Below are 141996 nucleotides of genomic sequence, written 5' to 3' on the forward strand. Positions count from 1 at the left end.
GTAATATAAGAGCTTGTGGGTTTTGGCAGAAGTCGGAAGAAGACTGCCAATTTGCAGCCAGGGATCTCCGAGGATTTGGAAAAGGTGAAGGCAGGTGTGGGCATCAGCAGTGGTGACAAAGTGGACTTCTTTCTACTCCTGGACAATGTGGCTGCCGAGCAGGTGGGATAGCTGTTTCCCCTGGGTCCCGGGTTGGGAGCCGTGGGAATGGGGTGACTTAGCTTCCTGGGAGCCCTCCTGTCTACAGGCTGCTGTAATAGGATCTGCATGTAGGATGGATGTGGACACCCAAGGAGGGACCGGAACATGTAGTAATAGGGGCGGCGGGGCTGCATCCCCAGCACCCCGGCTGCCTGGCTAGCTTATGCCCAAAATAACAACACACAAACTGTATTCATTTAATCACTGTTTGGCCCATTTCTATCTAGCCTCTTCTAGGCTAATTCTCACATATTAATTTAGCCCATTTCTAATCATCTGTGTAGCGCCCCTAGGTGCGCTTACCGGGAAGATTCTAGCCTATGTCCATCCTGGGTCGGAGCTTCATCGCGTGCGTCTGCCTGGGAGCTGGGAGCATGGCATCTCTCTGAGGCGTCTGCTCCCGAGAAGAGAGCCGTGGAGTCTGAGCTCACTTCCTCTTCCTCCCAGCGTTCTGTTCTGTTTACTCCTCCCACCTATCTTCTAACCAATGAGGGCCAAGCAGTTTATTTTTATTTAACCAATGACCTTCCTCCATCAGGAACAGTCAGATGACTCCTCACCCAGGGTCAGGACATTACCTGACCTGTGTGTGTTTGGGAGAGTGGGCTTCCAGTGGGCTAAGTAGCGAGTATAGTGAAGAATATACATACCATTTTTCTATGTGTATATACTCATTGTATGGAAGCCAGAGGACAACCTCAGATGTCCTTCTGCAGGGCACATACACCTTGGTTTTTGAGATAGTCTCTAACTGATCTAGTCAGGGATCCACCTGTCTCTACCCCCCAGGACTGGAATTGTTAGCTTGTGCCACCACAGCCGGTTCAGGGGGTCAAACTCGGGTCCTCAAGCTTGCATGGCAACCACCTTAGCGATCTTTCTTCCCAACTCAAGCTTTGCTTCTTTTGAGACAGTGTCTAAATATGTGTAGTATCTAAGAATTGCCTCCAGCTCTTCCTCTCTGAGTGCTGGGTTACAGGTGGGTGCCACCCGCCAGGTTCTACTTGACAATTTTACATTTAGCATTTCTTAGGGTCCAAAACTTTAGGGATCCATCTTTATTGTGTCACTTTTGAAAGGCCTGTATGAGTATCAGCATATTTTAAAATCTAAGTTGGCATGGTCCACATTTCTATATTATATTCTTATAATCCCAGAATTTAAAATGCTGAGGCAGGAGGATCAAAAGTGGAAAGCTAACCTGGTCTACATAGTGCAATCCTGCCTAGAATATATGTGTATGTGTATATGTATTAATATATTTATGTTTGAGTCTTGGGCTGGTGACGTGGCTCAGTGGGTAAAGATGCTCGCCTCCAAGCTCAGACAACCTACATTTGGTTCCCAGAAACCTCAGAGCCGATGCTCACAAGCTGTTCTCAAACTTTTGCATGCTCAGTGGAGCAGTGCATCCCTCCACCCCGGCACTCACACACACTTACATGCACACACACACATCAGTCAATGTAAAATTTTAAGATGTCTGTAAAGTAATCTGGTTAGCCCGTTAGTCTGTTTTCCTCAAATTGATTTAACCATAGAATCTTTTTATGGACTCAAAATATATTGTATGTATTACATTTTATGAATGCATATAACATTTTGTGTAATGTGTACATATTATTAAAAAGCATTGAAATTTATATTACATATCATGCAATAATAGTGCCACACAGTAGGAACCCTTCTGTGGATTGAAAGACCAGATGCCCAAAGACAATGCAGGGTCTTTTTCCTTGTCTTACAATAACGATGCCTCCCAGGCATCCCTGTGCCTCGTGCTTATGTGTAGTGAGTTTAAGGTTATATGGCAAAGGTTCATGAAAAGCATTTATATGGCATACAGTTTCTAAAATCATTTTAGGGAAATAACAACCAAATGAAATGTTTTAATTCCTTGACTTATAGTTTATCAATAGTTTTCAAACTTGGAGTGCATGGGAGCCATCATGGGGTGTGAAGCTTTCTTTACAATCCTGTGCCTATATGGGGCTGGAGAGATGGCTCAGTGGTTAAGAGCACTGGCTACTTTTCCAGAGGACCCGGGTTCAATTCCCAATGACATCCCACAGCTGTCTGTAACTCCAGTTCCAGGGCATCTGCATCTTCACACAGACCTACATGTAGGCAAAACACCAATGCACATAAAATAAAAATAAATACATCTTTAAAAAAAATCTATGCCTTATAGATCTTAATTAATACAAAGGTGTAAGGGTCTTGGGGACATAACTGGCACTCTTTGCAGGCAGGGAGTGTTTTCCTGTGACACCGCTGGTGACCCTTACAGGTGCACAGCCTCTGCAGCTGCCCAGCGCTGAAGAGGTTTGCCCAGATGATCGAGCAGAGAGCCGTGGACACAGCCTTGTACGTGCTGCAGCAGGAAGACAGGTGAGAGACCACAGGTGAGGGCTCTCCTTAAATCATACCTGGTCAGTCGGGGGGGTCATCAGGCCACTTCACACCTGCCTGCTGGCATCAACGTGGAAAGAGGCCTCTGTTCTCACTTCTGAGCCGGGGCTAGTGACCTGGACCTCCACTTCTGGGCTAGCCTACCCCAGGCCTCTGCTCTCACTTCTGAGCCGGGGCTAGTGACCTGGACCTCCACTTCTGGGCTAGCCTACCCCAGGCCTCTGCTCTCACTTCTGAGCCGGGACTACCCCAGGCCTCTGCTCTCACTTCTGAGCCGGGCCTACCCCAGACCTGTGCTCTCACTTCTGAGCCGGGGCTGCTGACCTGGACCTCCACGTCTGAGTCTCATACTCTTCCCTTTGCTTCACATTTCACAAGAGCCGAGTGCAGCGAGTGGAAGGTGGGATCATACGCTGCAGTCTGTCGACCACAGCTCAGTTAACGGATGTTCCCTGTTCTCGCCGGGTGCAAGGTGGTGCTTAGTGGTGCTGCTCTCACGGGTGAAGGAACTAGACAGAATCCACAAAGCCCTGCTTGGTCCCTAGCTTGAGAGGAAGGGCTAGACCGAGAGGGCTGGTTGCTTTTCCTGGGCTGCTTTGGCAGGTGGCACAGCTAGGACTTGGTCCCAGATCCTCTGACCCGTTTGCTGCCGTGTCTTGTTGGTACTTGAGATTCTGTTCTGGAATGCCCGCTGCTTTTTTTTTTTTTTTTCTTTTTTCCTTTTTCTTCTGATTAAGAGCATTCAGTTTGCACTAAGAATAGGTGACTTGGAAGCATTTAACGTAAAGGGAAATGATAATCGGGGCTGTGCTGGGGGAGGGGAACAGTTAACTGTTCAAGAATTTGCAGTGTCTGCTGCGTGAGAAAAGAGCCCTCGCATTGACGAGGAGTCAGCATGCCCATCTGTGCAGCAGCCTTGGGCTTCCCAAAGTTCTCCAGCCAAGCTACTCAGCTGCCATTCCCTGGGACTCAACAGCTTCCAGGTTTTGTTCATGAAGTGGCCCCGCCAGACCTAAACAGCCGCTCACTGCCCTCCCTTCTGCCAGTCTACACGTAAACATACATGGCAAATGCCTCAGGCTCAGTGGGCCGTGTCTGGTTTATCGCAGCTTCATCTTTATGCATCTTGAAGCAGCTATGGGTAATACGCACACAAAAGGGCATGGCTGTGTTCTAATAAAACTTTATGAGATCAGGCAGGCGCCTCGTCATTTGGCCACAGCACGGCATGCTTTCTTCTGACCCGTCGTTCTTTCCATTTCTATCAGTTGCATAAAACTGATGTTTTCTTCGAGAACAAACGGCACGCCATTGCAATGCATTCTGGGTCTGGCCTGTGTACCTGACAGGTGCATGCCGCATTCCTTCAATTACAGAGGTAGCCGTAATTTCTAAACTAGATCTACGCCATTCATGTCTGCATCCTTCTCTTCCGTGCACTTGAGTACCGGGGCTCCTATGAGCGGTAGGTTTTGGTTTAGTTTTTGGACACCTCCACCCCAATAAGAAGTGCGAGGCACACTCACAAGTAAATCTTTTGTCCCTTGTCAGCCTTGCTTTGCTCTGCTCGGTACTGCGAGAGGATATATGTTGCGTTACAGTCACTGATGGTCTCAGGATGACCCAGAATGAAAGTGGCAGGGCGTAGCTCCAAGCTCACAGAGTTAGAAGAGTCCCTACTGCACTACGCTTCAGCTTCAGAGGGTAGAGTGCATGCAGGGACAGTCAGCGGGTGCTTTTCCAGGGGCCTTTCAGGGTTTCTGAGTCTTGTTACCTCCGCCCTTTCCAACTTTACTCTTGTTCCTCCAAGCGTACTTCCTTTTTTCCACCTTGATCTATTGTGTGTGTGCACATGCACAGGTACGCTGTGCACACTTGTGGAAGTCAGAGGACACCTGACGTTGTTATTGTTGGAAGTCTCTAAGTTGATGTGAAACTCTTCTTCCCCGCCCTTGCTGTGGTCCCAGCCTTCCTTATCTTTTTCTCTGTGTCATCCGACTGTGCTGCTGAGGTCCTCAGGGGCAGAGCTGATGCCTCTCCTGGGTGCTGAGTGCCTCCTGGGTGCCCGAATGTTATTCATATTTCACAGGGAAAGTATCCAGATGGCAGTGGGCCCATTCCTACACATCCTGGAGGGGAACTTGCTCAGAGCTGTGGACCCCACAACCCCACCCAGCAAGACCAGGTACCCAGCACGGTGAACGCTTATGCCATGCAGAGCTGCGGGGGCCTCTGGCTGCAGGGAGGGACTCCGGGACTATGGGTCAAGAGCCAAGCTGTCAGTGCCTACAGGAGAATGCTCACCAGGGTCCCCAAGCAGGTCACAACACTTTTACTTTTCTTCCTGCTATAGCTCTCCTTGTATGTTTTTAGTTTAATGTCTCAAAGTTATTTTTTCCTTTCTTTTTTAAAAATTGATATCACCCCGGTTAACTGGATACATGAATATCGCACTGGTTTGTAGTTTAATAGTCCAAAACAGTGATGACGTAGTTCAAGTCCCTTATTCGGTGTACGGAAGGTAGGATCACTGTACATTTGAAAACACTGGAAGCAGCTCATGGGCTTCCGTCCCCAGTTTCCCAGAGCCTGGGATCCTCGATTTGGAATGTCATGTGTCCTGGGCACTTGCTCAGCAAATTGTGGTCTGGAGATGGAGTCTCAGGCCCGTCTCAGTCCTGCCAAGGCAGAGCCTGCATTGTCACTAGATGCCCCTTGATGCTGAAGTACTGCTAGGGTGTGAAGAGATGGATGGGGTGGAGATAACAGGGCTGAGCACCTGCCACACCTGTGGAGAGGTGCAGGGACCTGAGTTCAGAGGCGAACAGGGTTTCTAACAGCGCTGCGTCCCTCTCTGTCCACCACACACCTGCAGCGGCACTGTATCTAGCATGCTGTTGCTGCCTTGCTGATCTCCACCTTGTACCTTGAGGAAGGATCTGGTGCCAGTCTCCTAGATTGAGAGCCAGTAACATCCTTGGTCGTCCTGAAGAGAGAAATGCTAGCATCAAGCAGACACCCTAAAGGGTGGCTTGCTTATTGTTTGACTGACTGAAACTCCTCGGGAAATGTGTTGAAGACCAGGCAGCTTAGTATTCTTTTGAAATTAATTGCAATTTCCAAACCCCACTACACACATGTAGCCAAGGGTAGAAGAGCATCAGTCATGGGTGGCCAGGCCAAGAGGAAGAAGAGAGGTAGCACCTGAGCCCCAGGTGTTGTTTCTCCTTTGAAACTCCCAGGGTGGGGGGTGAGTGGGTGGGGGGGGGAGGTGTCCTTCTCCAGGAGACAAGAGAGTAGGAGTAGGGTCCTCACCATCTGCTTCAGAGTGGATTTTAAATCAGCGCAGCCGACTGCTAGTTGCCCCCTCGTTTCTGAGGCAGAGACAGGCAACGTCCTGGCCTCTGATCTCGTAGCAAGCAATTGTGGAGAACCGTTTAACTGTTTCCTTCTTTTTTTTTTTTTTTTTAAATATTTATTTATTATGTATACAATATTATTTCTGTGTGTATGTCTACAGGCCAGAAGAGGGCACCAGACCCCATTACAGATGGTTGTGAGCCACCATGTGGTTGCTGGGAATTGAACTCAGGACCTTTGGAAGAGCAGGCAATGCTCTTAACCTCTGAGCCATCTCTCCAGCCCCCTAACTGTTTCCTTCTTGCAGAAAGATGTACCTGTATGCCACACATGATGTCACCCTCATGCCTATCCTAATGGCCTTGGGGATTTTTGACCGCAAATGGCCTCCATTTGCTGTTGACCTGACCTTGGAACTCTACCAGCACCAGAAATCTAAGGAGTGGTTTGTGCAGCTCTATTACCATGGAGAGGTAAGATCTCTGAGTGAGGCTGGATGGTGGCTAAGCCCAACCCTGTCCTTCTGTGTCCCATCCCATCCCCCCCCCCCCCCCCCCCCCGCCACGCCTGAATTAGTGTCGTGTGTCTCAGGCCCAGTGGTGTCCCAAGTGTTAGCCTCAGCCGTCTGAATCCCATAGAACCTGGGGCAGTAGTTGACCTGTAATCACAGGGTATAGCATGGCCACATCTCAGCCCTGTAACAGACTCCTTCCAGGAACAGGGCGACTCTCCAGCCTTCCTGAGTGTGTCTGCCAGGCTCCTATCTGTGAGGCCCATTTTAGGAAGCCACTGAGTGTCTTCATGGCCAGTATCTTGGTGTCCTGGCTAACCCATCACTGCTGATGTCCTGGAGAAGCTGAGTACTGTCTGGGGATGGGACTGTCAGCTCTTCCAGCTCAGGGCCAGAGCTCAGCTAGGCTTTCCAGGACCTGCTGAGTTCTGTTCCTTCCACAGGAACAAGTGCCAAGAGGCTGCCCCAACAAGCTCTGCCCACTGGACAAGTTCTTGACCGCCATGTCAGCTTATGCTTTAAGCCCAGAAAAATACCACACACTCTGCTCCCAAGCACGGACAGTGGAACTCTGAGAGTGACGTGTTTACACAGACAAGGTGACTTAAATAAAGTGTCTTTATAGAAAAGGGTATCATGTTAATCAAAAGGGATTTTTCTACTCTGTGACACAATTTCTTTATGTGTATGAATGTTTTGCCTGTATGTAAGTCTGAAACCACCTGTGCCTGGTGCCCCATGGAAGGCAGAAAGTGTTGGATCTCCTGGAACTAGAGTTGGAGATGGTTGTGAACTGCCGTGTGATCTTCTAGAAGAACAGCCAGTGCTCTGAACTGCTGAGCCATCTCTCCACCTGCATGACATGATTTCTAAGAGCGTTGGTGTGAACCTGGGGAACTGTGTGCTTTGGGACTTGACGCTCTTTTCTTCTGTCAGCTTTACTCAGGCTCTAATTGTGGCTATCAGAAAGGTGGCTGCTTCTGCCTTTAAGTTGTTGCAATTCAGTGAGAGACAAATATCAGTAAATCAATGGCTTACAGTGCAGTGTTCTTTTGTTTTAAGATTTATTATGTATGCAGTGTTCTGTCTGTACATACACCTGCACACCAGAAGAGGGCACCAGATCTCGTTACAGATGATTGTGAGCCACCATGTGGTTGCTGGGAATTGAACTCAGGACCTCTGGAAGAGCAGCCAGTGCTCTTAACCTCTGAGCCATCTCTCCAACCCTAGCGCAGTGTTTTTTAAGTTACGACAATGTATTATGTGCATGTTCTGAACATAGAAACAGACCTGCTCCTCCTGGTAGGGGCTACACAGACAAGCCAAGATCCTTCTTGAGAAATTCTGTCTTAGTCTAAATAAGCATGGGAATAATAGAGTCAAATTCAACATTCATCAATAAATATAATACAGAACGTAAATAGGCCTAAGGGCAGAAATCACGCAATCATCTCAGATACTGAAAAGCCTTCAGGCGAAGTCTGACATTCCTTCATGATTAAGGCCTCGAAGAAACTGGGACTAGAAGAAACATACCTCAGCATAGTAAAGACTGCATATGACAGATCTATAGCTAACATACAGTAAATGAGGAGACTGTGAAAAGTCAGAAATAAGACAAATGTGTCTGCTTTGTTTACTCATTGTGGTGCTTGAAGCCTAAGCTAGAGCCATAAGGTACAGAAGGCACACAGATAGGAAAGGAAGAAGCCAGATTGTTATATGCAGACAACATGGTCCTGCACTTAGCAAACCCAATGACTCACCAGAAAACACTGAGCAAAGTAGGATAGAGAGTCAACATACAGACAGCAGTAGCCTTTTTATATAACAATAACAGAAAATCAGAAATCTCTATCACCGTAGCCTCAAAAATAAAAATTACTTTAGGAGAAAACTAATCAAAGAAATGAAAACCTTGTTCTGGTTAGATTTTATTTTAACCTTGGCAGAACTAAGTACCTGGGAAGGGGAGTCTCAGTTGAGGAGTTGCCCAGATCAGACAGATCTGTTACAGGTAGTGCCACCCCAAGACAGAGGGTCCTGCTTGTATAAGAAACCTGGTGGGGCAATAGCCAGGAGCAAGCCAGTAAGAAGCATCCTCCCTGGTTTCTGCTTGTGTCCCCACCTTTACGTCCCTCTGTGATAGATTGTGATCTAGAAGTATAAGATGAAATGTTCCCTTTCCTTCCCAAGTCACTTTCATCTTGGTTTATCACAGCCACAGAAAGCAAAATAGAGCGGATCTCTACAATGAAAACTGTAACATGCTGAAGAAACCAAAGGCAGTAGGTGAAGGGTTTCTCACATTCACAAATCTACAGTATTATTGAACATACTACCAAAAGCACTTCACTGCAAACCCCACAGAATTCCAGTGACAGTCTTAACAGAAACAGAAAAGACAGCCCTAAAACTGATGTAGAAGCACAAAAGATTCCAAGTAGCCAAAGCAATACTAAACAAAAAGCAGTGCTAAGGGTCCCATGATATCTCAAGGTACGCCACAGAGTCATGGTGTCAAAACCAGCATGGTACTGGCACAACACCTCCCATAAAACAGTGGAGTGGAATAGAAGACCCAGACAAGCCTAGCTGGCTGCAGGCACCCAATTATTGACAAAAATGACAAAAACACCACAGTAATGACAAACTTGAAAAAATAATGCGGGAAACACTGGATATTCACAGGTAAACGGATGAAACTAGATCTGGTGTGGGAGGTCCTTCTCTGTGTGTGTTGCTTTTCTTGGTTAATGAATAAAGAAACTCCCTTGGCCTGCTGATAGGGCAGAACTTAGGTAGGCGGGGAAAACAGGACTGAATTCTGGGAGGAAGAAATCAGAGTCAGAGGAACACCATGGAGCCAGAGTCAGACGTGCTGGAACTTTGGTGGTAGGCCACGATCTCATGGTGATATACAGATTAATAGAAATGCGTTAAATTAAGATGTGAGAGTTAGCCAATAAGAAACTAGAGCTAATGGGCCAAGCAGTGATTCAATTAATGCAGTTTCTTTGTGGTTATTTCGGGGCCAAGTTACCCGGGCGGCCAGGATGAACAGGCCAGGATGAACAAGTGGGCCCTCCAACACTAGATCCTTATCTATCTATCATCTTGTACAAAAATCAGTTCAAAATGGAGCAGTGGCATTGGAGGCCTGAAACTCTGGATCTGTTAGTGAGAGAAAAACAGGAAAATAGAGACTGGAGTGGGGATTTCCTGAAAAGAACTCCGCAGCTCAAGAAGTTCAAATTGGCCAAGGGAATTGCATGAGATTTAAAAGCCTCCATACAGCAGAGGAGGCAGCGAGAGGCCATCAACAGAATGGGGGAAAATCATCGCCAGTCTGACAGCCTCAGCACCTAGTCTATGTAAAGAACCCAAAGGAAATGAAATAAATGTCTTGCAACACACCTGACAATACTCTGGTTATTTAAATGAGAATGGCCCCCATAGGCTCATGTTTGGATATTTGGTTCCCATTTTGCTGGACCTCTCTGGAAAGGATTAGGAGGTGTGGCCTTGTTGGAGGAGGTGTGTCATTGGGGGTGGGCTTTGAGGTTTCCAAAGACTCCCGCCATTTCCAGCCATGTTCCTGCTCCCAACCCCTCTCCTCTTTGCAGCTTAAGATGTGAGCTCTTGGCTGTTTGTGCTGATAGACCTTTGCTCCACCATCGTGAAGTCGTAAACCCAAAGTGCTTTCTTTTATAAGTTGCCTAGGACATAGTCTTATCACAACGATAGGAAGGTAACTATGAACAGTTCAACCAATAAGTGGGCATGCGCATGAACAGTAAAAGCTATGCCCTGAATTCTATGGGGAAAAAAAGGTGCTCAACAGCCATGACCCTCATACAAAGGTGAAGACCACCTGAGACTTCATCTCATCCCCATCAGAAAAGCTGTCGTTAGATAAACCGCCAACAGACGCTGGTGAGGATGTGGGGAAGGAACCATGTGCACTGCTGTGGAGGAAATAAGCTAGGGTAGCCTGGGCGGAAATCCCAAAGACGTTCTTCTAAACACGGAAACGAGATCTGCCCCAGAATGCAGTTAGACCGTGGGGTGTAGTCTAGAAGCGGACCTCGGAGACACCTGTGCATCCATGTTCTCTGTGGCCCTGTTCTCATTGGCTAAGATGAAGCCGGACTAGCTCCATCATCGGAGGAAGGGATAAGGACAATGTGGGCCTGCATACACAGCCTGGTTTTATTCAGCCGTCTAAAGAACGAAGTAGCATTGTTTTCAGGAAAATGGATCAAGCTGTAGATCATTGTATTAAACTATATAAACCAGATTGAGAAAGATAAGTGTTTTCTCACATGTGGGTCATATGTGTGTGTGTGTGTAATATCTATATATATGCATATATATTACATTTATGTGTATATATACACACATGTTAATAGAGATCTGAAGGTAATGCTGTGAAAGAAAAGAACTGTATAGGAAGAGGAAAGGGAAAGTAGAGACAACCATATGGAATGATTGGATGAAAATATCGGTGAAAACTACCGCCATAATAAAATAACTATACACTAATATAAAAAGGTAGGGACACAGTCAAGTGGGAAGAGCTTCACCTTGCACAGGGTGTCCTTGTCTGCTGCTGCTGGTCCTGTTTCCTCTTCAGCATCCTGTTCCTTCCCAGAATTCATTCCAAACGTGATGATGTCAAACCACCAATTTCCCAGACAGGAAAGCCTCTGTGTTGCTGCTGTCTGTGAGACGCAGTTCCCCTCCCACCTGGCCCTTGATGGAAGGCGCTAACACCCTCCCTCCAGTGCTAAGCAGATAGCACACATCATCCTGTGTTGTCAGTAAGGTTCTACCGTGCTACCAGCCTGTTTGTGGAATCTGTTTACATCTCTCCATCTTGTCTTCCATGTCCTCCTGCCCATCCTCACTACTGCTCGCTGCAAACCTTATTTCACTATGAAGGAAAAAAAAAAAAAAAACAAACAACCCAGCAATAACCAAAATAAAAAAAAAAAATGTCCACACCTCTGCATTGCAACCCCTTGTCTCTCCCTCATCCCTCCCCAGGCCAGCCTTCCAGCTTTGCCTTTCTGTCTTGTCAGTGTTTTGGGTTTTTTTTTTCCCCACCACGTGTTCCCATTAGCATACAAATAAGCTATAAAATCTCCTGTCTTAAAATTTCTCCCCATCATTCGGCTATGGCATTTTTCTTTCTAGCAAGGCTGTTCAAAATAGTGTCCATTTCTGATTCCTTTTACTAGGTATTCACCCCCAAGCTCCATGGAGACCGCCCTTGTCCGGCAAATCCAATAGCCAGTTTTCAGTCGTCTCCCTGGGCCCATCAGCATGCTGCGAGCTCTCTGGCTTCTAGGGCATGCTCTTGCTTCCTCCACTTTCTCCGCTTGTCTGTTTTTGCGGAATTCCCCCCTTCCCTGACCTCTAAGTGTTGAAGGGTCCTGAACTTAGTTTGGGAACCTTTATTCTACTCTCTTTTCCTGCGCTTACCCTAGGTAGTTCTGTAATTTTCAGTATCAACTGCTCAAATGAGTCTCACTTCTTTCTACTCAGTAGTACCTCAGTTTAGATATTAAAGGTATTTCATTGGTCTGAGACTTCCCAAGGCCCACAATCAACCACCAGCCCTGAAGCTCCCTGTCCTTCTCACCTCCCACAGGTCCCCTCCTCAAACTAAACTATCATTGACTCAGTGGCTTGGGCCACGACCTTTGGGGTCACCCTTGAGTCCCCTCTCTCTCATAGCCCGCACCCACTGCATCATCAGTGAATTCTGCTGCCTCTCTCCCAGCTGTACCCAGAAGCGACCCTTCCTGAGACTTCTTTTGCTATTGTCTTAGTTCTCTTGTTGCCACTGACCTGGACACCTGAAAAGACTTCCTACCCAGTTCTGCCTCTCTGTGCTTCTTCCCCAGTCTATCCCGAGACAGCAGCTGCTTTTAGAAACAATCTAATCCTGATCTTCTTTTGCCCCAATATCTCTGGTTCCCATCTCAAAAGAAGTGACAGTCATTGTAATGTTCTCCAGGCCCTGGGATGCCCTGCTGTCTTGCTCATTCTTCCCCCTCACCCCAATAGTAACTTTTGACTTCACTTGTAACTGAAGGATAATAATTGTCTATATTCATAAAGCAAGATAGGTTTGATGTTTATCTCTATGAAATGGTTAAATTTCATAAATAAACAGTATGAAGTGATTAAATCAAGCTAGTTCACATAACCACCTCGGTCATTTTTTTTTTTTTTTCCAAGACAGGGTTTCTCCGTAGCTTTTTGGTTCCTGTCCTGGAACTAGCTCTTGTAGACCAGGCTGGCCTCGAACTCACAGAGATCCGCCTGCCTCTGCTTCCCGAGTGCTGGGATTAAAGGCGTGCGCCACCACCGCCCGGCACCTCGGTCACTTTTTGTACCGAGAACTAAAATCTGTTCTCTTAGGAGAACAGAACAGAGTTGCCATGGTTCAGGTGCACTTTTGTGTCCAAATTTTTTTTTTTTTTTACTTTACAAGAGCTTAAGCAACTTTTATTTGTAGAGCCAGGCCACACCTGATTCCCACAGATTTTTTTCTTTATCTCATTCTCCATAGACCCTTAGCTTGAGCACTGTTTCTTTCTTTTTTTTTTTTTTTTGTATTTCTTTTTTTTTTTTCTGTCCAAATTTTATGTGGAAACCGAGTCCCTAAATAAAAGTATTGGGGCCTTTGGCCTAAAGGCAGGTGTTTGGGTCATAGCGACTCTATTTCCTGGATGAATGGGTGCACTGAGAAAGGGACTTGTGGGCCAGTTCTGTCCCCTGCTCTGTCGTGTGATGACATGGTATTCCTCTTCTCAAGGGTGCACATGCCGCCATCTTGATCTTTGCTGACCCAGCCTCTAGAATTATGTGAGGTCAATCTCTTTCTTTTACCATCACCCCATTTGTGGTATCTGCCACAAAGTGCAAATAGCCTAGAAACACATTTAATCATGGTCACCACGCTGTGCAGATCGCTGTGACTTATTTCCCCCTAACCAAAAGTTCATGCCCTTAGACCGCCATCTTCCCCCTAACCCTTGACCTGTCTTTCTGCTCTTAAAAATGAGTGTGTGGCAGGGAGGCAGGGAGGGAAGCAGAGAAAAATGTAGAGCTCAATAAATATCAAAATAAATAAATAATTAAAAAACAAAAAGTGTTACACTAGGAAACAGCATGAATACCAAATATACAAATGTAAATTCAATAAATCATTCATAATGCCACAATTTATCAAACGAAATTCATTAATCAGCAATTCAAGACCTTCTTTTTTTTTTGTTTTTGTTTTGTTTTTTTTTGAGATAGGGTTTCTCTGCATACCAGCCCTGGCTGTGCTGGAACTCACTTTGTAGACAGGCTGTCCTTGAACTCACTGAGATCTGCCTGTCTCTGCCTCCCAAGTGCTGGGATTAAAAAAAAAAAATGAGTGTGCCAAGAAGTCCAGAGCCTTGTCCTTACTATGGTAACTTTGCACAGGCTGTTCTCTTCCTGGAGTGTTCATCCTGACATCCCTGTGGTCAGCTCTCACACTTCATTCAGACCTCAATCTCCATATTAGCTTATGCAAATAACATACCAGCCCCTTTGACTCTCTACTCTGAACCTTTGTTATGGCCCCTCACTTGCACCGTGGGCTGCTTAGGTCCTCCAAATATTACTATGTTGAAGTTCTAGAGCCTCTTCTTTCACACAGATTAAAGACATCATTAAGGTCAGTGAGGCCATGTGGGAGAGTCCTGACCCAAAACACCTTCATTCTTGTAGGAACAGGAAATTGGGGCACTGAAAGAGGGGATTCCTTGGGATCACACTATAAGACTGCTTTCTATGGGCTAAGAAGAGAGGCCTCAAGAGACCAGCCCTTCCACACCCCTCACCTTGGGCTTGCACCAATGCTAAGGAAATGAATTTCTGTTGTAGCCCATGGTCCTTTGGTTATGGTGGCTGGCACTCATGATTCTGCCCTCCACAGTATGTATCAGTTCTTGCTACTACATATCTTCACGTTTATTCACTTCTCCTCCGACGAGAATGTAAGCCATGTGCAGGCAGACGTGATCGTCTCACCCGTTAATGTGTCCTCAGCAGTAAAATGGTGCCCAACACATGCTCAGATATTTGAATGTTTGAGTGGCAGGTCCCCTTCTCTGCCATTACTTTCCTGAACTCATATTCTAAGTTACTGTCATGACTGCCTAGTGATCCACACATTTGCTTCTCTTCGTTCTCTAAAGCCTCACCTCTCCAGCCTTGTCCCTCCCACACCTCCCTGGACAGGAATATTATATATTTGTGTGCATGGGGGGAAGGACGTATGACTGTACATATGGAGGTCAGAGGACAACATGCTGGAACGGGTTCTCTCCTTCCCCCATATGAGACTTGAACTCATGTCATCAGGCTTGGCCGCAAGTGCCTTTACCTCCTCCCCCACCCCCACTGACACAAGACATCTTTTCAGCTCTGATGACTCTATTTTCAGGAAAGGGAATTCCATTTCTCCGGTCTCTTGACCTTGGCACACTTTCCATCCCCTGAGCCTGGACACAGGTTGCCTTTGCCTTCCGATCCCTGCTCATCCGTTCTGTTGGTCACTTCCATGTAGGAAGTTGGTCACTCATTATGGGTCTTGTAAATTACTGTAGTCTACAGCCAAGTGCAGGACTTGGTAGGACTTGGACTTCTGCAAAGATGTTCTGACCGACCCTGGAAGTGAGAACTGTCTCCTTGTGTGCATGCTCCCCTGTTTACCACTAAGGGGCAGCCTGGAGCAAAGGAAAATGCCAAGGCTGTCCCTGGGTTCAAATTCTGTTTCCAAAGACCCGTTTTCTTCCTTTCATGTAAAATGGTAATAGTGATGTATAATTTGTATTTATTCCTCATAACTATGTCTCGGTTGTGAGGGTCGACCGAGCAAGCAGAAAGGCCCCCAGATGTCTTTTCTGTATATCTCCCTGCTTCCCATTTTTGCCAGTGAGGCTTTCCTCTCCTGAGTCCCACCAGCCCTCTGCAAGCAGTACCCTCCCTGTGACAGCCTTCCCTATGATAGCCATTCCCCGGCAACATGCCCGAGGGTGTATTCACAACCTGACTCTCTCCCTCAGCTCTGGTGTGACTGAGGGCAAGTCATGTAACTTCCATGAACTTGTGTTTTTCTGTCTAGGAGAAGGGGGCCCGCCAGACAAACATGGGAAGACAAAGGCAGGGTTAGTTTCTCGAGGCCTCTCGCCTTAGCCCATAGATAGCAGTCTTATAGCGTGGCCCCAAGGAATCGCCTCTTTTCAGTGCCCCAATTTCCTGCTCCTACAAGGATGAAGTCATTTGGGGTCAGGATTCACCCACATGACCTCATTGACCTTGCTGAAGAAGATGTCCTAAGCTTGGAGAAGGATGGATGGGAAGGTATTTCATAGCTCCCCACCATCCCCTGCCCCCGCCCCAGCTCCTTTCTCTGGGAGTTCAAGAATGCTGCGAAAGAAATCCTGGTGAGGGGCTGGAGAGATGGCTCAGAGGCTAAGAGCATTGCCTGCTCTTCCAAAGGTCCTGAGTTCAATTCCCGGCAACCACATGGTGGTTCACAACCACCTGTAATGAGGTCTGGTGCCCTCTTCTGGCCTGCAGGCATACACACAGACAGAATATTGTATACATAATAAGTAAATATTTTTTTTCTTTTAAAAAAAGAAATCCTAGCGATGTCTCACTTAAGTAAAGGGCCTCCTAAGTCTTTCACTTTTCCAGCTCTCCCTGCCTCCTCCCATAAGCTCTGCTTGAGCCGGAAGGCTTTAACTCCATCTGGGACCTAGCTGCTGGAACTTTCTGAGGGCCTCAATCAAGGCTTGTCTTATGGAACTCTGTTCTGCTAGTCAGTGGACCAAAATGATTGACATCAGGTACGCCCAGTCTCTCCTGCTGTGTGCAGATTCTCCTTCACGGTTTCTCCTTGAAAGTGGAAAGGGAACTTCAGCTAGGAAGACAGCAAGGGAACAGAAACCCAACCCAGAGAGGGGGGAGCAGAGCCCCCATCTTCCCACTGCTGACCTCACAACACCAGGACCAGCCGCTAGGCCTGTTGCTGTCCAAGAAACTCAAGTCTTTTTAAAGTGGTACCTGGCACCCTCCTAAGCTAGAAGCCTTTTGTGGGGACACTTTCTGGACACCTCAGGAGCCTCAAGGGAGGCTTATGGGAATAGGGGCCTATTGCTGCAGGCTGGGGGGTGGGTGGGTGGGGCGGGGGCTCAGCTAGAGTGGGGTGTCCTGGGGATGCTTGAGTCGCTTTCAGCTGGTAGGGAGAGCGATCTCTGGGGAACTGGCTTTGTGTTCTGTTCAGGCCCTGCCCTCTAGTGGCCAAGGGACTCTGCCAGCCTGGCTGCCCCAGTAGCCTCCGAGAGCCCAGTTCCTGTCTGCGGCTGGCTTCAAAGAACCGAAAAGCATTTTCTCAACAAAAAGCTGCCCTTCTCATTTCTCCCTTTTCTATACCTGATTTTTTTTTTTTTTGTGTGTGTGTGTGTTTGTGGTGTGTGTGTGTGTGTGTGTGTGTGCGCGCGCGCACGTGTGTTTTCTGCTTCAAGACTGGGTTTCTCTGTAGCTTTGGAGCCTGTCCTGGAACTAGCTCTTGTAGACCAGGCTGGCCTCAAAATCACAGAGATCCACCTGCCTCTGCCTCCCAAGTGCTGGGATTAAAGGCGTGCACCACCACCTCCCGGCTCTATACCTGATTTCTAAGAAGTGCTGCTTGCTGAAGGAATAGGGGACGGCACAATCAATATTTCTGAAGCAAGGGCCAGACTAAGGCGTGAGAACTGGAGGGCACTGACCTTGAACTGCCTCAAGCAGGGCTGATATCCTCCCCTCTGCCAGGATTGCTGGTATAACTCTGGAAAAGTCGGTTAAGCTCCTGCTGCTAAACCGTGGAGAGCTGGAGTGTGGGTCACTGGTGGAGAACAGGCATAGCATCCACAGGGCTTGGGGTTTGATTGCTAGCACCAAAGCTGCATGTTTACAAACTGTTGCATATCTTCACTTGTCAGAGGGGATCTGACATGATCGCTCCCTCTCAGTGTTGTCTGAGGGTCACATAGGTTAGGCATGTGACATTGTTCCTAAGATGAAATGAGCTATTGACTATTGTGGGAATTTGATCTGATAAACCAATGGTATCGGAGCAGCTTGGCCCAAGGGCCTGGTCTTCTATGGGGGTTCATGACAGGATAAAATTGAGAGAGAAGAGGCACACGCTGTTTTAGAAGGTGGACAGATTGGCAGCGACCACTTGCGGCTTGGTTGAAGTTCCCCGTCCCCTTGGGAACAAGGGGTGCAAACCACAGGAACGGCAGAGGTGTAGCAGCTGGACCTGTAGTGGCATAGCAGCTTCATTCTGTGTTGTGAGTGTGGTGCACTGATTTACTTTTTGATAAATTGTAACGTGACCCCCACTGGCATCTTCCATTATAGGACCATATGGCCTTGCTCGTATTGTTCCAGAGAAATCCGTGGGCCCCTCCCCGCTCTTCAGAGTCTTCGGGTCACTGTGGGCAGCCGGAGCTCGGTGCTGGCTACCACTAGTGGGTATGATTGCTGTGACTAGAGGTTATGGTGTCCAGGACTGCATGAACTACACAACTACCTGACTTGGAGCTGATAGCCAGGGATCTGAACTCCAGCCTTACCACTTTCCTGGGACCTGGGGCCTTGGGCAACTCTCAAATCACCACAGAGTTTCTGCTGTGTGTTGAGAGGGTGGTGATGCTGTCCGCTGAGGGCTGCATGGGGTGGGGAGGTGGTAAGCAAAATTACTATGGAAGTATTTGGAACGTTCTAGTTGCTCAAATCCAAGTTTGGAATCCATATCTTCTTGAATTTGGGGGTGGAAGAACCCAGAACTTAGCAGCTAGTATATGTATGCCTGGATGTCGGGTTGCTCCACGTGCCCCCTTCCCCCGGTTTTGGAGAAGGAAAGTACATGATCTGATATCAGAGGTGTGGCCTCATCACACCAGCAGAAGGATGCTGAGGTTGGGCAGTGTTGGTGGGGTTGTTTCCTACATTCTGATAGGCAAACAGGGGGCTCCCCTGCTCCCACCCACCCCCTGCAGCCACCCAAGGAGGCTTCTCAGAGAGAAATCAGGATTTGAGAGAGACTAAAAGGTTTAAAGGTAAGGGAAAGATGTAAGGAAATGGCCCACATTGAGTCGCTGCAAAGGACAGCATCCATCAGAGAATTAATTTGCAAGGAAATAGGGTGTGAAATAGGCAGACTTTCAACTCTGGCATCGGGGAGGGCGGAGGGCGGCCTCGGAAACACAGTCAGGGCTTCAGAGGCTGCCAAGGCCGAGCTGGGGAGCCTCCTCTGGAGAGCAGCTGGGGATGCTCAGAGACCACAAATTGTTGAGCTGGGGAGGAACTGATTGAGTGTGTAATTAAGGGGAGGGCTGTATAACGCCCGGGTAAGTAGAACTTGATGGGGTCAGAGCAGCAGGGCTTCTGGGAGCTGAGAAGGCAGCCAAGGGCACTGTTAGGAACAGAAGCCAAACACGTCAAGAAGTACACAGCTCAGGTGGGCCTCCTAGGGAGAAGGGTGGAAGGGGTGGTGGGGGGGAGAGTGGCAGAAGGAACAAGTACTCCCTAGGTCAAAGAGTTCCCCGTTAGTACCGCAGTGGCTCCATTCTAGAAGTAAGGTAGTGTTCTGCAGCAATGGCTAATCCCGTGGAAATAAAAACTAAGATGGGCTGTAGCGGCTGGGCCAAGGTCATGTAGCGTGATGGAGATTGCCTGGGTTCGGTCTGTGTCGTGGTTGCATGTCCAGTGTGGCTTGTTGTATGTCAACACTGGTGTCAAGGACTGCAGGGCGTTGCTTGGAGTACAGGGAACACTCTTGAATCTTGTAGGAGAATCAGGAAATCTTTCATGATATAGTTGTTCGCAGTTATTGTGGCCAAGGTAGGTATAAAGAGCTGGATGCTGGAGGGAGTCAGCATGTCCTGAACTGGCTGGGTGACTGTAACCCAAGTCCCTAGTGTAGGAAGCCCTTGCCTGCCTCTGTGACCTCATCCCTCAACCATCCTCTCCTCCTTTCCAAGACCAAAGTTGTCTTTCTTGTCATTCAGACCCCATCTGAAAGATTCTTCTTTCGGATCTTTCCCAGGGAAGATCACACCAATTGGTTGTCTAGTATTTAGTTGTCAGTTTGGAAAACATAAAAACACGTAACTTACAACCTGGGTAGGTTATATTCAGGAATATATGCATAAGCATACATTCATACAACAACAATTATAAATAGGAGGCAATGCATTTGAAAGACAGTAGGGAGGAATATATGGGAGGGCTTAGAGAGGGGGAGGGAAAGGGCGAGCTGTCGCAATTACTTAGAATTCTCAAAAATTTTAAAAAAAGAGAAATTCCTTTCTGAATGTGATAACATTTTTAATGTATCTATGAGTGTGCTTATATTTATTTTTACAGATGCAGCAGGAGTGGTTAGGGGGACAGACTCTGGAACCAGACTACCTAATCCTAGGTCCTCAAAGTTGGCTGCCCAATTGGATAGAGGTTTTAGTGAGCAATCCATCCAGTGTGAATCAGAACTGTGGCGTGATCCTCAGAATTCTAACTGTGCAGTGGCCATAGGATCTGTGTGACCTAGAGAGAATGAGTTGCCGTGGGCTGATGCTCTTGTACACTGTAAAGATTTGTCACTTGTATTGGTTTAATAAAACGCTGATTGGCCAATAGCCAGGCAGGAAGTATAAGCCGGGTGACCAGACCAGGAGAATTCTGGGAAGAGGAAAGGCAGAGACACAGTTATCAGCCAAAAGCAGAGGAAGCAAGATGCGAATGCCATACTGAGAGAAAGTACTAAGACACGTGGCTAAACACAGATAAGAATTATGGGTTAATTTAAGTTGTAAGAGCTAGTTAGTAATAAGTCTGAACAATAGGCCAAACAGTTTATAATTAGAATATAAGCCTCTGTGTGTTTATTTGGGACTGAATGGCAGGGGGACCCGGCGAGAGAGACATTCTGTCTACAATGAACTTATTTTTCTATGCTTTCACACACTTTATCTATAAACAGGGACCATCATGACATTCACCACAGAGGTCTTACTGAGAAGAAACACAAAGAGCATTTAGAACAATGCCTGTCACACGGGAAACCGCCCCATAAATGTTTGCATTTATTTTTAATCATCCTGTCGATTCTGTAGGCAAACACCTGCCTACAGAATAGGATTGCTATTGCTGTGTGCTATCCAGTACACTGTCCGCTGTACATAGGTCATGACCTGGAGCGGAGTGGGGCCTCAGTATGCAATCTGAATGCATTTAATGCTTAGGGCAGTTAATTCAGCAGTCTGTTGTGCTTTGGAGAAGTGAAAATATTGAGTTTCATAGGCCTCTACCCCAGTGTACATGCTTTTCCAATGATTTTATAAAATGCAACTTCACCGAGTTTGAAGGAATCATATTTACCAAAGACATAGCTGAAAAGGATCTTCCAGGGTGACCTAATGACCCAACACATGATGTATCAGTTTGTTCATGTGAACGCCACTGCTGGAGCCTGGGGCTCTCATCTTAGGTCCTCAAAATCAGTTGCTCATAGTTGACTCAAGTGTTTGTGAGCAACAATGTCCAGTGTGGCGCAGTCCTCGGAATTCTAAAGCGCTGTGGTCACCCTGGTACCAGGAATAAAGGGCACGATGACCCTGCTCTACTCGGCATGGCATGCCACACTACCAGAGAACTGTGCTCAGATCTGAGAGCCAGGTTGATAGCAGAGCTAGACAAATTCATCAACCAGAGAACCGTCATCAACAGGAAAAAAAAAAATCAAAGGGACCAAGGCGTACCAAACATATCAAATGTGTGATTTATGTGGCCCTGGAGGACACACTCAGACAAGTACCTGCAAGTTCCAGGGTATAAAGACTTGAGATCAGTAGAAGGGAAATCTTTGAAATAATCAGAGCTCCTCATGGATGAATTGGGCCACCTCAGAGGGTGGTGTCCCTGGAGGACTGTGAGCTTGCGCTGGCATCTAGCCAGAGTCACACCCAGGCCAGTGTCTGCTTACTCTGAGAGTCTGTGGTTCTGAGCTCTCGGAGTGTCCTTCATCCTCCTGGACGGTCTGAGTCAGAGGCTTTTCATGTGGTCGGCAGCAAGGTTTGGCCCTCTAATCTGGTGATTCTGAACATTAAAGAGGGAGTAGAGACCTGCTTGGGAACCTGGTGACCCTGCTCCGACCCCGTGAACTGTGCCTCTGCAGCTCCACTTGGGGCTGGCCCAGCTCCGGGACCGCAGGGAGGAAACGGTAGCCTGGGGACACACCATCCAGTCCCTGCTTCACCAACACTGGCATGCCTACTCGGAGCCCCCTTCTTTCTCCCAGGCTTTGCAGGACTAGCTCTCGGCACCGGAGCAGCAAGAGGCCTCTGCAAAAAGAGGCCATGTTTTGGCTCCAGCTTGAACCTTAGGGCTGTAGCTGACTGTGAGCGACAGAACCAGGTGGTACTAAGGGTGGCGTGAGGAGTCGAGGGAGGTGACAGTGGGCCGTGTTGTTGTTTCTCCCTCACTCTGCCTTTATTTAAAAACTTTAAAAATAAGTGCATTTAAGTGCTTAGAAAAACTTTTATTCCTTGCGCAGGCATTATTTCTCTGACCAAACATCTAATATGGTTATATCCTTTGCTTTAAAAAGATAGCTTACGTCCAGCGGCATTTTCACACAGTGTATGTGAGCGACTGTTTCCTTGTACGGCAGGCGCGAAAGACCAAAACACCGTGGGAAATACCGCTATCAGTCATCGTGTTCTTACTCAGTTGATTAAGATAGGACAGTTTTCTTTTTATACCAGTTTTTTTTTTTCTCCCAGGATCTTAAATTGGAGCCTTCAGCCCAGGCTGCTCAGCTGACCTTCATGTGTCCTTTGAGTGGTCCAGGCTCTCGAGAGCCCTTTTGGGATAGATGTTGGGCAATCCGACCTGATTGTCCAGGTGTTCCGGCTTCCCCATGCTGGAGTTATCAGGAATGCTGTGCCATTAGTCACCCTTGGATTCCGTCATGAAGTAGATGGCCACCAGGCATTGAACATGATAGATACACTGGTGTTCCAGAAAGCGGTTCTGATAAAGCAAAAGAGGACTGTAGGTGTGTGCACGCGCGTGTTTGCATGCACACGTGTGTGTGCGTGCATGTGTTTAAGAGACAAGGGCAGGCATCTGTGAGCCTTTGAACTCCCTGCTGCAGCCTCTTCAGATCTTGTCTTTGCATTGCCAGCTCTGAGACGCCTCAGAAATACTCGGATAAACCCTCACTGGGCACATGCACCTGCGTTATCTGACATCAATTTCACAAAAACATCTTTGCCATCAAGCACCCAGGGAGGCTGGAGCAGACTTGAGATTCCATCTGACGTCAGTGTGGACTGGTTTTCCCCATGCCTCCCTCTGCTCTGTCCTCTGGGGTGCGTTTTCCCTTAGCGTTGCCTCTTTTACCTCAAGCGGCACCTGCTTCCTTTTGCTATCTCGCGTCTTCCAGCCTGCACCCAGATTTCTTCCCGGTGTCTTGTGATTTCCCTGCCAAGGATGGCAGGAATTCTCTTATCCAGTATTTCTCACCCAGTGGGTTCCTTCTTTTCTGTCTTAAAACAGTATTTCTGTGGCCTCAAACTTTGCTTACTTCTGTTTTCCTTTCCTTTCCTTTTCTATCTACTTCTCTTGCCTGGTGCTGACTGCCAAACTTACTAGTTCACAGAATGTGTAGCATATCTTCACATACACACACACACACACACACACACACACACGCACACACACACACACACACTTGCATGCATGTAGTCATACACGCACACACAAGTACACAGGTACACACACACATACACACACATATACACACACTTGCATGCATGTAGTCATACACACACACACAAGTACACGGGCACACCATGACCAAAAGCAATGTGTGAAAGAAAGGGATTATTTCATTTTATAGTTTAAAGTCCATCATGAGGGAGTCAGGGCAGGGTCTCACACAGGGCAGGAGCCTGGAGCCAGGAACTGATGCACAGACCCTGGAGGGGTGCTGCTTACTGGCTTGCTCCTCGGTTCACATCCAACTACTTTTCTTATGCCACCCAGGATCACCTGCCCAGGGATGGGACCACCCACTGTGGGCATGGCCCTCCCACATCCAAAATTTTCCATTGACTTGCCTACAGGCCAATCTGATGGAGGCATTTTTCTCAGTTGAGGCTACTATCTCCCAGATGACCCTAGTTTGGGTCAAGCTGACAAAACATGAACCAGCACAATTACAAATCTTTTTTTTTTTTCATAATAAATCTCTTCAAAATAAGGGCTTTGTCTTTAGACTGAAAGAACCAAATGAACATTGTTACTGGACTGCTTTCAGTGAATTCCGATGTGAACATCGGATGACCAATACCCCAAGGTACATAAGGAGCTCAAACAGGAGTCAGATAGCAACTCATGAAAAACCAGGAGACCATATGCCTTGTCTCAGAGAATGAAAATAGAAAGGTAAAGATGGCTTGAGTTCAGTGTAACAGCTCTGGATCCCCCGGAACTCTCACCCTATAGACCAGGCTGGCCTCAAACTCACTGAGCTCTGCCTGCCTCTGGATTGCTGGGCTTAAAGGTGTGTGCCACCACCGCCCAGCTCTGGCTTCAGTGTTAAAAACCCACCATGGGCCGCAGAATCTGAGACTGGTGATGCTTTGGTTCCCAGAAAGAGAAGGCTGTGAACACTCAGGAATGGAAGCAGTAATCACCCTTTGGAAATGGCACTCAAATGATTTCCTTGCTCCTTCAGGCTAATAGGCCGACAGATGGAAGATTCCCGGGAAATTTGCTAAAATCATTCGTAATTGGTTACCCAGCTTTGACAACAGCAGCTTCCTTCTCTTCTTTCACTTTATGCCTGAGCTTATAAACACTTGGACTTCTGTGCTAGACTCTGACTGGCGGGATAGTACAGGGCCATCTCTGAGCAGTTCACTGCTGGATGAGTTCCTAGCCTTGCAGGTACTGATGACAAGAATCCTGGGGCTGGAGAGATGGTTCAACGGTAAGAGCACTTCTATTCCAGGGGACCCGTTAGGCTCCCCGCATCCATATAGGTCAGGTCAAAAATGCCTATAACTCCAAGGGATACAATGCCTTTTCCTGGCCTCTGCAGGCACACACACACACACACACACACACACACACACACAAAGACTCATAAATTAGAAAGTAAGAAAGAAGGAAAGAAAGGAAGGAAGGGAGGGAGGAAGGAAGGGAATAGAGGCATCGTAATGTATAATCAGTGATTCTAGCACTCGGGGGCCATGACACAGGACTGAAAGCTCTAGGCCAACCTGGCTTACACAGCAAAACCTTGTCTGAGAGACACAGAGATAAACAGAAGCACAGAGACAGAGGCAGAGAGACAGAGGCACAGAGACAGGGGCACAGAGACAGGGGCACAGAGACAGAGGCACAGAGACAGAGGCACAGAGACAGGGGCACAGAGACAGGGGCACAGAGACAGGGGCACAGAGACAGAGGCAGAGACAGAGGCACAGAGACAGAGGCAGAGACAGAGGCACAGAGATAGGGGCACAGAGACAGAGGCACAGAGACAGAGGCACAGAGACAGGGGCACAGAGACAGAGGCAGAGACAGAGGCACAGAGACGGGGCACAGAGACAGGGGCACAGAGACAGGGGCACAGAGACAGAGGCACAGAGACAGAGGCAGAGACAGAGGCACAGAGACAGAGGCAGAGACAGAGGCACAGAGACAGAGGCACAGAGACAGAGGCAGAGACAGAGGCACAGAGACAGAGAGACAGAGACAGAGACAGACAGAGGCACAGAGACAGAGGCACAGAGACAATCAGAAACACAGAAACAAAGAGAGACAGAGAGAATGGATTATTTGATGGGAAAATGAATAATGTGAACTAGATAATAGGTAAACTTATAATGACTATACAAGTACATATAAAATTTGAATAAATTGCTGAATCAATGTCAGTGTAAAGATGAGCTCTAAGTATAATAGTTTTAGAAATATGAGCATTGGGATCATCCTGGATCACTTCATCAGTTATAAAAAATAAATCTTAGGGGGCTGGAGAGATGGTTCAGTGGTTAAGAGCACTGACTGCTCTTCCAGAGGACCCGTGTTCAATTCCCAGCACCAACATAGCAGCTCACAACTGTTTGAAGATCCAGTTGCAGGGGATCTGACACCTTCACACCCATGCACATAAAATAAAGTTAAATAAACCATAAAGAATATTTTAAAAAGTAAATCTTAAAAACTAAACAATGAGTAGATATACAAAATAAGACATATCATATATAATGGAGCATCATTCAGCCTTTAAAAAGGATACATAATTCTCACACCTCTACAGCATGAATAAACATGCTAAGGGGTATAGACCAGTCACAGAACCACAAATACTGTATGATTCCACTTATGGGGAGTTTCTAAAATCGAAGTCAAAAGGCAGTTGCCAGAACCCAGGAGCAGGAGCGGACAGTTGTGTAACGAGCAGCTTCAGTTTTATCACGGAGAATCCCTGGAGGTGGAGGGAGGTGATGGGTGCACAGTCTCGAATGTACTAACTGCACCTCCATGCACACTGGAAATGGTTAACACGGGAAGTCATGGGCCGTGCATCTCTTATTTTTACTACCAAACCAAACGTAAGGGAAAAAAAAAGGCCTCAAGATACCAGATCATTCTGGGTCTTTTCATCACTTGCAAGCAAACAGAACAGCCTCCCTTTCCAAGCTATATATAAGAATTTGGTCTTTCGAGACAGGGTTTCTCTGTACTCTGGCTGTCCTGAACACCAGGCTGGCCTCAAACTCATGTAGATCCGCCTGACTCTTCAATACAGAATTACAAAGATTACAAAGAATCAGCAAAAGGAAATGTTAGGCTACGCTTCCAACGTTATCCAGAGGAAGACACGAACTTGGGATGAGCTGGGATTAATTGCTGCATGACATGGGGATCGGACTGGCCTAACCAAACACTTCCTCAGGGTGCATACAAACTGAGAGGGGAAAGTGTGAGGCTCCTGGGAGACAAAGGCAGGTCTCACTGATTTCAACTCATGAATGAGGGAAGTTTATGGGAGGGAGATGACTGGGGGGAACATTAGGGTCATTTGAGCCATTGAGGAAGCTGGCCTGTGACATAAGGAGAGCCCTTGTTCTGTATCTATTCCTAAGAGCAGAATTGGGACCCATTTTTTAGGGGGAAAAAAGCCGAAACAGGCTGCTTTAGTTAGTGTTTCTATTGTAGAAGGACAGCATGACCAAGGCAACTCTCATGAAGAAAAACATTTAACTGGGGGCTGGCATATAAGCTCAGAGGTTGAGTCCATTACTGTCGTGGGCTGCAGGGCAGTGCACAGGCAGACGTGGAAAAGGAGCCGAGAGTTCTCTATCTAGATTGGCAAGCAGCAGGAAGAGAGAGTGGCACTGGGCCTGAGTTGAGCATTTGAAACCTCAACACCCACTCTCCCAGTGACAAAGTTTTTCCAACAAGGCCACCTCCTAATAGTGCCACTCCCTGTGAGCCTACGGAGGCCATTTTCATGGCTTCAGTGGAGGCCCAGACTGCTGAGCAGCAGTTAAATCCCCTCTCTTCTCCTCCAGTTGCTCAGTCTCAAAGCCTGAGTATCAAGGCTCCCTCTTCCTCTCTCCCGGTATCCAATGAAGTCTTGGAGTTCTTCCCTCAAAACTTGTTCACCCTTTTATCTCCACCCCATTTCCAGCAGCCTCGCCCCCCAACACTAAAATACTGTGACCACGGCTGTAAACTCTTTCCGCCTTCGGTTTTGCCTTTACTCCATTCATTTTGCACGTACCTGCCAGACTCGTTTTTATAAACTACACACCACCCAATTGCCTTGATAAAGCGCAAAGAGTGTATCCCAGCTGGTTTCCACATCAAGATGAAATACCTTCTTTTGGCTTCTGAGGCTGGCTGTTCTTCCTTGCATCTTTTCATATTCTATGACTCAACGGATTTGTTTTACTTAAGCTGTTCCCTTTGATGTCAGCTGGCTGCGTTGCCTTTACCTGTTCATGTCCACCTCTTCTCCCTTAGCCGCGTAGGGCCTTTGTGCCTCTCCCATCCATTTTATTCCAGGCTTCACTCAGTGTATCACAACCACCATGAAATCCTCCTGAGCTTCCTACGTTCCTGCTGAGCTTTCTGTTCTCTGGTCCATTTAGCATATACTTACTAATCTCTTGTCAAGAGTGGACACCAGATACTGGATGCTCGTGAACAAGTGATGAGCAAGAGAAAACAGGTCCCTGACTTCATAGGGTGGCACAAATAAGTTATTGCTAAGAGGGTTGTGATACTGGATTGTGTGTCTGTGTCTTACGTGTGTGTCTGTGCCGTGTGTGTATCTGTGTGTCTGTGTGTGCCTGTGTGTCTGTGTGTCTCTCTCTCTCTGTGTGAGTAACCTCTCTACAATGTGGAAAGAACCCCGAACAGAAGGGCAGATGGAAGCAGAGGGATGGCGAGATGACTCAGCAGTAAAGGTGCAACACAAGCCTGGTGACCAAAGTCTGACCCCCAGAACCCATGTGTGAAGGTAGAGGAGGACCAGCCTCACAAAGCTGTCCTCGGATTTCTACATGCATGCCATGCCATGCTCCCCAGTTCCCCACATAACACACACACACACACACACATACACACTCACATACCAATAATTTTTTAAACGTTGACAGAAAAAGAAGCCAGCACCATATGATAGCTGGTAACGTGAGCTAAAGTGATGGGAGAGAAATGGGTGAGTTTAAGATTCATTTTGGAAACAGACACAAGAGGATTTGCTGACAGTTCATTAAAAGCAAAGGATTAAGAACAACCCTAAAAACCAAGCTGGCGGCCACCGGGAAGCTTCATCCCTACTGCTAGCGTTCCTTTTGTGGTGCTGGAAGGTGGTGGGTGTCCTGCTGGAGGAGAAGAGAAAGGTTCCTTTTCATCCAGCAATGGACCCTACAAACAGACCTGACAAGATATGCCCGTTGTGTACCGGTGGTGTGAATTCTATGGACTAGCTAGCCACTTTCTGAGTGGAACCCCTCTGTGGCACCATTAATGAAGACAAGTACCTGTGGCTATAGGCGCCAGCCATGATAAGCTAAATAGAGTCAGTCCACCCAAAGGAAGTTCTTTACTTATCGCCTGCCAGAGTAGGACTCCACCACTGTCATAGATAAGCTTAATGGGAGGCCTGAGTCTCAGTAGTTTACCCTGAGGCAATACCTGGTTGCAGGAAGGAGCACAAACCGAGATTACCTAGGCCCCACCCAAGAACAGACCATCCAACCTCTGGGAGATAGGATCACCTTCCAGCACACATTCTCCAGGACATTTACCAGGACACCCCTAGACAAATGTCAGCCGATCAGGGGTCCTGAACCTCAGAAACCCCTCACCCCCATCTTTACTACTATAAAAACCCAACTCTAACTGAGATTCGGGCTCTCCAATTATTCCAATACATTGGACACATGGAGAGACCGAGTTTGTAAACTTGCATAAAATAAAGGCTCTTTGCTTTTACATACGGCTACTCGGGTCTCCTTGTTGGTTTTGGGGGGACTTCGTGGATCTGGGCATAACAGTGACTAGGTAGGTCACAGGCCCTAGGGGAGAACCCAACACAATTATTATGCTAAATGAACTGCTAATACTTATTACTGTCCCTATAGATCTGAGCATCTCCCAGACCTCATCAGAAAAGCTTCCCCTTGCAGTAGATGGCAATTCAAATAGACCCCTCGCCCTGCAGATGGTCAGTGCACAGAGATTAGGAGACCACGGAGGGCTCAACCCTAAATGGGACATACATATCACACCCCTCCTCGCAAGGCTCAGGGATCGAGGAAAACTGGGTAGAAAGATGATAAAAACCAGCAGAGGTAGCCAGTAACATCAAGGAAACAGTATTTTTCAGACACCACAGGGCAGTTGCACATATTAGCTCACAAGGATTTGACAACTAAGACCTTCATGACCTCCGGTCAGACAGAATCCCACTATGGTGGCGGGGGGGAGAGGCATTTGATAGCTTCTGGGAAAGGGAGAGTCAGTATTTGGTGATGTGACCCCTGGTAGGGCAACCATGCACCAGGGCAGGCCCCACTCCCAAACTAGCTGGACACACAAACTGGACTTGAACGGGGAAGAAAAAAAAGAGAGAAAACTTAAAAGTCTGGAGGGGAAGGATGAGAGAGTGGTTATGGGAGGAGATGGGGGAGATGAATATGTTCAAAATACACTGTATGACATCTTAAGTTAATAAACATAGCTATTGTATGTCTCAGAGCTAATAAACATAGCCATTTAACATGGTTGTATGAATAAATCTGTATGCTTGTATAAAACTTAAAAATAATCCTTTTAATTATGTGTCTCTGCGGTGGGGCAGTATGCGGAGTCACCTGACCAGAGCCTTGAGACCTGAACTCCTTTCCGCTCTGAACTGCTGTGTCATCTCTCCAGCCCAGCGCATAAAACTTTTTAGTAGATCAACTGCTGACAGCTATTATACACAACTTTACCCAAACCTAGGAGACCTTCTGTGGTTGGAAAACAAAATAAATCACAGCCACCTACAATCCCTTGTAACCAAATCCGTTCTGAGAGACAACAGGATGACTCAGGCTCCAGCAAGGGGCTGAGCCTGGGAACGCCGCCTCCAACAGCTAAGAACTCCACAGCCCTCAGTGCACAGCGGCAAGCAAGTGTTTAGATCACAGATTGATGTGTGGGGCCCGGGTAGGAGTCTCCAGGGGAAGTCACTCCCCAGGTAGCTAAGAAGCGTCTATGTGGGAAGTGAGAAAAATGAAAGCCCCTGGAAGCGTGGTAAAGAAGAGAAATAAACACAGGCTCCCCAGAGGTTTTAATAGAAAGAGCTTCTGCCATGGTAAATAAATAAATGGAATCTTGAAAACGTAAATTCACACTAATTAATTGAGCGCTGGATAACACAGAGGTTTGTAAGTTGTGTGCCCCCACCTGCACTCCAGTGGTGGGAGCAAGAGGATGAGCTGGTACCGCTAACGCGGGGCGGGCGGGGGCGGGGGGGGGGGTGGCGACCACTGCTTTCCAAGCAAGTGTTCTCAAAATCCTCACGAAGCCACACAGAAGCACATGGTGCCCACTGCCCTCTCCACTGAGCACCAGCCCAGCAAGTGAGCAAAGAGCTCTACTTCCCTTCCCCAGCAGGCCTCTAACCTCAGCTTTGACACTGCGGGGCAGCTCAGAATTGCTGGGGGCCCTGAAGGAGTATTTCGCAAGAGTCACCTGTTCTTTTGTGTCTGGTGAAATAACAGAGCTTCTCCATGCTTTGAATATGCGTGAGGCAGTAACTTCTGAGCCACCCAGGCTGGCGGATCCACTTCCCTTCCCTCCAGTGCCTGTCAGTTGCCAGGCACAACTGAGCACGGCCAGAAAGCTAAGAGCCGAAGGGAGGTCACCCACACAGAGGCGGGAGACATTGCTGCCTAACAGGAGCCCCGGACAGGCAGGCCAGGCTGAGGAAGTGCTCTTCATTCTGAGCCTTACAGTGCACCTCCCTTGCAGCACTGCCCTCCCGCTCAGCTCCCTCCAATAGGAAATGTCACAATCTGGATTTTGTGTGTTATTAATGACCTGCTTTAAGCGGGCTATGAGTCTACCAATAGAGTTAAGATTCTATTACTTTCCTTTAAAAATGCAGGTTTATAACTTTGAGAAAAGTTACGGAAAAACTAAAAACAAGAAAGGGACAATAAGGTTGAAGAACTTGGGAAATAGGGTCTTATAGAACAAGCAGGTTTAGCGTCTTCCTGTGGCTCTCTTCCCCCTAAAGTTAGGTCTTCATACCTAACTTTATAGTCTTCCTAAGCCAACCCAATCATCCGATTCCCTTGTTTAAAAGTTTTTATGGTGCTGGGCGTCATAGCCTTGTGAAGTCAATTAACTTTGGAGCAATACCCCCAAGTCTTCCTTACTTAAAACTTCAAGTTCCAAGCCCCGGAGGGACAGCAGGGTCTGCAGGATCCAGCCCTTCTCTCTGAGCATATTCCCCATATCTGCCTTCCTTCAAACAGTCCCTTGCTGTTTGCTTTCTTCCACCCAGGTACTCCAGGAAAGCTCCCTCCTCCGGGAGGCAGTTCAAAGATCACCTTTCCTTTGAAGAAACTTCCTCAGCTTGTTTCCTCTCTGTCCGCGCTGTCTCTGCAGCCGTCGCCTATGTTGTATTGTAACAGATTTACACTGTCTCTTTATTTCCGAGCCAGTGCAATTCTTGACACCCAGTGGGTGCCCTGGCAGTGTTGCCACGTACAGAAGCCCTTGGGTTAAGGCTAACTTCCTTCTCCTTCAGCACTCTAAGAGCACTCAGAAAGGGAAAAAGAAATGACTAAACAGAGTTCAAATGGAGCACAGCAGCCATCTTTCTCAGGGCGCCCCCAGCTGTGGCTAAGAAAACAATCAAGTGAGTAGGCCCCAGCATCTTTGTGGAGGGCAGTTACGTCGCTTAGCCACAACAGCCACGGTCAGCTCAACAATATGTGGAGCACAGGGAAATATGGAAACATGGGACCTCTGTATTAATGCTAAAGTGATACCCTCACCCCCAACACACACACACTGAACTATGCTGGGGTCCCGTCTACCTGCACAGGCAATCCATCCCAGGAGCCAATGCCGATGAGTGTTCTTGAGCTGGACTTACAACATTAAGAAGTGGAGCTGAGGAAGGCTGGGAGAAATGGATCAATTGTTTTAGAAGCAGCTTCAAACATCGAAACTGTTTAAAAGTGAGCCTTAGGCTAGGGGTCTAGAGCATGGTGGTAGATCACAGCATAGCACATGAGGCCTTGGGTTCCAGTGCACAGGATTGCACCGCACAAAGTATTTCGTCTTCTCACACCACACCTTACACTAGATGACCACAGATATTTGTCTGTTTTCATCTATAACTGCAGGCTACATCACATTAGAGAAAATGCAACCTAGTCCTTAACAGCCCCTAAGAACAGCGAGGACCCACCCCACACCCTTAGTCCTGAACAAGCTAGGATTTAATTATTTCCACTAAAACCCAAACTGTTTGGATAGAGAAACCGGCTGAGCCTTCACTTCGTCATTATTACATCATTGCCACTGTTTTTTTTAAAGACCCTGCATTGTAAGTTTTCCACACACCCACATTCAATCTCTCAAAAGTGTGCTTTTATAATAATCCTACTAAGTTAGAAATTACACCTAACCCCACATAAAGTTGGTTTACCAAAGATAGTTGTGATGAAGTGTGGCTGATGAAGAACAAGAAGAAAGATGTACAAGTCTTTAAAACAACTCAACATTTTTACCTGCACCACCGCAAGTTCTCCAGCAGGGGGCCGCAGGAGAGGAGTGCCACACCTAAGGTCCCCCAGCAGGCTGTGACTGCTTCTGCACCTGGCGACCCATCTCTGGCTGCCCTTCCAAGTGAACATCTGCTTTTAGATCAACCCTCTGCTTGGGATAGTAGCCATGGGACCAAATTCCACTGGTGACTGCAACAGAATATGCAGTAGAAAGTGGAGCTGCTCCAGCCGGGCCCAGATCAGTGTCTCGTGAGGGTTTCATCTCTTGGTCCCCTGTGCTCCAGAAAACACCAGAAACGGGGGCAGCCTAGTTCACGAATCACAGTCATTTCCCTAGCCCATGTCTCTACAACATAAAATGTTATCATCCAACATCAACAGAGTAGATTGGATTAGGTCACTTCTGAAACTCACGGTTCGACTGCTCCCTCCACCTGTAAAGACGACTATGACGTATCTCATAGGTCCTCTTAAAAACCAAAGGAAAGCGCACACAGAGGAGACCGGCACCATGGATTCCCCAAAGTTCACGTTCCTTTTTGTTGTTTGGGCTCCTGTGTTGGTGAGCGGGCGGACTACAGCTGCGGACGAAAGCAGCTCCTCAGAAACTCTTGTCAGAGAGAGCAGCATTCACCGCCAACAGAGTGTGAAACAGCAGCAAAGTCTAATTTGTTCAGGTCTGACTGCAGGGAGCCCTGCACCTGCTGCTTGTGGCTCAGCTTCTCTCACCTCAGAACACAGACACGCATGCATGCGCACGTGCGTGCATGCACACACATACACGCACACGCCCAGTCACTGATCTCCAAGTGCTTTACAACTCAAAAGAAATACACACACCAGAACAAAACCAACTGTACAGGAATAGAAGAGCGAGCACCAAGTGTACCTTGCAGGATACACACCACACCAATGTGCCAGGCTCGCATGGTGGGAAGTAGACTCTGCACAGATTGGTACAGTACAGAAGTGACCAGGGGCAGGCTGGAGAGGAGGGTCGTCAGAAGGGACCACACAATCTTGTGGCTAGTCAAAAGACAGGATGTGTAGGTGCAATGGTATTTTACCCCAGGAAGATCTGGGGGCAGGGCTTAAAACTTATTTAAATAACAAAAGATATAACTTGGCCTTCCTAATTGAGCTACACCATTTTGCTGGCTCTCATCCAGGACCCTAGCAAGGGCCAGTTCTTGCTCTCGTGGGGAAGGTCAGCTGTGAGGTCAGCGCTGCTCTTCTGCTCTGACTGTATTTCCTAGGAACACTCGTTGACAGCAAGGTGTGCTCCTTCCTCTTTCCCCATCCCTACGGGGCTAATTCCAATACGAGGATCTGGTCACAGGGCAACCAATGTATCAGACCTGACACCAAAGGAACAGGAATCCAAAGGCACGACAAAGCGGTTCAGTTTTGTAAGAAACAATATATTTATTTTCTGACACCACAGCTCTGGCAAGTGGTTTTGTACCAAATTTAATGAAGATTACACAGAACGTTTCACGCATGGGAACAGGGAGGAAGGGGAAAGAACACAAAATTCAAAACAAAAACAAAATCCTGGATAGCTTTTAGCATTGGTTCCATTCCCACATTAATAAAATTCACTTGGGAATTCCTAAGAAAAGGAGAACAAGAAACAAGGTGGCAAGGAAGAGCACAGCCGGGAAGGGAGGGGCCAGAGGGCAGGGGAGGCAGAGGCCAGGCCTCCCTAGAGTGTCCCCCAGAGAACCCGGGTATTGCAGCTGCCAAGGGGAAGTGGAGAGAGGGGGAAGCTGAGGGTCACCAGCGGGGTCACAGGGAAGGAAACACACTTAACCAAGGAACTGGAGGAAGAGAGGAAGGGAGAGAACCGTGAGGTGGGTTTGTACACCGGGAGAGACAGGCTGCGCTGGAGCGCAGGGGACTGGAAAACAAATGTCCCAAGTGTCAGTATTTTTAAAAAGAAAATTTCCCCCCTCCCCCCACCCCTGCTGAACTTAGCTCCTTTTTTTGTGCTTTTCATTAATACTCTGCTCTGAGGTCGTAGTTTGGTTTTTCTATACACTGGAGTTGAAAGAAAATAGTCCAAGGTCTGAAGATGGATTCTCCATCTAAAGTAAACAACCCAGCACTCCTGTTCTCCTCTTGCCCCAAAGACTAAAGTCTCTGCTAAAATCCCTTTTACAATATAGTACAGTACACACACACACACACACACGCACGCACGCACTCACACACACAAAATAAAGCCCAAATCAAAAGTCAAAACAGAAAAGAATCCTGGGAGAAGCCAGTCCAAAGGACGTAAACACGCAAGAATGGTGCAACACATGACTGATGGCGACTCTCAAAGCACGGTTACGATTCCCCAAAGGAGGTGCCATCACGGGATCCCCAAGTCCACAAAAATAATTTTTAAAAAATAAATCTTAAAAAAAACACACCTGTTGGTTAAATGAATATTTTGTTTTCCGGTAAATCCATACATTCTCGGTTCCCTCTTCCCCCAAAGCAGCCCCCGGTCGCTCTTTTCCTATTGCGTGACCAACAGTGAGGACTCCTGGAACTCCATCAGGGCAGCTCACAGGACCTGGAATCTCCTCGACAAGGATGGGCACATCCAAGTGTAGCAGCTTAAAACATCATGTTTCCTGGGTTGCCAGGTCCTTGGCTAAATCCACCCATGCCCACATCAGCAGCCATGCCCCGGGGCCTCATCTGCGGCGGGATCATGATGTTCTGTTGGGGTCCCATCATGCCCTGCATGGACATCATCACGCCTGGAGAGCCCACAGGCCCTGGGTGGGTATAGAGCCCAGCAGGCCCCCGATCCTTGCCAGGAATCATGCCCACAGCAGCAGCTGGATTGGTCATCAGGGTGGCTTGGCCGGGCATTGCGGATTGTGCTGGTGACATCATCCGGTGATGAGGTCCCATCATGCCTTGCTGGAGAAAGGCTGGTGGTCTCATTGGATTGTGGCCTGGCATGGATGGAGATGAACCAAGAGGAATGTCTGGAGTTCCTACTGGCCCCGGGCCTCCCATGCCAGGTAATGCTAGTCCCATTCTAGGGGCTTGATCGCTCATCATCCCCTGCATGTGAGAAAATCCAGGTCCAGGACCCTGTGGCTGTTTGCGGCCTGGGACTTCCCCTCGAGGGAAGTACTGCAGTGTCTGGCTGGGCTTCTCTGAAGGGATAATGCGGGAGAGATCGAACTCAGGTATTCCGGTGGCTCCAGGTCGGATTACCTCTTGCAGATCTGGGTCTGTAAACACGGAAGGCATGCTGTTCCCCAGGACAGTGAAGGAGTCAGGAGCCCCTGGGCCTCCAGGCTTGCAAAGTGCTGCATCTGCTGTACTTTGGGGCAGGTTGCTGGGGCGACCAAGCGGGCCTTCTCCTGGGAATCCTATTCCTCCTGGGAAGTTGCCTTGTCCCCCAGCGGGGCCATTGTGAGGGAATGGAACCTGCTGAGGAGGAGACTGTACTGGAGGGAAGCCCTGGGGGAAGCCCATGCGTCCTTGAGGTACCATTGGAGGCTCCTGGGACCCATGTCCCATGATAGGATTGTGTGACATCAAGCCAGGCCCCATTGGTACCCCATGAGGAGGTATGCTGGGTCCCATGGCATTAGGAGAGGGCATCTGATTGGAGTGAGAGAGTGGCTGGGTCATTCCCATCGGGCTGAGGGTTGGCATCGGAACCACAGGGTTTGGACCTGAAATTCGAGGATTCTGTGTATTAATGCCCATTCCTAGAAAAATAAAGATATCAAAGGAATCAACTCAACTAAAAGCAACTCACAAAAATTCTAACAAATCACATTAACAAAAAAATTATTATGTGATATGTTCATTGTGCTGGGAAAATCCATAATCCCTGTCACCAAAAGTTGTAACACACTTGGAGGCACACAGACCAGCAACACTGGGAAACAGACAACACAGGATCGAGCCTTTTAACTGTATGACTAAAGACAGCACAGAAGACATTCTTTCTGAAAAGGTCTAAGTCAACTTTCAAATGAGCCTGGTCTTCTTCATTGGAGGCAGCTCATATAGGAGAAAACAATCGTCTGGGGGTGGGGAGGCTCATGTGCAGCCTGCTCTGGAGACAGGATCCATCAGTCTAGTCTCTTAAGTTCAAGTAGCACAAATATCAGGAAGGAAACCAAGCAGGTCTTTTTCTCAATCAGAATTTAGCATTATTCTGTATTGCCATAAAGAGGGCATTAAAGCCCCAGGCTATAAACCATTAAAGAAACAGTGACTTATAGCCAAGGAACACTGCAGCTGACTCGGGGATATGTATTTGTTCTCTAGGAATTATAACCAATAACGCTGCTGCTTGTGACAGTCACAGAGCATGTCCTAACCCGGTTAGTTAGGATCACTGATGAACAGACAGCGTGCCTAACAATCAGGATGAAATTGGAACCAGATACCCATGGCTGAGAAGCCACAGTTCCCTGCTGACCATCACCATTCCAGGTCATACCCTGGTAGCGGGGCTGGCAGGAGTGAGCACAGGAGGAAAGTGTACAGGACGCGAGGCAGGACCTGGGCTCTGAAGCTGCCCACCCAGAAGAGCAGCCCGGAAACTCAGAAATAAAAGACAGTGCAGTCAGTATATTAAAAAGAGGCTCTACAGTACTGCTTTAGGAGAGCCCAACCCAAAACGCACCCCAACACAAGATCAGATCACCATTACCGAACAGACCACACGGGCCGCTTTCCTTCTCACCAGCTCAGAACCACGCTGGCCCAGCGTCATCTGGGCAAGGCACTTCAGTTTACAGAAATTCAGAGTGCATTCTTCAATTTATTCAACTTCCATCTATGTAGGTGTTTACAAAGCTGCTGCTTTACCCAGGACCAGTTCCGCCGTGTCTTACCTGGCATATTATTCATTGACGGCAAGTTGGGCGAACGAGCTGGAGGGGAGTCGTCATCAGAGCTGGCCACAGTCTTGATGGCATCGTGGTATAACGGGGTAGAACTGGGCATCGCAAACTTGGACATTCGCGACATCATAATTGAGAGTGGGTTCTGGGAAAGGGTTGGCTCTGGAGGCATGGTGTAAGGTGTGCTAGAAGGAAGACTTCCTGGGATGTTCACAGAGGCAGGCTGGCTGGCTGTAGGAGGTGGGGGGCCACCTAACAGAACAAAGCAAAAGTAGGTGTGGGATTAGACACTTCCTGAACGGTGCTGGGTGCTGTGTCTATGGCCCAGAGAGGCTGAGAACAAGACAGGTGAACAGGGCAGGGAACTCAGTCTTCCAGTCAGGCTCTGTGCAGAGGGACACCACAGTGTGACGTAGAGGTGATGGATCAGCAGATGTGAAGACAAACACATCAGGAATGTGCTAGAAATATTAGTTAAGCTTGGGGAGAACACAGCTTACAGACAACGCACGACGATTGGTGTGAAACAAGCGGATCTCTTTCCCTGCCAATCGTGACTCAGGTACTTACACGCCAAGGAGAGAGGCTTGTACTCTACCCTCGGGTGCTAACCCCATCTCTCTGCACAAACTCCTGCTTAATTTCCACGACAAACACGTCTGAGGTGGCTGGCTGCTCCACCCCACTGCGCTAGTGAACTGCTACCCCACAGAGAGATGTTTTAGCTCTGCTAGGGTAAATCGCCTGCCTCATTCTGATTCTAGTGTTTCAAGTGGAGATGGCACTAACCTAGTAGTTAACACCCCAGGGCTACTTCACTGACCACCTCGGTCCCATTTGGGAAAATATCATCATCAGCCAGAGTCTCTCCTTGGAAGAAAACACTGTAGCAAACAGCAGCCGATGTGTGACGACAGCAGTCTACCAAGGAGGATCCTCCTAGGTCTTAGCGCAGGCCCCTCACCCTGGTTGGGCTTATATTCATTCTTTTGACTGGACAGTAACCCCTGAAATGAGTGGTTCCAGTATTTTAGGAAGCCACATTTAACCACTGCTGACATTCTATTTCACCATTATGTATTCATGCGCAAATGTAAATTACTCAGGGAACTAACTACACTTTCTGCCAGGAATTACTGACCATCATACACCTTGCAACAAATTTTGACAATACCATCAAGACCTGAGTTTTCTTAAAATACAAATTCTAGCAACCTTCAGCTACAACGGTGAGGATGTGAGCACACTCACCTGACTCTACACTTCCCAGCATGGCTGGGGAGGCCATGGTGAGGGGCGCTTTGTGGTTTGGAGGGATCCCAGGACTCTGGAGGGGAGGTTTGGGAGAGGAGGTCCATCCAGGCGATGGGGCAGGAAGTGATGGAGACTTGAGGTGAACAGGCGAAGCAGCAGCAGACCCCAAGACAGGAGGGGACTTAATGGAAGCAGCAGCAGCTGGGCCTGCCAGCATGCCTGCCAGCTGTGATGGAGTCTGAGGGGACTTGAGGTTCCCCGAGGGCGAGCCCAGCATCGGAGACTGGACTTGGTGCATTGTAGGAGACTTCAGGGGGTTAATGCCTGGGGAATGCACCTGGCTGCCTGCCACAGATATATCCAAAGGCTTCCGCCCCAGCCCACGCTGAACCGGAGGAGCTGTGTTGAGGCTAGTGGGGTTACTGGAAGGGTTGAGAGGTAGTGGTGGCATATGACTGAGCCGGCTGTTAGTCCTTTGGTCGGGCCCAATTGGTTCTCTGAGATTCCGCAAGCCACTGTTGCTGCCTGGACCCTGAGACATGGGAAGGAACGGCCTGGGACCCACACCATACTCCTGCTGAGGGTGCTCACCAAATGGCAGGGGTACCATTTTCTGCTGGGCAGGCAACATGTCTGAGCTACCAGGGCGTAACTTCATCATATCCTCAGGGCCTGCCCCAGCCTCTCTCATCTTCTGAGGTATCATCTGAGAGCTGGATCCCATGTTGACGTTTAGACTGACATCCCCCTTCATCCCCCCAGGAACCATCCCGAACTCAAGCTCCCGACCAGGGCCTATCTGTGGAGGCATTCCTTTGGGAAAGTCACCCCTGGATGGGCTCAGAGGACCCTCAACTGGTACTCGAGGGAAAATAGGGTTACTTCCCGGCTCCATGTGGCGCTGGGAGCCTGGGATCATCCTATTCATTTCCACGCCGGGCCTGACGCCCTCCATGCTCATCCCTGGGGGGAGAGCCAGCTGCTTCTCCGCCAGCTGCTGTTGAAACATCTCTTCAGACAAGCCTTGGGGGTTTGGGAACCGCTCTCCTCGGCCAGGACCACTGAAGACACCCTGGGCAGGAGGAAAACTTCGACCGTCTGGTATTTTTGGCACATCGTCTGGCCAACTGACTCCAGTAAGACCTGGTCTGGATGCCGGGTTGGGTACATTCGGTCCCTCCATCTCAGAATTTATCATTCCTGCAAACCCAGGAAGGCGCATCTGGCTCCCTGGCATGTTGGGGTGGGGAGCCATGCCCCTTGGGGGTAGAGAATGTGAAATGTTGATCCCATCAGGAAATGGCTCTGCCCCAGGTGCCCAGCCTTCACTCGGGGCCATCTGGTATGGAGGGGGAGGCCCTCGGACCACTCCTCGGGGCCCATGCTGATGGACCATCATGTCCTGGAGTGAGCACTGCTGGACAACCACCTGCTCCTGCTTTCTCCTCTTCTCTTCATAAAACTCCTGCTGCAGCTTCAGCCACGCTATCTGCTCAGGAGTCATATGGTCCAGGTGGTCGGGTCCGATGGGCCCAGGCTGGGAGTTCACAGAGGGTGGGACCATTTCATCTGGAGAAAAGGGCACATCTCTGTGTCCCTGAGGGACAAATGGAGCTCCCACATCTGTCCGGGGCCCAGGTCCCTTACCTAGGCTTTGGGATTGAGACATCATGGCCTGTATTGGCCCTTCTGGTTTTTTCTGAGGTCCATCTAAAACCCCAGTGTTTGGCTGGGGACCCCCTGTTTGTCCTGCTGTGAACTCTTTCTCATCGGGGAAGAGCATGCGCTGGATATCTCTCAGAGTCTGTAAGGAGCGTTCCCGGTGCTCCAGCTGCTCCTGAGACAGGCCGTCAGGGTTCTCGCCCAGTGTAGGGGGCTCGCCACTGGACACTGGTGGAGGTGGGGGGGCTTTGGGATCTGCTGAAGAGCTATTGCTCCCCTGGGAGACAGGGGTCACTGCTCGATTGTTGGGTGTCGAGTTTGGCCCAGTACCATCTGGGGGCAGTGGAGTGGAGCTGGCAGGACTGCCCACAGAAGGAATCAGTTTATTTTCTACCCCGGGACTGTCCCGGTCCAGGGGACGCGGGGCTGCAGCAGGCTTGGGTGCTGGTGCCTGAATGGGCGGAGTTGGCTGCAGTCTGGCACTCTGCGAAGAGTTCTGGTCCTGGTTGGTGGGAGCTGGCGGCTGCTGTGGCAGAGGTTTTGGATCATTCCGAAGGGCGGGTATCTGTGTGTTCTGAAGACAAAGAAGATGCTTTGTATTACATAATGGTGAACTGAGCAGAAGGGCAATTAAAGAAATAAGATATAAAAGTTGTGTCCCAGTAACATAAATCCATACTGATACTGCCTTTCATGGATAACCAATTTTTGGACATGAAGCACGTTTATTTTTTAATCCCCCCCCACCCCCCGCTTCTTAAACCTGATACTGAATAGCAGCACCCTCTTTCTCTTCCCAAAAATTAGGTTTCAATAACTTCATGCATGTGCTAGGCTCTGAGCATCTATTTTGAGGTGTCTGCAATGCTCTGACTTAGGGAAAGATTCGTTTTTTGGTATATGGGTGGTTATACCCAATACCTTTTCCTTTTTCCCTGGCCATTCAGACTTCTCACTATCAATCCAAAGGTCTGATATTTCTAACTGAAAGAGAAACTAAAAGTCACTTGTGGTTTTGCAGTCGGGAAGGCTGCTCCATGCCAAGGCTCCTTTGTAGAGTGACCACCAGCTTACTCCTCTATAGAGTGACCACCAGCTTACTCCTCTGTGGAGTGACCACCAGCTTACTCCTCTGTGGAGTGACCACCAGCTTACTCCTCTGTGGAGTGACCACCAGCTTACTCCTCTGTGGAGTGACCACCAGCTTACTCCTCTGTGGAGTGACCACCAGCTTACTTCCTCTCGAGTCTCCATGGACCTGCTGTCTCTGGTTTCTGCTTTCAGTTTGTGATCACTGATTCCATATTTGATAAGAGTTTGTATCTTGGCGTAGTAAGACAATCTGCAGGCAGGAAGTGTCTGTAGAGAAACCTGAGACTATCTAGCACACAGTGTCTCTGGATCTGTTTTTTCCAATCAACAAAGCTGTTCCATTTAACGGGCTGATGACTGCTTATCATTAAGGACGGCTGCTACACTACATCCAGACAAACGCGAGCTCACCGACAACATGGACACGGTGTTTGGAAGATGCCTTTTTGCTCTCAGTTGGACTGTTTGCCTGTGTAAATGTATACATGAATCTTCATGTCTATCTATACATATGAACAGTTTATGTTTCAAACATAAATGTATATTTACAAGTGTCTATGGTGTGTTTATTTGTGATATGAATGTGTATGTCTCTGAATGATCAAAAGCGTATTCCATGTCTGTAGAGGACACCTTTGCTTAGTTGCTATTTCAGGTTTGGTATTGCTGCCTGTTTTGATGAGTTTGCTACAGGTGGGTACTGATGTCATAAAGAAGTGGAGAGGAGACCACTGAGTCTTTACCAATCCCCTCCTCAACTCCTGTTCCACTGTCATTTTAGTCCCAGATAAAGTGGAGCAGACAGCTGTATTAGGAACTGTCATTAAGACAACTGCATGACAACATGCCCCGCGCACTCCAGGACCAGGGGTTTGTACCTGTCCTCCACCACTGAGTAGTGGAGGGGTTGGGGAGTGTGAAGCACCTTGTCCGACCTTAGGAAAGCCCAAGTGCTGCTGGACCCTGGAGATGGAGCCCTCTTTGATAAATAAACTAGAAAAGAAGCCACCTATTTTATCTTGAATTACAACTGATTGCTTATTGTCATTCAACCTTTTTTCTTGTCTAAGACTCATCTCAGGATTGGACTTTATGCTCTTTGAAAGCAGAAACTGTGTCTAGGACTTTAAATCTGATCCCAGGATCTGGTACAGTGCCTCTTCACAACAAATGGTTTTGATTCCACATGGAAATCTATATGGTTACAAGAAACACTGCATACTTTTTCTCTAGTGTAGTTTATACTGGGTACTTAAGATCTAGGTAAGGAACAGACTCAACTATAATTTTGAAAATATCAAGATATTAAAAAGCACTTGGATCACTGGTTAAGAGTACTTGTTGTTCTTGGAAAGAACCTGGGCTTGATTCCCAGCATCCACATGGAGGTTCTCCACCTCCTCGGGTACCAGGCAAGTATGTGGCACACAGATATACATGCAGGCAAAACACTCATACACACAAAATAATAAAATAAATTTTTTAAAAAAAGCACTCAACGGGTCTCGATCTGAAACAAATAAGAATCACCTGGAGAGTCACCATACTTCAATTACAGTGGCATTAGGCTGAGCTGTCACTTCCGACCATGTGATAAGATAAGCCTAAGATCCTACAGTTAAATACCCAAGATGCTGCTTGTGCCAGCAATTTAATTTATCCCCTTCTCAGGCATTGCAGAACCTTGATGCCATTATTCCAGTTCTAAATAACATACCAGGGGGGCTGTGCTTCTCTCTGTCTTGCTGTTGGAGATGTTCTGGATATGGAAAGAGACAATCGTTTCGACCTGGCCCTTCAGTACAGCCTCTGCAGCCCTGCAAAGACAGAGACAATGCACTAGCACTTGCTTCTGTTTTGTGAGTTGCGGTTCTACATGTGCCCACCCTGGACGGGGCTTCCAAGGTTCTGGATGGGGTATACAGAACCACTAGGAATGGTGAATGAGAAGACATCAAAGGGAACACACTTTATTATTTATGCTTATCATTTCTCATCAAATGTCTGAAGTCAGAAGATGACTACAAGCCAATTCCCGCAGAGGCATTGAAAAACAGCAACAACACACTAAAGATCTTCAATTCAATCCAATCCAGTTAGGCGTTTTACAGAAAACCCTCATTCAAACAGCAGCTAGGAAAGGCGAACATGGAATTCCACACATCTAGAGATGCAGAACTGTGAAGATCCACCCTGTGCCTTGTGAGAGGAGGGTGAAGTGTAGGTATTCCTGATAAGTAAACACTTCACTGCTTCATCCAACCACCTGAAACACACACGGCAAACTGTGCACAGTAGCTACTTTTGGTGAATTTAGAGATTGTTCTCCTTATATTTTCTCATTATTCTAGTATAGACATGTAGTGTTAGTGGTATTTTTTTTTTAAAAAAAAGAACATACAAATCACAGAAAAGTGCATATTGTGCACTCAACTCGTGTTTCACATATCCTCACACTCTCTCTCCCCCAACATAGCCAATGAAGCACTGTCCGCAGCTACCCCAGCCCAGGGCAGAAGAATAAGAGCTCTGGTTCCACAACACACAAGGCGTGCTCTACACTAAGACACAGCCACCGACTTACTTATTTGCCATCTCAGTAGAAAACACATACACCACTTTGGCTGGAGTCTTCTGAGCAGGTATGGGTTCTGGGGCAGTAGTTTGGCCATGAGGAGTGGAAGACCTGGGGGCTGTAGCAGTTGATGGGGTCATGGAGTGTGGTGTGTGCTGGGAGTCCTGGGACTTGATGTGGTCTGCAGAATTACATTCTAAAAGAATGAAAGACTCGCTGTCATAGAGAGAACAAACTGCCTGCCCCAGCCTTCCCACCAATAATTACAGAATCACACACAAATCCAGCTTGAAAACTTCAAGAACAAGTTCCTTGCTAAGTGGAAACATCTCTTCTACTCATATATCTCCAATACTTTTTCCCCTAAATGATTCACTCTATAGCAATCCTCCCATCTTCTCTTCTGTCTGTAGTGCACATATTAACACGTTAACACATGTCTGTAGTACATATGTTAGCATGTCTATAGTGCACATATTAGCATGTCTATAGTGTGCATGTAAGCACTTGTCTATAGTGCACATATTAGCATGTCTGTTGTGTGCACGTAAGCACATGTCTGTAGTGCACATATTAGCATGTCTAAAGCACATGTTAGCATGTCTGTGCTGCACATGTGAGCACTGTCTGTAGTACACATGTTAGCACATGTCTGTAGTACATATATTAGCACGTCTGTAGTATACATATATGTCTATAGTGCCCATATTAACATATGTCTGTTGTATACATATTAGCATGTCTGTGGTACACATATTAGCATGTCTGTATTATAAATATTAGCATATATCTGTAGTGCACATATTAGCATGTCTGTAATACACATATTAGCACAAGTTTACATCGCCCATATTAGTATATGTCTACAGTACACATACATGTCTACAGTGCACATATTGGCATGCTTATAGTGTATATATTAACATGTCTGTAGTAAACATTAACACATATTTGTAGTGCACATATTAGCATATGTCTATAATACAAATATTAGCATACCTGTAGTATACATATTAGCACATGTCTATAGTGCACATATCAGCATGTCTTTAGCACACATATTAGCACATGTCTATAGGGCACATGTTATCATGTCTGTGTTGCACATGTTATCATGTCTGTAGTACACATATTAGCATGTCTGTGGTACACATGTTAGCATGCCTGAAGTGCACGTTATCATATGTCTGTAGTATACATATTAGCGTATGTCTGTAGTGCACATATTAGCATGCCTGTCCCTCTTCCCAGGCAACCTTCCAGAAACTTCTTAGACATGACAGGATGCCCCTGTTAATCGAACTCATAGCCCCTTCTAGTATTCTGGCATTGATCATATTTTGTATTGGTGGTCTAATGATTGGTTTCTAGGTGCACCCAAACTCTTGAAGATGACAACTATTTGTCTTGCTGACTGTACCCCCAAGAGAGTGCTGGGGTTTGTAACAGAATTCCCAGGAACACTTCAGGAAGGGGAAGGAAGGGAAGGAGGCAGGGAGTAATTACTCAGCTTTTCCCTTTGACTTTGGGCTGGGGAAATCTCATTTTCACTTGTTAAATTGTAACTTCACATTCTGGCCTACTCCTAAGATCTTTTTTTTTTTTCTTTTAAGTTTTCCTGTAGGAAGAAAAAAGCCTTAAATGCCACACCAATACCGTTTCCTGGCTCATTACACTGTAGTGCCTGCCAAACCTCTACCACATCTGGTAGCCACCTCATTCATGCCACACTGAAATCAGCTGTGACAGCTCTGGACTAGTGCCAGGGCCATTAAGGCTTCCCCTTGTGTCTAGGAGTCTGGCAAAGTGGCAACCAGCAAGCACAAAACCCAAGTCGTGGAGGATTTCTCCAAGAGGAGGGAATGCCAGGGAACCTGCTCCAGCGTGGGCCCCAGGCTGGTTTGAGCGAAGGACAACAGTGCACAGGCCAGAAATATGCTCCTGAACATAGCCTAGGCCGGTGAAACATCTGCTCAAACCACATGCACATCCAAGAGCAAGAGCTCCTTAACAAGGGGTTCTAGCCTCTCTTTTAATGAGGAGAAAAATGAAAAGCAATGGTCTCTCCTGAACTGCGACAGTTCCTGAATCTGCCACCAACTCTCCCACTTTAGTGACAGCAGCCTCTGGCCTCTAGTAAATGTCAGAAGCCTTCCCCAGGGAACACCAACTTCCCTCTGAGTCTCAAAGAGCTTATAGACATACCTTTAATGTCAGAGTCATCGTTTGGAGTCCCAGGATCTCTCTGATCAAAGGAGTCGGCGGAAATACTTCGCTCCCTTTTCCCCTTGCCCTTGGCACCATTTCCAGCCCCATTCTTCAGCCCCATGCTCCCACCTGGGCCAGGGAGTGCTTTAGGGGTATGGCCCCCACTCTTGGAGTCACAGGGGGATGGCTGGGATTGGCTGGCTGAGCCCCCCGGTTTACCCTGATTGGAGAATTTGGAATCCAGCTGGGGGTTTCCAGATGGGGACATCACTGTAGGGGGACGGACCATCACCTCCTGCTTTGACTTAGGGCTACTAAAAGAAACAAATAACAGAGAGAGATCAGATACCAGATATGGTCAGTACAAATTAGTGTTTCTATAATGACTTTAGGAGACCCTGCATGCGGAATAACCCACCCCACACCGAACCTTGCCCACATGCTGGTCCCTGCCACCCTGGCCCCCATCTTGGAGCTATCAACAGAGAGGAGGATCAAACAGAATGGCCTCCAGAGCCCAGGAACACTAGAGTCACATGGGGACCTATCTCTAGGGTTTCTGTCAATAAAGGACAACCGTTTCTATGTACATAGGAAAGTGACTCTCACACTAAGACTAGCTCAGAGTAAACAAACAGACATCGTTAAGATCAAAATACTACCACCTCCAGGCTGATGACAAGGAACGGCTGTAATGAAAGCCTAGAACAAGCAAGCAGGCCCAAGGGCAGAAAGAAAACCCACTAGTGCCTACCCTTCCCAGCAGCAGCACAGCACCAAAGCAGGGCAAGCCCACCCCAGGAAAGACATTCTTTACAGTCTGAGTACTGAGAAACACGGCAAAGGCTCCAGGCGGTGTTTTAGCTCTAGGACCTCATCAATCTATGCCTCAGTTTCCACAGATGGTACTGGTTGGTCTTTAAGGTCCTTCTGTTTGTGCTTTGTAAGGGGTGGGGAAAGGGGGAAGGTGGGAGGCATGGGAATGGTGGCTGAGAGAATAACCCAGAAAAATTGTAGCATCAGGTTTGGCTACCAGCTGTTACTATTCCATTGTTTCCTCTTTCTTTCCCACTTGGGACTATTCTGCGTCTAACTACACATTGATCCACCGTGTGTGTGATATACACGTGCCATCCCTGAGGGGTGGCAGTGAGGCCCGGGCCCTTACCTCTGTGTGTTTCCTGACGGAGAGCTCCTCACTTTAGGGTTACTGGAATGCATTGATTGAAATCCTGAGCTTTCGGTCACTAACTGGGATGGGCTCACCGAGTTCCTCTCGGGCTGCAGCAGAAGTAGCTGCTGGGGGCAGAGGCAGTTGCCCACTGCTTGTTTGGTACGTCCCTTAGTGCTGGCTGCCAGCTCGCCTTTTTCCTCTTCGTTTTTCTCTGCTGTGGAAGTGGGTCCTTCCCCCTTGAAGTTCCAGCATTCTCTGAGCGTGTGCCTCCTGCTGCCGAAGGAAAATCTCGCATCTCCAGGGCCCACTACAGAAAAAGGACATAAAGAAGGTAAGAATGAAAACAAAGATAGAAAACACCTTCCAGGGCTGGAGAGATGGCTCAGTGGTTAAGAGCATTGCTTGCTCTTCCAAAGGTTCTGAGTTCAATTCCCAGCAACCACATGGTGGCTCACAACCATCTGTAATGAGGTCTGGCGCCCTCTTCTGGCCTTCAGGCATACACACAGACAGAATATTGTATACATAATAAATAAATAAATATTAAAAAAAAAAGAAAGAAAAAGAAAACACCTTCCAACAGGATCAGCACAACAAGAGACATCTAGGCCATGCTTCAGCTCCCAAGGGATAAAGGGGAAGGGTGAGAGCCATGTCATAGCCACTGGCTCTGGCAATTGAGCAACTGAAGAAAACTAAGGATTTCTGATGAGCACATAGGCCTCCCTTCAAGCAGTCTCTGTGAAGGAGAGAAAAGCATTTCATTTTTAGCCATTTCTTCTGCCTTGTGTTTATTTCTGAATACAAAAGTCTCAATGGGTTTGGGTTGTCTCCCTCCAAAGTATGCTTTGAAATAATGCCTTCATACCAGAGGGTACTGATCTCTGGTGTTTGGGCTGTGGTGGCAAACAATCGCAGAGACATATAACAAGCCCACTCCAATTTCAAACCATGCAGCAAATTATCGATGCGTTTACTCTGTGGGCTTGAGGGTGATGGGGCACCGAAGGAGACACTTCTGAAAACAAACATTAAGCTAATACCAATTCAATCAGTTCTGTCCCCGATTTCCACGATTCTTCTATTAAATTATGCAGATTTTGTGCCTGTGTTCTCACCTTAATGACAGGGACATGGGAAGCATGGCAATGAGCCACAGTTTTGAAGGTAAAAGAGTATCTTTGAAGGCTAAGGTATTTTTTGAGCTAATTTGCAAGGCTAATTTGAAGCATAAAGGTCAATAAATATTCCCAAACCTAGCTATGGAACAAACAAAAAAGTTCTTTATTTAGGGAAGCCCAGACAGTGGGCTAGGGAACCATGGTATATACTCTCCATGACGGGTCCCTCCCAGGAGGTTCCACAAGCATCTTCCTGGAACCACCACCACCTGCTCGTCCCTCTCCTCCACCTGCTGCTCTCTGGCTGACCACGTATGGGGCTGAAGGAAGGGAATGTCTGGTGAAGGATCAGTGGCTACAAAATTAAAAGGAGCTAGAAACAGCTCGTGTGTTGAAGCTCACACGTATTTTGAGAGTCTCAAAGTCTTGACTAAAACCAGGAGGCTCCTTAGTTATGGTTAAATCGTGGTGGTATGGTAACTGGTATGATAACTGTCAGTGCAAAATTCCTTCAACTAGGCATTTCCACTAGTCCCTATTTCACCTGGGCCAGGAAGGGAATTAGGGAAGTTTTGAGTACACAGAACGACATCTTTTCCTGTTTTAGTAAAGGAGGCAGGAAGGAGAACTAGAAAAAGATATTCTGGAGAGATCTAAGTTGGCTCCAGAAGCAGAACTCTATAGAACACATTGAGCGTGATTACATTTAAGGTCTCATTTCTATCCCCTAATACCTTCGGTCTGTTTCCTTTTACAGTTTAAACTATAGGATGGGTTTGGTTGTCAAATGTGACAAGTCAAGATCAGAAACCACTTTTTACATTCTTTTTCAAAACCAGTAATCATCGGTAAAGCAGACACAGCAAACGAATCCCGGGCGGACAAGGCCAGAGTGTTACCTCCGCCAAGGAAAGCCGTTATCAGCTGTATAATCTGCGTGTAACTCCAGCACTTTCCGTCGGCACCACAGTCTAGTGCTTGGTCACTGGCACTGAGCAATCCTTTGTGTCATTTCCTCCCTGCGAAGACTGTGCTCTTTGAAGACAAGAACCTGATTGTATGTTCTCTGGTCTCTCTGGACTACTCAGCATGATGTACTAAGGGTACAGCTGGGTCCTCCATGACTTATCAGCTTCTCAGAAAACAAAAACACCCGGCGTCTGTGCTGCACTCTTCTTCCCAAGAAATGCAAAATACATCACAAATATCCAACTGGCTCATCTGTCGGCCAGGCATTTATGATGAGCTGGAAGCATAGATTGTTTCTAATAATGATGCCATGAACATAAAATATTCTTATTTTCAAAGTACTTTCACATACAATTTCTTATTCTCACAATTTCCCTGACCTTGATCGGCAGTTATTTCCCACCTGAATGAAGCTGAGTGCACAGGCAGGAATGGCTTTTCTAGCCAATCAGCGCTCTCAGACCCCGGCTCTCTTCCTAACCCAGTTTCCTCAGCCTTAGTTTGTGGATGGACAGACAGAACAGAGGTTAAAAGGAACATGAAAGAACAAGAGCTGAGAATGAAGTCCAGGCGTCTAATTCCTATCCTGAGAGAGGTGCTCAAAGGTGACATCAGGCCTAGCTCTAGCTGCCTCTGAGAGTAAGAACAACTGAGCAAAGCCCACAGATATCTCACGACAGCCATGAAGAATACAACTCTCCAACAGTGAAGGTCTGGAAAACATCGTACACAGAACCCCCTCAGAGGACTTCCTTCTGAGGGAAGACGCCTCACTCCTCAGGTCTACTTCCATGCTTCTCCCTTCTCTTCAGAAATCTGAAAATTTTCACTAGGACCTAGGCGTCATTCTAAGCACTTCAAACATGGATCAGCTCATTCACAGCAACCTCACAAGACAACTATTACTTCCCTGTCTTAATAATGAAAAACTGCTGTTCACTCTGCTAGTGGTAGAGCTGTGTCTGGCCCAAACCCTTGGGCCCCAGGTGGGCATTCTTCACAGTGCAGTGCCGTGTATGGGCAAGGGGAGCCACTCGACAGTCAGCTCCTTCTGCCAGGTAACCACTTCATATTTTCTCCATATGCTCTACCTACCCACCATTTTCCTTCCTTCCTCTCTAACCCTAATTTGTGGGTTACTGGGTTTTTGTTGTTGTCTTGTTTTGCCTTAAGACAGTGTCATACTCTGTCACTCTGGTTGGCCTGGAACCTGCACACCCCACGGCCTGAGTGCTGTAATTCCTGTCAGTGGTTCCTGCCCCCACGGCCTGAGTGCTGTGATTCCTGTCTGTGGGCTTGGCTAATACTTAATGGGAAGAAGACATCTTACCAAGTGGGATATCCTCACACTAAACCTGCAAGACTCCTTCCCACACTACCCATCTCTTTTTTGCTTCATTCTAATAAAAACAAACAACAAAACCCAGTCATTTTTCGGCAAAGCTCAGTCCACCAACAGGGGTCTGGCTCATGCCTAGGGTCACTCTGCCTGCTGAGGGTTCATACTCTGTTCTCTGGCCATACCGTCCACTTCCCATACCCAACAGGTCTTGCCAGTTAGCACTCAGGCCCACTGTAGTATATCCTTCTGGCACCAAAGTAAGTGCCAATGAGAGGGGGAAAAAGAGAAGTTACTCTCTTCTCCTTCAGTGAGCTCCTGCTATGCCAACAGCTCCACGGATCTGACTTGTATGTACTCTGCAAGCCTGTAAGCACAGCTGCTACCTGACACCTCCCTGGATGGTCAAAACCGACAGGACTGAACATGAAGATTCGCCTTAGTTTGGTCTTCCTCCTAAAACTACTTCCCTTCCGGTTTTCCTCATCTTAAACCAGCCACCTACAGGAACTCTTCCATCACAGTTTCAAGGTAGTTTGGGTCCCCCAGAATCCTCTCCATACTTCCTATCACCTGGGAAACACTCGTCTCTCCCACTGGACTCCATAAGCTCCATGAAGGTAGGCACCAAGACTAACATTACCCGTTCTTCTACTCCTAGCTTCTACGGAGCCCAGAGTATTAGGTATTTGTTCAAAAACTATTCAAGAAAGCGAAATGAGTATGTCCAGGAGGTATCTTCATAGCAGGATATTTTTTGTTTTTGGATTTCTAAGACAGGGGTATTGAGTTCCAGTCTGAACTCAGAGAGATCCACCTGCCTCTGCCTCTGTCTCCTCAGTGCTGGGTTTATTTAATGTGTGAGCCACTACACCGGTCTTCACTGCACAATTCTTAATAATAGCTAAGATACAGAACCTATCTAAGTATCTATCAATGGCTGAATAGATTTAAAAACTACAAATTCTCCCCCCCCGGGGGGGCTATTTGTCCTTAAAAAACGTGGTAATCCTGTCATTTATAACATAGTTGAATTTAGGGGACATTAAATAAAATAAGCCGGGCACAGAAAGGCAAATACCATATAACTTCACACATATTTAACGAGATGAACTCAGAAGTAGGCAAGAGAATGGCAGTTGCCAGAGGTGAAGAGTAGGGGGACAGAGCTGAAAGACAGAAGAAAAAATATCAATCATGAAAGAAAGTTAAAGGTTTCTGCAAAGATCATGTTCCTAAGCCAGGAACACGTTTTCGTGCGACCAGCCAAGTGTACTCACCAGAACCCCAAGGGTCACGACACTGCAGAGTTCATCATGGGGTGGGGAGTCGGGAGCCCCTTCCTCAAAGGTGACCCTCACCTAGAAGAGAATAAAGTGGGTGAGAGTTCCTAAAAACATCTGTGAACGTCAGCAATATCGATGTGACAATCGTGGAGCAGCAGGAGAAAAACAGCCTTTCTGTTTACTCTGGGGTTTTAAAGAGGAGGCACCAGAATCAACTTCCAACTCTTCAGGATGTATATAAAACTTGCAGATATTTCAAGGCCCTTGGGGTTTTCTTTTCTTCCCAACTACACATTTTGTTTCCAGAGGCTAAGGAGATACTGAGTACAGATAAAAATAAACTTTTCTTCTTTGAAATTTCTAGGCACTTATGAAAAAACAAAGAAAGCTCACATTTTTGGCTTCTACCACTTCTAACTGGTCTAGAGACTGAAGGTTAACTGTGAAGGTTCAAAGAGACAAACGCCAAGGGCGCTTCCGAGTTTACAACCTGAGGGCCACTCACAGCTACTCCCTCTGCACAACCGCAACTCTATGTGGCAAGGGCTGCCAAGAAAATGTATTTCCACACTTTAGGAGGAGCTCAGGAGTGAACAAACTCACCTACTGTGTGCAAAGTGATGTGGTGAACTAAGGCAAGCTGGAACCAGAATGACTTCCAACATCAGTCTCTGCAGACTAGCATGGTAACACTTTGCTAAAGATCTACAGTTTTCACTTATTTGTTTATTAAGTATGTGTGTGCATGCACGCACATGTGTGCTATGGTGCGTGTGTGGAGGTCCAGGGAAAATTTGTAGGAGTCGGTTCTCTCCTCCCACCACATGGGTCTGGTCTTGAAGGCTCAACTCAAATTGTCGGTGCCTCTACTGGCTGAACCATCTCACTGCAGAAGCTGTGACTGCCAAGGGAACGCAGTTCTAGAAGGTTTTAGAGCCAAATTATTTGGGGATCTTTAAAAGTGCACTCTATAAGATTGGCAAAGTTTTAAGTAAATTCACAAATTAATTTGACTGAGCTCAGGATCAAAATTCCAACTTCAATTCTTCCAATGCCGCTTTCTCAGTTCCCTGCTCTACAAAGTCAAGTTTATTAGAAGTATGTCATGTTTAACAAATTTCATTTCTGTGCTATGACCGCTACTCCATAAAAGGCATAGTGTCATACTTAGAATGTGGAACTAAAAAGCCTTAAGATTCCATTCCTTGTCTCATTCTTAACTTCTGACTCGCCAACAACGAAATGGCTTCTTCAAGCACACAAAAGGAAGAGCCAATCTCTCTCCAGAATGTAGAGAAAAACAAACGGTTCAGTGGGCACATGCAGAAAACTTCAGCTCACACGAAATATTGCTATGTGGTTTAGTATTCATGGGGCAAAATGCATTGATTCCCTTTCAATGGCTACTAAACCTTAAGGAAACAAATCGAAATTCATAGCAAGCTAAACACTGATAAAATTCAAGTGTTCAAAGTAAATTCTAACTACCGTCCTTAAGAATAATGGCAACCTATATCCTTTTCTGTGACATTTTCTTAGACTGTCAGCTACGTATGTCATCCAGGGCCCACCAGTACTATGCGCACACTATTTAACACTCAAAAACAGTATCACCGTTACAGTTAGACAGGGAACTCCCTGAGGACAGTGTCAATCATCATCTCAGCTCCTGGTACCCAGCAAAAATGCAACAACTGATGGTTGATCGACGTATCACAGTGAGCTTGCCACTCTCAGCCCACATTCCCGCAAACCCAAGGGGACATGAATACTAGTTCCACTTCTCACTGTCTGCCTTTCTCCTCAGCTTTTTGAGGCGAATCAAACACAAGGCCCCACAGCACACAAGACACAGGGTAGTGGCCTCTGTAGTTTTGACCTGCATCTGCTTTGATGACTTTCACTTGGGGAAACTTAAGGAGAGCAGTCCAGTTTTACATTATAAGAAACCTCAGAGAGACAAAAACCTAACATATTCACAGAAGTTACGGCGTACAGTGAGGTTTTTACCTTTCAAGTTGTTCACTTCGCTTTGTCTTCTACATTGGGGCAGGGAGGAACTTACAGAGGAGGACAACTGTCACCCCACCACACAGGAGTTTTTAGGTCAACACGAAGTGACACCAGCTAGTCCCACATTCAGTCCTATGACGACAAGAAGAAAGGAAAAGTTCATCCTCAAATTCACACTGACTCCAAGGAAAACTACCCATTCTCCAGTGTGGTGTGGCCAAGGCACATCTGGCAGGAGAGGCAGTAAGAAAGCAGTCAATCAAAATTAGGGAGAGAAAGCAAACCAAGCAAACTTTAAACACAAGTCAAAGAAAAGAACTGGAAATCGACCCTGCCAGGAACTACATACACGAGTGGTGACTAGGGTACCTGGGAAAGTAAAATCTACCAGGCATGAAAGTGTTCTCTCAGCAAAGTGTTCTTGTTTCTAACCCTTGCTACAACCAAGAATGCCCATCACAGGTTCATATTGTCTCTATGCCCCTGTTCTTAGAATGACGGAGATAATAAAAAAAAAAAATCACAAAGCCAGAAATGTACACAGCCATAAGCTGACTTTCAAAAATCAGTCTAAAAAAAAAAAAATCAGACTCAGTTGGTCTAGGGTAGTTCTTAATTCTGGTGATTCACGGCTCCCCTGGAGTCTGTAGGCAGACCTAAGAGAGGAGGGTGGCTTGGTGCCTTCAGGGGACAGATAACGCAGATTGTCATTTTGACTAATCTCTGATAATGAAGTTAGCAGGGCCTTCAACAGTGGGTGTGGTATTAGCAATCCTGTGACTGTGCCACCAACAGTCCCACCACACATTTTCACGACACATTAGTTGTTGAAGATCCGCTGACATAATGACACATACCTTTCCCTCCTCGCTACTTGGAAATCACAGTCTCATTAGACATTATTCAGCGCGTTACAAGGCAGCAGACACATTACCCTATCACCACGAACATTTTGACAACTCATCTGTACTTCTCTGTATTTTATTTCGTGCATTTAAGAAGCATTCTCAGGTGGGACTCTACGCCACGTGCTTGCCAGAGAGTACTGGGACACAGAAACACTAAGAACCCTAGACTTAGAGCGAGAAAAGCTTCCACAAACTCTCCCTCCCATCACGCTCACGAAGGCAGAGAGGGATGTCATTTGGCCCACACTGTCTCATGGCTGAAGAGGACAAGCCAAGAAACAGGCCTTAGGCCACGATGCAAGTCTCCTGCAGCCTAGATAGGCGACATCACAGCACTCTCACTCACCTTGCCATGCTGACTTTTGCTCACATATTCACAATTACCATCAAAAGTACTACCTTGCCATTGAACACTGAAAGAAGGTATTATCTTTCAAAATTAATAGAAAACTCTATAAATTCAGACAGCAGACCAAAACATGTATACAAAACAACCCCTTTTGTTCTTTGATTAAACATATTACTATAATTATACAAAAGCTGAATTTGGTCTATTAGTGAGACAGTCAAAATCAGATTTTAAAAAAAAAATTGTGCTCCATAATCTCTCATCCTCAGAGGTGTTCAAAGACTTTTAGGACAGGCATTAACTTGCTAGGCTGAACAGCAGCCACGAATGGTTAGAGCAGGCAGCATCACCACTTCATAGGCAGAACCAGAGAGCCGGAGAGTGAACATCTTGATTCCAAGTTCAAGGGTTTTTACCAACCAGTATACCAGATCACCATGATCCAATATTCGCTGATTACAATGCTGGTCAATGCTCCGGGTCTTTCCCCCTACAAACTGTAGAGCATTTTCCTTTGGTTTACAGCAGCAGACATTTCTGAAGGTCAAGGGGGAAATACCCATAGAAGAAATTCCAATGCATATAAGCACATTTTTTTTTTTTGCTTATGTTGGTTAACTAGAATCCAGAACGAAACATTCCTTTTGCTCAAGAACCATTTCTATGGTACTTGCCCCATAAATAGAAAACTATAAAGGCTTTGGGCTTTCATGTTTAGGCCAATGACTTTCCTATCCATCTACCATATTATATAATATCATATTATAACTATTATACTCAGCACATTGATCACAAAGACTTCCATGGCTCAATATCGAACTTCTAGGGCACAAAACTGTCAAAAGCCATACACACACCTCCACATTTCTTCGGCTTCTCCAAAACAACAGTTAGTGGAGCCCTCATCCTCAAAACGTGTGTAACACCCAACAGACCCTCTTCTTACTATATCTCTATCAACGGAAGACAAGAGGACTTTGTTACTGGTCCCCAGGACTATCAGATTTACACACAAACATTTCTTCAGTGCTACACTTCCTGATGACTTGTGTCCATTCAAAAACTTTCAAACCAACAAGACAACCATACTGACTGTCTAAACACTGCCTTACCCTCCAGCACCCTTTGGACCCACTTCTCAACTATTTTACTTACTCTTGTTACCTGCTATGACTAATTCATCACTCTGTGTTCCCTACACAAGAGCCCAAATCTCTCTAGCCCAAACGAGCATTTAATTCCATAATCTATCAAATGCTAACAAATACTCAATCAAACTGCCTTTTTACATGGCGCTAGGTCATTTTCCTACTTAAGTCACTGCCAGAGGTTGACTTGTGTTTGCCTTAACTAGAGTCTAACTTTGTATCAATTGCATCCTGCTTTGGGAGACTGTCTCCACAGACAAATATTTTCGTTCATTTCTCTACCCTGTCTAATGACTTTATTAAGTACCCACCCGACTCCAATCTTAGCCTCAGAATCACTCTTAGCACTTAAAAAAAAAAATGCTCTTCCTTACCTCCCACAGACCAAGGGTTGGAGGACAGATTTCAAGACTTCTTTCTCAACCTCGGCAACCTTAACATAAGGTCTCCAGCAGTTCTATTGCAGGCCTAGTCCTTCCCTCTGAAGTAACAACCAACTCCTCGGATATCTCCATTTCACCAAGCTCACCCAACACTTACCAGTGACATCTTAATAGTCTTTGCAACTTTCAAAGGCCAGCCAGCGTCTAGGGCTCCACTTTGAAAATCACTGGTGTGTTCTACGACCCCCACAATGACTCAGTGACTTAGACATCGCCAACTCACCTGCTGGAACCTTTTACAACTCAGACATTCCTCTAGGCTTTCACCTCCCCCATCCCCTCAACAAGTCACTGGCCTGCGGAGTCCCCTTTCCCCCGATGCATCTCCGGGGTCTTATAGACCCCACCAAACTCAACCAGAAACCCCCTAATTTCGCGGTCCTTCTCCTCTCTATCGCCCCTCCATCCCAGGACCCCGAGACGGTCCTCTCCCCTCAGGTAAGCTCTCCAAGCACAGCTTTGGGACACAATCTCTAAAACCCCGAGAGATGCCCCGGTCTCTCCCTCAGCTCCCGAGGCTTCCCTGCCTCCCCCAACAGGTTCCTCCAGACTCAAGTCGCCAAGCCAGCGCCCCGACCCCCGGAGGCCCCCCGGCCACACGCGCACGCGGACCCGGCCCCCGCCGCGCCGGCCCGCCCCTCCCCCTCCCCGGGGCCACTTACCCCGGGCCGGAGCCGGGGAGGGGCGGGTGCGGGCGGGGGCTGCGGTCCCGGGCTGCTCTCAGCCCCGGGGGGCCGGGGCCGGGGCCAGCGGCAGCGGCGGCGCAGCGTCTCCCCCAGGCGGCGGCAGCAGCGGCGGCGGCGCCGTCCCACTCCCGCAGGCACACATAGGCTCCATTGTCCGCCGGCGCCTCCCCCTTTCCGGCTCCCCCTCCCGGGCCCGCCCCTTCCCCCTCCCCTCGGCCCTCCCCCCAGCCGCACCGCGCCACGAAAGGTACCGCGGGCCCCGCCTCGGACGCGAGCGGAGGCTCGCCCCTCCCCCGGCCCGCCCGGCGGGGAATGGGGCCCTGGCCCCGCCGCCGCCAGGTCCCGCCCCCTCCGGGGGAATGCCACCCGTCCCCCTGCCCGAACGCTCTCGATGGTACCAGCCCGCCGCGGCCTCCTGCCCCTCCCGCGCCTGGCCCGGGAGAAGCCGCCCTCGCCCCGCCCACCAGGAGGCCCCGCCCCCGCCTCGGTGCTGCACGAGGACCCGCCCTGCAGGCCCCGCCTCCTGCTTTGCATGGCCCCTCCCGCCCCCTCCCCAGCTAGTCACCGGGTCCCCGCGGTGACGCCCACTGCCCGCTTTAAAGCCGCAGAACCCTCTTTCTCAACTAAAAGATCCTCCCGCAGGACCCGCGGGGCGGGTGGCGCGGCGGGGAGGTTCCCTTCCTTCCCTCGCCCTCCTCCCGACGCTCACTCACCCGGACTCCCCACGGCCTCCGGCAGTACTGGGTGCCACCGACGGGGACTAGAAAAGGCGCGGAAGGGGGAAGGGCAGAGTGGAATTTGGCCATCTTTGACAGAAACTAATTGGGAGCTGCTGAAGGCACCGGTCTTCCCTCACTCTCTCGCCGCTCAGGTCCGGGCCTAGTCCCCAATCTTCATGCCACCTCCTCACACCTCTACGCAGCGATTCCGCCCTGGCTCTGCCAGCCCTCCCACCCGCCTCTTGGTGTCTGCTCTACCTTTGCCAGGGCCGGCTTTCTTCCCTCTGGAGAGCAGGCCCCCTCGGCTGGCGCTCTCCTCCCGCTTTTCCAGAGCGGACTCTCAGGGGTCCTGCAGGCGCGGTGGCTACTGCAAGGTCTCCTTCACCTCGGGCCCCGCCCCGCCCCGTTCTGCCTGGCCATCACTACCTAGGGTCCCCAGAGGGCACCTTCTGCCCTGGCTCCCAGGTCTTCCCCCCCAACCGCAGTATTACTCCCTTAATGTTTCGGAAGAGCGTTGTAGAGAATTGAAGCCTGTTCGTTCAGCCCTATTCCCAGTGAAGTGCGATGTTTGCTCTTTATATTGCACTTTTTTCACATCATGGTTTAAAGCTCAGATTACGGTTATTCCTATTTTGTGGGGCCGGTTTTACTACCGAGAGCAGCCGTCTTTACTGTCTGCCCTTCCCCACGAAACCCTACTTTGCAGAGTCAATCTTAAAGATGTTTCTGCAACTCTGTGCACTGGTCCAAAGCTTTTCTAACACAGTGGAATGAATTCAGTCTACCTGAGAGGGTACATAATCTCCCTGAAGGTGGATGCAGGCAACACGGCCAAAAGACCTACCTACAAACTATCTGTTCTTCTCTTCCCATGGATTTAACCACGACAGCCTTTTCGGCCTCAGTTTTTCTGTTTATAAAGTAGGGAACCTTCCATGCGGTGCCCTTTTAAGGAACAGTGCTGTTGTAAAGGATGGTATAAGAGAACCCTAAAAGACAAAGTTTGTTTGCTGCTTTCCAAACGACTCAGAACTCATGACTGGCCAAGTGAGTTAACATATAATTTCTCCCTGGTTTAGAATCTGAACAACTGTGGCAAGATATTTTCTCTTTGTGTTCTGTTGAGACTGAGTTTATACATTTTAAAGAGTCGGGTAGATCTAAATAATATAAACCTGAGAGCAAACAAAGGAGTTTAAATGACAAATAAAATTGTTTTGGGGGATTGGTTAGGAGTGTTGTCAATTATTTGGCCTTAGAAATTAGATTCAAGGCTAGGCAGTGGTGGCGCACACCTTGAATTCCAGCCCTTGGGAAGCAGAGGCAGGCGAATCTCAGTGAGTCGGAGGTCAGTCAGGTCTACAAAGCAGATACAGAACAGCCAAAACTGTTACACGGAGAAACACTGTCTCGAAAAACCAGAGAGAGAGAGAGAGAGAGAGAGAGAGAGAGAGAGAGAGAGAGAGAGAGAGATTGATTCAACATAGCTAAGAACCTTTGTAAAAGAGGTGCAAGGAAAATCAGGTATGCATATGAGATAAGGCAACCAAACCAGAAATATGTAAGAGACATTTGGGATTGCTAATGTAAGTAAAAGGGTCTCAGATCATATAGTGTTTCACTAAAAGGAAACCACTGCCAAAATACTTCTTTCCTAGTTAGGGTTACTATTGTAATGAAACACATGACCAAAGCAATGTGGAGAGGAAAGTGTAGCACAGACAATAAAAACCCAGAGACAGGTATTGGGGTTCAACCTAAAAAACAGAAAAGCAAAGCAGCCAAGCCACTGGAGAAATCTCACCTCTACCAAGGCTGGGCAACCACAGACTAAGCAGACTAAGCCTCTCTCTCCTTCCATTTTATATTCCCTGTAGGGCAGGGATTAAAGATGTGACTCCCTAATACTGGGACTAAGGTGAGGCACTCCCACCTGGATTTGTTCCTGCATTGATCTTGTGTAGCCCAGGATAGCCTTGATTTCACAGGGATCCATCCACTTCTGTCTCCCAAATCCTGGCGATAAAGGTGGTGTTACCACTGCCTGACCTCTAGTGGCTTAGCTTTGCCCTTCGATCTTTAGACAAGCTTTATTTATTAAAACATAAATTAAATATCACTATAGGAGAGGGTTTATTTGGCTCATACTTTCACATCACTGTTCATCATCGAAGGAAGTCAAGACAGGAGCTCAAACATGGCAGGAACCTGAAGGCAGGAGCTGATGCAGAGGCCATGGAGGGGTACTGCTTACTGGATTGTTCCTCGTTGTAATAGTCTGTCCTGTCCCTTTAAGAGACAAGCCCCGCCCACTCCCTCCCATGTCCACTGAGGCAGGCTAATCTTCCCAGCCTGAACCCTTTCCTTTTCCATCTCTCCCCCAAAGAGGCAGCTTTTGCCTCTCTCCCTTCCCCCACTTCTCCCCTCCCCCATTTCTCTCTCTATCTCTCTCTGTTCTTCCTCCTCCTCCCCTTCCCTTCCATAACCCACTAAATAAATACCCAACCTCGCTTTGCATGGCGTGCCTATCCATGTCTCTGTCTCTCACCCGATGCATGGCTCCTGCAGCATGGTCTCATGCCTGCAGCCTGCTACTGCCCAGGGACCTGTGGCATGGTCTCAAGGCCTGCTGCCCACTGAAGCCACTTGGGGACCTGCAGCGTCTGCAGCTGAACCCCTTGGAGACTCTTCAGCATTTTATCAGCGCCATTTTATTTAAACCATAAATAACATTGGTACTGTGACTTGGTTTCATTATGGTAAAATAAATGTAATGGTAAAAATAAAATGCTGCAGGTCCTTGAGTGGTGGCAGGCAGTGGGCAGCGGGTCCTGAGACCACAGTGGGCCACAAAGACAGCCGGTCCCAGGTAGGCGGCTCCCAAGTAGCCCTTGGGCCATGAGGGCCAGTGAGTCCTAGGCAGGGAGCCACATGGTGGGTAAGAGATCTGGGGGTACAGCCAGTCCCATGAGGAGCTGCAGCCATGGCAGGTGAGAGACAGAGAAAAGGTAGGCACACCATGCAGAGAAAAGTGGGTATTTATTTATTTAGTGGGTTATGAAAGGGAAGAGAAGAAGGGAGAAGAGCGGGGGGGGGGGGGGGGGAGAAAGAGAGAGAAACAGGGAGGAAGGGGAGAAGGGAGAGAGGCAAAACTGCCTCTTTAGGAGAGAGACGGAAAAGGAAAGGGCTCAGACTGGAAGCAGAAGATTAGTCTGCCTCAGTGGACAGGGAGGGGTGGGGCTCATCTCTTAAAGGGACAGGACAGACCATTACACTTGAGGCTTGCTCAACCTGCTTTCTTCTAGAACCCAGAACCACCAGTGGCAGGGATGGCATCACCCACAATGGACTGGGCTCTCTCTCATTAATCACTAATCAAGAAAATGCCCTAAAGCCAGGTCTTATGGAGGCATTTTTCTCAATTGCAGATTTTCCTCCTTTAAGATAACTCTAGCTTGTGTCAGGCTGACCTAAAACTAGCCAACATAACTAGGGTATTCCAATTCAGGTCACCGCTAGTCAGCAAGCTAAATAATAAACAATGACAATAATGTACTTATAAAAAAGAAAAAGAGCCTTAACTACTTTTTGCTACACAGTAAGCTTTCACACAGCCATGTGTTAAAGTTCAAAATTATTTACGGAATGGAAAGGAAAATGAAGATGAGGATCACACACAACACTGGGGTACAGGCAATGGCATCAAGACTTTAAGCCTGCTAGAAAGCAGCAAGTGTGAAGGTTAGCTTCGCAGTCATGTTAGTTTAGCTATATTGCACACAGGACAGACATGTGTTTTAAATACCATTTATTCTGCACAATAGTTTTTTGTTTTTTGTTTTTTTGTTTGTTTTCTAGAGCATTTTTCTCTCTGAGTTTTCCGACCTGCACACGTCTCCTCTCACTGGACAAAGACTTGCTTTTGGTGTAAAAGGACCTGACACACTGGATACGCATAAAAGCTAAGGGATAATGGAGAGATCCTTCTAAAATATCTTGTAAACAGAGGGCTCATGGTGCTTCTGCTACTCGAGAAACTCTGTGAAATCCTCCTTGCTCCAAATGGTAAGACTGATAATAATAAAGGCATTTCATAACCTGGATTTGACTTTTCTCACTGAATCTTGCTTCTCATAAGGACAGTAAACATGCAGTAGCCTCCAAGCTGGAACGATGCAAGTCTGACTTCCTAGTTTTTCAACAGATTTGCAGTATTATTTAAATTTGTCTCCTGGCTTTCTGAACACCTATTTTCTTCCTCCTTCCCTCCCTCCCTCCCTCCCTTCCTTCCTTCTTTTCTCTTTCTTCCCTCATTCCTTCCTTCCTTTTTCTTTTGTTTTTGTTGTTCTTGTTGTTTGAGACAGGGTTTCTCTGTATAACTCAGGCTGTCCTGGAACTCACTTTGTAGACCAGGCTGACTTCGGACTCAGAGATCCACCTGCCTCTGCCTCCTGAGTGCTGGGATTAAAGGCATGTGCCATCATTGCCCAGCCATGGACACCAATTCTCAAGTTGGAGTGACAAGTATTCTTGTTTCCTCCGTTCTTGATAAGCATGCCCAAATACTATGATTGAGAGAATCCATCTTGTTTCTCAGATGACAGGTGTTTTAATATTTTTGTAAGAATGTGGGTGTTTCACCTGCATATATGTCTGTGTATCACATGTGTGCAGTACCACAGAGACCAGAAGAGGGTGTCTGTCAGATCCCCTGGAACTGGAGATATAGAAGACCAGTGTAGCCACCATGTGAGTGCTAGGAATTGAACCTGGGCCCTCTGGGAGAGCAAGGCAATGCTCTCATCTACTGAGCCGTCTCTGTAGCTGACAGTTTTTTTGTTTGTTTGTTTGTTTTTTTGGTTTTTCAAGACAGAGTTTCTCTGTAGCTTTGGAGCCTGTCCTGGAACTAGCTCTTGTAGACCAGGCTGGTCTCGAACTCCCAGAGATCCGCCTGCCTCTGCCTCCCGAGTGCTGGGATTAAAGGCGTGCGCCACCATCGCCCGGCTCTGTAGCTGACAGTTTTGATGTGGAAATTGAATGCTTTGCCAAGACTGTACCCACTGTGAGGGACTTGGATTTGAATCCAGGGCCCTAGAGCACTGTCCTAACTTCTAAGAACTGCTCATTCCCAACGTGTTTATGACTGACTGTAAGAGAGAACACCTTAAGGAGTCATGGATTAAAAATAAGAAAGCTTAAGCCCTTGGGCCAGCTGGTGTCAGGGCTACAGAAGTTCCCAGTAAATTCTTGCCATGGTCAAGGCCCTCAGCATGCCCATAGTTCTTATTGTTAAAGCTCATTCCTTCCTAGTCTCCTGTGCACTCCTCACTGTGCAGAATTGGTGAATTTCAAGGCTAAGGGAATGCCACTGAGGGTCACACTGACTGAAAAATGCAGGGTTAGACTGGAATGGCATCTGGTCACTTGCCCAATGCTGTGGTGAGTTAGCCCAGGTACGGCTTCTTAAACTACCCTGAAGGAAAAACAGCTCCCATGAAAGTCCGTGGAGGAATTTCAGAGCTTCATCCTTGCCTGAAAACGCAGGGCTAACTATCCTCTTCATGCAGTAGGAGTCTGTCTGTGTTCCTTCCCTCCGGCACCTTCACCTGGAGTCACCAGCTCTTAGCATTCTGACTGCAAAGCTCTCATGGAGGTGACATGCAGAGCCTCCAAGAAAGTAACACCCTGTTTTATTCCATGTGTCAGCCTGTATGGTTGTGTTTCTTCTCTCATCATTGTATTCCCTAAAATCCCAGCTGTGTGACATTCAACCAGCCGTGTTCCAGAGCTCTAAGTGGCGGGCATGATGTTGACAGTCTCCGCAGCTTCTCCAATCTGACTGTAGTCCACGTGGCCTAACAAGTGGCAACCCAGTGTGCTTCAACCGCTTCTCCTAAAGTGCTCCTCCCCAAAGCCCTTATGTATGTCTCTGTACATAAAACACAAACAAATAACAACAAAAAACGTGTGTATGGATATTTAGCCTGCATGTATAGCTATGCATCATGTGTGCCTGATACCCTCAGAGGCCAGAAGAGAGAGTTGGATCCCCTAGAACTGGAATTAAATATGATCTTAAGCCACCATGTGGGTGCTGAGAATGGAACCCAAGTTCTCTGGAAGAGTAGCAGTGTTCTATACTGCTGTAACTGCTGTGCCATCCCTGCATTGCTGAGTGTTAAACCTAGGGACCAATGCCTGCCAAGCAGGAGCTCAAACACTGAGTTAACCTAGGTTTTCATACCGGCTCCGCAAACCTTTTCTTAGAGTCCCACTTCTTCTCCCTTGTCAATTTCCACTAATTTGTTATTCCACGTTTTTGTTTTTAAATGCTTCCCCAAACAACAATTCTAGATGCTTCTGCCACCCTCATTTGATTACCTTCCAGACCAGACATTTTCTTAGGCATCTTGTCCCTCATCTACACATGTTTAATTTTTGCTCTTGGGCCCCTTCCATTTCACACAAACAATCTCTTTGCAGTTTCTCTGGAATTGTCCCCCAAATATTTCATGGTTTTTCACCACCATGGTTTGCATGCAGGTTGCTGCCCTTAGCCAGGCAGCCTCCCTTGGACCCTAGACCACCCATCCTTCCAGCAGTGAAAGTCCCTACTGCCTGTGTGCATCTGTGCTTTTTTTCTACATTTGGGCTGCCAGACAGCACTAGCACAATCTTAAGCCAGAAAGTGGATCCCAAGCAAAATTCAGACAACGAAACATCAAGTGTATCTAGTAATCCTTTTAATATGTTCTCATCGCTGCCAGTGTTGTTTCCCCAGAAAAGATTCCAATGTTGATCCGCACTGCTTCTACATTGAGAGGTCAGTCTTGTTTCCTCCCACCTTGGGAGAACCGTGCAAAATTTTTAGTCTCTTATGTGACTTTTATCTCTTTCTTCAGTAATATCTTTAAGTGATACCCGTTTCCCCTTTCTCTTCATCCAGAATCATTCAAAAGGTGAGTGGTTCCCTTGTTTGTAAATACTCCAGCCTGGTTACCAAAACACCCTCTGGATCCACCTAACCCAGCCGCCAAGTCCACCGGCAACGATATTCCCACCTCTGCCACCTTCCCGATCCATCCTAACCCAGCTGCCAAATATTCCCACCTCTGCCTTTTCCTCCCGTTTTTAGCTCCTAAGGGACTGCTTGCTGTTCTGGGTTTGTCTTTTTTGTTGACTTAGCTTGTCTCCCCACTCCTCAATGTCATTGCTTTCTAAGGTCCTTCATTCTTTGGTTCTCTCAAGTTTGCCCATTCCCTCTTTGCATAGGACCAGCAAACACAGGGTCTAGTTCAGGCCTTACTTGAATTTGATGCTGCATTCTAGCTCATCCCCGTGAAGAGGTCAGAACTGAATTCACCATCTGTCAAAGCCAAATCACCCTCCTCAATTCCCCGGAGTTTTCCTTAGGCCCCAAACTTTGGGGATAACCCTGACTCTGTCTCCCCTGCTCTGTATATTCCTAGCCCCCTGTGTTCATACATTCCTCCTCTAACCAATTTATTGTTTCTTCTGTTTCCAAGTCGGGACTGTTGGACAGACAATCCTGGTTCCAGTCTTCCTAAAGATGTCTATGCAACTTTAGCTTATACAAGGCCCGCTCCTCTAGTCACCTCTCATTGCTGAGGTCACCTTGGTTCTTTGGTGCCCATCTACTCTAAGGTCTAATAATGGTATAACAGCAATAATAGTGACTTTAGACCTATGGGAACCTGACTATTGAAGTTTGAACATTGAACTATACTCTGTAGCTAAGAAACTTCAGGTAACAGCCCCCCTTTTTTCCTTCCTCACGCATTTCAGTTCTTTCTATCGCTGATTAGAAAACACACCTAAATATGAAGCCTCGAATACCACCAACCTCTTACTGTATGTTCCTGGGCCCCACCCTCAAACCTGAGAGCAGACTCTTATGCCTGTTTTGTTTTTTAATCATTTATCATTGCTATATTTATCAAGCATCTACTAAATGCAGAGCATGTTGAGGCAAAAAAAAAAAGATTTAGATGTGCAATCCTGTGTTTGAGGCTCATCAGACTTAGAGAATTCATTCATTAAAAAATTAAAATGTTGAGTAACTGCCCATTATGTGCCTCGTGCAAACTGCTAAAGAATCAAAATAGAAAAGGAAATAGAAGGCATTTCCCCCGCCCCCGTGTTGGAATCTGGGGGTCTACCTAGTTAGGAATACTGATAAGTAGACATTTATAATCAGTTATAATAATTGATATGGATAAATACCGGGTGGCGGATGCATGCAAAAGAGATGTATCCAGGTAGACAGGAGAATTAATGCAAAAACAAAACCAAGCAGAGTCTTCCGAATGCGTAGGAGTCAGCGAAGCTGAGGACTCAGCGAATCTGAGGACTCAGTGATGGGTAAGGGCTCGGCTGTGCGACAATGTATATAAATAGCCACAAGGCAAGAAAGGAGGTGATAAATAAACGGCCAAGCAGAGGCAAAGAAGCAAGATGGCAATCAGAAGAGAGCTGCTGTTCCAGTGGGGAGGGCTACGGGAACCTTGCTTCCTTGAGGTGGAGGCATTTGAGGCAAACTGAAGGTCAGGTAGGTTCGGACAGGCAGCCGAGCCAGCACCACCCGCCCTCCATGCAATGTCCTGCTCAGCAGAGGGACAGCACCTTGTTTGCTGTGATGACATCTGTCAAGGTTTTCCTCATAAAGCGCCCTCCTCTGCTTTCCCCTACATGCATCTGGTGAGAGCTACCTCTGGGTGGAGGGGCTCTTGGTGAAGCTGCCTGAATTTGAATCCCAGCTCTGCCACCAGGAAGCTGTGACCTTGGGAAAAGAACTTTGACTATGGCAGACCTTGTGGCATGGAGTAATGGTATCCCTCTTCCTCAAGCATTGTGGGAATAAACGACCCTGAGGGGCTACGCACAAATAGTGCCCGAGACAAAGAAAATAGTAACCGAGACCCCAGAGATGTCGGTTATTGTTAGGTTTGGTTCTCTCCAGATGGTCCAGAGTGGGGTGAGCTGGAGAGAGAGATTTTAGGGGTACTCAGAACCCGCCCCCCCCACAATGTTCCCTTCACTCACTGAGATCTCTTAGCACATTCCTTTCAATTCTGCCATTAGAAATTCATACCTTCAGATATAAGATATCGCTTCCCCAAGCCTTTGGGGGAAACACAATAAAGGGTTAACTCCAACTATCTGGCCATAGTCACATCCTCCATAGTTACAGACTGCAGCAAAGGAATATTATGGGTCATATGAACGAAAGGGCTAACTCTGAAACCTAGAGGTCTTTCTTCAGAAACTGAAGCCAGGCAGATGCTCAGAGGGCTTTCCGAGGGGGGCAGCCTTTCTGGGATTAGAGGAAGGGGTTGGAATTGCATAGAAACCCCAAGAAGTCAGAGGAAAACAAAAACAAGGGCTTTAGTGCCCAGAGAGGCAGGCTTTGTCTACTTAAGTAGCCCTGACCTTGATTTGGGGAGTCTTCATCACCCCCTTTCTCCACTCTGTGCTGCTTGAGAATAAGTAATTTTGATCAGAATCAGTCTCGACTCATAGGAATTGAGGGCGCTATACAGGTGACCAAAGACCCTGGGTTACATTTTTTATTATTTTGCATGTTTGATCTTCTATCATCGATCATTTGTGTTAAATTAAGCAGGAGTGAGGGAGAGTGCAATAGAAACTGAAGACATCTTACAGCTCGATTGAGGAAACAACAATAAAAAATGTTTAATAACAGTTAAGAGCTTAATTGAATTACAGGCATGCTAAAAACCACAGGTTTCCCCAGAAAAGAAAAACAAAGCCTGAGTCAAGAGTCTGGGGAAAGGAACGACAATTTCCTGAAGGGCCAAAGGTTAAAGTGACCTTGTAAGAATGTGACTGGGTGGATGCAGGAGGAAAGGATGGCCAGGAGGGACAGGCAAGGTGCCATGTCAGACACTAGAAAAGGACACAGTAGCCGTGTAGCTGTGAATCAGAAAACAGGAATGACAAAGGACATTAGAAATGACCAGAGTGGCAGCTGTCTTTTACAGAGCTTTTAGCACAGGCCAGCCACGCGCCCAAACAATTCATCTTATTTAATACTCAGAAAACCCCGTGAGGTACGAACTGCTTTATGGGAGTAAGGACCTTTCTTATTCAGAAAGGCAAGTGACAAAAACCTGCAGCTAAGTGTGGAGCTGAGGTTAAAAGCAGTTGGTTTGAGGTGGAGCTGGCTCAGTCCACCCGGCAGCCTCTGTCTGGACATGTGGTAGGGTCATTGGTGAGTACAGTTGGGTAAATGTAAGGGGAATTGGGGCTGCAGAGGTGGCTTAGCGGCTAGGAGCACTTGCCGAAGAGGACCCAGGTTTGATTCTCAAGCATCCACCGCAGCTGGCTCACAACCACCTGCAATTCTAGCTTCAGGAGATCTTATGCGTTCTTCTGGCCTCCAAGGGCACCTGCACACAAGGGCATACATCCTCAAAGATTTATACACATTAAAGAAGAGAAATTAAACCTCTTTTTAAAGATACAGTGAGAACTGATTAAAAGAAACAATCTAGAAAAAGCATATATAAAAGATACACTGCTAATTTAAAAAAGAAGTGAAAAGGTTACAGTTGACTCAACACTGTGCAACAGTCTCCTTACAGCATCCTTCAGACTGTGACTTTTAATTGTGTACCCACTTCACAGATGAACACACCAATCTGGAGAGGGTAAATAACTTGCTCCGGCCTCACAGCTGTTAAATAGCACAGAGATTCCGACTTAAATGTGAGGCTAGGGGCGATACCTGTGCTGTACCTGCCTCCCCTTGAGTATGAGAAACCCACGTAGCTCTCATGTGCACAGCATTCTTCAAAGCATTTCCACATTCTCAGCCACGTGTGATCCTTATGCAAACCACGTGACAGGGCCAGGAGATGGCTGGCCCCTAAGAAGCGGTAATAACACAATCATTAACACTCGAAGCCAATGCTGATTTGAGTGCTCTCCCCGTACCTGGCATCATGCTAAGGGCTTTCTAAGCTAATTCTATTAGAGAACAACTCTATAACTCCGCTTCTATTATTAGTTCACTTTGCTCATGAGAAAAATGGGGGCTCGGGGAGGTTAATGAAGGAACAGGGCTTTGAGAAGCTACAGGACTAGCTCACGGTCACGTGATGACCAAGGCTGCTGCTGAGGATGCGCAGAGTTCCCTGGCTTCGCGCCTGCACCTGCCCCCTTCATTGCATGTTGCTATTCTACCTATTAACCTGTAGCAGCATAGGGATGGGAGGTTTGCAGAGCAAACAACTGGCAAGGAAAGCAGCTAAAATATACATCTAGGGTTAGATCCCTGGGTATGAGATGATGTAGACCCTGAGAGAGAAAGGAGGGCATTGTGTAGCAGTTGCCTTCTGCGGAGCATTAGCAGGGGTGAAGTGGGGGGCGGCAGGACTAACAAACTGTATTTCTAGCTTAGAAACTGGTAGAAAAAGGCACTGTGGTCAGAAAAGGAAGGGCTGAAAAATCCCCCGATTTGCAGTGAGATGCCACCACATACCAACTAGGGATGGCTACAATGAAAAGTAGGCAATACCAAGTGTTGGTGAGGACAGACCCCAGCTCCCTACCTCCCTCCTTCCCCCCCCCTCTTCTGTATAGGAATGTAAAATAATGCAGCCACCTTTAAATATAATTTTCTTGTTTCTTAAGACATTAAACCTGGTTAGGCGGTTGTAGCACATATCTCTGAGTTCAAGGCCAGCCTGTTCTACAGAGTGAGTTCCAGGATAGCCAGGGCTACACAGAGAAATCTTGTCTCAAAAAAGGAAAAAAAAAGTTAGACCTGAGTTTTCCATGTGTCCCAACAGTTCTAATTCTAGATTTCTACCTAGGAGAAGTAAAAACATATTCCCCAAAAATCTTGCCTGTGAGTCTTCACAGCAAGTCAAAAAGTAGAAACGACCTAGATGCTCAGTTGATAAGCATTTACGTATTTGGTTTACAGAAGAGCATTTATTTGATTTATGTATGTACAAACCAAATGTGGTACATCTGCACACCGGGACATCGTTTATCAGAAAAGAAAAAAAAAATAACACTGGCACACTGGAGTGTAAACGTATCTCGAAATTACTGGGCTAAATGAAAGTTGTGATGTTCAAAACCACAACCAAGCCAAACCAAAACAAACCTTGTGTGTTGTTTGAATTCACAGATAGTATGGGAGGGAACGAGGACTCATCACAATGGGAATTTGGGGTGGTGGTAGTGTGGGGATTAAACTTTGGGCCTTGTGTGCTAGGCGTGTGATCATCTCCCAAACAGGCAGCCATCGTATGAAGCAAATGCGTGAGAGCCACAGGATGACAGTGGACAGCATGAGGAAGTGGCCTATTTATGAAAGTGAGGAAATAAGAGGTAAAATTTAGAATTATGAGTGGAAGAAGAGACCCCCCCCCCTGCACCAGGGAGGTGACAGCGGAAGCTGGAGACCAGAGGGGACAGCTGGATGAACTCTGCAGACGAAAAGGCGTGCAAGAGACTAAGAAGACGCCATAGGCAACACCTCAGCATCTACCTTAAAGACAACTATCTAAGGCCCAGGGAGATGGCTCAGTAGCTAAGAGTACTTCCTGCCCGCGCAGGAGGACCAGAGTCCAGACTCCAGCACCCACAATGTTCTGGTTATACCACTGCTATCACCTCAGCTCTGCAGTGGGTGGAGACAGAAGATCTCTAGGGTGTGCTGTCTTCCAGCCTAGCTGAGAAAACACCAGCTCCAGGTTCAGTGAGCCCTGCCTCAAAGGAATACACAGCTGGTGAGTGACAGAGGAGGGTACACAATGCCCTCTTCTAGTCTCTGGACATATTCATAGGCACATGCAATTGTACACGCATGTACACATATATCCAACAGAGACATACAGTCACACACATGACAATAAATAAACCAACAGATAAATAAGTAAAATCTTTAACTAGAGTTTTAAGAAGTCAGTGTCAACATCTTGGTAACAATGTGCCCTGCTCCTCTTAGACTTTACTTACATCCCTTAAGCCCTGGATGGCTTAAACTGTGGACTATGGCCAGCTGTGGCACAGCTGGAAAGTGGGGGGAGGGACGGTATAACAGAAACATTGGCAATAGTGAAAGGTTCCTAAATTCACAACAATCAAAAGTAATTCAAAATTCAAATGCACAGTGAGCCCAAGTTGAGCACACAGTATGGTCAACCTGCCCAGCCCAGATCACATGACACCAACAACGGGGCTTGAAATACCTAGCTCACAGTTCAGACTATCATATGTTACAAACCACAGCGGTCTTTCTCGCACACAAAAAGATTTCTGATCTTGTAGGGACGTAATGGTTTACGGGAAGCAAAGACTTTTCATATTTTCCTACTGTCATTCTTCAGCGTTGGAAATATCAAGTGAGTGTGACTTTGAACAGTATTGTATCAGTGTGTTTAGTTTAAGAAACTCCTAGTTGAGCCGGGCGGTGGTGGCGCACGCCTTTAATCCCAGCACTTGGGAGGCAGAGGCAGGCGGATCTCTGTGAGTTCGAGGCCAGCCTGGTCTACAAGAGCTAGTTCCAGGACAGGCTCCAAAGCCACAGAGAAACCCTGTCTCGAAAAACCAAAAAAAAAAAAAAAAAAAAAAAAGAAACTCCTAGTCATGCCCTTAATTTCACAAGTATTTATTAATACTTCATTAATAATTATTGATAATTCATACTATCTGTTTTACTTATAGGAGAGCTAGAACTGTATAAATTATCTGTGGCTTTTAGTTGGGAACATTTAGAAAAAGTCATGTATGTATAACACAAAGACACGTGAATGTTCATACCTGTTTTCACTCTCGTTTGGAGTCTTTAATTATATGTCCTCAAGATTTTAGTTTAAATAACTTTTTGTTATTGTTTTATGAGACAGGGTTTCTTGTGTAGCCCTGGCCGCCCTGGAACTCGCTGTGGAGACCCGGGCTGGCCTCGAACTCAGAGATCCACCTGCCTCTGCCTCCCGAGGGCTGGGATTAAAGGCCTGCAGGGCCACTGCTTTTGCCACAGCCAGCCACCACTACCACCACCCAGCTAATTTGAATAACTCAATCTGTCTGACTTCAAAAAGTGGATTTTGCTGTTTTCTTGGAAAAATAATTTGGAAAAACAGTGGCTCTAGTTGATAGTCTTCTTTGGTAATCTGTCTGGTGGCAGCCTAGCATTAGTAACTAATCTAACGCGGTTTCTCCTCAATAACATAGGACTTGTTGGGTGCCTGGTAAAACTGGGAGGGAACCGTTGCCGGGTTTGTTTCCCCTGTGTATTGAGCTCAAACAAAAGCATATCACTCTCTAAAAATCCTTCTGCCTGAGTGGCTAGAGTTTCAGAAAAGCCATTAAGTGAATTTTGGTTTGGGATTAGAACAGAATTTCCAAAATGGCCTTAAACATGCTTCTGCCATCATCTACTGACTATTGTAGGGATGTGGCGTTCTCAACATTGACAATCGTGAAATCATATCCACTGACACGGAAAAACACTGGAGAGGCTCTGCATCCTGCAGCATCAAATATTCAGCCAGGATTTAATTCTTTATATATAAAAACCAACAAGCACATCTGTCTCATTAATATGCGAATTTGCTTTTATCTTTAATAAATGGTAAAGTTATATGCATATCAAAAACTGCTCTAAAATATATTTTTATGACACATTTTTAGCAAATGATTATTTTATAGAGCTATATATCCAGGGTGGCATACAGATCTGTCAGATGAAAACAGGTCACAAATACAGAAGGTTCAAGAAGCCATAAGCCTTCCTTCACTGAGAGCAGAGTTATGTGCCCAGCCCCTGCTCCGCCCCAAATCCTAGGCTAAATCTGCCTGTGGAAAGTCACCTCTAAGTGACTACATATACAGGGTAACTTGCAATGGACTGAAACTTTTCTCTGTGTTTGGTGTCAAAAAGAGAACTATCTGAACACTTAGACCCAAACTAGTTATCACGCCAGCATTAGGGAATGGCCCCCCAGCAGTGGGATGAGAGAGGACATCTCAGTCTTCAGCTAAGATAACTGTCGGATGGAGCATCCTGGGATCAAGCTCTTTGCCCCAGGACTGAACTCTGAAACCAGAAGGAACACAGAGACTTTGAGGTGAATTGTGCAATTCATTTCCTTCATGTAATGTAGCTGGGTCTGCAGCTCAGCGGCAGAGGGCTTGCTAAGCATGCGTGAGACTGCGGGTTGGATTCCTAGCACCCCCCACCCCCAACCCAGATGAATAACAAGAAGTCAAGGTAATATGAGCAGTCTAAGATTTTTTTTTTTTTGGTCAGTAAGATCACAGATAATCCAAATACCATAAATCGTCATCACTATGACAATATTATAGTAGAAATTGGACCTGCCCAAAGACTTTATTAATGCCTAAATAAGAAGCATAAATATTATTATATTGCAAATTTTGTGTGTCTATTTAGACCATTGTATTTCATTTTAACTAGCTTTTAATTGTATGTATTTAATTTTTTGTATTTAAAATAATTCTGTTCATAAGTTTTACAAGACTGGGTCCCATTGCACATAAGCCCTCAATGACCCTGGGGTAGAGGAACCTTTCTTGGTTCCCATCTTGAACCACTACCAGAAAAAAAAAAAAAAAGAAAGAAAGAAAAGCCTTTCCCAACGCCTGAGATCCCACCATTAGAGAACATTCCCTTTGGGTTTTTAAGATTCCCATTAAAATGCAAATGCCCCCGAAGGAGAAGAACTTCTCCGAGTGTTATTAGTTAACCCCTTAAATGGGGTTGTTTAGCAGCTAGCTGAGCGCAGCATCCTACAATTCAATTAAACAAACGTTTATTGACCTGCGGCCACCGGGAAGGATCCAGGGTTGGGGGATAGGGAGCCCATCGATCCTCCTCTGTTCCTCCCCTCAAGGATGTTTGCAGTCTAGCAGGGGAAATAAAATAGGTTCAAAAGAGACAGAGCAGAAAAACCCGCTTTCCCAGACTTGCAAAGAGCAAAGTCAGCTCTGCGGGTGAGATGGCTGAGGAGACAAGGCAAGCATTTCTGTGAGTGTGTTCTAGACAGGCTGAGTCTGGTCTCGGTGCTAGGCCTGTGCTAGATCCTCAGAATACAAACCTTCCATATTCACTGCCCGGGGTTGAGGAGGAACAGGTGAAACACAAGTTAGTTGCTGTCGTGGGCTTCTCTGTCGGGATGTAACAGCCCAGGGAAACACACAGCGAGAGAACTTCCGGGCCCAAGATAGAATCCGGCATGGTGATCAACATGCCAAGAAGTAGGCTGAGTCCAGAAGGGCTCCCGAAGGCGTACTAAGGAGCCTATACCGAGGATGGTGGGGGTTCTCGGGCTAGTGGGGGGACCACACAAGAGATGAGACCAGTAGTAGGAAAGACCTCATACCAAGGGAAGTGCTTTTTATTCTTCCCTTTCCAGACAATCAGAAGGCTGTTAACAGGAGCAGAGGATAACTGATTTGTTCTTAAATGTAACATGAGAAAAAACTTCAACAAGTGGGGACAGGGTTGGGAGAAAGACTTTCCTGGCTTGCTGAGATAGGCACCAACTGAACCAGAGCACCGTGGGGTCCCAAAGCGCACAGTGGGCAGCCCACCTGAAAGCTTGGTGACGTGAAGGTGTGTGCATGCAGTGTGTGCATGCGCGGACGGGGGAAGGCAGAGCAGATCTGTTGAGCTAGACCCTCCATGGCTTGCCTACTCTCCTGGTGTTCTTGCTGCTCCGTGCCTGGAAGAAGGTTGAAAAGAATGGTGGGCTGGAATGGAGGGGTGTACTTTTAACACAAGGGTTGGGGGGGGGGGGGGCGAAATCAGAAGGATCCCGGCCATGGCAGGACTTAGGGAAGTGTCCAATTTAGGATGCAGTGTGTGGAGACTCAGCTCAGGACTACTCCACCGGCCCACGGTCATGGGGCCTGGCTTGTGGAAATGGTAGAGGAAGCGAAGGCTGAGGACAGATGTAACTGATATCCGGGTGGGAAGGAAAGCTGAGTCACAGGTAGCGTCAGAGAGTGGAGGTGGGTGTTGGGAGTACCTGGGGCTTCTATGAGGAAAGCAGGGACTAAGATGCTTGGGAAGGAGTATGATGTATGTTAGGCAGGAAGCGTTCAGCACAGAGAACCCAGTGAGTCATAATTTCGATTCGGGGTGAGCATCCCGCTGTAGAGGGAAGCAGGATGGGGTCCGGGTGGTACAAATGACACCGGACACAGGCTGAACTTATTACCACTACGTTAAGGGGCCCCTAACAAGAGGGCAAGCGGGAACTGTGGCTCAGTAAGTTCCCCTTTTCGCTTCAGGAGCTCCTGGTCTGTTTTCTTGTCGTAAAATCCAGGCAATGACAAAACCTATCACCCACTCATCTCCCTTGGGAGAGCTGCAGCGAGCAACCGATGTACATGCACAAATAAGTTTAAAGCTCTCCGCAAGAACGAAGTGTGCTAGAAATGCTAAGCAATGATAAATTCACCGCGATAGTAAACAAGGTGCCTTTTAAAGAGCAAGCGTAGTTAACCAGGTACTAACTTTGAGTTATATAGACTCTAACAACAGGTAATTAAATCTAAACTCCTGAGTTGAGTTCTCTCATTAGAAGGTCTCAGAGTGACCCTAATACCTTCATCAAACTGAGTACTAGAGTATATAGCAATTAATTAACACGAACATTACTTTATTATCCCTTTCCTTTCTTCGTATCCTGCTCTGCCACCAATATCAGGAGACACCCAACAGGCAGTCCCCACCTCCAAACAGCACTCTTTGTCACGCCCCTGAGGCACAGCTCTGGGCAGAATGGTGCCATATAAAATATTCAGACCCTAGGTAGAATGTGTGCAGGCTACAAGGGGAGATGGCTGCCCAGACACTAACGCGGGGAAAGGAAAAAAATACAAACCCGAAAGGATCCACTGTTAAAATGACAAAGACGACAAATCTAGTTTTAACGAAAGGAACACATCTCTAATTATAAGTTCCAAGCATAGCAAAGCCCTCCCCCCCCCCCCAAGCTCCGCTTCCCTGAAGAGCGGACCTGGTAAGTAATAACTCCCCTTCTCTGTGGTAAAATCCAATTTTCACACCTGGTAAATGAAATAACTCCACTGTGAACCAAGGGCAGGTTGGGGTGAGCCGCTAACAGAAGGTTAGGGGCTCGGCATCGTGTAACGGCTCTTCTGGGAGCCCCTTCCTGAGATTTGCTCTTTTTATGCTGGTTGATGCTGTTTGGCCAGAAAACCTCTAACCTGTGAGGTTACGAAGCATAAGCCTTTATCGCCTGCAGTGGTTGTGAATGAGCTCCGAGGCTCCTGGTTCACGTAAGGGAGGACCTGGCCCTTGCGCTGTCTGTGGGTTGGCAGGGACTGCTCCTGTTCACTTGTGTACTTTTCCTAGATAAACCTGCACTACATTCCTGACTTGATAACCAAGAGAAGGGATGCTGCTGCCAAAACTCACAGCCACAATGGACGAACCAGAATTAACAGCCACACAACAGGCAACTCCACCCACATGGGAGGAACCGAAAAACCCAAACCCAAATCCAAAATTCTAGCCAGAGTCTCTGTCTTGTGTAGACCTAAGGAAGAGAAATAAAATGGATGTCACAAGGAATTAGCCGTGACTATGTACACACACACTTACACACACACTTACACGCTTGACAACCATTAGAATGTGGAGCAGAAACATATCACAGGACAATAGGGATTTAGCAGAGGTGACATATAAATGAAGAAAAATTATTACTCAACAAATAATACTGGAACAGTTGTTCTCCTGTTCAGGAGTAAATTTAAAATCTCATGTCATACAACATGAAATCCCATAGCTGAAGACATGTGTGCGTAGAAATGGATCCGTTAAGTAGAACCCCAGCAGCACAGACACTAAGGGCATCATTGAATAAATGGGACCTCCTGAGACTGAGAAGCTTCTGTAAAGCAAAGGACACTGTCACTAAGACAAAAAGGCAACCCACTGACTGGGAGAAGATCTTCACCAACCCCGCAACTGACAAAGGTCTGATCTCCAAAATATATAAAGAACTCAAGAAACTAGACCGTAAAAGGCTAATCAACCCAATTATAAAATGGGGCACTGGGCTGAACAGAGAATTCTCAACAGAAGAAGTTCAAATGGCCAAAAGACACTTAAGGTCATGCTCAACTTCCTTAGCGATCAGGGAAATGCAAATCAAGACAACTTTAAGATACCATCTTACACCTGTCAGAATGGCTAAAATAAAAAACACCAATGATAGCCTTTGCTAGAGAGGCTGTGGGGGAAGGGGTACACTCATCCATTGCTGGTGGGAATGCAAACTTGTGCAACCACTTTGGAAAGCAGTGTGGCGGTTTCTCAGGAAATTCGGGATCAACCTACCCCTGGACCCAGCAATACCACTCTTGGGAATATACCCAAGAGAGGCCCTATCATACAACAAAAGTATATGCTCAACTATGTTCATTGCAGCATTGTTTGTGATAGCCAGAACCTGGAAACAACCTAGATGCCCTTCAATGGAAGAATGGATGAAGAAAGTATGGAATATATACATATTAGAGTACTACTCAGCAGTAAAAAACAATGGCTTCTTGAATTTTGCATACAAATGGACGGAAATAGAAAACACTATCCTGAGTGAGGTAAACCAGACCCAAAAAGAGGAACATGGGATGTACTCACTCATATTTGGTTTCTAGCCATAAATAAAGGTCATTGAGCCTATAAAAAAAAAGAAAAAAAGAGAAATGGATCCGTTAAAATAAAAGGAAGCGGATGTAAATATATATTTATATCAACTTGGCCACAGGGATAGATGGACATTCTTAGAATCAACTCAAAGAAAAAAATAATTGGATTTTATTTCATATGAATGCAAGATTCTGTACGTGAAAATATCACAAAATTAAAAGACAGACAAGCTGATGGGAACAAAGCATTTCCGATAAACGTAACTGAAAATTAATTAATATTTTAGTGTATAAAGAACTCTTAGACTGATACGATGGCTCGGCGTGTAAAAGCACCTGCTGCCTCCTGAATTTCAGCTCTGAAACGCACATTTTAAAGGTTCCAAAAGTTGCCCTCTGACCTCCACATCCTTCATACATATGGGGATGCACACATACACAGAAATAAATAAATACATGTAATTTTTAAGGTCTTACGAAAAGAATTCCTAAAACAATGAAAAATACAAATAAAATGTAAATGACCTGAGTCTAATTTTAAGATTTCATACAGGATAGTAATAGAAAAATACCACTTAAATTCATGAAAAAGCTCATAATAATAATAATCAAGAAAATATACCCATGTTTTGTTTAACATGAGGGCTTGGCACTTGGTGAACAACACACTGTCTCGGGTAGTGCAAGCTGACCTCGAACACAGCACACAGCTGAAAATGATGCTGAACACCCAGTCTCTACTTCTATCCCCCCAGCACACCAAGACTGGAGCTAAAGCCTCCACACTGTTTATCCAGTGAAGAGGGTTTGGGTCCAGGGCTTCACACTTTCAAGATCAGCACTGCACCTAATGTATGGATTATCAAATGGACATTTTCATGTGCCACCTGAAGACTGCACACTTGGGCACCAATCAATAAACCGCTTTCTGTAAAAGGCTCATAGTAATTGTTTCAGGGCTTGCGGGTCACACAGTCTTTGTAGCAAAAACAACCAAAGATGGTATGTAAATAAAGCAATATGCCCGAGCTTCAAATACACTGCATTTGTGGACATTCCAACATGAATTTCACATCACTTTTATTTGTCTGAAATGTTATTTTCCTTTTGTACTTTGCTAAGCATGTATACAGCCAAATACATCCATAGCTCCTGAGCTGTACTAACACAAACCGGGATAGATTTGGCCCCCAGGCCTTCTTCTGAGAGAGCCCCCCCCCCCACCAAAGCAGTCACTAGAACCCTTGTAGTTGCCGCTGGCTACAAGAGAGACTTTCAAAAGGCCTCTCTCAGGCTTAGCAATAAAGTAATTGGGTACAAACATCATTTAAAACAAAAAGTTCAAGTTCATCTTCTTTGTCCTAATCGCTGTAATAATTCTTTTTTTCTGGGGATAATTTATAAGGCAAAAGGAAATAGGAAATGCAGTCAGAATTTTACAAAAAGGCATCTAGAATCATTAAACCTCAGTACATTCAGATGATGAAATATTATATAGATATAAATCTTTATGGTATGCAAGAAAATGCTCAGGACAAAGAAAAAACAACAACAACAAAACAAAACAAAACAAAACAAAAGACCTACCTGAAAAAAATCAGAAAAATAGGTTTATCTTTCTATGCCAGTTTGCAAATGTGTATGTACACACACACACTCAAATAAGGTCATTTTTCTTTCATTTCCTTTACAATTCAGGTTATTTGTATTTTTAGTCTTTCCAGAAGTTCTTTTTAAAAGCTCTTCTTAAATTCAATTTACTACTTATTTACTGTTCTGATTCTCTACTGTGAATAACTTTCACTTTTGTGATCTGGGAAATGTACAAATTATTATATCTTAAAAAAAAAGATCTGGAGAAACATCCAGATTTGGAAGTTGGCATAGAAAAAAAAAAGCTTTTCAAATTCAACCTCGATGTACAATCCAGATAAAACTGCAATGTAAACCAGACCCAGGCAACTGAGAGCCACCAGGATCTAAAATTCATGCAAAATCACCACAGAAGTGGTGGCGGCGGGGGTGGGGTGGGGGTCTGATCAAAAGCAGCTGAGGCCTGGAATCTGCAACCGGCCCTCCAGTGAACCACACACCCAGAAAAAGCAATCTGAGACTGAAGGCTTCATGAGGATCCAGGGTCTGGGGCATAGGGAGGCTGGGGGACTTAGAAGCTTCTTTTTCCTACCCCTCTGATACCTGAACAATAGAACCCAAACAACCCCCCTTTCAGACTTCAGAGGAATGGGGTTCAACAGCTAACTCTTTTATTGTTGAGAGGCATGGCTTCTGCCTTCCAGGGGTTAATAGTACTTTAGACCTTGATGTGTGTACCTTTTCCTCAAGTCTGCGGACAGCAGGGGGTGCGGAGGGCAGTTGGTCGAATGGGGGGGTTCTCCTAAAGAATTTAGTATTTCACAGTCTTGTTCAGAAGGTGAACATGCAAGGAAAGCTTGGGTATCATTTTGGGGAGTTCGCTATTCCACAGGCAATATGATGGTTGTGCATCTGCTACTTGGTTCAGTTCTAAAAGTCTCCCATAAAGAGGCCTAAGTAGTTGTCATAGCAGGCAGACATAACATAACCACCTGCAGTTTAAAGGGGCTCAGTATTCAGCTCCTGGTCATCTTCGTAATTATCCACATTTGAAAGCAGAATTGCCACTGAAGCCTGAAGTTCTTTGAAAACTAGGTTTCAAAGTGGCAAGGTAGTTCGTGTGTGCTGCTAACAAGTACATCTGGAACACAAAGTTCAAGATCATAGGATGACTTACTGGCTTGCTTTCTTTTACTTTCTGGCTTCAATTTCCCACCTATAAAAAACAGGAGCAGTAAAACACCTACAACTCAGGAATAATACAAGAGAAAAAAACCAAAACAACAAAACCCCAAAGCACACAATAGACCCTCAATAAAAGGGCCAGAACTACTAATAACCTTTGCTAAGTCAAAACATTCACAAAGAGAGTTGACATGAAGGAGGGCAACTGTGAGGTCACGGGGAAGGGGACTTTCCTCTCCCTCCCATTCCCAGAGCCTTCCAAGGCTTCCCTTTTCTCTTTTAGGACAACAGGTGTGAACCTGGACGGACTTTATAGCGTGTTTACCCTTTAAAATTCAAGTCTAAACTTCGTAAGACCACAGCCGGCTGTAGGTGGTGCCTGTGGAACTGGGCAGGGGTGAGCAGCTTTTGCTAAAGGCAGCCTGAATCTCACCGAGCCCCAGAGATGGCCAAAGGACAGACTGAAAAGTAGCAACGTCCTTCATTTCCTTTGCGGTTTAAACCCAAACCACAGCTTCTCCCCGGTCGGCAGGAGTGCTTGCTTTATACACATTGAGATGTGAGTCGGGCTTTCTTCCCTCTACTGTCCCTGGCTTCCCCACCATACGGAGGCATGTCCTCAGCGTCTGCAGCACACGGCAGCGCTTTTGAGCAGTTCTCCCGGCTCATCTGTTCTATGCACAGCTGCCTGCAGGAGCGTCTTCTTCAGAGTGATTTCAATACCCGAGCCGGAGGCATAGAGGCAAGAGGATGAATAAGCGGATTGTGCATCATTTAGTGAAAAGAGGAAGCACATTCTGCTCTGCAATGAATGAGAACATCGGGATTTCTAGGGAGAGACGAATGGAGAAAATGGGATGGATGTGCTGTGTTTGCTTCCTAAGAGAAAGGAGGATGAATGAAAGGAGAAATAAATTCAATGCTCGAGCCAAGGAGAGCAAAACCAGAAAACCCCGCAAAGTGACAAGGTAGCAAGCCTGTCTCCTGCCGGCTGCTGCTGTTCTCCAGTTAATATCTGCCAGACTTAGCGTTCTTGAGAGCGCTGTTGGGATAATGGGCCCCACTCAGCGTCACGTGAGTTCTCCATCTCAGGCAAGGGACAGGATTTCAACCATATCACACACAGCTCTCATTACTCGCAAGGCAACGATCTTACCAAGGAGAGCAGTACAAGCCGTAAACACAAGTACTTTAGAAGGCAAAGCCCTTAGGTGTGCGTGCCTCTGCGCGTGCGTCAGCCGGAGATGGCCTCAGCTGCCCGGCGTTTCCCAGACTGGATCTGAGAGGCCCTTTGGGATAGCAGCGACTGTAAGAGACCCATCCTCTGGTGCACCGTCCTCACTAGAGGGGTGAACAGCAGTCGGGGCTGAAGGATCTATAAAGCATCATCCACGTCCAGAGCACTTCTCTTTGAATTGGCAGAGAAAGAAGTCTGCTTCGGAGAGGTTTATGACCTCTTCGGGAAACCAATATACCCTAAATCAGAATTTCCCCTCTAGCAGGTCTAGGGATTTTGAACCAAATATCGGAATTTTCAAGTCTAGAGAAAACCTTAGGCATATCGTTCCATCCCAACCCAGTCCCTCCTTCCATCTTTTAGATTAAAACTTTAAAAATTAAAACCTAAAGGAGGTGAATGGCTATCCCCTCACTCACAGTAACTTAGCAGAGATGGAATCATATCCCCCAACTCAGTCTTGATATCCTTTCCTTTACTTCAGGAGTAATAAGTAGAACAAATAAAATAAGTACGCTCGCAGTGTGACACAAACCACGTGCGCAGAAACACGGCGGAATGTGAAGTCTCAAGCGAGTTCTTCCAGAAAAGTCAGTTCAGCTGAGAGCCCGAGAAAAAGGGCTGCGTGTGCACGGTCAGACGCTTCTTGAATCCAACAGCCATCTTTGGAATGCCTAATAGATGCAGAGCATCTGACAGGAGGGGAGGGAAGCCAGGAAGCCTCATCACGAGGCCCTGTTCTCAAGACAGCTGTGCCAAATTTATCAGCTCAGGGAGTAACTGAAGTCACGCAGCCATTAGCCAGCAAGAGGGAAAAACTGACCCTCGACAGGAGAGAGAACCAGTTGGAGCCGGAGCTGGAGCCAGAGTCGGAGTTGGACCCTAAGTCTAGAGTGTGCGCCTTTAATCCTAGCACGCACACGGCAGAGGCAGGTGGATCTCTGAGTTCCAGGCCAGCCAGGGCTACCGAGAGACCCTGTCTCAACAACAACTACAACTACAACTAATGCTACCACTGCCTGGCAGTGTTGAGGGCATATAACTTGAAGGAAAAAAATTCAAATGATATAAAGGCAGCAGTTCTCAACCTGTGGGTCACGACCCCCCATGGGCTTTGCATATCAGATATTTACATTATGATTCATAACAGTAGCAAAATTACAGTTATGAAGTGGCAACAATATAATCTTATGGTTGTGGTCAGCACAACACGAGGAACTGCATTAAAGGGTCGCAGCGCTAGAAAGGTTGAGAACCATTTGGATTAAGTTCTCAGAGGGGGAAGCCTTTTAAGTTTAATTTGAGTGGACGTGGGCGTGTGTGGTGTGAGGAATCAACACATATTTTTAAAATTCTTGGCTGTGGGGGCTGATATTGGTTGCAAACTTGATTGCGTGTGGAATCAGCTGCAACACAAGAGGCTCAGGAGGGACTTTCTTCATCGGTGTGTTCGAAACCATGAAGCTCCATCCATCTTAAATGCAGGCAGGAACCTCTAATGGGAACTGAGATGAAAGGCGTGGGAGAAGGGAATTCTGTACTTGGCCTGCTTGCCCTCACCCTCACTGACAAATCCATCTACCCTGCTGCCACAGCGTGCTCTTACCCATACCAGAACTCCCGTAGCATTCAGGCATAAGTTAGTACAGACGGACATACAGACAGAAGACCAACAGACTCCTCCAGGCCTTTAACACTTGATCAGTACTGCTGAGATGTCCAGCCTTGTAGACTGAGCAACTGCTGGATTCTAGACCTCTCCAGCGTGGAGCAGCCATTGCTGGACGACCTAGAACTACATCCGATGATGAGTCAATATAATAAAGCCCCATCTAACATATGTCTTTACTCTCTCAGTTCTGTTCCTTCAGGGAACTCTGACTAAGTCATTCCCCACAGATATGATTTTATTCATCAGAGTGGTTATAGTCATATTTAGAACTGGAGTTGAAAAGACATTTAAACATACACAGCATCACTACACATTCATCTTTAAAAGGCGTAGCTGCTAGGCTCAGAAAACTCCAAAAGTGACGTGAGCTAGCAGCTGTCCAACATCAAACTGAAAATTCAAGATCTAGAGCTAGGAATGATGGCGCACACCTTCAATTCCAGGACTGGACTCGGGAAGCAAAGACCAGCCTGATCTACAAAGCGAGTTCCAGGATAGCCAGGGCTACACAGAGAAACCCTGTCTCAATAAAACAAAAGCAGAAACCAAGGTCTGCATAACAAAGCAAAAATTTTAAGCCGGGCGGTGGTGGCCCGGATGCCTTTAACCCCAGCACTTGGGAGGCAGAGGCAGGAGGATCTTTGTGAGTTCAAGGCCAGCCTGGTCTATAAGAGCTAGTTCCAGGACATGCTCCAAAGCAAGCACAAATTTTGCCTTTTTGAATTATTTGTTTTTGTTGTTTTTGTTTTTGTTGTTGTTTTTCAAGATAGGATTTCTCTGTAGCTTCGGTGCCTGTCCTGGAACTAGCTCTTGTAGACCAAGCTGGCATCGAACTCACAGAGATCCACCTGCCTCTGCCTCCCAAGTGCTGGGATTAAAGATGTGTGCCACCATCTCCGGGCTGAAAACCAGCATCCCCCTACCGTAGCCATCAGCTGTATTTTCCAAGCCAAAAATTAAGACTCAAAATAAACTTGTGAGCCGGGAGATGGTGGTTTACGCCTTTAATCCCAGCACTCGGGAGGCAGAGGCAGGCGGATCTCTGTGAGTTCGAGACCAGCCTGGTCTACAGAGCTAGTTCCAGGACAGGCTCCAAAGCCACAGAGAAACCCTGTCTCGAAAAACCAAATAAATAAATAAATAAACAAACTTGTGCACATACTGGAACAGAATATTTAAAATCAAGATTAAAAGTTACAACGATATGAGACAATGCTTCCAAAATGTTCTGCTGCATTCATCCCCCCACCTCCTTTTCCCATAAGGGATCATGCTTTGCTCTGTCATGAGATAATTCTGAGGTTACAAAATAAGTATCAGACTCTAGACTCAAACTCCATCCAAGGAGAGCCACAGGTGAAATGAAAAGCCACAGAGATAGCAGGTAGGTACGGGATAACTAAGGCGAGACAGATGTAAATCAGGACCACCAGACGACACCAGTTTCCTATGCCGCGAGCATCTGCAGGGCTCAGTCAACCCTAAACACGACTGTAATAAGCTACAATGACCCTGGCTAGTGTGCTCCCTGGGCGCCGTAAGAGGCTCCCAGTGCCATGAATTTAGCTTCTTTGTCACTTGTCAAAATGCAAATCTAATTATTTGACTGTCATGGTTATTCAAGAGTCAGACAACAATCCCACACTCTCATGGAATTGTTGCAGAACGCTTTGTGCATATTTTTGTGCTCAGCTAGGCTTCCTATCAAGCGCTGGCCCCCAAAAATAACGCAGTGAGGAAGAAGACCCTTTTCTTTCAGTGGTAGTAGATTTGTGAGATTTGTCCTCACTTTCTCCCCTCACTCCTCCAACACCAAGAGACCAGGAGTAAGTGAAGTTGCAACAGTGACCGTACCCTTTTGCCTCAGCCTCATTATTGCTGATATTGAGAGAAGCGTCTAGAAACATCATCTTGAAGTTAGTGAAAACAAAACCCCAGGGAGATCCAGAGCCCACCCTGGAGGACGCCACCGTCACATTGCAGCAGCGTCTCTTACTCATCAGTACTGCATCTTAATGCACCCCTAGATGCCAAGTGTCGCCACAGTGGCATCAACCGTCAGAACTGCTATGCAATGTGATTTTGGTTTCTATATAGTGAGTTTCTGATTCTCACACTCTGTTTTTGCTCAGACTATAGAGTGAGTTAACTGATCTCTAAGTTCAGTGTGAACTATGATGTTTCATGAAAAGTCAGGGGTTGTGGCTCAGTAATACTATATTATCTATCAGGCACAGGCCTGGGCTCCCTCCCCAGCTAAGCTAATACCTTTAGATTTGGCTAGAGATGTGAGCTTGTGTTAAAGGGCTTACCTGCAAGAGATCTAGAGCTCAGTACCCTAGACTGCCCCTGACCAGAACATATATCAGCATACACAGTATAGAGAACTGTTTATGTGATGGAGGATGCGGATCTCTACTTTGCTTGTGAGTTTTGTACTTTGGGCAAGTATATATCTACTAAGATGGTTTTTAAAAATCTCTTAAAATATATTTTAAAATAAATATTTAGAATACTTAAACATCTTAAATATTTAAAATTGTTTAAATTTATATATATATATATATGTACACACACACACACACACACACACACACAGAGTGTTCTATCTGCATGTACAACTTTATGCCAGAAGAGGGCATCAGATAGAGGGCACTATAGATGGTTGTGAGCCACCACATGGGTGCTGGGAATTGAACTCAGGTCCTCTGGAAGAGCAATCACTGCTCTTAACCACTGAGTCTTCTCCACAGGCCTCTACTAAGATGTTAATCTATATATTTTTTTAAATGTATTTTTATTATTTTTAATTTAAAAGTATATTTATTCATCAACAGTGATACAACTCAGAGCTATACTGTCCAATGAAAACAAAACCAAAAATGTTTCTTGGTGTTTTCAGATTCCTGGTATGCTACTTTGTGAGAGTCGGGAACGAGGCATCAGCATCCCCAGGTAGTCTGGGAGTTTTCAAACTTATAGTTTAAGTATACTCATAACAGTCTCCACCCACCAAAGTTTGAATAGCTAAAATCCCGTTTAAAGAATAAAATGTAATAATAAGTTTAATAGTGCTCACAAAGAACTGCACCCTGCAGGAATAGTCAGTGTGAAATATGGTTTAAAAGCCAGGTCTCCCAGCAGGGGAACAGCCCCTCGTGAATCATGTGTGGGCGTCGCTATTTATGGAAGCATTTTCCAGGGACAATGTGCTATACCTTCAGAGAGCATTCATATGACTTACAGGAAGTATGCTTCATATACTGTATTTTGTCCTTTTTTACTGATTTGACTGTATGAGTGTTCACCTACATGTATGTCTGTGTGGCAGGATCATGCAGTGCCCTCAAATGTCAACAGAGGGCGTCAGATCTCCTAGAACTGGAGCTACAGACAGTTGTGAGCTGCCATGTGGGTGCTGGGAACTGAACCCTGGTTCTCTGGGAGAGCCCCCAGTGCTCTTGACTGCTGAGCCATCTCTGTCTTTTTAAAAATTATCCTTTTTTGTCTTCCTTCCTAAATGTTATATTACAGCTAGTGTATTTTTGCTTACTAATATACATATTATAATATAGGTTAGGACCCACAGAATGAAGGAGATCATGCATGCATTTTTTCCCTTTCTGAGCTAATGTGGCCTTGCTTAATATTATACATTTTAAATCCATCAGTTTCCCTGAAAATTTTGTGATTTAACTTTTCCTTGGAGCTGGATAGTATTCCATTTTATAGATATACCAGATTGCGTTATTCATTGTTTGTAAAATGTAGTTCTAGATGGGACTAGTAGTGCACAGCCATAGTTCCAGTTACTTGAGAATCTGAAGCAAACTTGTCTGGAGTTTAGGGGCACCCTGAGGAACACATAGCAAAAATAAATAAAATGTTTTAAATAAACAAAAATTATCATCGAGCTTCCTTGTTCCTAAACACACTTCAGTGGGGACTGAATCTAAACGGCAATGATTTGGCGGTGGGGAGCCAGCACAGAAGATAAAGGTGCTCAGTGCTGAGCCAAGAGCCTGAATGTGGTCCCAGGATCCACTTAAAAGGCCAGGTGTGTGGCAGCTACTCCTCAGCAATCCCAGTGCTTCTGTGGTGAGATGGGAGGTGGAGAGGGCAGGAGTGACTGGAAGCTCACAGCCAGCTAGCCTGGGCCAGCGCGGCACGGCAGTATAGAGAGAGAACTCACTCAGCAAGAGGAAAAGCAAGAACTGACTCCTGGAAACTGTCCTCCGACTTCCACACACACACCGTGGCACGTGTGCACCTGCACACACACACACACACACACACACACACACACACACCAAGTAAATAATTACAAAAAAAGGTAAGAGCAGTGACTTCCAAACTCTAAAGCCATCTGTCTCCATCCTGAACCAGCCTGCCTCCTACTCCTCCACAATGCATCAGATAGCTTATTAATTTAAACATCTAGCAAAATTAAGTAGAAAAAAGAATCCCTGAGAATTTTTTGTCACTGATTGTACTAACCAAACATTCTTGAAAAGCATCAGAACCATGGCTGCGAGTGCCTGAAGTCGAGATTGGGAGTGCTAGGTACACTGACAGACTCTGCTGACTCCAGCGATGTGCGAACGCACATCAGCTCTATCTGGTTTATTCCAATTCTCTCAGGGCTATTAGATTCAATTACCAATTATTAGATATGGGTTCAAAATATCGCTAAATTGTAGCACAAAGTTGAAGCATTCAGCAGAGAAACGTAAATGAGAAGTTAAGGGATCTACTAGAAGATGATAAGGCAGCATGGTTATTGTACTTGCCTTGCCCAGAAATGCCACGTTAGATTTGGTGTCCAAGAAAGGAAGCATGGAACCCAGACCAGAAAACCACCAGATCTGGGTTTGAATCCAATAAGGCAGGTGACTAGCATGGGGGAAGGGGGGACTAACAATTAATTTCTTTCATTTTTTTCAATAATCACTGTATTGCTAGCATGTTGTTGGGTTCTGGACACAGAGCAGAAATGGCATGGTTTTGTGGGAAAAAATGGAGAAGTTTTTTGCTTTTTTTTTTTTTAAAGTATGAAAGAATCACAAGGATCCACACAGAAGAGCTAACCTGGTTTGGTAACTTGAATGTAACCAAATGATCTTACAGGGAGAGATATTATTAGGAGGTATGGCTTGATGGAATGGATGGCCTTGTTGGAGGAAGCGTGTCACTGTGGGGGTGGCTTGGAGGCCTCATATATGCTCGGTATATATGTTTCAGTCGACTTCCTGTTTCCTACAAGATGTAGACTCTCAGTTCCAGCACCACGTTTGCCTGCAGACTGTCATGTTCCCTGCCATGACATGGACTGAACCTCTAAACTGTAAACTGCCACCTCAATTAAATGTTTTCCTCATAAGAGTTGCCATGGGGGGCGGGGTGGGCTGGAGAGATGGCTCAGCTCTTAAGAACACTTGCTGCTCGCTCTTCTAGAGGCCTTGAGTTCGATACCCAGCAACCACCTGGTATACATGGGAGAGTTAAACTGGTCTGTATAGGGGAGCTGCCTGCTTTGTATGCGTTAGCTAACTTGGTCTGCATTGGGGACTTAGCCTGGTCTACATGGGTGAGCTAACTTGGTCTGTATTGGGGAGTTTTAACCTGGTCTGTATCGAGGAATTAACCTGGTTTGTATGGAATAACTAATGGGGTCTGTATCTGGGAGCTAACCTGGTCTGTATGGGTGAACTAATCTGGTCTATATGGGTGGGTGAACCCATTCTATATCTGGAGCTAACCTGGTCTGTACAGGTGAACTAATCTCATCTGCGTGAGGGAGTGAACCTGGTCTGTATCTGGGAGTTAGCCTGGTATCCATGGGGGAGCTAACCTGGTCTATACTGGGGAGACAATATGGTCTGGGAGTCAGAAGTAGCCTGAAGGGTGACATCCAGGAGTAGCCAGAAGGGATAACCCGGAGTTAAAACCTGGGAAAGCCACTCCTCCTTTTCAGGTCCTTGTTTTGAATTGGGGATTATAATAAGCTATCCCTGGGGATTCCTCTGACATTTTAATGAGTGTTGATATTTAAAGCAGTTAGTATAGCTTCTGGCTTGTAGTAAATACTCAATAAATGATAGCTGTCCTTATTACTTTTTCACAGCCTTCTTTAAGAATGTTCTCTAAAAAAGACAATGCAACAGTTACAAAGTGACCCTCCAACCAAATACTTTCGTTTTCCTGCACTTGCATCATGGGAGCGAGGGATGAGCGGACACAAAGATCATCTTTCCCTCACCCTGCCCTTGGCTCCGTGCGTGACACTCACCTTGACCACAAAAGCAGGTCCTCAGGTCTCTTTAGTCTCCGGCTTAGCATGTTACATGAGTCACACCTGAAAATCTGGCCCCTTCAAAGGCTGGAGTTCCTCCCTGTTTAATCAGACATGAGACAAATCGCGTGCTGCGGCAGAGGCGTACAAACACGCTTTAATTACAATATTGTAACACCAATTAGAGATCTATCTAATCGAGGACCCGGCACTTCCTGCTCGGATATTACTCCCATGTCGGGATAATTACTGCTAATTAAGCCTGGAACTAATTAGGCTAAATGATCTCATTTATACCAACAAAGATGACTTCTAGGAGTTCATAAGAAAAACCAGGGTGATCTTATCGTTCCTGGGCTATCTGGCTTTTCATCCTGGAAACGAAGCCCCTCTCCTCGACATCAAGGGGCATGCAGAGTCTGTTCTGTGGAATTCTGGGTGAGATGGGAACAGGTTCTTCGTTTGTCTTCCCAGATTCTTCTACACAGGGAAACCAGCCTTGGCCGCTCATGGCTTACTATCCTCCTCCACAAACGTGTTGAAAGCGGCAGTCACTGAAAGAGGCTGTGGCAGAGGGCCATTCAATGCAGCCTTGCTCTGGTTCCCATTTACCTGCAGTTCTGGTCAATCTGTGTCAGCATCCCTTCTCCATCCCCCACAGAGCACACAAGGCTTGAGCTCAGCCAGGCAAACTGAGGTTTGGGCACATTTCTGTTGCTGCCAACCCTCACTTTCCCTCTCTAAGACAAGGGTAATGATAGTATCCTGGGGTGTTTGGGGGTGGGGATGAACAGCATCTCCAGCACAGAGTGGAGCTAATGTTAGTCGTGGTATCCATCAGTAACTAACAGCAACATTTAGTCTCCCCTTCCAGGGCGCTGTAATACCTCAGTTCTGAACTAAATTCCACTTTGGCCTCTTCTCCATTCTTTTCTGGCCTAGAGCAGTGTCAGTGAGCAAAAGGCACACGACACAGAGTTAGGAAGTCTGGCTATTTTTCAGCTGTATGACTTGAGGAAGTCACCTCTTTCTAGGAAGGACAGCACTTGTCACACGCTTGATCAACTGTTCTACCCCAACTTTCTGACTTCGCCTTTGCAATACTCCCCATTCGAGGTGAGAAAGCTGAGACCTCAATAAATAACTAACTTAAACATAAAAATAACCTTCACTGCTACTAAATGCCAAGTCTGGGGGCAGGCCCTCACTCATAGCTGTGTCCCAAGTCGCCGTTACCACGGATTGCCCTCATCCCTACCTGTAATGGAGGGGATTGAAGTCTTCATCTTTGTAAAACCTGCAGTATGTATCAAGCATGAAGTCTTTATTGTATGTCTGATATATGCTCCATTCTATGGAGGATAGCATGCTTCCCCAATACAAACATCCGACATACCAGTCTCAACACTACAAATCCAGAAGCACACATATGCGCCTGTCCTCACTTGCATACACACATCACATATATCATCTTTGTTTTATGGTTCCATGGGGGACAATGCTGTCCTTGGGTATCTTCCTGGCCTCTGGAGGTTCTCTTTTTTCCTCCTGGGGTTGGATTTGTACAGTGAAGACCAATGGGAACTAAGGATGTTTACCCCCTTTTTCTGCGGTCCACAAGGGTTGGCCCTCATCCTTCCTAGAAGAATATGGCAAGTGAGGTACCAGGACACAGAGCATCCTGCGTCGACTTACTAGAAGAACATGCTTTTAAGGAATTTGGAAAGAGGGCAGGAAGCTGTCTCAAGAACAGGCCTTAAAATATATTTAGTGATTAATGAAAGGGCATGAAAAATAAATAAATAACTTCTTTGGCAAATTCAGAAACCTTTTATAAGATGAATCATCAAGCCATTCTCCCAGCTCTCGTTTCTGCTTCTCCAGTGTATAGACAGAGGCTTAATGTACCATTTTTGATTCTTTAATATAGCTAAGGTCCTTGGCTTCTCATACCATGAAAACCTGGCAGGGAGCAGAGGGCCTCTGTGGCTGAGGAAAGAAATACTCAGAACCCAGTTACAGCATAGCATGCCTGCCTAAGGGAGAGTTTGGTTAACCACGTCTTAGCTGTTCTGTCCCCATGTGGCAAGGATGAGTCTCAGAGAGGCCAGGTTGCTTCATGTCTGTCCCAGAACTATTATTTAAGTATGATCTACATAGTAACTATGACCCAGTATTATTTAAGTAAGCTCTACAGTCATCACTGTCCTTTGGGGACCAACAGCCTGGGCTCTCCCTAGTAAAGAGCTTTATCTGTGTTGAAAGGAGTCTTCCCAAACAGACTTTCAAATGTCCTCAGTGATGGTGGCCGGCTGGCTGGTTCTTTGACACAGGGTCTTTTTCAAGTTCTCCTCAGCATCCACAGGCTTGCTTATTTGTTTATTTGTTTGTTCAGCTGACACTGGGCGATTCTGAGCTCCATTTGGGTAGGCCTAGGGGAGATAATATGCTGGCCAAGAAGGAGGGACTGCTTGGCTGCTCTCCGGCGATTCCTGTCCCCCCTCCTCCCCCTCTTGAAGAGCAGGCTATGTGTCATTCTTATCTGAGAAGTGGCTTCTCTCTCTCTCTCTCTCTCTCTCTCTCTCTCTCTCTGAGGGAGGACGAAGGAAGAGGAAATTCGGAAGTAGTTGGTTTAATACATTTAATCTTCTTCCAGCAAACGTCGCATGTCACCCACTAAGGGAACGGGAAGGAGCTAGGTCAGCAGGCAACTCAGAGAGCAGAGCGGCAGAGGCACAAGTAGAGGATGTAAGGAAGGGGGAAAGGCAAATAGCAAGAAGTCTTAGCATTCCTTCAACCAGCGTGTGAGGAGCTTTGGATAAGGATGCTAGACACCGTCCTAGGGTTCCACGCAGGTCAAAAGTAAAATGAACTCTGTCCTCCAAGAGGTATGCAGTGCTAGATGAGAAAGAACATGATGGATTTGGAGAGGTGTCTCAGGTAAATCCAACAGGTTCTCAAGAGTATTTGGATGTAGAAATTAAGAGGAGAGAGAGAGAGAGAGAGAGAGAGAGAGAGAGAGAGAGAGAGCTCGGTTAGTGAAGGGTTTACCTTGGGGGACAACATGAAAGCGGGTGTAATTAATTAACCAGGAAAGAGAACACAGGTGGTGATTCCACCTTCCTAAAATAAAGCGAATGTGGCTTCTTTGCGTGGTTTTGGTTTGCTTGTTTATTTATTTATTTATTGCTGAAGATGCCTGTGGGAAAGCGAGGATGAGGAGCAGTAGATAACTGCAAGGGATCTGGAACTCGGGAGAGGCCTGAAGGTGTTAGGGAAGTGGGAGGGTGGGGAATACCTTTGGGGAGGTGAAGGAGTCACTGATTAGAAATCAGAGTGTGGTGAGTTCACGGAGGATGTGGGTGAGGCGGAAAAACAGGATGAGGAAAGGGAGCAAAATGTAGAGTGTGCACGTGGAAGAATCTGAGAGCCCTGGGCCCTAACCAGGGAAGCCACACATAAGGATCGGAAAATGTAGTCCCTGCACTTGGAAGATGATCATGCAAAACTGCACCCACTCTACTCCGTAGAAACTGCTTTGGCCAAAGTCACAAATGGCTTCAGATGGGCAAAGCTCCAAGGGTGCCTTCCAGCCTGTTTCTTGCCTTCATGCAGCCTGCATCTTACCTGCTTTCTCTGCAAGGCTGGCATCACTGACTCCTCAGCGCCTCCTGACATAATTCCGGGGACACTGTCTTTTCTTACTTCTCCCATCTTTCACCTTTTCTCACCTTCTGCCTTTTAAATGAAATACCAAGGATACCCCCAAAGTCACCCTAAGACTTCTCTAGGCATTCAGCGTGCTCTCTGCAGGTGACTTTTGCAGCTTCCACTGCTGCTGCCAACAAATGGCTCCCAAGTTAGTCTCCAGCCCGACACTGCTGACCAGAACCCCTGACGTAGAAAGGCATGAAGGTCTGCGGGAACTGAGCTCTAACCGGAGTTTTCCGGCCACAGGCTCCGCCGGCCATCATCACCAGGATGTTCATGGGGTCTTCACATCCATGAAAAAATCATCCTCATGCCTGGTTCTTCCGCCACAGAGAAAAGGTAGTTTCTAGGGGGAGTTTACTCTCTTGTGTTTTAAGCTCCTTGAGGCTACAAGTCTCCGGAGATGATTTGACCACAGTACTTTGCCCTTAAGCACCGCCATCCTAGGACAGAGGTCTATTAGAGAAGTAACAAGGCCTTAAGAGGACAACCAGGACTCTCTAGAAAGACAAGGCACTGGCTGGGGAGGTGGACTCATCAGCATATCTAAAGCTGATATGCAGACACTTTCTTAGGAAAGGGGCCAGCCAGTCCAGCCTTAGAGAGGAAGCACACAGAAGCCCGCTAATGGTTCTGTGCCTCCGAGAGATGCACACGCCTTCGAAGTGAGCTGCAGTGGAATGTTAGGTTTGAAACAGACAGCCAGCAGCTGAGCAGAAAGGCAGACAGACCTGCTGGGTCACTTGCAACACCGCCCTAGCAGATAAGGCAGCGGGGGCGGGGCGGGGGTGGCTCCTGAGATTGTGGGGGTGGGAGTGGGGGCCCCCAGGGAAAGAACTGATGCAGGAGCACTATCTACTCTCACTCCTGGTCTCATTATTTTCTTACACACTCTTCTTCTTCCCCAGAGTTGGGCATTATAGGAGGATCACATATAAGCCAAGCTTGATGCTTTAAAAAAAATACCTGTATACTACTAATTGTTGAGCATCTTTATTTTTAAGTAAAATATTTTTTTCTCACGGCTTTTACTTGACTTAGAAATAAATGGATGGGTTCCATTTTGTCTCTCCCTCCTAAATTTCCCTTAGGCATAGACCAAATATGTGTGAAATGTCAGCTCAATTAGGGTGTGTTAGAAGTTATCTGTGCCTCTGAAAAGCAGTCCCGGGTAGAGCGCTCTTTCTGAACTTGCAGATATTACTGCTACTGCAGTAGGGGCAAGAATGATACTCTTGGCTAGGAAATTAAACAACAGAAAAATGCTTCTCTGAAGAAAAAAAACCGGTCTCCTAAATTTCATATTGTCTATGAATTCATCTTTATAAGAACCCATTAATTACCACAGCCAATGGGTTTGGAAAATCCACTTGACTTGTTGGAGTTAGTGGGTGTCAAGAGAGGGAAAACTACAAGCAGTTTGCTTTTCATTTAAAAACGGGGGTGGGGGAGGTGGAATGGGGTGGTAGTGGAGAGGTGACTCAGTGGTTAACTTCCTGCAGAGGACCAGAGTCTTGTTCCAGCCCCTGCATCAGGCAGCTCAACACCGTGGCATTCCTGTGTACAGACTGCCCCCTACACACAAGTTAAAGGTAAAAAGGTGTAAATATTCTTAATTAAAAGGAGGAAAAACAGAATATGATACTCCTTTGTGAAGTGAAATAAAGCTGCAAGAACAGTCTGTTCAGAAGTGGGAAATCCTTCCCACTTCTGGAAGAGGCTCTGGGCCCTTCTGGGGCTTCCCAATCACACAGTCCCTGTTTCCCACAGGGCCTAATTTACACCCCCAACCCCCACCCCCAGCCCAGCATCCATATTAGATGAGATAATAGGGCACCTGATGCAATAGCCTGAGGTATCCAAAACCCTTCTGAGTGTAGATTTTCCCCCAAATCATATCATCATCATCATCCTCTCTCTCTCTCTCTCTCTCTCTCTCTCTCTCTCTCTCTCTCTCTCACACACACACACACACACACACACACACACACCAACAAGAGGCTCACAGCTAGGCTTATATGGAAAGGATAATAAACAGAGGCACTTAAGCTTCAGAGCCGTCCCCTCCTGAATGCTGGAATTAAAGGTGTGTGTCACCACCGCCTGCCTTTTCATTTGTTTTTTGAGACAGGGTTTCTCTGTGTAGTCCTGGTTGTCATAGAGCTCACTCTGTAGACCAGGCTGGCCTCGAACTCATGAAGATCTGCCTGCCTCTGCCTCCTGAGTGCTGGGATTAAAGGTGAGCCGCCACCACCGCCTGGCCTTTCTTGGTGTGTTTTTATACCAACAAGACACTCAGTGTCTTCATGATAAACTTTAAAATTCATTTTACTTTTATTTGTTTATTTTGAGACAAGTTCTCTCTTTGTAGCTCTAGAATTTGCTATATAAACCAGACTACCTTTAAACTCAAGGAGATCTGCCCACATTTACCCCTCGAGAGACACCGTGCCCGGCTCTCATTTCTTTATTGTGTTAGTACACTGGTCGTTTGATTGTGGATTCTCAGTGAAGGCTACTTTAAGGGATAAGAATTTTAAGAAACAGTAATTTGAGATTTTAGCAACTAAAATGAATTGCAGGTGTGGTGTTGATCATCCAGGAATGACCAGCAGTTGGGGCAGATAGGGTGGAGGAGGTCTAGCCAGGAGAAAAGAATGAAATCCACCAGGCACCTACTACATGCCAAGATCTATGTACCAAAGCCTTTTACATCCACACGACCCGTGCTCCCTGGGGACAACAATCCCATCCCAAACGTCCTGGCAGTTTGCAGCAAGATCTCCTAGTTTATGATTTAAACTTCTATGTGGAAAGGAACAAGACGAGACCTAGGGGATGGAGCTGGGCCTGGGGAGTTTATTCCAGTTCTGTGTTACTGAGTACTCCAGCCCCGAGGCATCAGGCCTTAGCACGGGTGAGGCCACAGAGGTGCAAAGCAAGGGTGTGCACGTTCTCCTTCCAGCACGAGCCCAGCAGTCCCAGGGACCCGGCGTGAGGAAGAAAATCAGTTGGCAAAGCAGGCAGCCGGAGTTGCGTCTCAGGCAATGTTTCTTCCTTAGCAGATGGTATTAGGAGTCCAGCAAGAGGGACAGACACCTCTGCCACCCACAGTGACACCGAGAACAGCACTGAAGAGATGTCTGGATGGAGTGGGCAAACTCATCACTTTAGGCTTAAGTTTTCTCACGTTGAAAAGTTAAGATGTTGGAAGAGACAATAGCTAACATCCTTCCAGCTCTTGTTATTCTATGGTTTTGTCTTAAGAAGTCCTGATGGTTGGGGCTGGAGAGATGGCTCAGTAGTTAAGAATACTGACTGCTCATCCAGAGGACCCAGGTTCAATTCCCAGCACCCACACGACAGCGCACGACGGTCTGTAACTCCAAGATCTGACACCTTCACACAGACGTACATGCAGGCAAAACACCAAAGCACATAAAACAAAAAATAATAAATCAAAACAACAACAACAAAAGAAGTCCTGATGGTTTGGTCACGATAACTGAACTTAGAGTTGGCTAGAAGACATACTTCTGGTCAATAAAAGGAAGACCCATTCTGAGTGTGGGTGACACCACCTGGAGTCCCAGAAAGATGAAAAAGGAGAAAACAACCAACACAAGCACTCATGAGTCTGCTTCCTCACTGCAGGGGACTGTGACCAGCACTCACTGCAGGGGACTGTGACCAGCACTCACTGCAAGGGACTGTGACCAGCACTCACCTGTCTGCTCCTCACTGCAGGGGGACTGTTCTAGCCTCTTACGCTCCTGCCTTCTCTCCGGCTATTCTGGACTTTATCCCTTCCTTAACTGCTTTTATTCGGGGTCTGTGACAGCAGTGAGGACAAGTAGCTAATGAGGAGCAAATGGAAGGTGTTTGTCAACCCAGTAACGGCATGTTGGTTTTCATTATGGCTATAAGGTTATGAAAAATGGTATTTGAAAAACTCTACCAAGGTCCTGTCTGCTAGAATTTTTCATAAATGTGGACATATTCCCTACATGTGCTGTCAAATATGAGAGCCATTGACTACATTAGGCTATATCAATATTTAAAATAAAGGCAATATGGCTAAGATACTGATATTTAATATCTAATTTCATCCTAATTATTTTACACGTCAGTGGCTTTATGTGGCCAGCGACTGACTACCATGCTAGACAGGACAAACATCACCTTTATTTAAGCCAGGCACCAGGTACAGAGATCAAAGACGACGGCCAAGGGTGGAGGACGGCTTGGGGGTGAAGCATGAAGGCAGGCATGGGTTTGATTTAGGTAGTTCACAAAGAGCGCAATTGCCGGTTTAGGTCTTCTGGAGAGGACACTCACATTTTGTGATGAAGACAGCGGTAATAGGCTCTTTGCAGCTACACAGAACTTTATGCCCTGCAGAGGGCTCTCTTGGGGTGTGGTTTGAGCCTCCGCGTAGCTCTGCGCAGCAGAAAACAAGTACCAGTTTCTCATTTTACAGACGAGGAAATCTAGACTCGGATATTTGCCTAAGGCCACAGACTTCAAAGAGTGAGGAAGGAATATTCGGAACCAAGCTCGAGACTTCATTTTTCTCTAGTTCCTTTCCACAGACAAGGTGACTTCTAAGCCCCGCCCCCAAGCCCCACCCACCCACCATCTCCTCCCCAGCCCACCTTCCCCTCCAGCCCCCACCTCCACCCCAGCCCTTCTCCGTGGAAACAGCAGCACATTATAAAACGTGTTTAAATATAAGAAGGGAGCCATGAGGAAAGACAAGGGACAGGAGGGCCTTCTGACAAAGAACTGAAGTCTGAAGAAATCAAGACTCAAGAGTGAGAGAAAGGGTGAAAAACTAAGTTCCCACTAAGCACTGTGGGCAGCTGTCCACGGAAAAGCCAGCATTCCCCCGTCCTTTGGTTTGAAACCAGATTGTGTCCCAAGGCTTCTGGCTGTTTCCAAAAGTCACAGTCCCTTCAGAAAGAAAAGTCTGTCCCCCACCCCACTGAGCATGCTGCAAAGGACTTCAGCACATGGCTCTGGGACCACTCAGGCCGAACTTGAACACCAGACCTGACATTCTTCGAGGGGTGTACTACGTCCTAGTTTCGGCTTCCTCCATTGCAAAAGCAGGAGTCGCTTCTCTTCCGTCTTACATGGTCATGGGATGCATTAACGGAGACATACTGCGAAGCCCGGGGGCATAGTGTTTGTGAGCGGTAGTTATTAATATTTTACACGATCTAGGCACTGCAGATTCTTGTGGATTCTAAAATAGGACCAGAAGAAACTACTTTCAGACAAGGTAGCCTGGAAAAGATCCCCACAAGACAAAGGGCCTTGGCTTGGATATCGAAGGTGAACGCGGATGGATGCCTACAGGTTCTAAACAGTTGCTGGTAGGATCTCTTGACTTTTCATCTCCTCGTGCAAGGATGTCAAACTTTGTTCTCCCTCCCCCCAAGGTCTAGCCCTACACATGTAAGTACTTTTGTCTAATTTACCTGAATGCTGCGACTTAGAACTGCTCGCACCCTGCACACAGAGATCCCTCTTGTTCACACCGATTAGCTGTCCAGTACCTGGTATGTACTGGGTGGTTTTTGTTTTGTTCGTTGTTTTATTTTCCCGTTGTTTATGTTTGTTTTGTTTCTTAGATTTATTTTCATTTTGTGTGTCTGACTGCTTCGCTGCCTGTCTGTCTGTCCTTCATGTGCATGCACTGCCTGTGGAAGCCAGAAGAGGGCGTAAGATCTGCTTGAGACTGGGGTTCTGGACAGTCGTGAGCCACCATGTGAATACTGGGAATTGAACCTAAGTCCTCTGAAAGATCAGTCAGTGCTCTTAAACACCGACCTACTACAGACTGTGTAGGGTAAGTTCTGTGCCGAATAACAGAGAGGGAAAGGACGTGGCAGTGTCCGCGAGTGACAAGTGACCTATTAGGAAAGGCCTCCGTGAAGAGGTGACAGTGGAGCCTGCTAAGGAGAGCCAGCCCTGTGAAGATCCGAGGGCTGAAAGCTATGGACAGGGAGGGTCAGAAATGCAAAGGCCCTGAGGCGGAAATGAACTTGGCTGGTGCTTTTGAGGGGCCGAAAAGGCTGAAGTTGAAGCACTGAGGGTTAAGAGATGAGGTAGGAGCAAAGTCGGGCAGGTATATGGGGTTTATGCCAGGCCACGGGAAGGAGTCTGGATTTTGTTCTAAATGCAGTGAGGGCCATTTGGACATTAAGCGGGAGAACAATGAGATCTACGCTGCCTTTTTAAAAGATTACTCTTAATCCAGCCACCCTCTGTCTGGACTCATGCGTGTGTACAAGTGCTCGCCTGGAGGCTCCCGAGAGCATCCCCACGCTGCCAGTTACCTGCCTGTGTCTCCCCACCCCCGTGCAAGCTGTTGCTGCATCTCAGCACGTCCCTCAGCCGTGCTCCCAGAGTGCGGACTTCCCTCTGTACAGCCAACACCCCGATGCCAGCCGGCCCTTGAGTAAAGGGTCGTTTGAGTCGTCTCTCCTGTTCAAGAATTTTCAATAGCTCTCCAGCGCCCAGGAAACCAAACTGCAACTCTCTCACCCTCCACCGAGAAGATCCCAACTCAGTTCGTCCACTTTTCTCTACATTCACCTGCATGCATCCTGTAGCGACTTGCACGCTCCTGTAGCGACTTGCACGCATCCTGTAGTGACTTGCACGCATCCTTTAGCGACTTGGCCTTCTTGGGCATGGCTTGTTCGTACTTGAGCAGTTTTCTGGCTCGGCACTGACACTTCCCCCAGTGATGTCGGCTGGCATCCTGTGCTATGCATTCCCTGGGGTCCAGTGATGCTGTCTCTCCTGGATGGGTTCTCTGCTCTTGCCGATCATATGTGGTCCTTCCGCAGGACTTTGCCTGAGCCCATTTAAAGCATTTGCTGCTTTCTTCCGTGTGTTATAGCTGTCTGTGTGCATGCCTCACTCCCCTCCTAAGCCAGTGTTTCGAGGATGGGGACAGAATCCTAGTCCCTCTTTCTGCCTTTTAGTATCTAGCATTCAGGAGGGGCTTGATAAACACATGCTGAATGAACCGGTGAGCAAATGAACAAACACACAAACAGATCCTAAAATTCGCCTTTGGGCCACGTGGCTCAATTCAGTGATTTTAGAAAGTTGTGGATAACGATAAAAGGGAGTGAGGAGAGGTGGCCTTCTAATCTTTACAACGGTGTTTTCAGGGCTGGGGGATCACAACAAGCATGGAAATCGTTCTCCATCATCTTCCATGGATGGCAGGAAGGGCCACCTGGGAGCTGCAGAGAATTACACATTGTGCCCACAGTGCCCTAGGACCCGGGTTCCGGTGTCTGCGGCTCCTGCTACTCACAGTCTTTCCATTCTAATTTAGTGGGTTTCTAGGAAATAATGTAAAACCATTTCTCTCAGCAATTAATTTTGAGTCGAGCAGATCCTTTCCAGAAAAAAAGAAGAAGAAAAGGATAAAAGTTTCAGCTAATTCCCCGATTCTTCGGTCTTGTATTAGCATTCCTGAAAGCCTGAATTAGTGTGGTGGGGTTTGCCTCAATCAATAGAGCTGCAGAGTTCATTTATCTTAAGTGACTTTACTTTGGAGAGAGGTGCTGATGAGCAGAGGGTGGGTAGCGCCTCTCCTCTAGGAGGGACAAGGCTGGCTTTCCTCCTTTGCCACCCCTTGCCTTATGCAAAGACCTTGACTCTTTAGGAATAAGACAGGAACTCCATATCCCTGTGGCTACTGAAATCCCACATACTTCTAGTACGTTGTTTAGTTGCAAGCCATCTGTTATTAATTATGCCTGAGAATCACAAAGAACCAATGAAGAGTTCCTTGCCATTGTTACTTTTTAAAAGCTTAAAATACCCAGCCCAGAAGGTTAAGATCACCCGCGATAGTTTCTTTGGTGAGAAAGAAACCTGGCGGTTGCTGCTTCCTGCACATGAGCTGTCTCACCTTGGACGCTCACCTATCCTATATCTCTCTTGCCTACCAACGACCTTGTTGAAATAGATGGTGTTTGTGTGTACGGTGCTTACATTCATTTCCCGTCTCTAATTTCACACGGGTGACTTAGTCTGAAATTTGCAGCTCAACCAGCATGACTCAGTGAAGGACACTTGTTGCGGAATATTAGTTTAAGATGTGTTACATTTGTTTATGCTGTGGAATATTTGCTTAATGATGCAAAGATGTGTTGCATTTTTTTATGTTGCATTTGTTTAACTCTGTAAGCTGTGTTACTTTGCCTGTCTACAACACCTGATTGGTCTGATAAAGAGCTGAACGGCCAATAACTAGGCCGGAGAGAGAACTAGGCGGGGCTGGCTGGCAGAGAGAAGAAAGAGGGAGGAGCAAGAAAAGTAGAGGAGAGGGTTGGAGAGATGGCTCAGTGGTTAAGAGCATTCATTGCCTGCCCTTCCAAAGGTCCTGAGTTCAATTCCCAGCAACCACATGGTGGTTCACAACCACCTATAATGAGGTCTGGTGCCCTCTTCTGGCCTGCAGACATACACACAGACAGAATATTGTATACATAATAAATAAATAACTACTTTAAAAAAACTCACAGAGTAAGAAGTAAAGAAAGGTATATAGAATAGAGAAAGGCAAAAGCCCAGAGTCAAAAGGATAATTTAAGAAAAGCTGGCTAGAAACAAGCTGAGCTAAGGCCAGGCATTCATAAGTAAGAGTAAGTCTCCATGTATTTACTTGGGAGCTGGGTGGCGGGTCCCCAAAGAGTTAAAAACAAAACAAAACTAAAAAAAAAAAAAAAAAAAACTACAGACATTCTTCCTGAACTGATTTCTAGAAGGTTCTACTGAGTATGTATATGAGTATGTATTTATTTCCAAGAGTTTAGTAACCAGCTTTTTACCAGGTTTGTCATCTTTGGGTTCTAATTCCTGGTCTTTATTTTTATTTTGAGACAGGTTCTCACCATATACCTCTGGCTGTCTGGGAATTCACCATGTGGACCAGGCAAGCCTTGAACTCACAGAGACCTGCCTGCCTTTGTCCCCTAAGTGCTTGGACTAAAGGAGTGTGCCAACACACCTGACATAATTCCTGGTTTTACAACCCAACTATTGTTCCATAGCCCAGGAAGTCCCTGCAGTAATCTTTTTCAAGAACGATTGTATTACTTTTGTATTTCAGAGTGCTAAGAGGAAGGTAAGCATTGGGTTCTGTTCTCGGAGATGAGTGAGGGGTCCACTCTCCTGCCGTTGACTCTCACTCCCAGGCATCCTGAGAGAGCTGTCGCCAGTAAATCGGAAGGGCACACCTGGTATACGCACGCTTCAAGCGACTACTGTGGCATGAGAGATGTATGGCATCTGTCACTCTCCCACACTGGCTGGAGAATATGAGGGGTGACAGCTGAGTCAGGCGATCTGATTAATTAACACCTACAAGATTCTTCTAATGTTCCAAGCCCACCCCGCTCCATTTAAATAGCAAGGATTTGGTTAAAGCTATAAAAGACTTTTTTGGATAGATCATTAGAAGATGAAAAATAGGGATGATCTTTGGCTAAACATCACATCACAAAGCTGACACTTAAGCTGCTGACAGAATTTTTAGAAAATTCTCATTTAAGAGAACTATAAAATTGGGGCCGGTACCGGGCATTGGTGGTGCACACCCTTAATCCCAGCTCTTGGGAGGCAGAGGCCAGTGGATCTCTGAGAACTCGAGGCCAGCCTGGTCTACAAAGCGAGTTCCAGGACAGCCACGGCGGTCACGAAGAGAAATCCTGTCTCGAGAAACTTTAAAAGTAAATATATAAATAAATAAAGGCAGCTGGAGAGACGGCTTAGTAGTTAAGAGTATTTGCTGCTCTTCTAGAGGACCCGGGTTGGATTCCCAGTACTGCATGGTGACTCACAAACTGTCTGTAATTCCAGTTCCAGGGCCTATGACACCCTCTTCTGGTTTCCATTGGGACCAGGCTCATATATGGTACACATGTGCACACAACACACACACACACACAGGCAAAACACTCATACACATAAAATAAAAAACTCTCTCTCTCTCTCTCTCTCTCTCTCTCTCTCTCTCTCTCTATATATATATATATATATATATATATAAAATTGGCTTTTTCAAGACAGAGTTTCTGTGTGTAGTCCTGGCTGTCCTAGAACTCACTCCGTAGATCAGGCTGGCCTTAAATTCAGAGGTCTGTGTGCCTCTGCCTCCTGAGTGCTGGGATTAAAAGTGTGCACTACCACCACCCAACATTGAAAAAAATCTATTTTTTTTTAAGTTCTTTCATCTTCTTTCTTTCTTTCTTTTCATTGTTTTTATTGAGCTATTTATTCTTCTCCGCTCCTCTCCCCTTCCCTTCTACCCTCTCCCGTGGTCCCCATGCACCCAGTTTACTCAGGAGATCTTGTCTTTCTACTTCCCATGTAGATTAGATCCATGTATGTGTCTCATAGGGTTCTCTTTGTGGTCTAGGTTCACTGGGATTGTGAATTGTAGGCTGGTTTGAAAACATATTTTTAAAGAACTCTATAAAATTGGAAGAAAGGCTACCAAAACCAAGCAAGCAAAACCAAAACAAACGACTCTCAAAATGTCAAATCTGAGGCTCAGGAGTTAAGAAAGGATAAGACTCTTACAGAGGGCCTGAGTTTGTTTCCCAGAGCTCACATGAGACTAAAAACCTGTAACTCCAGCTCCAGGAGATCAGGAGCCTCTGACCTCTTCAGCCACACCTCTGACCTCAGCCCTTGTAAGGCAGAGCCAGGTGAATCTGTGAGGCCAGCCTGGTCTGTGTAGTGAGTGCCAGGCCGGCCAGAGTTACATAGTGAGAACCTGTCTCAAAAAAAAAAAAAGGCAATTTATATTCAAAGGAATATGCTAGCACTTATTAAACATACAGACGGGCATTCGAGAAGTACTCAGCACACTGTTATCCACTTTTCCTCTTCTAGAGTCATTTCACAACCTGTTGAAGGAAAGACAAGCCCTCCAGAGCCAATCAGTGAAAGTGGCCTGCAGATTCCCAGTCCGGAGAATCGAGCAGACAGGTTACATCCGTCTAATCTTACATGCATTTCCATTCTGTCTGCACACACGGGCATGTGTGTGTGCGTACACTTAAATGGAATATGTATATGCTTTCTCATCTCATTTTTCCTATGGTCATGTAAACATTCTGTAATGCTCCAACTGTGCTCACTCTGTATATTTTGGTTCAGATTGAAACTCATTTGTTGAATACAAGCCTAAATGTGTTATCTGCTTTTATTTTGGGAAACAGGCTCTGCCTGCCGTCACCAACACTCTACCCCCATCTTCCCAACCAATCCCGTAGCACAGAATGTCTTTGTCAGGTTTAATAGCCTTCAGGTTTGGCTTTTCTCTCCTGTGCTCCATTAATGACGTCTCTCTTTGGCACAGAAGCATACAATAAACTAGATATTGCAAGGATGCATCGATAGGGGAGATTTTTTTTTTCTTGGCCCAACTGGCCCTGAACATAAGCATCAAAGAGGCTTTTTGCCGTCGGTCACCATGTTGGAAGTACAGATTTTTTCCCCACGTAAGAACATTCCTAATCCCTTGTGAAATGTTATAAAGTGTTGTCTCGCTGTTGTTTTATAGAGGTGAGTTACCTAGGTGAATTTCATAGTGCACGGAATCCACTCTTTAATATCTGCTTTTCATCGTTCAATTATTTAAACGCACGCGTGAACGAATCCTGCAGCAACATTAGAAACTCATTTGCGGGGCTGGAGAGATGGCTCAGAGGTTAAGGGCATTGCCTGATCTTCCAAAGGTCCTGAGTTCAATTCCCAGCCACCACATGGTGGCTCACAACCATCTGTAATGAGGTCTGGTGCCCTCTTCTGGCCTGTAGGCATACATGCAAACAGAATATTGTATACATAATAAATAAATAAATAAAATATTTTTTAAAAATATAGAAACTCATTTGCTAGCTCTTTCCACACAGTAGCTTGAAGCTCGGCATCCCTACCAGAGGGTATACAGTGGCCACACTGAGTTTAGGTTTGTCCTGTTAGCTGCTTGGTTAACCAATGTTCAGCGAGGGCCCAATATGTACCCATAACTATGCTGGCTTCTGGGAATTAATACAGAGATGAAAGTTAGACCTTCAAGGAACTCGGCTTTCAGGGCAGAAGTATGAGACAGAAGCCATACTGAGCAGGGGCACTCTCAAGTGACGACACATGGCTAATTCATCTGTGGCCTCCATTGCCTCTTTTGATGTCTATACATCGAAGGCCCATGGCATGCGGAGCCATCTCTGCTAGGAATAGGCTACCCTGGGACACCTGCCCTCTCCAGGAGCTGCCTACTCACCAAGAGTCCATGTTTACAAACTATCTGCACTGATTCTTCGCATTAGAATAGCTATATGGTTCAATTAAATGTACTGAAATAATGAAACAGGGATGCAAAAAAGAAACCATGTCTATAGCTCTAAGTATGAGACAGGCATTTAGAGTGAATCACTAAAGGCTTAGCAGGGTGGAGCAGTGGCCAAGACAGCACTTGCTATGGCAGGGTGGTGGTGGCGCACGCCTTTAATCCCAGCACTCGGGAGGCAGAGGCAGGTGGATCTCTGAGTTTGAGGCCAGCCTGGTCTACAAACTGAGTTCTAGGACAGCCAAGGCTACTTAGAGAAACTCTGTCTTTTAAAAAAAATGAGGAGAAAAAGAGAGAGAGAGAGAGAGAGAGAGAATACTGTTCTATAGAGAAGCAGAGTTAAGTTCCTAAGTTACATGATACAGAGCCTCCTGAAACTCCAGGGGATCTGATGCCTCCGGCCTCCTGGGATACTTGTACTCGTGTGCACACCACCTCCCAACACATCACACACACACAACTAAAAGTCAATGGTGTGCTGTCAGCAGTGTGGGAAGGCCAGCTGTGAAACATCATCACATCTGGAAAAACTCGATGGCTTCTCAAACGGCTTTCAGATACCACTCCACTTTGAAGACAAGAGGGGGAAAAAAAACACTGCGTAAATGTCAACTCTGTGACTTACACAAGGGTTAAGGACCAGGGTTCTCCCTAAAGACAAAGCGTTGGCCCACATCAGGACCCCAAGGGATGTTTTAAGTTAAAATAAAGGCTTCAGGAATGGTTCCATTGTCTTGTATGACTCCGGGTTTAACAAGCTTGTGTAACTTAATCACTGACTAATATTTGAATTGGGCTTAGGGGCTTCCACACTTAGCAACATGATATGTTCAGGACTACAACCAGGGGTGCCTAGGCAGACACTCTGGGCTTCTAGGGAGGAGAAGGCTCAGGGCTTGAGGGGAGAGTGAGTCCTGACTGGGTGCTGAGGAACAGAGCGGGAGCTTCGAGAAAACTATGAAATTTCTCAGCGGGGGAGCCAGAGCCACCTAGCTTCATTTTCTAAACTCTGTAAGTCACCCCATAGGCCAGCGGCATAGGCGTCCTTTTTACTCTGTGGCTGCTCTCCGTTCTAAAGCGAGTCACCAAGGCCTCGGTGTCTGTATTTGAAAGACGAGGAGAATGGTGGTCGCTGCCTTGCCGGGTTGTTGGAAAGATTATGTGAGATGACCTTAAAATGAATGGAAAACGTATGCGAACGCCTCTCCAGGTTCCCCGGGAGCCAGGGGATAGGATGTGGAGGATGCTTCTGAAGATGACGGGCGTTCTTCATTCATCTTCCGAAACTTCCTCCCAAGAGCAGAAGAAGCAGGACACTGAGTGAAGGGACTATGTGGGGTGAGACCTAGGCGCTAGGACCACGCCAGCTCCTGAGGCTGGCATGTTGAACGGGAAGCTGGCACAGCCATCCTCAACACAGGGGTGCAGCTCACCAGCATTTCCAACCAGCTCATTTAGTTCTTCCAACAGGCTTAGGCGTGGGGACAGAAGTCAAGCACATCACTCAAAGTTGTGTAGGTGGCGGACAGAGAGTGGGGACTGGAATTCAGGCCTCCTGCTGGTATATGGCACAGGTAGCCGGCTACCCCAGGCTGCCTTGCCCATGGCTGTCCACTTCACAATCCCTGGGCTGTTGGGCCTTACATTTGCCCATTTGTTAAGGCTGTGCTGGGGCGGGATGCTACTGCTAATGGCTAAAATGAAGGTTGGAGATAATCGGGGATTTCAATTATCCTGCCTATCTCTGACCTCCATTACCAAAGATAATCAGAAGCTAGCTCTAGCCATTTTCTGAAACTTTCATTAATTTTAAATAAATTTATACAATGTCATCCTCCCCACCCTCTTTACCCAAATTAAAATGTCCTTGTCTTTTCAGTCTCTCATTACAGGCAAATCCCTTGCATGTCTTTGAGACTGTTGTTTTCCTCTGGATCCTTTGTAATTCTGCTTTGTTGTCTCTGAAATGAAAGGCCCCGGTGCTGAATTCTGATTTTAAGGTGAAGTCATAACATCAATGTATATCATTAAAATGTTTTATTGTAATTACAGAAATAGTCAATGCCAAATTACGTGCACTATATTATTTTCTGCATTCTTCTTTATTCCATTCTCAAAGTTAATGCGGCCTATTATATCTCATTCATCCTTCTGACTGCGGCTCACAGTGAGCAGATGTCTCCATTGAGCTATCCACAATGAATCTGAGATCCTTTTCCTGCGCACTTTACAAGTAGAGTAATTCCGAGCCCATCAGCGAGTATGAGCGGCTTCAATTGTTCCGCCCAGTGTACATCAGCTTGTCTTGTCTGCATAAAATTTCAAAGAATCATAGATATTAAAGATAGAAGGGGCCGGTTAGTTTATGAAGCCTGTGCACTCTGCCTGCAAAGGCGAGCAAAGGAAGCAATCTGGTCACTTCACACTGTTTTGTTGGTGCTTATTAATAATTACAAAGAATGGGTACAGCGTGCAATCCCTTTCATCCTGAAATCATCGACATTTTTTGTTTGTTTGTTTGTTTGTTACTGGGGTCTCACTCTGTAGCCCAGGATGGCCTGGTACTTGTTATGTAGCCCAAGTTGGCTTCTAATTCATGGCAACTCCCTTGCCTTAGCTTCTGAGTATTGATAATATAGGCATGGGCTACCATGCCTGGTTTAAGATACTCCCTCACCCAAAAGAGAATTGAAGTCCAGGCATCCAGGTTACAGTGCCCAAAGCCAAGCCCAACAAGGCAAAAAAAAAAAAAAATCAATTTGGTTGAGCTCAATAAGCAATTTTGAATACTACTTGCTAGTCAGGGCTACTCTGTCATGGTCTGTGGGATGGATGCACAGGGGAACAGAACCTAAAATCTTTCTGTGTTTTCTATTTCTGCAATAAACACCACGACCCAAAAGCAACTTGGGGAAGAGAGGGTTTATTTATCATTCACATCCCAGGTCATAGTCCATCACTGAAGTCAGTCAGGGCAGGAACTCGGCGGCAGGAACTGAATCAGGAGCCATGGAGCACTGCTTAATGGCTTGCTCCCCATGACTTGAACCGTTTGTTTTCTTATACAACCCACGGACCACCTGCCAGGAATGGCACTGCCCATAACGTCTTCCTGTGTCAATCGTTAATCAAGAAAATGGCCCACTGACTTGTCTACAGACCATCCAATGGGGGCATTTCCTCAGGTGAAATCCCTTCTTCCTGGAGCTGTGTCAAGTCGACAAAAAACTAACCAGCGGCACAGCAGCCCTTCTGTGTTGCCCAGGAGTGATCCGTAGTGGTAACAACACAAAATTGTTATAGCCACTCGAAAGAGAATAGATGTCATGGGTGTGCTGGTACCACAGCTCTGCTACCTCTAGGAATTGAGGAAGATGGCATTTGAGTTGGGTCTTTGGAAGAAAAAAGAGCATAACGTTTATCAACCAAAGTTCAGGGAGAGGAGACTTGGGTAGAGGACCCACCAACCCAATGAAGAGCACACCCTTGAGTTTCTGTCTCATCGTACTGACTATGTCAGTGAACTGAGTCCGAACGCAGCACATGTCTACATGGTGGATGCTTTGAACTGGATTAGGATGTAGCAACTCAAATTAATCAACAAACTAAAACAATTGGAACATACAGACCAACAACCACAACTATACTTACAGAAACAACACAAGGTATCTTAAATCAGTTCTACCTTTAAAAGGAAAATCCAGAAAACCTGGGGTTAAATGTAATAAAAATTGAGAGTTTCTAACTTCAGACTAAAATCTCTAACCAAAGAACAGGTAAATAGAGCGATGACTCGGTGGTTGAGAGCGCTCATTCTTGAAGAAGAACCCCGTTTCCCAGTGCCCACATGGCAGCTCACAACCATTCTTATCTCCAGTTTCAGAGAATCCAGCACTCTCTTCTGCCTTCAAGGGAACCAGGCAGACACAGAGCACACAGACATTCATGAGAGCACAACACTCACAAATAAACCTTAGAACAAGAAGAGGAAGAAGGAGAAGGAGGAGGAGGAAGGTAAATGACTTGCCAGATTCCTCCAGGACTTCCTTAGTGCCGTGACTTTACAGGCTGACACACCGTTTGGGCCCTGGGCAGCTGCAGCACAGCTTGGCAGCCCCAAACTTGAAGGCATAGAATGGAAGAGCCCATTTCTGACTCCATTAAAGGTATCTACCTAAGTGCAGACTGGGGAAATACCGCTACGTCACATGATTATCAGGAGTGGATATTTCTCTATTTTCCCTCAAAGAACCTAATCTTTGAAAACACTACACACGTATTACGTGCTCACTATATTGCGGTATAAAGTTAGCTATTTGATGCTATCTTTAGAAAGTCACTAGTATGAAGAAAAAGGAAATTATAGAAGGCTTCTTGTACTTCCACAATTGTCCCTAAAGGACAGTTGCAAATGTCATCTCTTGCATGAAGCCTTCCCCAGTTCCTCTATCATGTTCATCACTGCCAAATTAATCTTCCTCTCCCTTGACTGCTGCAGTTCTTTGATCCATTGCTGTATGGTTTATAATTAGTTGTGTGATTATCCGTCTCCCTGTACCAGGATGAAAGTACCTAAAGGGTGGGGGAATCAAGTCCCACTCATCTTTAATTCCTCACAATGTCACACTCATTTTTTTAATTGTCTGAGACAATGGTTATCCTTCACACGCTTGTTAAATCATTTCTTCAGATCTCAGAGACCTTATTGTGACACATTCAAATTGTTTCTTAAGATAGTCTGTACCCATTCCAAAAGCTGACCTGTCTTCACATCACCGCACTCAGACTCAGGTGTACATTCAGGTTGTGTCTATCCGTTAGCCTACATCTCTGGGGGTGAGCTGAACGAGCACCCCTAACAAGACCTGAACCTTGACTCAGTTAGATATAACTCTGGAAACTTCTGGAGTCAGACTGCCTGGGTTGAAGTAGACAAACACTGAAACTGTGGCTGTTGACCAGGACCTCAGCATCCTCCACTGTGAGATGGAGATATTAATAGCGGTACTGAACGAAAGGTTGAGATTAGTCCGTTTGGCACCTGAAAAATATTCAATTGTATAATCTTTCACTGTTGGGGTTTTTGTGGATGTTATATTTTTCGAGGTAGGAATGGGATGCTGGAGGTCAAACTTAGGGCTCTGTATATGCTAGACAAATGCTCTATCACCAGGCTATATTCCTAGCAACCTTGTTATTGTTTTATCATCCATGAAGGAGGAGCACAAGTCCCTCGGGATTTCTCTAAGGAATCAATGATGTAACAAGTGAAATTTTACTCGGCATATTATCTCATCAACATTTCCTTCCTTTCTGTGTATTAGAGTAATTGCGACAATCAAATGAGGACCTATTAATGCCAGGTGATCTATTACTCACTTTAAATACATGGGGCCACCTAATTTAATTCATATTACAAGGTATTGAGATAATTATTATTGTCCCCATTTGACAGGGGAATGAAGTGAGTTGGAGAGAATAAACAGTCCAAGGTCACATGACCAGTGAGTTCAGGTTGTTCAGAACCTCAGCTCGAGAAGGATCATGGGAAGGACTAGGGAGGCGTGGGGGAAAGCACATAGGAGGAAAGTCCAAGTTCAAGCTCCCTGGGGAGTTTAATATTCCTCTTTGTCTCCCTGGTCTTCAATTCCAGGGTTACGCATGCTGTGTAGACTAGCCTCTGGGAGCCATGTCAACATGTGTTCATGCTGATCCCTCATCTACTGTACGCTTGCAGTTTAACAAGCGTACAACAGGATATCGTTCATCTAAGAACTACCTTTAACTCACCTCTGTCTCCCAGCTTCTCTCTTGGTTATGAATTTGCTTATTCGTCCCATGACCTTCTTATCACAGTTATACTAATTATCACTGATGAAACATTTTAATTTTTAATAACCTGGTTATTCTTAACTTGCACCCTCCTAATGGACTTACATTAGCTATGTCAGATACGCTGTTGCCAGCTACCCAGGGAGGAAGGGAGCCCTTCCGTAGCTTCTCCTAAAGGCCCCTGGTTACATCAAACAGAGCCAGCTTTGCTCCCCCTTCTCTAGACACTGTGGGAGAATGTCAAACTCTTGAACAATTACAGCCACAGAGTGACCAAGGGTTATAAGTGTGCCAAGGAAAAGATGAAAGAGACTAACTGGACTCTCAGGAATGTGCACTAGGTAAAAAGAACTCGGAGAGATTAAGGCAGTCATTGGGAACAGTACAGCAGAAAGACTATGAACCAAGATACCACGGAGCGTGCAAGCAAAAGCTGGACACAGGTAGGCAAATCTAACAAGCAACAGTGTCAGCAAAAAGCTACGAAATCAAAAGATGCCCCTGTAAATAAAGCGCAAAGTTAACACCACAGGGAGCCAAAGGAGACAGAGAATGGCAGGTGTCTGTCCTTGGAGCTGGCACGTGCTGGAAAAGCCCCCATTTGCCTGTGAGCGTCCTCACCATGAATGCCCCTGGCAACACGAGTGAGTCAGTTTTTTGCAACTAAGTTTTTGCAACTCAGTTTTTGCCCTGAGGGTCCTGCATCCATGTTTAGAAAATTAAAGTGTATAATTCCTTCTTATTCCGCTTGGTCCAGATGTCTGGAAGGCAGATATTCACCTTACTTTGTGCTGATTGTTCAGGCTTTCTTGGGAAACATCTGTTCTTTAGCTACTACCTAAATATCAAGAAATAATCCTACAAAGAGTTAGGCAGGCCAAGGTAACCGCCACCCTGAACGTCAGTGATACTTTGACCTAAAGTGTAAACTCTTAGTAGGAATTATAAGGCTTAAGAATGAGAAATTAGAGAAACAGCCTGGCATAAGACAAAGAGGGATGGGGGGGGGGTGTTCCCAATACTTCAGGATGAATGAGCAATTCATTCTTTTGCAAATGAATACCATATGAAACATTTCCCCCTTTAATGTGATATATACAGGCTTGTATGGTCTCATATCTTTTCCATCACTTTTTATTTGTTTAAAGTATTCATTTCATTTCTTTCTTTCTTCCTTCCTTTTTTTTTTGAGACAGGGTCTCACTGTGCAGTCTTAGCTGGCCTTGAACTCACAGAGCCACCTGCTCTGCCTCTCCAGGATTGGGATTAAAGGCATGCAACACAAAAGTTAGTAAGTTAATAATAAGCTATTTTCTTTATCTTTTCTTTCTTTCTTTCTTTTTTTTTTTTTTTTTTGGTTTTTTGAGACAGGGTTTCTCTATAGCTTTGGAGCCTGTCCTGGAACTAGCCCTTGTAGACCAGGCTGGCCTCGAACTCCCAGAGATCTGCCTGCCTCTGCCTCCCAAGGGCTGGGATTAAAGGCGTTCGCCACCACCGCCCTGCCAAGTTCTTTTCTTTTCCTTTCTCGTGTATGTGTGTGTGTGTGTGTGCATGTGCGCACCTGTGTGTGAGGGTGCACTCACCCATGTATATGCATGTAGAGGGCAGAGGTGGGTGTCAAGTCTCTTCTGTTATTACTCCCCACCTAGTTTTTGAGGCAGAGTCTCAGACAGAACCTGAAATGGAATGTGAAGTTTGCTGGGAGGGTAAACCTAGGAGTTCTACCTATCTCTACACATCCCAGCCCTCCCACCCACACCCCAGGCCAATGCTAGGGTACAGACACAGTCACAGTGTCTAGCTTTTCACATGGGCACTGGGCATCTGAACCTGGGTCCTTAGCTCCTCAAGCTTCCTTAAGAAGCCCTTTACCCACTGATCCATCTCCTCAGTGCCATAAAAAGCTCCTTCTATTGCAAATTGTTTCTTCATTCAACAACATTGATTTGCTGCCTGTTCTGTCTCACCCTGCCCTGGGTATTAAGGTATAGAGACTAAAATCTCATCCCAACCCTCAAGGCTACAACAGACTAAAGGAGTAGGTAGGTGAATCCAGCTCGGGGCTGCCTAAGTACCTGCCCACCATAGATAGTACAGATGGGATGCAGTAGGTTGGGTCTAGAAAGTTTCCATCCTAGAAGAAAGGCCGGGACAAGTTCTGATGATGCATCAGGAGCTAGTTTGGAAAAGATAAAGCAGAAGGCGGTCTAGGCAGAGGAATCTTGGCCCCGATATGTGAGTTCAAGTCCCGATTCTTTAGACCATGCTGCTTTAGACACTTCAGTACATCGTGTACTTCTAGACGTAAAGCACCAAACAGCCATTGTGAGAACAAGCAAGCTCTCGGCCATTCACGAAGCTTGTCCTGTGTCCACAGGTCCCCAGTAACACCTCTCTCCTAACTGCAGAAGCCAACACCTCCTACAAAGTCAAGCTTGCTTAGCAGTACAATAGCTACCTCAGGGGGCATAGCATTCCTTTTTAACTGGGGATGACATGGCTTCTTCCAAATGCCATTAATGGCAGTTTGGATTCTATATTTAATTTTTTCAGGATAAAAGTAACTATGGTGTGTGTGTGTGCGTGTAATTATAAAAACTTTCCAAAGCTTTAGATGTCAGGTATTTTTTTAATTTTTTTAAAATTTTATATAAAAATAAAGTGTTTTGCCTGTATGTGTGTCTGGGTAAGGGTGTTTGGGTTCCTGGACCTGCAGTTACAGACAGCTATGAGCTGTCTATGCGGGTACTGGAAAATGAACTGGGGATTGAACCTGGGTCCTCCAGTAGAGCAGCCATTGCCCTTAACCGCTGACTGAGCCATCTCTCCGGCACCCAGCTTCAAGGTGTTTTTAATCATCAAGTAAGAAAACCACTTGGTGACTACTTGAATCGCCAGAAACAGACTAAGCAAGAGTGAGACACAGTGCTGTTTGCTTGTTACCTTGATAGCAACCATCAGCAGCTAAACGTTCTACACCCGTCTATGAGGGCAGTCACACCGACTTAAATCGCTTGCCGATAAATCCATTCCAGCTTCCTTACCTCTGAAGCCACTAATACATCTCTGTTATTGTGTATGCTGTAGGATGATTATGCAACAAACAAGAGACCCAATTTACGAATTTTAAACAATTCAGAATAAAAGAGTAAGTAAAACGTAATTATACATGGTCTTCAAAACCCCCTCTCTGAGTTCGAAAGCCATTATAGCTTATACACTACTTTTTTTCAGATTAAGAAAAAATTAAGGCCAATTAAAAGAGTCGTTGATTTCCTAACTGCCAACATAGGCTTGAAACAGGCTCCCCTGCTACAAGCAAGATGATGTTCTTAAAACATGGCAGAAGAATTTATTCTGAGGTTCTAAAAATTGCACTAAGAGTTATCATGTAAAAATTTTAAATTATATCTTTCAAAGGTTTATTCAACTGTAGATGAATGGTGCTGGGAATGAGTCATGGAGGTGACGTGATGAATGAAAGTGTCATTTATTCTCTGGCCTTTCTGTCTGGATCCCAGTCACCACTCAGTTGGTTACTCAGACCCTAAGCCAGGTAGATGGTCTAGACAGGCAGAATCTTAAGCAGCAGGACGTCCCCAAGACCTTTCGTGAGTTGCATTACGATAAAGACAGTCAATAGGGCTGCCCCACAGCAGAGGGTGAAATGCATAGCTTGTAACATCAGCACTACAGTTGCTTTCACGGGTCCTTCGCGCCCTCAAAACAACACGTGACCACAATACCAACAGGAGCAGCACGGCCACCACCGCCACGAGCAAGCGTGAGCACAGTGGAGAGATGTGCCTAATGCCCGTCCATTTTAGATTCGTACTTATGATACAGGAAGACGTGCATTCCAAACAGCTTATTCTTTTGAAAATGGTCCTTTAGTCTCTTGCACATGTGCCTGCATGCTGACTGGCAAATTCTCTTGCAATCCATAAATTAAAATCCCACTCTTTCCTAACGTGCTTTCACTTCAGAATGTCAATACCGTTTGTGTGTACACGGCTATGTACGGATTTATTCTACGGATTCGTGTGTACGTGGCTATGTACGGATTTATTCTATGGATCCACGAAGACCACTGCGTTTCTTATTTGGCGACCTCAGCTCTTGAATTGGGCATCGTGCAAATGACTAGGCTGGCATGTTAGCCTCTTCACAGAACTAGAAAAACATCAGACCAGCAAAGCTGAAGGGAACCTTGAGGATGACTTATCCCAAATCCTTCACTCCAACCGGGATCCAGGGTGATGGAATGGGGATTCCGTCAAAACCCAGCCAAAAGCTGATATAGTATCCCTTATAGAAAACATGTCACTATAAAGTCAGAACTGGGAATCCCTTTCTCTGATCTATGATCTAAAACTGTTTTTGTAAAAATCCCTAGAATTTTGTTTTGTTCAAAGAAAAAAAAAAGTCAGGGGTGGGATGCCCAAATTCAGGCTATTTCTGTCCTGTCTCTACAGAGCACACGATCTGATTGGTGTGGCCCTCAGTCCTCTGTGTCTCATCCCCTGGAGAGATGCCCTAACGCAGTTCTGTGTTGCGACCCTTTGATTCACTTCCTAGTGTGACCCCCAACCATGATTATTTCATTGCTACTTCATAGCTGTAATTTCCTCACTGTTATGAATCATAATGTAAATGTCTGTATGGCGATCCCTGTGAAGGGTCATTCGTATCCCCAGAGGGGTCACGACCCGCGGTTGAGAACCACTGGCCTAACAGAGACATTTAATTGGTTAGCCATCTCACCCTGGGTTGCCTTGCCGGTCCTTGGATGAGACGCAGAGCCTTAAATATAGCCTGAGGTTAACAATAACACTTAACTCAGAGGACTGCTAAGGACCAGGACTCAGCTGCGGGCTTCGAGTGCATCAGGATGCCAAAGCTGAAAAGAAATGAAGGAAGCATCCACTTTACATCGTATGTCTCTTGTGGGGAGAAAAACCACAAATTTCCTTCTATAAAACATACAAAAACAACATTTATGACTGATGAGTTTAGGGAATGCGCCACGCCCACTCTTGGCTTGCCTGCAGTGGGAATAGAGGTACTTATACAAGTATCTATATACGGGACCGTTAGAAATGTCCCAACAGCCTTCACTTCCATTCTCCTGGACTTACGGGTGGCCTGGATCCCTGCTTCCTGGCTTCCCTGTTAAATCTCTCTTCCACCTAGGTCCTGTTTTAGCCATCCTTCAATTCTCTGCCCTCTTTGGGTGACTCTATCCAATGCCAACTCAAGCTGCCTCCCCCCACAGGTACCACCCCAATGAGTGACACATCTAGGGGGTGGGGAGTATGTCCGGAAATGATCAAAGACATCAAACCGAGAGCATCCTGCCGAGGAGAGGAGACCTAAGCCACAGGTTCCAAATGCAGACACGACAAGCTCATGACTTGGGTTGTTGCTACGATGTGGGCTTAGCACAGTCACTGAGTGACAAGGCTGGGTGAATCGAAACGACTCTCGTTTTGCCCACAATGTGATTTAACCACACAGCGCGTGGGGGTTCCTGGAATGTGGGCGGCAAACCGGTGATTTATGTATGTGTGGGCATGTCTGTCTTCTTGTTAAACCGTTAAATTAATCTTTAAAAAGAAGGAGAAGAAGTAGAAGATTGGCAGCCGTAAAGACAACATCACCCGGAGTACTACAGGAAGAGACGCGAGAGAAGACGATAGTGGGCCCGCTATGTTCCTCCTTGGAAGTGGCTGGCATCGCGGGAGTGTGTTCTCCCCAAGGCGGACATAAAGAGGAAGTAGGGGGCGCTCCTTTTATCACCAAATCAGTAAGAGTTTAATAACCCGGCCCGAAATGGGATTGACTGAATTGGATTTTGGTAATATTTTGCCTTATAGTTCGGTAACTGGCTCTGCCGGGAGGGGTGGAAAAGACCATTTAATTGCAATGTTGTCTTTGGAATTCCAGAATGACAGTAATAATGGTGGAGTTCCTGCAGCTAGGTCTTTAGTAGCAGCCCAGCAACCATGGAGGAAGTAAAGGGGAGACAAGAGTCTCACTAGCTCCAGTCCTCCAACACCCAAAGCACAAAGAGGCTACAGCCAGTGTGAGTTACCCAGATAATGACTGTTGTATGGGCCGGCTCACAACAAGTGTGAAGTCATTTAATAGTGCGTGTGTAAGGGTTGGCAGATGTTAAGTGTATTTCTGCTATACTGGGTGTACAGGGTGTGGGCGCGGGGGCGGGGGGACATTTCCCTCAGCCATCGGAATCCTTGGGCTCTGTGAGACTGGGACAGGGGACCTCAACCACAGGACAAAATGCCAGTTTGTATTTGGGTATGGAGTTGAGACACGTAGCTTATACAGTCTTATGCTGAACTGTACCGCCTACTTGTCTGTGTGACTCTACGGTTTCTGTGGACATTGCCTAAGGTTGGGCACTTTGCTTTTCCTCCATCCTCAGTAAGGAGCCCGATGCAAACCAATGGTGTAATCGATATCTCCTGGGTCTGTGTCCTCTTAGGGTGCTGCATGAGCCCAGCGCACTAAGTGGCACTGGAAACCGCGCCTACTCATAAGTGTGCAAGACTGAGTGTGGAGATGAGGTTGGAGTGGGTGGCAGGCACTTCGACCTTCATGGGACTCAGGACCCTATGGTTTGGTCAGCTTCACCAAGCACCCTCGTCTAAAACATGGCAAATAATCTCTCTTCTTCCAGTTCTGAAAGGCTAACATTTTAAAAAGATGTCTGGACCCAGAAGCTTGCCCGAGACCCAATCATAGCAAGCTCGCCAGCCTTCTCTGCAGATGACGATTAAGTCTTAAGATGCAAAACATTAAAATAGAATAAAGAAGTTCTGGGACCTTCGTGCCAGATGGAGGCCCCTAATGCCTTTCTCTCTTCCTCTCCCACACCCAGCAGCTAGGTTTCCAGGCCTTTATGGGAAGAACAGAAATACTCTTAGCCAGGGGTGGCTCTTTGCTTCCATCTCGGGCTATCACAGACCATCTGAGGAACATTTGAGTTAGGGTGGAAAGAACCACAGACACCCAGACGCTACAGATTTTTTTCTCCCTGACAAACAGTAAGACAGAGTCACAAAACCTCCTAAAAACAGGTAAGCCACCCCCCAGCCCCTTCAGAGAATTTCAAGAGGGCCACAGCAGAGAACCTCGATGCAATCACCGTGTAAAGGCAGAAGAAACCCACAACTGGAAAACACAAGCAGACATTTTTTTTCTCCCAGACAAACATGTGAAAGATGGATATTAGGTGCCGATTTCAGTCTCCTCTCCTCCCAGCTCTGAGACGCCACTTTAAAAAGCAAAAGGGTTTAGCCACCAAACCGCCAGAGAATAAACGGCCGTCACATTCCTACCCCTCCACACTGATATTTACTCTCTGATAAATGACAATTGTAAATAAATCTCATTTAATCTCTAAAAGCCACAATAAAAAATCTTTAACCTCCAAGGTAGTTTACAAATGAGCACGCACACCCCGCCAGCACCAGAAAACACAAGGTCTTGAATAAAGGGCTTTAACAGGAGGCACGTTTTCTCTCTGAGAATCTCAAATTGACCTTTTAAAAAATATATATATGTACGACGGAGGAGGAGAGGGGAAACCCAATCCCTTTCACCCTATTTTCTGTACAAATCGGCCAATAAATCTAAGGAAAAGACATAAGAGAAAGGACAGAAGCCAACAGGTGGAAAGGGGGTTTTTGTTCCATTAGAAACGGTCAGACACTTGATCTGTGCTCTCGGGTCTGTTTGTCTCAGGGTGTCTTTAATGACGGTTTTATCATCATGACGCTGATAATCAGGAATAATGGTCACACTTCCACTTTGTGATTCCACAGCATTGCCAGTCTGAAGATTTCACCACACAGTTACAAGGAGTGGGCTGCTCTGTTTGGCTTCACCCCGGGGAGGCGTGCAGCCTCCCCAACCAGCTCTCCCGCTTTTGCAGATAGGGTAAACTGAGGCCCGAGGCACCCAACAACCCTTTATAGTGTCTCCAAGCAGAGAATTCCCGGAAACTGGAAAAGTTTGTGGATGTCTCGGGGCGGTCCTCTCGCTCACCCTTCGGGCCGGCCATGCCGCTCTCTTCCTCCGCGTCTGGGCTGGGTGATAAGGACTGGGGTACCTCCCCTTCACTATGAGGCACGCCAGGGCAGTGTGTGGGAGGTCCACACACACACCCAGACCCACAGGCATACTCGCACACACAAAGCGCCATGCAATCTCTGCAGTCACTCAGCCGAGCTCGAGCCTGCCTCGCTCAGCCTGCGAATGCACAGCGCGGAGCTTGCAAGGCCTCTTTGGGCTCAGGGCTGGGGCTTCTCTGAAACAGGGCTCTGCCCTTCTCTTCCTCTCTTCCAGGCTTCTCTCCCTCTCTTTTCTCCCTCCCACCCTCCACCCTCCCATCCTCCTCCCACCCCTCTCCTTCCACCCCTTCTCCCCCGCCCCCCCAACCAAGAGGCACAGATCGTGTTACTGGGGTTCCCTGGAAAGAGGGGCCATCCCCAGCCCTAAGCGGCTAACGAAGACTTCAGGGGCACAGCTGCAAGCTCCAGTCGCAGGACCCAAGCGCTCCTTCTGAGCAGCGCAGGAATGAGACCCCCACTTCCAGGCACTGGCGAGCGAGCTTGCCACAGAAGAAGGAATCCTTAGAGTGCTTACCTTTTTCATGAGCAGAGATTCTGGAGAATCATTGCAGAAACTGGAGGGAAGTGAATGAAGACAAAAAAGACCCTTTTCCAGCAATCCCTGGCCTCCTGGTATCAAGACACCAGGACAACATCAAAGCAACTTAGGGGGAACACTTTAGGGGCCTATTGTCTGCTCTGGTCTGATCTGTTTTTCTTCTGTCTCCCCCTCTTGCTGCGGTGACACTTGGTACGGCCCAGGCATTCATGCCAAGTAGCTTTCACACATGGAAGCTTGTCTCAAGCAATTGCTGACAAGCCACAAACAAGACATTCTCCCTCCCTTCTCCGCACCCCCCACTCCCCCCCCCCCCACCTTTTCCTCCTTCCCTCTTGTCTCCCCTCCTCCTTTCTTCTGAAAGCAAACTAAAACTCTCCAGTGCCAGGCAGGCTCACAGGCTTGGCCTAGCTGCGTATGCAGACACACACACACACACACACTCATGCACACACACACACACACTCACACACACACACACACACAGAGTCACACTTGCTCACTCACACGCCTGCAGCTCGGCTAGTTGCTGCTGCACTGGTAGAGTTAAGAGACAGGAAAAAGCCCAGGCTGAGTTGGGGGCAGGGAGAAAAAGAGGGAGAGTAAGATCCCACGCAGCTGTCTCCTGTGCCCTAGCAAAATGGCAGTAAGAGGGGTGAGCCCTTTGGAAAGCCAGCAGTGGCCACACACGTGTGCACACATGCAGACTCAGAGGCCATCGGAGCCCAGAGAGAGTGGAATAAACGACCCAGCAAAGGAAAAAGCCAAGGCCGGGGGGCTTGGAGTTGGGGGAGTGGGAAGATGCCGTGGGTGGACCGAGCTAGGCGGTTTCTGTTGTTTTTCTTTCTACTTCTTCCCTGTTATTCCCTGAAGGGTCTAGTCGTCTCTCACCGTGTAACAGAGCGGAGACCCAAGCCGCTGACTCAAAGAAAGCCATGAAATGTAGACAGTGGGAGTGAACTTAACTGTAGGTTCAACTCGTGCCCAGAATATTTTTTTTTTTTTTGAAAGCAAATCCCCTGCCCCCAACCCAAACCCTCGAGAGCAGCAGCAAGGAGCATAGTAAGTAGTGTAAACTCCGAGAGCTGTGAAGTGTGAGGCTGAAGTTAGTGCCAGGCTGCTGGAATGTAGGGAAGGTGGGCATGAGCCGGAGGGGGAGGGGAGTCTGGGTGAGCTGGTTTCTAGGAATGAAGGGGAGTGAAGTAGGATAATGAACTAGGCTGGAAGCAAGCAGGAATGTGATTGGTGTGGCGGGAGATGGGGGGGGGGAGAAGGCAAGTAGGAAGGGAGGGAGAGAGATGGGGAGAGAAAGAGAGAGGCATGTAGGAAGGGAGAGAGAAGAGAGAAAGGGAGAGAGAGGAGAAAGCAAGTAGGAAGGGAGAGAGATGGAGAGAGAGAGGAGAAGGGAAGTAGAAAGGGAGAGAGACAGGAGAAAGAGGGTGAGAGAAAAGATAAGGGAAGTAGGAAGGGAGAGAGATGGGGAGAGAGAGAGGAGAAAGGCAAGTAGCAGTAGGAAGAGAGAGAGATTGGAAAGAGAAGGGAAGGAGAGAGAGAGAGAAGGGAAGTAGAAAGGGAGAGAGAGGGAGAGAGAGAGGGAGAGAGAGAAAAGGGAAGCAGGAAGGGAGAGAGATGGGGAGAGAGAGAAGGGAAGTAGGAAGGGAGAGAGAGGGAGAGAGAGGAAGAGAGAGAGGGAGAAAGAGAAAAGGGAAGCAGGAAGGGAGAGAGATGGGGAGAGAGAGAGGGAGAAAGAGAAGGGAAGTAGGAAGGGAGAGAGATGGAGAGAGAGGAGAAAGGCAAGTAGCAGTAGGAAGGGAGAGAGATGGGAAAGAGAAGGGAAGGAGAGAGAGAGAGAGAGACTGCTTTTTTTTTTTTTTTTTTTTTTTTTATAAAGTCCATAGTCTGAAACCTGGAGTAAATGGGATGGCAGAGGAAGGGGAAAACTGAGCAAAGGCAACAACAAAGAACATGAAGATCTGCAGGAATCAGGAGAGATGGTGGAGAGGGAAAAGGATACACTTGGGACATGATTCTCAGATCTCCAACAAGCTTTGGTGTGTCACAGAGCAAGGCCCATGGCTGTCCTGATGAGCCAGGACCCGAATGGAGGCTCAGCCCCCAAAAATACTAAGCCTGAGCCGTGTTTTTACATGATGGTCACTTGTACTCCTTCTCCAGAACCTTCTCCAAAATAAAAGTTGTGTGGACACAAATCACTACTCCCTCGACACGTACACAGTAAGAAATACATGACTTTTTACACACTTAAACCTAGCTAAATGACTTTGTCATTGCCTGAAACAACGACAAAGACGTCCATGTCCTGCTACTTTCCCCCTTAGCTCGGTATTACTAGTCCTGGGAGCTATGTTTTTTAATTCCAACTTACAACCATGATGGTAGTTGTAGCAATAATTACCCTGATTCTCAACATTTTCATGGAGCAATTTTTATTAAGAACATTTCTGGGTTGGAGAGATGGCTCAGTGGTTAAGAGTATTGGCTGCTCTTCCAGAGGACCTGAGTTCAATTCCCAGCACCCTCATGGCAGCTCACAACTGTCTGTAACTCCAGTTCTAGAGTATCCTACATCCTCACACAGACATACATGTAGGCAAGATACCAATGCACACAAAATAAGTAGATCATTTTTTAAAAAGACCATTTCTACTTATAGATAAGTTTCTTTGTTTAGTTTGAGACAGGGTCTTACTATGTAGCTCTGGTAAGCCTAGAACTTGTTTTGTACATCAGGCCAGGCTCAAATGCTCAGAGATCCAACTCCTGTATGCTGGTAGTACCTTGCCAGTCAACATATATGTACATTTACACACATACACAGACAGACAGACAGACAGACAGAGTGCACAGTTGGAGCTAGAGAGATGACTGCTCTTCCAGGGGACCTAGGTTCTAAGCACCCACAGGGCAGCTCACAATTATCTGTAGCTCCAGTTCCAGGGGCTCTGATGCCCTCTTGTGGACTCCTTGGGTAATGCCTACAGACACACACCCATATATACATACACACATTATTTTAAAATAATAAAAGTAAGTATGTTTTAAAATGAGACCTAGAGAAGGTGAGGAGTGCCTGAGGCTACAGAGTAGAGCGGAAACGGGACTGACACCGAGCTATTTGGGAGTCTGAAGGCCCAGCCTTCGCGCCAGGCTGCGTCCTCTCCCTGGACAGGGCTCTTCCTATGGAGGCACGCCAAGCCCCACTGGCTGTCCACACAAGTGAGCTGTCTCTTTCTGGCCCGTGGTGTGGGTCCTCTAACTTGAATCCAGGGGAACTCGTGACCTTTCCTTACCAGGCTCCTGAGTCACCCTGCACGTCTGAGTGGCGGTGACTCACTCTATGCAGCGAGGCCTCCCAGACAATAATTGCATAAAGGGTCATCTTAACCTTCAGCAGCCATTCCCAGACTGCCCTGTGATGCAGAAAGGTACCCATGACCAGGAAAATGTTCCATTTTTAAACAAGACAAACAAGCCAAAGAAGTATTTTTAAATTAAAAAAAGAGTGGAAACACCTGCAAAGTGGCGATGACGATCGTTAACACACTCACATACACACACAATACAAACACATGTGCACACAAACACCCAATACAAACACGTTCACACACAAAATGAACATGAACATACATACACACATATTCACACATATATACATATGTCCAAGCATATATACACACAAAATACATGCACACACATACACACATAATACACACACAAAATGAACATGAACATACATACACACATATTCACATATATATACATATGTCCAAACATATATACACACAAAATACATGCACACACATACACACATAATACACAGAAGCATGCATATACACACATATGCACATACAAACACAGGCATACATACCCACAGACACTCATGCATTTGCATGTAAGAACTCCATAAGGTGTGAACTTTCATTGCCTGTTTCTGGATGAAGTGCTGAGGCATCGAGCCTCTGTAACTTGTTAAGGTCGTTGAGTGAGGAGGCGGTGGCTGAGATGCTGCTCAGGCAATCTTTTGAGCACCACTGCCTCCCCGCTTCAGTTATGGGAGTGAAACCTAAATGCTGAGCAGGAGAGGAAAAACACTATGACCCTAATATTTGGGTTTTATGTCTTGCGGCATTTTTCAGGACCCTTGGAAAACCCTAACTGCCCGTTTCTACCACAGTCCCTCCTGGCAGAGTCAGAGTGTGCTGAGCCTCGGGTCTGAACTGATTGGTGGAGACCTCAGGTCAAAGTGGCTCCTATGGCTTCCCCTGCCAACTCCGAAGAGAGAAAAGGAACCCAAGTGGGTGCATGGACCACACGCATGTTCCTAAGTGTGTTTTACAAGATCTCCTGCAAAAGCAAAGGCCCTAGGCTCTTGGGCAGAACAGGATGCTAGCCCCATGTGGCTGGTCAGCTGTTCTACCTAGCTTACAGCTTGCTTCTTCCAAAAATACATTCCGCCTAGTGGGGCATTTGCTACTTTGTTTTGTTTCACCAGAGAGAATTCTCACCAATTACAAATTCATTTGCATTGAAAATCGTCTTCTTAAAATGCAAATACCTGTGAAGAAAGTAAAGAAAATCAGCTGTTCATACTTCAGTGTGAGTTACTTCATTACTTCCCTACAAATAGCCATTCAGTTTCTAGGAACAAAACAGGAAAGCAAGCAAAAGCTTGGGAGCCTAAAAGCCTCCGGTGTAAGCTAGGTCTGATGTAGGGGTTGCTTACAATAATAGAGAGATAAAGAACACTGCGAGATGGAGCAAATTTTGAGGAGCTATGGAAAGTAAAGACAAGCTTTTATTTGCAACAAAGCTAGACTGAAAAGGCAGGGCAGTTGTGGGGGTGGATCTTTGAAAAGGTGGGACCCTGACCTTGAAATTGTGGACATCCCACCTCCATCTCCCGAGTGCTAGTAACTGAACCTAGTGCCTGGTGCAGGCTCAGTGAACTTGGCTCAGCCCGACCGGCCTTGATTGACAGGAAGAGAAGGAGCCCCAGCTTGATCTTCCTCCATATTTGGTTTCCTGCTTTTGCATCTGGTACAGAGGATGGGTTCCTCCGGGATCACTGTGCGATTCAAGTCCCGCTCAAACCATGGGGAAATCCTCAGAGTTCCAAACACCCAACTTATACATTAACTTTTAAAAATGAAAAGCCCATTCCTAATTTGACATCCGACTACCTGCTTATATTGAACTGTGGAAAAGAGTGTGGGGCTCAGACAACCGAGGCTTCCCTCTCCCCCACATTCCTGAAAGGAGGACTGTCTGACCAAAAGGAGAAAATCAAACAGAAAACAACACTAACAACAACAACAACAACAACAACAACAGTTTCCAGATTTACCAAGCTAAGGGAGCCAATTTAGAGGCAGACAGGACTAGACAAGCCACGTAATGAGAAAACAGCCGTGTCTCCTAATAATAAATGAGGTGTATGATAGAGAAATAGCCCCCCTACGCACACAACACACACCGGTTGAAAGTCAGACACGGCTGCTGCATTCTGGAACTAAAAGAGTAGTTACAAATTAAACGACCCAGGGTATATTTTTAAGTTATTTATTTATCATTATCGTGTGCCTGTTTGTGTGTATGTGTGAACACGCTGTACTTGTGCCCCCCCCCCCATGCACACCATAGCATGTGTATAGAACTTAGAAGACAATCTCTTGGAGCTGATTCTCTCCTTCCACCTTTAAGTGGGTGGGTTTTGGGGGTAGAGCTCAGGTCTCCAGACTTTTTTTAATTTTATTTATTTATTTATTTATTTATTTTTTGGTTTTTAGAGACACTCAGTTTGTATGTGTAGTTCTGGCAGTCCTAGAACTCACTTTGTAGACCAGGCTGGCCTCGAACTCACGGAGATCTGCTTGCGTCTGCCTCCTGGGTGCTGGGACCAAAGGCGTGATCTACTATGCCCAGCCAACAAGGTCTCCAGGATTTTGTGTCCTGCGCCTTCATCCACTGAGCCGTCTCCCTGGTCTGTGTGTGCATTTTCGTTTTTTTTTTTTTTTTTTTTTCTAAGCCAGTTTCTAATGGTTGACTGTGCCAATGACCTTTACAAATGGTAAAGGGCTGTGAAATACTAGCAGGAAATGTAAAATAACCAGGCTATGTAAGGCCTGACTTGGTGGTGCGCCTTTAATCCCAGCACTAGGGGGCAGAGACAGGCGGATCTCTGTAAGTTTGAGGTCAGCCTGGCCTACCTAGTGAGTTCCAGGAAGCCGGGGTTACACATAGTGAGACTCTCGAGCAGACAAAGACGAGAGCCTGTACACAGTAGGAGTAAGCCCTGTCTACAGCCACACTCAACCTCATTTAATCCGCACAACTATTCCTTTTAAGACCAGTACCACCAACAAGGACGCAATCGAACGTTTTGCTCCTGACGTTTGGTAGCTGTGAGTTTGGAGTCACCGCCCAACCTTTCTGAGCTCTGAGTTTTTCATTTGTGAAATGAGGCTATTAATAGCACCTTCCTTATGGGATTATTTTAAGGATGAAATACGATAACGAATGCATCTGACAGATTTATCTCAGTGCCCAGAACACACAAAGTAATCAGCAAATGTTAGATGTTATCCGTGCTTAGCCTGAGATCACACAGTTCATAAACACAAGGACTCACACTCGGCTCAGTTTGACCCCAAGCCCCTGATCTTTACTGCTATCTTATCTAGTCTATGCTGCCATTGATTTCTGCGACCACAGGCAATTGAAGAGACCTCAGCTCTTGCCTTGAATTCCCATCTGCAAACGTAAATATTCAAGGAAACTGCTTTCTATGTCGAGTGTCTTAGAGGAATGATGTCAGTATTCAACAATACTCTACAGAAAGGCCCAGTAAGATAACGCTCCGACTTTGAGTGTCTGAGAAGTGCATGGTGCCAAACTCATGGCGTATTTTTTCTGTCTGTTTGTTTGTTTGAGACAAGATGTCTCTATATAACAATGCTGACTGTCCTGGAACTTGCTTTGTAGACCAAGCCGGCCTCATACTCCCAACTGCTGGGATTAAAGGCGTGCACCACCACTGCCTGGCTGTGTTTTGTTTGTTGTTTGTTTGTTTGTTTGTTTGTCTGTTTTATCTAGATGGGGTTTCTCTATAGAACCCTGGCTGTCCTAGAACTTGCTCTATAGAGCAGGCTGGACTTGAACTCAGAGCTCTGCCTCCTGAGTGCTAGGATTAAAGGCTACCACCACCAGGCTCAAACTCATGTTTTAGGCCTTGCAAAGTATCACTTCGCCTTCCCTTCTCAGTCAAGCCATGCACCAGAAAAGAGCATCACAAGTGGCCCAAAGTGGCAGTGTAGAAGGAAGAAGAACCAGGTGTCGGGTAGCCAACCTGCAGCGTGCCTCTTCCTGATAGTTTAGAGACAGAGAGCCATGGTTTTTACAGGCAAACAAAAAGGAGAACGTTCACCAGCCCAAGATTTGGCTACACCATTTTTCTCTAAGCAGTTATTATCTTCCTGTCTTTCTGGGCAGTCAAGCTCTGGCTAAGTTCTAATTCCTACCAAAGGTCTGTAGAAGGCTTTCTAAAGCCCCAATAAAAGCTTAAAGGACATTAGATCTTCCGGGGTCATATTCAGGTGACTCACCCTGGTAATGCTTTGGAGAAGGCTAACTAATGGTAATTTGGAGTTTTGCAAAGTTCATCCCAAGACAGGACCATGCTTTCATATCCAGTCCTCTGCCGAGGAGGACCAGCCCTGGTTGTAAGGGTGAAGTGGCCCAATATGAAGGCTTAACACATTATTTTGTAGTAAACAATACAATGGGCTTTTTGGTGGGTCAGAGAAGAAAGTCGTTTTGTTCTTTTCTCTCTCCTGTGAAAAGAAGTATGGAAAACCCTGAGAAGGGGTTATTGCTGTTAGCTGAGGCAAGGCAGGCACAGTCTAGAACACACCACACTCACAAAGGGCTGGGTTTGTAATGTTCTTTCCCTGAACCCAGTTTCTGTGCGTAGCTCACAGTTTAGCAGAGCAGAAAGGCAGGTGTGGCAAAGTTACCAGAGGGAGCAACTGCTTTGGGTAAACAAAGAGACTTCCCCAAGGGAGCAGAGGAGAGGAGGCACAATAAACTGGGGAGGGAACTCTCCAGCAGGTCTTGGAGACAAGGGGAAAAGACAATGCCTAACTTGGCTGATCTTTGCCATGAACATGAACTCACAGTTGCTCTGACTAGGCAAAGGGACTGAGGTATGATCTGGGCCCTGCAGGTCTCTCAGGGCTGTTTGGACACAGCTACCCATATCACTTGCTACTGCTAAGTGGTCTGCCACAGTCCTGAGTTCAACTCAAAATCATTCTGAGGTGGGTACTTGGAGGAGGATTTCCTACCTGCTTGGCTCAAGGGTTCTTGTCATTCTGCCCTACAGAATGGCCAGGAAATAAAAGCTCCCCAAACATTCTAGCTGTGTTCCTAGTCCCTCTGGACCTGAGGTTGCTTAACCTCAGGACACTCAAAATGGAAATCATGCAATTATCTCCGTGAAAGGCGGTTTAATAAGAATAGAAAAGGATCTGAAGCCAGGAAAAGGAAATTTATCTTTGATATCACATCTTTGGCCCAGCAATGAAATGTGTATCATTCATAAAGATGAAAAATGTGTTAAAAGTTGAACCAAAGGCATTGTTTTGAATTTAATTTCGTGAATGCTCACCCTTCACTCTTATTCGAAATTATTATCAGGACTGCTGCCAGGAAGACCATGAGTAAGGTAGGGCCTTTGTTCTGAGGGAATATTCAGGAAAGGAGGGAAGTGGGGAGAGGAAGGTGGTGAGGGAGAAGTAAGGGGAAGTAAGGGCAGATCTCCAGAGAGAGGGAGGTTCCTGAAGCTAGCCTCCCCCACACTCCTGTCTGATTCCCTTGCTCTTGGCTCTTGCACCTAGAGTAAAGCTCAATGGTCGCCGAGCGAGCAAAGTGCTGCGTCACCTCCAGATGTGTGGCAAAGTACTCTAACATACAAAGAGCCTGTGGCCTGGTAGGAATTTGGGGGGGAACGCAGATGATTGCTTCTAGCACCAGAAAATCTGGCGCCCCCTTCTGGCCTGTAGGTATAATGCAGACAGGACACTGTATACATAATAAACTTTAAAAAAAAGAAAAAAATCAAAAGAATAATGTTTCATGATGTGAAAGTTATATCTCTAAAACTAAGGTTTTATTGGGACGTGTAGAGAAATGGGGAGAACCCAGCTTTTAATTCTTCAGAGACCTTTGGGAAACCCTTCACAGAGGTTGCAGTATTTGAGGTAAAAGTTGAGTCAGGGGGTTTCAACAGGTCTGGATTGAGGTAAGGACCCTGCACTCCCTACTGAAGAGGTATAGAGCCTTCCCTGTTCCTCTCATCCTCAACCAGGTTCCAGAATGGCAGGTCTCTTGGCTTCCTGTGACCCACAGGCCAAATCTACCCTGATGTCTTTTGCACAGTACAGGCAGAAAACTAAGGATATGTTTTACATTGTTAAACAGTGGTTGTAAAGGAAAAAAATCAGGGCTGGAGAGATGGCTCAGTGGTTAAGAGTTCTGTCTGCTCTTCCAGAGGTCCTAAGTTCAATTCCCAGCAGCCACATGATGGCTCACAACTATTTGTAGTAAGACCTGGTGCCCTCTTCTGGCCTGTGGGCAAACATGCGACAGAACACTGTATACATAATAAATAAACTTAAAAAAAAGAAAAAAATCAAAAGAATAATGTTTCATGATGTGAAAGCTATACCTCTAAAACTAAGGTTTTATTGGGATGCCTCTGCTTTCTTTCATCCGAGTGTTGTCTCTGGTTGTCTTTCAGTACCCACCACACAGGTACAGAGCTGCAACAGAGACCATATGGTCTGCAAAGCCACGGCTCTTTCAGACTGGCTCTTCACAGAGGAAAAGCTGCTGGTCCATGCTCCACACTTTAGCAGCTTTTAGCTTTAAATATTTGTGGTGTGAGGACACAGCCATATTGGGTATGGCCAAGACAAAATGGCATGTCCCTATTCCTAGGATTATCTGTTTTGTTTTCTTTACTTGTGGATAGAGTTTAGATCCTCACATGTTCTAGGTAAGCACTGTACCACAGAGCTATACCCTCTGTCCCATGGGATTATTTTGAGAGTAATCCATAGTGTTTGGCAAGTGAACGTGTGTGTGTGTGTGTGTGTGTGTGTGTGTGTATGTACAGTCTAATCTATCTTAGTTGGGCTTACTATTGCTATGATGAAATACAATGACCAAAGCAACTTAGGGAAGAAAGAGTTTATTCAGCTCATGCTTCCAGGTCATAGTTCGTGACTGAAGGAAGTCAGGATAGGAACCCCAACAGAGCAGGAATTGTAGGTAGGCGCTGATGTAGAGACCATGGAGGGGTGCTTCTTACTGGCTTGCCTACCCATGTCTTGCTCAGCCTGCTTTCTTTTTTTTTTTTTAAAGGTTTATTTATTTATTATGTACAAAGTGTTCAGCCTCCATGCCTGCAGGCCAGAAGAGGGCACCAGATCTCATTACAGATGGTTGTGAGCCACCATGTGGTTGCTGGGAATTGAACTCAGGACCTCCGGAAGAGCAATCTGTGCTCTTAACCTCTGAGCCATCTCTCCAGCCCCCTCAGCCTGCTTTCTTATTGAACCCAAGGTCCATCTGCCTAGGAATGATACCACCCGCAATGGGCTGGGCTCGCTCCCATCAATCACTAATTAAGAAAATGCCCCACAACCTGGTCTTATGGAAGCATTTTCTCAAATGAGGGTCCCTCCTTTCAGGTAGCTGTAGCTTGTGTCAAGTTCACATAAAACTAGCCAGCACATAGCCTGAAAAAAAGTGTACCATGGACTTTTACCTACTGCTGAGGTTCGGGCTACATAGAGCAGTGTGAAATACCAGCAATGATATCAATAGTGACCGTTCTGTATTGACGGTTGACATGTGCCAAGCGCCATTCTCAGGAATTTATGTATCTCCTCTTTTTCAAAATGCCCAGGAACTGTTATTCCCATGGGTGGAGGAATGGCCTCTTGCAGAGAACCCAAGTTTATCTCCTGACTTAGGTGGCTCACAACTGTTTGTGACTTCAGCCCTAGGGGTTCAAACTCCCTCATCTAGTGTCCTCAGGAGCCTGCCTTCAAGGGCACATAGACCCTAAGCATAGACGCACTCATGCACATAATTTAAAATAAAAATAAGTCTTTAAAAAGAAGAAGCCACTATTGTCTTCCCTTAGCAATAGGGGAGCAGAGGAACGGAAGCCTTGTGTGTCCAAGATCACACAGTTACGGTCAGGAGAGCCAGAATGTCAATTCTGAATGCGGTGTCCTTCCTCCTTCCACCACACCGCATTTGGTTGTCTTAGGTTCGGGATGCGTTTCTTGAAAAGCTTTTTTTCTTTTAAATACTGACCATCTGTTACTTTCATAGTCAGGAAAACCATATAAAAAATAAAATTAAGTATCTGCTGGCTATAATGGTCCCTGGCACGCAATAAAGACAGTGATAAGGAGGAGAGTGGACGGAGGAAGAGGAGGCCGTACATTTGGGATTCAGGTTCTCAGGCACTGGTCCTGGCACTTTGCGTGCCAGTTCAGGTAAGATGGCATCTGGCTCTTAGGATTCCTGTCACTTTCAGGTACCCCGGAGATAGGCTGGACTGTGTGTGTGTGTGTGTGAGCCATGGCACCCCAAGTTCCCATTCTGGGGGTTAGGAAAAAGCTGCTCTTACCACTAGCTTCCATCTGCTCCTTGCAGTTTCAGGTGGTCCAAGAACGGGAACGGACGGGCCAGACGGATGAGTCTGAGGGTAAGCTGAGCAAGACTCTAAATCTGGCCCCGGCACTTATTAGCTCCGTGACCCTGTGCGAGTCCCTCCGTTGTCACAGCCGGGCATATTTATCCTTCCTTTCCCATTTCCACTTTGTGTCACTGGAAAGTCCTTGCTGTTCCACCAGCAGCCATCCTCCAGCCTGAGAGATTCTCAAGGAAGATTCATTTCTTGGGGCTTTAGAGCTCTGCCAAGGAGAGGTGACATATTAAGCCAGTGACACCATGGCAATTTAATTCTGTGGACTTAGAGCTGGGAGTCACCTAAAGTCTATAGCCTCATTATTCCTGCATCTAAACCCATCTCTTTCTTTTTACACCCACACTGGGACATGTGCCCTTGCCCTGGCAGCCCGCCCCCTCCACCCATACTCTGGATCCCTCTTTCCCTTGCCTCAAGGGCCTCTGTCTCTGTTTCCCACATCAGCATCCTTCCTGGCTCCTCGCCATGGGTATTTAAATGAGCTCAAATCATACTCTTCTCCATTCAGTACAATGCTAGGCCTTCTGGGGCCTCCCACCCTTCTGCCGGGACTGATTACCCCACTTCTCTCCTCTGCCAAACTTCTGTAAGAATTACTTGTAAATGTTGATAGACAGATGGGAGGAGTCTTAAGATTTATGTTTGCTGAAAAGGGAAGACGGGAGAGCCCAGAAGTTGGTTGAGGTCTGGAAGGAAAAAAGAAAGTGGAATGTTCCTGAAGACAGACTGCCTTGCTCCATAAACTGGACCTAAAAATCAATACGAACACTTCATGTTATTGACACATCCAACGAGACTTGGGTACCTATTCTGAATAGACTGGTTACTGTGGGAGATATAGTCTAGGACCCATTATATACCTGTCTTCAAACTGTTCACATAATAACTCAGTTACAGTCTCAACACAGGCCAGAGCCTGACCCTAGGCTGAAGGGACAGTAACTTCTAGTGTCTCCAGATCATGAGAATCCATTGGGTACCTAATTCTCAGAGGACTTCCCAACTCTCTTTTAAAATGCCCTCCAATGGGCTGTGGCATAGCTCAGTTGGTAGAGCATTTGCCTAACATGCAGGAAGCCTTGGGCTTGATCCCCAGCATGGCCTGAACTGGATGTGGTGGTACAGGCCTGGAGAAATGGAGACAGGAGGACCAGAAGTTCAAGGTCATCCTTGGTTATAAGGTGAGTTTGCTGTTAGCCTGGGCTACAGAGACCCTGTCTCAAACAAAAACAAACAAACAAATAAACAAGCTCTGTGCCCAGCCGGTGATTCTGGTGCCTGGTTTTGAGACCTAGCTTTGTAGGAGGTAAGGATGCCTGTGGGCTGGAGGTCAGGGGTCAGGGCTCCTGGGGCATCTGGCACTTGCGTTTGATTGTGATCTGTGAGGTGGAACAAAGGAAGGCAAGACAGTAACCTGGAGACTGAACCACTACAAAGAGGCTGGAAGGCATTTGCTACCTGAAGGGTAAAGGGGAGGGGGTGCTGTCGGAGTGGGGAGGGAGAGATGGGGTGGGCGTAGAGGAGCAGCCACACAGACGTGGAGGATGATGGGGAGCAGGAAGCCTGGACTCCCAGCTAGCCTCTGGGGAATCTGAAACTGCTTTTCCTCCCCACACACTTTGAATCCCTCTCTCTCCTCTCCCCTCACAGGTTTTCACCCCCCACCCCCACCCCTCCACCTCCAGCCGAGCACCTCCAGAGGTGAGGCTCACCCCTACCCTTTGATCTCCCCAGATCTGATCCAGGATGGCATCCTCCCCCCCCCCCCCCCCCCCCCGCTCCCGCCTCCTCCATCAGTATTTCCTCCTCAGAATCCACCCCCTCACCTCTGCTACAAAGGAGAAATTACACACCACTCCTTTGAGAAACTGTTCCTAGAGAGGCGGCATGATCGGAACAAGTACCTACTCAAAGCGTCAGGGGAGCTACACCTGCCTTTTACGTCCTGACAGCGTAGGCCAGGAATTCATCCAGCGTGAATCAGAGGATGGCTTTTCGGAGGTGGAGGCGGCTTTATGCGGTGAAGTTACGCAGGGACCCCGTAGAAGGAAGGCTCGGTGTGGCGGGCCTGGAAGCGGCTCTCGGTGGGAAGTCCCTTCCAGAGCCCAGAGGAATCTTTTCAGGTGGGGCAGCCCTGCTTCCCAGTGGGATCTCTTCAGAAGACAGAGCCTTCCCTGCGCCTGTGGGCTCTGATGTTGCTAGCGCCGCCTTGTTCGCCTTGTTCGTTCCCTGAGCGGCACCTCCCTCTGTGGGATTGGGGAGGGTATGAATACGGTGCAGAGCTCGAGTTCTTTTCTCTTTTACAAGCTTTTGGGCGAAAAGACCCACGATTTGAATGTGACCTCATCTATTAGTGTTTGCTAACTTCTCTGAGCTGCCAAACCTGTAAAATGGGCACACTAGAACCATGCCACAAAGTCCTGTGTGGACCAAAGAGGAAGTACGTGTGGGTTCTGCCATATGCTACCACTACAGAAGTATCCGGACTGGTGTCCCTGCTCCACTGCCTTCTCACAGCTCACCAGACCTTATTAAATATTGTTAGGCAGGTGTCCTAAAACAAGACCTCTATTAATGGCAGGGTGGGGTTTGGTAGTTTAACTCCTATCCCATCTCTACTCCCGTTTCTGTGTTTCTTTCGTCTGCTGCCTTTTGTTCTCCAAGTAGCATGCCAACCTAGCTAGCTTTCTACTGCTGTGAGAAACAGCGACCAAAAGCAACCTGGGAAGGAACTTTACCTCATAAAATAAAAACCCAAGTTTATTTTATCTTACAGTTTGTAGTCTACCAGGCAGGAACTTAGAGGCAGGAGCTGAAGCAGAGACCAAGGAGGAGGGCTGTTCACTGGCTGGCTCCCCATGGCTTCCTCAGCCTTATACAACCCAGGATCACCTGACCCATGGATGACATCACTCGTAGTGGGCCGAGCCCTTTCCAGTCATTCCTCAAGAAAATGCAAGTTGGGCACGGTGGCGCATGCCCTTATTCCTAACACTCCGAGGCTGAGGCAGGAGGATCTCTGTGAGTCCGGTGCAGCCTGGTCTACACGGTGAGTTCCAGGACAGCTGAGAATACATAGTGAGACGCTCCTCAGACAGGTCACTCTCAGACAGTGGACACCAAATAGGCCTCCAGCCTCCCGGAGGATGATCACCTTCTACCCCAGGTCAACGTTCTCATTTAGTGTCACTGAGGCCCAGGTCCCTAAGGGGCAGGAATACAGCACCCTACTCCTTAGGCTTGCCCACAATTTAGCTCATGTAATTAACTGAGGATTTAAAAAAAAATTATTATTCAGGTGTGGTAGCGCAGAAATGTGATCTCTGCAAACTGGGAAGTGGGGACAGGAGGATTGTGAGTTCAAAGCCACTCAGAACTACCTAGCAAGTTCCAGGCCAGCCTTCACAAACTGAAACCTCATGTTAAAAAAGGCTGGTCTTGTGTCAACTTGACACCGGCTAGAGTCATCAGAGAGGAAGGATCCTCAGTTAAGGAAATGCCTCCATGAGATCCAGTGTAGGACATTTTCTCAATCAACAGGGGTGGGCCCAGCCCACGGTGGGTGGTGCCATCCCTGGGCTAGAGGCCCAGGCTCTGAGTTCTATAAGAAAGCAGGCGTAGAAGCCAGGGGAAGCAGCTCTCCATGGCCTTTGCATTAGCTCCTGGCTCCGGGATCCTGTCCTGTGTGAGTTCCTGTCCTGACTTCCTTCAATGACGATCAGTGATGTGGAAGTGCAAGCCAAATAAACTCTTCCCTCCCCACCTTGCTTCTTGGTTATGATGTTTCATTGCAGCAATAGAAATCACAGCAAAGACCGTGGGGATAGTGGTGCAAGGCCCTGGGTTTGCTCTGTAGTAGCACACACACATACGTGTGCACACACAAGTCTGTCGATGAATGTGCGGAAGGGTGAACAAATGAAGCGATGTCTCCTCTTCCTTCGCCGATCGTTGCGGTTAGCTGTTTGAGGGTGTGATCATAAACAATCTTGCTTTAGTATCGAATGGATTCTCTCAGCAGGAAATCGTGAGCCCAAGAGCCGGAGCAGCCCCCTGCTCTCCCTTTTCCCACAGCCCTCAGCTTGAACTGAAAAAACGAAGCGGAAGCATAAATACTTCTTGAGGAATTGCAGCTGCCCCTCTGACTGGGAGTGGAAGTAGCTGTTTGGAAGGAATTGGTCTGGTGTATTAACAGCCGGTTCTAGCCGGTGCGCGCGCGGCTTCGCAGTACCGCTGTTCTCCTGTTTGCTCTTACTCAAGTCTGCTTCTATAGCCTGCGGCTAAGCTGAACATGACAGTCAGCTCGGCTCCCTCTCGGCTCATTCAGTGCGTGCCAACAGCAGTTTTCCTGGGGATCCTTCCTTCCCTCCGCCCCCGGAGCCTGCGCCTGCGCTGATCTGGAAGGCAAAGCCCTGGCTTTGTCATCCTCCTACCGGGCTGTCAAGGACAGAATGACTTCAAGCACACCGGTGATAGCCTGCATTTAGGGTGACCTGACATGTGGTAGGTCATGAGGTGTCTGGTAGACAGTGTTCTCTCTATTGGAAACTAATAACACTCGCTTACACTTTACCAGAGAGGGATGAAGTGGAATAGTGGAGAAGATTGGGATTAAACATGAGATGCAGTTCTCTGGATTTCAGTCCCTTTTATAAAAGCAACAGTAGCTAAACTACATAGCCAAGAAGATATTTTCTATGTATAGAAGTATTCTGCCTGCCTGCATGCCTGTGTACCGTGTTTGCCTTGTTCCACAGGGGCCAGGAGAGGGCACTGGACTTCCTGGAACTGGGGTTATGACCCGCCACATGATGCTGGGAACTGAAGCCAGGCCTGCTGCAAAAACATCGGGTGCCCTTAGCTTCTGAGTCATCTCTCTGCCCCAGGTGTTTGGTTTTTTTTCTTTTCGAATCTTGGTTCTTGCTGTTGTTTTGAGGCAGGGTCTCACTGTGTAGCCCTGACTGACCTGAAACTCTATGTGTCGTCCAGGCTGGCCTTGAACTCACAGAGATCTGCCTGCCTCTGCTTCTCAGGAGGGATACTGCTTCTGGGATACCGCAGTCAACCCAAATATGGCTTTGTGTATTTTATTTATAGTAAAATGTTTTTCGTGTCAACACGGCACTCTCAGTTTAGGTGCGCAGTCACGGGCCTCATTTTACTGATGAAGAAACAGAAGATTATCTAACCTCAGAGACAAGACGCAGCTGAATCCTGACTTTAATTAAGTTTTTAATTTGACTTATAATTGTGTGTCTGTGTGTGAGTATGGGCTCACTCGAGCCGTGGTATATGCGGAGGTAAGGGAACCTCTTCCACTGCAGGTGACAGGAATTGAACTTATGTGCTATTTGGATACAAGCAAGGGCTTTTAGCCGCTGAGCCACCCCACAGTCCCTGAATCCCCCACTTCAATGCAGTGAGTTGGGTTCCAGGATCCCCACTCGTCGGCACTGTAACTCTTTGCCTTTGGAGTAGTGGCGGCACTATTCTGATTTCAGACATTTATTGATTTATCCACAGATGGGTTTGCACACAGTGGGTCTCTAGAGACACTCCAGTGGGTAAGGCGGACAAAGCCCTTGCCTTCATGCTGTTCTGTTCTAGTTCTGAGGAACCTGAGGGCGGAGAGAAGATAAGCGCTCGTCCAACAAGAACTGGCCAGCTTGTAATGGTGACTCTGGACTGCTGGTTCTGATAGTCCAAAGCCAGTGTTCTGAATCTCAAACCTACTGTCTGTGAAGACAGGCCCTAGAGGAGATGAGAGAAAGCTGAAGGCAGGAATTGGGAACTGTCCTGATACGGGGGCGTGCCTAGCGACTGCTGATGGCGGCCTTTCACCTCATCTTTCTCAAGGCCCTCCCTCCTTTCTGATTTCCAGTCCTTCCTCTGCACTTTGATACGTTCATTTGGGACCAGAAAAATTGCCGAGTGGAACAAGTCTACACCACCAACTCAGGGGACGGATTAACCCATTTTTGAATGACTGAGCACTTTAAAAGTTTTTTTTTTTATCTATTTTTTTTTTTTTTGAGACAGGGTTTCTCTGTGTAGCCCTGACTGTTCTAGAACTCACCCTGTAGACCAGGCTGTCCTCTAACTCACAGGTCCACCTGCCTCTACCTCCCATCTGCTAGGAGTAAAGGCGTGCACTATTGCTGCTAGGTTGAGGACATTTTTTTTAAATTTTTATGTGCATTGGTGTTTTCTCTATTCATGTCTGTGTGAGGATGTCAGATTCCCTGGAACTGGAGTTATAGACGTGTGGGTGCTGGGAATTGAACCTGAGTCCTACGGAAAAACAGCCAGTGCCCCAACTACTGAGCCATCTCTCCAACCCAACTGATCACTTTTTAATACCAACCCAAACTGCTGAGTTACCCTCCTTTCTTCTCCCTTCTCATCCTTCCCTTCTCCTCCCACTTTCTTACACAGTTCAAGGCCTTTGTTTTCTTTATGAGGGGAAAATTCTGTCTTGCCTTCGTCTTTCATGCTCTACCCCCTTCCGTGGGCCGAGGTGTGACTCGTACACCTCTATTTTTCTCTAAGTTCAGGGACCTGGCTTCTCTAGGCATTCAGCACCCAGGTTTTCTCAAACTCGTAGCCTGATGGTTGCCGTAGAAACCCCCAAGGTTCTCATAAGCATATCTTGCTTGTGTGGCATGAAATTCAACTAGGTCTGTGTTCAGAAGCAGTTCTATGGGTGGGATAAAGCCAGGTGGCTGCTTGCCCTTTGGGCGTCACGTTTGCAGAAGACAGGATGGGACAGAGTGGTCTGTCTAGCTTGTCAGACAGTGGGTTCCCCAGCAAATGCAGAAAAAGCGGCTGTGGACAAGAGGCCCACAAAGCGTGGAAGGCGGGCTGAAGATGTCCCGCCCATCCGTCTGTCTGTCTCTTTGTCACTATGTCTCCGTCTCTTTCTCCCCTTCCCTCTTCCTCGCCATCCCACCCTCTCCAGTCCTAGACTAGGACTTGACAGATGTTTGAGGAGATTGGCCCTCTACCGCACTGTCTCCATACCGCACAGATGTGAGCTTCCCCGCCACACCCAGGAGATTCTTGGCAGTGCACTATGGTAGAACCTGTGCCCTCTCCTGTGACTCTCACTTGGCTTTCTTTTGTCTCTGGAGCAGCTATTTTTCCTAGATACAGGAGAAAAAAAAAAAACCAGAGGTTAATTCTCAGTCTTCATCCACCTTCCTTTTGAGCAAAGGCACAGATGTAAGTGGGCAGTTTGGAAAGCGATGTCGTCCATAGGATTGAGGCCTTTGCATCCATGAGGCCATGAAAGGAAGAGGGCATATCCGTCTGGGATTACTTTTTGTATCTTGATCATCCCTGGGGATGACCAGAGCTCAGTCTTTCCTCAGAGTCTCTGAGAAGGCCCTGAAGAATGTGTGTTAGGCCCCCACAGCCCACAGCGTGGGAGAACAAAGCATGACTCTATAGAGTTCCACTCCCTTTGGAGTTTATTCCACACCCTTCCAGACTGGCACACAGAGCAGAGCGGCTGAGCAGATTCCTGTGGGCAGCAGAGAAAGGGCTGCAGGGGACGAAAGTGGGCGATGATCAGGGCACCTACGGTAATGCTGCTCTCACTTGCGGATGTCAGCTGTGGCAGTGGCTGAAGGTGAGCCCAGGGCAAGTTAAGTTGCCTGCAGGGAGATGAACCTCTCTCCACCCTCTCTGCCTTCAAGTGCCAAACCTCCAATGGTTCAAAGCTCTCTTCAGCCCTTTCCCACAAATCTTCCTCCAAGGACTCCTCGGCACCATCCAGTCACCTGACACGCACCAAACAGCTCCTATGTTTGGCTTGGTTGTGTGCTATGTTTTAATCCTTTCACTCCAGACACCGGAGGAGGGACTTCAAGAACTGGTCCCAGTGCCATTGAGATTAGGGAATGCAGAGTAGGTGCATCCCTCAGCCCTCACCCAGTTTAGTGGGATAAAGATGGTCAGTGGCAAAAAGAGCTCTTTGGTCCCTAAGTGTCTGCCTCTCCATCAGGACCACTGGCCAAGAAGTAGGGATGCAAGATGAGAACCCGGTGGAATGTTTGGATTGGGATCCTGAACGTGAGATTTGGCGAACAGAACTGTGACCCATTCCTGCTTCCCCAGGCCTTTAAGTTTTCCAGCAGGAGGTGCACCCGTTATCTTCTGTTGGCAACTCTTGCCTTTGCTGGGTTGGGCTTCCCAGCCCCTGCTTCTCCTGTACTCAACTCTGGCTCTAGTCCTTCTCTTGAAGAAGAATTTATGCGCTCAGTGGTGCTGGCACGTGCCTTTAATCTCAGCACTGGGGAGGCAGAGGCAGGTGGATCTCTATGAGTTCAAAGCCAGCCTGGTCTACAGAGCTAGTTATAGGACAGTCAGGAACACACAGAGAAACCCTGTCTCGAACAAACAAACTCTTTCTGAGCCAGATCTACTTAACTCCCTGAGTTCAGTTTCACAAATGTCCATCCAGAGCTCTTAAAGTTAGTTCTCCTTGACAAGAAAAAAAGGATTTTTTTTTCTCCCTGTCTCCTAGAATTGGTGATGCGTTTTCCCTGATCCTTCCAAATTCTTTGGCCCAATCCTCAATGTTGATCCTGGCTATTTAATATGGTGGCCTGGGCCACAGAACCAAGCTCACTACCAGAGACAATGCAACTCATCTTCGGGGGAAGTAAAGCAATGCCCCTGACCTCACTGACACAATGCATTAGCTCCCACAGCCTAGACCATCACCCACTCCTCCTTCCCTACACTAAAGGAGACCACTGGCTGTGAGTGACAGAAGGCACGGGCAGTTCAGATCACCAAAGAGCATGGAACACTCGTGGCACAACAACCACGTGCTGCTCATCAGGGTTCTCTGAAACACCGTCATATGTGGCACCAGAAGTTCTGGGTTTGAACACAAGCCCTGCTATTTGTTAGCTGGGAAGCCCTAGGGGAGTTTCTTGATTTCCAGACATCTGTTTCCTTCTCTGTAAAAATGAGAACAGTAATTCATTTTCCACTGAAAAAAAAGTGTGTGTGGTGTGTGTGCGTGCACACGTGTGATGTGATTCAAATGAGATACTGTATGTGAAAACACTTGTAACAGCTGTGTAAGAAATGTGACTAGTTTTGTGTAAAGATGAACAAGA

At 46.7% G+C, this 141996-nt stretch overlaps 2 protein-coding genes and 1 non-coding gene across 6 annotated transcripts in view; 2 read left to right on the forward strand and 1 right to left on the reverse strand.

Annotated features, from left to right (window-relative positions):
* The window catches only part of Acp6 (acid phosphatase 6, lysophosphatidic), an 18763-nt gene extending 11240 nt beyond the window's left edge, over window positions 1-7523 (forward strand). The window contains exons 6-10 of the mRNA XM_041638101.1: window positions 30-162; window positions 2492-2592; window positions 4703-4798; window positions 6281-6446; window positions 6928-7523. Coding sequence (XP_041494035.1) covers window positions 30-162; window positions 2492-2592; window positions 4703-4798; window positions 6281-6446; window positions 6928-7059 — 628 coding nt within the window. The 3' untranslated portion in view covers window positions 7060-7523. The remainder of the gene's footprint in view (window positions 1-29; window positions 163-2491; window positions 2593-4702; window positions 4799-6280; window positions 6447-6927) is intronic.
* A 26804-nt stretch (window positions 7524-34327) lies between these two features.
* On the reverse strand, window positions 34328-121210 carry Bcl9 (BCL9 transcription coactivator). 4 transcript variants are annotated; one of them, XM_041638149.1, is made up of 10 exons: window positions 121036-121210; window positions 54487-54621; window positions 52471-52551; window positions 47756-48068; window positions 46585-46901; window positions 44389-44575; window positions 43522-43621; window positions 39048-41286; window positions 37788-38048; window positions 34328-36647 (listed from the first exon to the last, which is right to left on the reverse strand). In XM_041638149.1, the coding sequence occupies exons 4-10, from the start codon at window positions 47806-47808 to the stop codon at window positions 35530-35532; spliced, it is 4275 nt and encodes a 1424-aa protein (XP_041494083.1). In that variant the 5' UTR covers window positions 47809-48068; window positions 52471-52551; window positions 54487-54621; window positions 121036-121210; the 3' UTR covers window positions 34328-35529. The 4 variants fall into 4 exon arrangements, with proteins under 4 accessions (XP_041494083.1, XP_041494084.1, XP_041494086.1 ...); XM_041638150.1 differs by lacking the exon at window positions 121036-121210 and adding an exon at window positions 58000-58193 and having other exon boundaries at window positions 46585-46898; XM_041638152.1 differs by lacking the exon at window positions 121036-121210 and adding an exon at window positions 58000-58193 and having other exon boundaries at window positions 34328-36611.
* On the forward strand, window positions 103622-103707 carry LOC121438137. Its single transcript, XR_005973078.1, has one exon. It is a non-coding gene; the product is annotated as a small nucleolar RNA SNORD71 (small nucleolar RNA).
* Window positions 121211-141996: the final 20786 nt, after the last annotated feature.

The sequence above is a fragment of the Microtus oregoni genome, unplaced genomic scaffold, assembly GCF_018167655.1.
Source record: "Microtus oregoni isolate MIOR12 unplaced genomic scaffold, Mior012 000054F_ref0000373, whole genome shotgun sequence".
NCBI classification, from domain to species: Eukaryota; Metazoa; Chordata; class Mammalia; order Rodentia; family Cricetidae; genus Microtus; species Microtus oregoni.

What these genes read in the sequence shown, in the direction of transcription:
- Bcl9 (XM_041638149.1), bottom strand. Translation starts at nt 47,808, where the DNA reads ATGCATTCCAGTAACCCTAAAGTGAGGAGCTCTCCGTCAGGAAACACA. An exon ending in GCTGGGAAGTGTAGAGTCAG is followed by an intron (nt 38,049 to 39,047) that starts GTGAGTGTGCTC and finishes TTGTTCTGTTAG; the next exon opens with GTGGCCCCCCACCTCCTACA. An exon ending in GTCAATGAATAATATGCCAG is followed by an intron (nt 36,648 to 37,787) that starts GTAAGACACGGC and finishes TTATTTTTCTAG; the next exon opens with GAATGGGCATTAATACACAG.